Source organism: Emys orbicularis, chromosome 3 (genome assembly GCF_028017835.1).
Source record: "Emys orbicularis isolate rEmyOrb1 chromosome 3, rEmyOrb1.hap1, whole genome shotgun sequence".
In the NCBI taxonomy this organism is placed as follows: Eukaryota; Metazoa; Chordata; order Testudines; family Emydidae; genus Emys; species Emys orbicularis.
Genome location: NC_088685.1, coordinates 65,136,271 through 65,280,449, shown reverse-complemented (window position 1 = coordinate 65,280,449; position 144,179 = coordinate 65,136,271). Strand labels below are relative to the sequence as shown.

The window sequence follows — 144,179 nt, the reverse complement described above, 5'->3', positions numbered from 1 at the left end:
GCCGCCCCAGCTTGCCTCCGCTCCTCCTCCGCCTGCTCCCCCGAGCGCCCGCCGCCACTCCGCTTCTCCCCCCTCCCTCCCTCCCAGGCTTGCCGCGCATGAAACAACTGTTTCGTGCAGCAAGGCTGGGAGGGAGGAGAAGCCAAGCGGCGGGGCACTCGGGGGAGGCGGCGAAGGTGAGCTGGAGCGGGGAGCGGTTCCTCTACCCCCCATTACTTCCTGCGCCCCCCCACCCTAGCTCACCTCTGCTCCGCCTGCTCCCCTGAACGCGCCGCTGCTCCACTTCTCCGCCCTCCCTTGCCTGAGAGGGAGGGTGGAGAAGCAGAGCGGCGGCACGCCCGGGGGAGCAGGCGGAGCAGAGGTGAGCTAGGGCGGGAGGTCATGGGGGGCCCGCAGGAAGCAATGGGGGGGGGAGAAATGTGGCACGCTGGGGGAGGAGGCGGTGCTGGGGATTTGGGGAAGGGGTTCAGAAGGGGTGGAGTTGGGGTGGGGCCAGGGGCAGAGGGGCACGAAAAAAAAAGGGGAGGCGGCCAAAATTTTTTTTGCTTGCGGCGGCAAAAATCCTAGAGCCGGCCCTGCCCTCTCCAAGGGTTGCAGCTGTCTGGAGGTGCCTGCCTTCCATGCCTTCCTCATTCACACCTCATTCATTCAACAGGGCAATTGATTACAAAGTGGGGGGAAGATCTTATTCTACTTCTAGCAAAAAGACTTTTTTCTTTTACCTTAATTATACTACCTTAGGGGCCCACTATAACATATTACCGAGGTTCAATACTGCTGTTTCGGTGGGGCAGCACTGGGGAAGGAGGGTTTGTTTCCGTGGGGCAGGTGGCATGGGGGGTGTTTTGGCAGCGCTAGGGGGGTTGTTTCCGTGGGGCGGGCGGCGCTGGGGGTGTGTGTTGTGTTTTGGGGGGGCTGGGTGGCGCTGGGGGGGGGGGTTGGTGGCGCTCGGGGGGTTTCGGCCCTCAGCTGTTTTCTTTGGAGTAATATGGCCCTCGCCGCTTTACAAGTTGTGCAGGCCTGCTCTAGAGGGAGAGACATGAGCCCTGGAGACAGAACTTTCATGGGAGCCAGACAGAACTCGCTCCTGTGAGAGGCAAAAATGATGTCAGGCCCCAAGTGTTCAGAAATAAATATAAACATTATTTCTTTGACTTAGCTTCTCCCCAATAGCTCTTCACACACACAGAAATTTTTTAAAAACCCCTTAAAAATAATGTCTGCTGTGTCTTTTTTCAACCTGATTCAATACACGTGTGGAGAGAGCTTAATTGAACTATTTGTTTCTTTAATTACTTAAGAGGAACTCAAGTACAGTTTATGGCTCTCGGCACAGAGCACTCGCTATCTAGAATTACTTAGTAGTTATGTAGCATTATTCTTCAAAGCACTTTACAGCTTTAACAAACCTCAGGAAGTTAACTTCAGCTTAGTTTTATTTCTCGCCTTTGGCTCCAGAGAAAACAGGCGAAGAGGAAACTCTCATTGTTATTGTATGCAGTTCCAAGAGACCTCAAGGGTGAAGCTAAAATCAATATTAACCTGTGCCAGAAAGTACCTCAATGTAAATGCCGCTCTACTGACTGTTAAAATTACAAAAGCCTCAACTTCAGAAGAACCAAATTACACCACTTTCAAGGAGAAAAGTGTGAACATATTTTGGGCAAACAGAATGCATAAGACCCCATCTGAGTGCACCCATGTTTTTTGTAACCAGATTGTGCCATGCTCATCTGGTCTGATAAACACGGTTGATTTGTATTCACACATAGTAACTATGTTCACAGCTCACTTATATATCAACCATGTCTGTGCATCAACACCCAACCTGTGTTTATATCAGTGCTTTCTAGGAAAATATGGTTTATCCCATTGGGCATCCTCATGGAGTGGACACGTGCACACATGGCAAAATGTGAGGCAATGAATTCTGGGATGTTCAGCTGTGCAGAGAACTCTGAAGAGGGAGGAATAGTCAAACCATTTACACTGGCATGGTTAGGGGGCTTCTTTATACATCAAAATTGGTTACTTGAATACAGCCATGGGCCAACAGAGGTGGTGCAGGGGTAAATCAGTGTTATCTGGCATTATTACTAGTAGAGTATTAGCTCAGCATTATACATATTTTACAGCCAAGCTTAACTAAATCAATGCGTGGTTACAAACTCAGTTAAAAGTTATAGTGCAGATGGAGCCTGAAGGTGAACTTTTATACACTGGAGCAAATTTGAAAAAGAAATGAGTCATGCCACAGGCTTGGAGATTGAAATTCTCTAACAGCTCTAACACAGGCAGCACCAATGCATTCGTTCCTGCACAAAAATGCACTTTGACCCTGTTCTGGAGATCCCTTCCAGAGGAAAAAGTTAGTAATCTCTCTATACCCGTTTGGTGCTGTACCTCAGCTGAGACTACTAGTTAATGGCAATGGTTTTGCAGTGGACATCATGCGAGCCAAACACCCAGTCCCTTTACCACACCCCTGTTTCCCACAAACTTTCAAAAGAGTTTCTCTTTACCTCTTCCCTTCTTCCTCCCTACCCTCAGGTGTGGGCTTGTGGTAGCAGCACCCAAACTGTGTGACCAAGCTTCTGGAAATTCAAAGGCTACACCTAATTTGCATAGTAATTCACATTGTACACCCAGGTACATTAGAAACAAGCAAACGTTCTCCTTTCATCTCCCCTTTTCTGCCAAAGAACCACAGTAGTCAGGGACATGAATACATAAAGTCCTGTGAAGCAGTTCAACTCTAATGTCTGCAATATTCTGTTTGGGCAGTATTGTTATGAAGTGGCCGGTACGTACGAATACCACTGCCTTCTGCTAGATAGAAGCATCACTACTCAGCTGTACACTAGAGGTCCTTCACAGATAACATCCAATAGACATTTTTGTTTAGCTGAAAGTGTATGACAAGGGATGTAGTTTTGGAACAGGATGAGATTTGTTCCTGCCACTGTGAAGTTGCAAGGACTTCTGGCATGTAGCACAGTGACAACCAAGAGAAGAGAGAGACGTCCTAGCTCTCATCTCTTAGCTGTTCCTAGGTCAGCACATATTTTTTCTAGTATTGTCTCCTATACTGCCTGAACATTTTAATCATCACCTGGTTGGCATGCTAACCCGGTACAGGTTGTCTGCCATGTATTTCAACGTTGCTGGACACAGAGAGATGTACCCGCTTGAAGCTTCTGCGTTTATCCATTGTTTTATTCATTTCTCTCTCCTCTTCCATTTTCTCCCTTTCTTATGTTCTCTCAAATCTTCCCTTCTCTCTGCCTCTCCTGCAGCCTTTTCCTCCTCCTCTCTTCTGCTTAGGATCCCTAACCCAGGTCCTCTCATCTATCTTTCCCTTTATGCCACACACAAATCACTCTCCTTGTGCTCTTCCCATCACGTCTCATTTCTCATTCCCAAGTATGCCACCTCACCCTCTCACAACTGGTTTGTTTCCTGATCAGAAGAATGGTGTCTGACCCACTCTTGCTACCCCATTTTCCTCCAAGATACACATCAGGACAGCAAACTACATGGGCAATAGATACTTTATTATTTTAAAGAATAAAACAGCATCAAAACAACCCTCTTGGACATGAGGAAGCAAGGAGGGATGACTTTTTTTTGAAAAATTTGAGACAGCAAATTTGAATGGCTAAGATGACTGGTTATTTAATATTTACATTACAGCAGCAACCAAAGACCCCCACCTGAGATCAGGGCCCCACTGCGTTAGGCACTGTACAAATACTGTAGATGCTGTAGTAGGAGACAGTTCTTTCTCCAAAAAGCTTACACTCTGAGTAGACAAGACAAAGGAGGTGAGGAGTAACAGAAATGCAAGAGGGGAAGTAAATTATCCAAGGCCACAAAGCAGGTGAGTAGCAGTGCCACAAACACAACTCAGGTTTCCTTACTCTTATGTGGTCACTTGTTTCACTGTAATTATTTTTTATCATAGTTTTCAACAAATACAAGAGCGTATGATAGGTAAGTACAACTAGGCGAATCAGGATATATGAAGTGTACGTAGTTACCTTCGTTTTCAGGGAGGGGAGGGTTATTTAATTTTTCCCAGGAATTTATCAGTGTTTATTACCACAACAACAAAACAGCAGGTGAAAAATCAGTGCAAAAAACTATTAATAATTTGTCTGGGTAAATATCAGGGTTTATTTTGGTGGACGGAAAGACAGGGGAAAAAGTATTCAGTATAGATTAATGCTTTGAATTGCGTTCATCAATGTGGTTTGCTGCAGAACTATAACAGCACTCAAAACATGTCACCTCTGAATTTAAGAAAACAATATATCTCTAGTCTCCAAATAAAACTTTTCATTTGAATTAACAGTTTACTGCTGTCGACTTAGAACTATTAGCCTATTGTGACAAAGTTCCTCCTCTATCTTGGTGGGTCTTGCGCTTATTAGCGGATTTTCTTGCCTCAGAGATTCACCATGTGGGTTGGGGAACAGCCCAGAGACCTTCCCCTCTGGAAGAACCCACAGTCCAGGTCAATTGGGAGGTTTGGGGGGAACCCGGACCCGCCCTCAACTCCGGGTTCCAGCCCAGGGCCCTGTGGACTGCAGCTGTCTATAGTGCCTCCTGTAACAGCTGCATGACAGCTACAACTCCCTGGGCTACTTCCCCATGGCCTCCTCCAAACACCTTCCTTATTCTCACCACAGGACCTTCCTCCTGGTGTCTGATAACGCTTGTGCTCCTCAGTCCTCCAGCAGCACACCCTCTCACTTTCAGCTCCTTACGCCTCTTGCTCCCAGCTCCTCACACTCACACCACAAACTGAAGTGAGCTCCTTTTAAAACCCAGGTGCCCTGATTAGCCTGCCTTAATTGATTCTAGCAGCTTCTTCTTAATTGGCTCCAGGTGTCCTAATTAGCCTGCCTGCCTTAACTGGTTCTAGCAGGTTCCTGATTACTCTAGTGCAGCCCCTGCTCTGGTCACTCAGGGAACAGAAAACTACTCATCCAGTGACCAGTATATTTGCCCTCTACCAGACTCCTGTACCCCACTGGTCTGGGTCTGTCACACTATAGATATTTACATTTAATAATTGGGCCACACCATTTGCAGCGCATACACTCAACTTCATCCTTTTCTCCTGTTTTTGTTTTGTTTAAAACTTTTGAATACTTCCTTGTGTTCTGAAACATATTCTGATACAGATTTTCGTTTTCTTCCCATTTTAGTGGGTCAGATCTTTAAACCGTTATCTGCTAAAAGCTTGAAATGTGCATGTGGTGGGCGTGAGATTCATCAGTACGTTCAGATGCGCACGGACTTCAGAGCTTGCATGCATGCCTGTTTGTTTATTGTATCTTCTAGACTAATACATCGCCTTACTTCAACAGGCAGCTTTGCATATACACACAGACTAATGTATCATCATAATACATATATCTCATGCAATGTGTTGTATTTTCTTAATAAAACAAGTTATTTTTATATATTTGAATGACACAGAAGTAGGGTGAAAATTGGAAAAAATGAATAATACTTTTTGTAAAACCTGAGAATTTTTCGGTAAAAATTGGTTCAAACTGAAAACAAAGGGGCTTAAGTTTAAGTAAGTAACAAGCAACCATGAAAAGTCTTCGTGCTTTTACTCAGCCACATCATTCACACATCTCAAAATAAGCACAGAGAGGCACAAGAGCTCTTTTTGTTAATGTGAGAGGTGAGGCAAGTGAGCTGATTAATATTTAAACATTGACTTTTTCAATATATTTATCAACTGTTCAGACTTTTGGCACAGCAAGCCCTCTTTCAATTGCAAGAGCTGCCCAGATTTTAGCAATCCATCTGATTCAAGCTGGCGTGTACTGATTGCACCATTCTGTGGCTATGACTGTGGAGTGAGGAATTGAGGTGAAGTGTCAGATTTTATCTTAGTTCTTATTTCAAAAATTCTCAGGCAAGCATACAGGGGAAATAGGATAAAGTGTCTCCTGCTTTATTGTTTATATTTGTGTTACGGTTCTATATTCTTGGTACATTTTCACTACATGTGAGAAGAGCTGCTCGTGGCCCTATTGCATCTTCTCCAACATTTATCTAACGCCAAGCTTCCAACTTTATTCAATTCAAATGGAGTAAGATAAGAAGTATATGCAATCTGGAATTATCAATTGAGTGAGTTGTGCATAGATATTTTGCAAATATGCCTAAAAATAGCCAGGTTTTGTGCAGAACAAGATGCACTCTTGTCAGGACCTCATGATTATTTCATTGAGGGTGGACTGGAAGGGTTGCAAGTATTCATTTGGAATGAATTTCCTCATTATTAGTCACTTGCATTCAAGCAACACAAGAGAAGCTATTTATCAGCAGTGAAAGAGGTCTAAACTGCAAGTATTAATAAAAAGGAAGTGCCTGTTTTATCCTTATTTTTAGGTTAGTTCATATATCTGAGGCCCCAGTTTTGCAGACACCTAGGCACATATGTGAACCATACACGTTGAGTTCAATGGGACAACTCACATGGGTTGAGTTATACAAGTGTGTGTTTGTAGTCTTGGCAACTAAGTGCCTGAGAGATGGCACAAATTTCTTCATTGGTCTGATTTTGAGTTTATCAGGCTGCCCAGTTGGCACCATTATTACCCATCTTATTCTCCATTGAGCTGGTGTATGAGGAAGCCATGCTTAGAAAATGGGAATATAGTTTAGATTTTCTTCCAGAGTCATTAGTTCCATAGTTAGCAGATGTTGCCAAATATTTTTTTAACAAAGAAAAGCATAGAGCAGCAGGAGGTAAAGATACAAGTATGGTAAGGAAAGGCCTCCTCTCACCTTCTTCTGGACTATTTTTAGGGACTCCAGACTTTTGTTATTTTTGATCCTGAGAGACATTCTGACCAGACCAGACCAGCGAGGAGGGCCCAGCTGACATCACCACCCTGGCTCCAGCTGAATCTCAACCACCACATCGGATGAAACAGGATTGGACTTTAACAGCAGCCACAACAGCAGAAGCTCCAGCCCATTTCCACAAGAATTCAGAAAACCCCCGTTCAGCTGCCCCCAGATCCTATAGGTGCCTAAATAAGCCTGACACCTAAATTTTTGCAGTTACGGTTCCCTAGGTGTGTTTCTGCCTCTGAGTATGTGCACTGTAGCTCCAACGTGAGGCACAAACTGTGGGAAGATAGAAGTTCCTCCACCTAATTTGCCTGTGGGGCTCAATCCAGTAAGCAGGCTCAGGGCTCAATGACTGGCTCCAATGGGTAGGTGAGGGGGGGTAGAGAGCTTACCCAAATTGGTTGGGGGGGGAGCAGGGGAAGAGGGGAGACCTCCCTCATAACAAAAAAGTCATTGAAAGAAGGGGGCGGGATCTTGGTTCTCTCATCTGCCAGATGAGCACTCTAACACCCAGGCAACAGAGTCATTCTCATGCTTGCTGTCTCTGTGTGGCCCAGTGACTCACTTATTCAAAGTTGAACAGCTTTACCAGGAAAATATCCCATCACGTAGTGGTTAGAGCACTCACCTGAGAGGTGGCAGATCTCTGTTCAAATCCCTTCTCCTCTCAGGTCCAGGGGGGACTTGAACCAGGCAGTCTCCCACATTCCTAGTGAATACCCTAACTACTGAGCTAAAGGTTATGTGGGAGGTCTCCTGCCCCCTCCCTTCTTGATAAAATGACATAGGCGCCAAACACCAAGAAAGCGTTTTCAGCGGGGAACCCCAAGCAGAGGGAGGCATCTCCATATAGCCTGGACTTAGGCACCCATGTCCAAGGGGATGGGGGTTTAGCACACACCCTTTGCCTTGACAACTCCCATTGGCTAACTTAGGTAAGGAGCATCCTGGCTTCTGTGAATCCCATTCTGAGGCACCTATCTCTCCCCATTCATTGTATAGGGAACCTAGGTGCCTAACCCAGGCTTTGTGCATTCCATTGATTGTCTAGGCTCTTCAAAGATACGTGTGGAAATGCTCAGCACCACCACGCCTAAGTTCCTTTGTGAATCTAGCCCTTAACTTTTGCTTCCGTTTCCATAAGTGCAAAATGGGAATATCAGTTCTCACCCTACCGCCTCCAGTTTTTGTGAAGCTTAATAAAATCTCAGTTCAAGGTAACAAGATCCTTGCATGAAAAACTCTATAGAAGTACCCAATATCCAATATGTAATATTAGACATTTACCACTATACATATGGTGTATTCAATGACAAAAGTAAGACATTACCTGTTTGAAAGAGTACGGAAGGACTGGTTTTTACAACTGTGGTTTAATTTATATGACAAGTTGGGTAATTCTATGTGCCAACTAGGTAACTGCACTTGTAAAGTGGCCAGTTTTGCCTCTAACTGGCCAACTGTATGCACAAAGTTCCCATTTTTAGACAAAATTAAAAACAACCCAGGCCCTCAGTTGCCCATGATAAAAGTAAAACAGTTTTACTGGAGAAGTGGATAATAGTCAGTAGGAAACATGTCAGACAAATTACATGAAGGATTTTGTTTTTATAAATTCATCTGAGTCTTTCGATTGAATAAGCAAAGAAGTTTTCTAATCTAGAATTTTTGTAGAGATTTTAATGTCTGAATGTAGGAGGATGTAGAGACAGAAAACTGGGATGATTCTTCTAAAGCAGGGGTGGGCAAACTTTTTGGCCCGAGGGCCACATTGGGGTTGCAAAACTGTATGGAGGGCCAGGTAGGGAAAGCTGTGCCCCCCCAAACAGCCTGGCCCCCGCCCCATAATCTGTCCCCTCCCACTTCCTGCCCCCTGACTGCGGCCCTTATAACCCCCGACCCATCCAACCGCCCCTGCTCCTTGTCCCCTAACCAACCCCTCCCGGGACCCCCCGCCCCATTTATATGACAATTTGGGTAATTCTATGTGCCAACTAGGTAACTGCACTTGTAAAGTGACTAGTTTTGCCACCCCCTATCGAATCCTCCTGTTCCCTGCCCCCTGACCCTTATCCACACCCCCGCCCCCTGATAGGCCCCCTGGGACCCCACGCCTATCCAACCACTCCTGTTCCCCGTCCCCTGACCCCTATCCACATCCCCGCCCTCTGACAGGCCCCCCGGGACTCCCACGCTTATCCAAACCCTCGTTCCCCGTCCCCTGACCGCTCCACCCAGAACCTCTACCCCATCCAACTGCCCCTTGCTCCCTGGCTCCTGACTGCCCCCCAGGAGCTCCCCCACCCCTTATCCAACTCCCCAGCCCCCTTACCATGCCGCTCAGAGCAGCATGTCTGGCAGCCGCGCCGCCTGGCTGGAGCTAGACACGCTGCCGCTCTGCTCGGCAGGAGTGCGCAGCTCTGCCGCCCGGAGTGCTGCCCATGCGGCTGTGTGGCTGGGGGAGGGGCCACAGCGGGGGAAGGGCCGGGGGCTAGCCTTCCTGGCCGGGAGCTCAAGGGCTGGGCAGGACGGTCCCGCGGGCCGTAGTTTGCCTACCTCTGTTCTAAAGAGAGAAGGTGGGTGAGGTAACATCTTTTATCGAACCAACTTCTGTTGGTGAGAGAGACTAGCTTTTGAGCTTACACAGAGCTCCTCTTCAGGTCTGGGAAACTTAATCGGCGTGTCACAGCTAAATACAATGTGAAACAGATTGTTTAGCATAGATTTTTCTAAGCTGTTTGTTTCTTACTTGTTCATTCAGAGAGACATTCAATATTGACGGTAGTAAGTGATTTCTAATTCTCAGACTCAGGTGGTTCTGGTGATTTCATAATTAGATTTGTTTTATAACTACTAAAAGCCTATCTACTGCAAGGGGGATGTCAAGCATATTTCTCAGTGGAGTTCAGGGGCAGGAGGCTATGGAGGAATAAAAAAGCAACCTTGTCAATTAAGACTTCAATGGCAGCAGTACTGGCTTTGTGCTGTGACTGTCCTTTTTGATAGAAATTATTCAGCTGTGTGTGTGGTGGCCTAATTATTTGTGGCTTTACTAGTTATATTAAATTAAGCCAGTTTCTTTCTTTGCAAGGTAAAGAATATATCACTTTGACCCTTCCTAGTAGCAGCATTTAGTCAAATAAAGGTATGCTCTTTGGTGTGAAAGGTGGGCAACATTTGACTTAGACTCAGATTTTAAGGCCAGCAGGGGCTATCATGATCCTCTAGTCTGACCTCCTGCACACCACAGTGCCACAGACCCTCACTCACCCACTCCTGTAATAGACCCAAAACCTCTGGCTGAGTTACTGAAGTCCTCAAATCATGATTTAAAGACTTCAAGTTACAGAGCATCCACCACTTACACTAGTTTAAACCTACAAGTGACCCATGCTGCAGAGGAAGGAAAAAAAAAACAAAAAAAAACCCCAAGGTCTCTGTCAGTCTGATCTGGGAGAAAATTCCTTCCTGACTCCAAATATTGTGATCAGTTGGACCCTGAGCATGTTGGTGAGACCCACCAGCCAGCACCTGGGAAAGAATTCTCTGTAGTAACTCAGAGCCTCCGCATCTAGTGCCCCCATCACTGGCCATTGGGGATATCTGCTTCTAGCAGTCGCAGATCAGCTACATGCCATTGTAGGCAGTCCCGTCATACCATCCCCTCCATAAACTTATCAAGCTCAGTCTTGAAGCCAGTTAAGTTTTTCCCCCCCACTACCGCCCTTGGAAGGCTGTTCCAGAACTTCTTTCCTCTGATGGTGTCAAGGCTGCTTCCCCACTCTGAACTTTAGGGTACAAATGTGGGGGCCTGCATGAAAACTTCTAAGCTTAACTACCAGCTTAGATCTGGTCCGCTGCCACCACTCCCAATGTGCTAATTCCCTTTCCTGGGTAGCCTTGAGAGACTCTTCACCAATTCCCTGGTGAATACAGATCCAAATCCCTTGGATCTTAAAACAAGGAGAAATTAACCCCCCCCCCCCTCCTTTCTCCCACCAACTCCTGGTGGATCAAGATCCAACCCCCTTGGTTCTAAAAACAAGGAAAAATCACTCCGGTTCTTAAAAAGGCTTTTAATTAAAGAAAAAGGTAAAAATCATCTCTGTAAAATCAGGATGGAAAATAACTTTACAGGGTAATCAAACTTAAAGAGCCCAGAGGACCCCCCTCTAGCCTTAGGTTCAAAGTTACAGCAAACAGAGATAAACACTCTAGCAAAAAGGTACATTTACAAGTTGAGAAAACAAAGATAAAAACTAACACGCCTTGCCTGGCTGTTTACTTACAAGTTTGAAATATGAGAGACTTGTTCAGAAAGATTTGGAGAGCCTGGATTGATGTCTGGTCCCTCTCAGTCCCAAGAGCGAACAACCCCCAAAACAAAGAGCACAAACAAAAGCCTTTCCCCCCCCCCCACCAAGATTTGAAAGTATCTTGTCCCCTTATTGGTCCTTTGGGTCAGGTGTCAGCCAGGTTACCTGAGCTTCTTAACCCTTTACAGGTAAAAGGATTTTGGAGTCTCTGGCCAGGAGGGATTTTATAGTATTGTACACAGGAGGGCTGTTACCCTTCCCTTTATAGTTATGACAGATGGTTAGAAACTTTTGTCTAATTTCAAGCCTAAACTTGTTGATGGCCAGTTTATATTCTTTGTTCTTGTGTCCACATTGGCGCTTTACCTAAATAACTCCTCTCCCTCCCTGGTATTTATCCCTCTGATGTATTTATAGAGAGCAACCATATCTCCCCTCAGCCTTCTTTTGGTTAGGCTAAACAAGCCAAGCTCCTTGAGTCTCCTGTCATAAGGTAGGTTTTCCATTCCTCAGATCATCCTAGTAACCCTATTCTGTGCCTGTTCCAGTTTGAATTAATCTTTCTTAAACATGGGAAACCAGAATTTCACACAGTATTCCAGATGAGGTCTCACCAGCGCCTTGTATAATAGTACTAACAACACTTCCCTATCTCTACTGGGAATTCCTCACCTGGTGAATCCTAGGACTGCATTAGCCTTTTTCACGGCTGCATCATATTGGTGGCTCTGTCATCCTGTAATCAACCAATACACCCAGGTCTTTCTCCTTCTCTGTCACTTCCAACTGATATGTACCCAGTTTATAGCAAAAATGATTAATTCTCCATTGATAGCAAGCAAGTCAAAACCATGATTTTTGATACTCCACTGCATTACGTTAGTTATTATAAGGGACTTTAGCAGAATGTGACCCTGAATCTCTTATTTGTGCTGAGTAGTACCTTCCTGCATAAGTATTGCAACTGATTGCAGTGGGGGCAGGCAGACAGAATGTAGTCCTGAATTAAAAATAATCAGTAAATCCAGATATTATTGAGCTTTGCCTTTTAAACACATATTATCTTTCCATTTATTTAGTTTATTGTAAACATGGATCTGCACTACCCTGATATTAACTGAAGTAGCATTAACCCATCTGCCATTAGATCCAACGTGGGAATTAATAGACATGGTGACATCAAGAACAAGTTATATTCTTGCCTAGCCGTTCCCAGTTATTTTCTTTCCCAGGCTTACAGAGAGTTACTGTCTTGGATGAAATTTATTATAGCCTTGAGGGCTGAGAACGGGGGAGGTTGTGGTGCTTTATGGGTATTTTGCAACCTTAAGAAAGGGCTGCTACCTGGTAGTTATGCTTCCCCACATTAACAGATTGAGATTTTCTGACTTATAATAATGCAAATTTAGATTATCCAAGGATATTGGGCACTGTGCGTTTTTCACACTAGCAAAAACTAGTTAAAATGCAGACCTCCATTATAATGTCCCTTTTTTTTTTTAATCCTTTCAATCTGAAGTGTCCTATGCTTAGTCACAGGCCAGCAGTTTATGTCTGTCCTTATTGAAAGCTAATTGCTATATTTATTTTTGAATTATGGGAGGCCATTTTCGCTTACCGTTAATTCAAAAGTGGCAGAACAGAAGAACACCAGAAAATGGAAGCTGATTAGGCCTCTCAGACAAAATGAGCTGGTTAAGCATGAGAGATAAAAACAGTTATTTCAGGTAAAAACTTATTAAAAGAAGCTGCTTCCAAAGAAGGTCAGTGGGCATCTGCTACAATCTTAGCACTGTCCAGTGAAACTTTTCCTTCTCTATAACACTGGAAAGATCACAGGGATAATTACATACTCTACATCAGTGGTCTCCAAACTTTTTTGATCGCGCACCCCTATCAGTAAAAAATTTTTGAGCAAGCACCCCCGCCGCGCCAGCTCTACCATTTTTGCCGAAGGAAAAAAAGAGAAAAAAAAAGCGCTCCTCCTGCCACGCACCCCCAAGGATCCTCTTGCACACCCCCTTTGGAGACCACTGCTCTACATGTCTGGCTTAAAAGGGGCAGCCTGCTGCTGGGACAACTTGCACAAGGGAGATTTTCAATGAGACATTTTTAATAAAGTACTACCAAAAAAACCAAAACAAAAAAGTCTTAGTCGTCAATAGAAAAATGTTTCAGGTATTGATCCCACAAGAAAGATAATATTGTGTGTAATGGGGGGCACTTACCTCTTGGATGCTTCCTAGCATCTGGGAGTGGTAATGCAGTCCTTTTCTTGCTCCTGGCGCCCCCTGTAGGTTGTTGACCTTGTTTGGTGGATCTTCGGGTAATTGATAGCAGCCTTCCAAAGAGGATGGAGCTAGGCTGTTCTCAGTGGTGGCAGATGACAGAACAAGGAGCAATGGTCTCAAGTTGCAGTGGGGGAGGTCTAGGTTGGATATTAGGAAACACTATTTCACTAGGAGGGTGGTGAAGCACTGGAATGGGTTACCTAAGGAGGTGGTGGAATCTCCATCCTTAGAGGTTTTAAGGCCCGGCTTGACAAAGCCCTGGCTGGGATGATTTAGTTGGTGTTGGTCCTGCTTTGAGCAGGGGGTTGGACTAGATGACCTCCTGAGGTCTCTTCCAACCCTAATATTCTGTGATTCTATGATTCAGTGGCTTAGCTTTCGGGCCGAGTCTCATAGTTAAAAATGAACCCCTTCCTGGGTAGCGAAGGGTTCAGCAAACTATTTGCCTGCCCTCACCAGGGCCTTCATCCCAGGCTCTGGGCCCTTTAAATGCAGCCCTTCACTTGGGCTTCTAAACAAGCCTTGTCCCCTTCTTGGGGTTTAGGACACTTTGCCAGTAGTTGGTGGGGGAACCCAGGCCTGGCCGTTACTCCAGGTTCCAAGCCAGCGACCCTATGCACAGCACCCACATACTGCTTACTCATTTCCATCGCTGCTATTTCCCTGGGCTTCTTCCTACCAGATCCTTTTATCCCCAGCCCTATCTCAGGGCCAGCGTTCTCAGGTTCTTCTCTCTCGGCAATCCCAACTAGGTAAACTAAGCCAGAAGTTATCTCCGGCTAATTGTCGAGCTCCTTTGGTCAGAGAGGAGCACTCTTCTTCCCTCCTCTGGTCCCAGCCAGGAACTGACCTGCTAAGGACCTGCAGGTACTGCTTCCAATCACATTGTGCCAATATTGAAAAAGGGAAAATGGGATGGCCTGGATAATTATAGACCTGTCAGTCTGACATCAATCTCAGGCAAAATAATGGAGCAGCTGATATGCGACTCCATTAATAAAGAATTAAAGGAGGGTAATATTGTGACACTACACCCCATATTCTTCATAGTAATATTATTATGAGCATGGCATAATTATGATGTATTTTATGCAAGATAAGGCATGTGAGATGTCATTGAAAAGGTTTCAGAGAAGCAGCCGTGTTAGTCTGTATCCGCAAAAAGAACAGGAGTACTTGTGGCACCTTAGAGACTAACAAATTTATTTGAGCATAAGCTTTCGTGGGCTACAGCCCACTTCTTCAGATGCATAGAATGGAACATATAGTAAGGAGATATATATACATACAGAACATGAAAAGGTGGAAGTAGCCATATCAACTTTCATGTAGTTATTCCTGGGCAATGCCCACTAGGCAAAAGGCTCTCAGTCTAAATGATTGACTCCCCGCCCAAAGAAGACTCCTGAAAACACCTGAGGAACAAGGAGTGAACTGGGGGGAAGTGCTGGACCCTGGCTGAAGGAATGTTTAGCCTGTGAAAGGAACATCTGGGGTTTTTAAGCTGTAAGCAAGAGCAGCTGGCTCCTTAAGAATCTCTGCAGCCTGCTGGAATGATCATTTAGGGTGAGAATTTGCTATCATATCCAATCTCTTTAGTATATTAAGCTTTGATTGTGCTTTTGTTTATTTGTTAGGTAACCGGTTTTGATCTGTTTGCTGTCCCTTATAATCACTTAAAATCTATCTTTAGTAGTTAATAAACTTGTTTTTGCTTTGTCTAAAACCAGCGTGTGGGAGTCGTAACTTGGGGCAGAAAGCTTTTGCATATCCTTCTCCACATTGAGGGAGGGTGTGAATTTTATGAACTTATGCTGTACAGTTCTCTGTGTAGTGCAAGACGATATAATTTTGGGTTTACACTCTGGGGGGGGAGGGGGGAGAAAGGGTGCCTTAGGGACTGGGAGGTGCCCTAGCTGTGCCTTCCCATGCAGGGGCTGGTTAAAGAACCCATGTGTACGTAACTGCAGCTGGGTGTGTCCCTACCTGTATGTGTGCTGGAGCCTGGAAGAGGGCTTCGCAGGCTGGTCACAGCAGTACAGTGTAAAGGGGGCCCAGGGTGGTGGGTCAGGGGAGTTCTGTGATACCCCAGTTCCAGGTGGCACACCAGGGGGAACCGGTCACAAGTATAATTAATGCCAATCAACATGGGTTTATGGAAAATAGATCCTGCCAAACTAACTTTATATCTTTTTTTGGTGAGATTACAAATTTAGTTGATAAAAGGTAATAATGTTGCTGTAATATACTTTGAATTGGTACAGTATGACTTTTTTATTAAAAAACTTCAATGGTATAAAAACTAACATGGTGCACACAAAATTAAATAGATTAAAAAACTGGCTAAACGGTAGGTTCTCAAATGTTATTGTAATGGGGAACGTTCACCGAACAGGTATGTTTCTAGTGGTGTCTAACAAGCATTGGTTCTTGGCTCTATATTATTGAACATTTTTATCCAGGACCTGGAAGAAAATATAAAATAATCACTGATAGAGTTTGCAGATGACACTAAAATTGGGGGAATGAAGGGGTCAGGTCATTGATACTGAGTGATCTGGATCGCATGGTAAACTGAGCACAAGCAAAAGAGTAGTTTTAATATTACTAAATGTAAATGTATACATCTAGGAACAAAGAACGTGAGCCATATTTACAGGATGGGGGAAATCTATCCTGGGAAGCAGTGACTCTTAAAAAGATTTGGGGGATAATCAGCATGAGCTCCCAGTGCGACACTGTGGACAAAAGGACTAATGCAATGATTGGATGCATAAACAGAGGAATCTCAAGTAGGAGCAGAGAAGTTATTTTACCTCTGTATTTGGCCATGGTGTGACTGCAGCTGGAATATTGTGTCCAATTAGAAAACATATCTTAAATTGATAGACTCAATCTGTTTAGCTTAACAAAGAGAAGGTCAAGGGGTGACTAGATTACAGTCTGTAAATGCCTACAAATATTGATAATGGATTCATTAATCTAGCAGTCAAAGGTATAACATGATCCAGTGGCTGGAAGTTGAAGCTAGACAAATTCAGTCTGGAAATAAGGTGTAAAGTGTTAATAGTAAGGGTAATTAACCATTGGAGCAATTTACCAAGGGTCTCCACCACTGGCAATTTTTATACTAAGATTGGATGCTTTTCTAAAAGAAATGCTCTAGGAATTATTTTGGGGAAGTTCTATGTCCCCTGTTATACAGGAGGTTAGATAGATCACAATGGCCCTTGCAGTGTTGGAATCTATGAATTTTATGCTGACTAATTTATGCTTCTTTTTGCAATTTCTAAGATGTTAAACAATAAAAAAGCCTACTTATGTTCCATCACCCAGGTACAGTCACCACAGTGTAAGACATATGCTTCTTTCTGATTAAACCAGTATTACAGAATAACCGTTTCCAGCCAGACAGAAGCAAAGAGGTGTGACCAGAACTCCATCTAAATAAAGATAAACTTTAAAGTTCATATGTTGTTTATTCAAGTAATAATATTGAAGCCAAGGCAGATTTTTCCCTTTAACAATAAAAGCAGAAAAAGAAAATGAAGGGGAAACCCCCACCCCCCATCAATGCAACCTTAAGATTTTGAACTTAAAACAAAGGATTAGGAAAAGAGCTTTGATGCCTCATCACTAGATCACTCATATTTCATACACATTAGGTATACGTTCAGTAGATACATAAACTCACCACAGAATGGGCTTCACTGAAGACTACTGACAATGCTAAGCATCCCTGGTGCAAAGAATTCAGGACAAGCCCTGTCTCATCTTAAGATGAGTTTGTACAAAATGCAAGTACTCCCATAGATAAAAATCAGAAGCTCTGTCTCTCTCATTGTTTCTTGCCTACGAATGAAGATTAAGAGTAGCCCTGTGATATAGAACTGCAGGGTGAATGTTCCACCAGGCACTTACTAGGAGACGTCCAACTGAGGAATCAAGGTTTCTTAGAGTCTATTCAACAACTAGTGGACTAGATAAAGTCTAGACCAGGCCTGCACAACTTGTAAAGCGGCAAGGGCCATATTACTCCAAAGAAAACAGCTGAGGGCCGAAACCCCCCGAGCGCCACCAACCCCCCCCCCCAGCGCCACCCAGCCCCCCCAAAACACAACACACACCCCCAGCGCCGCCCGCCCCACGGAAACAACCCCCCTAGCGCTGCCAAAACACCCCCCATGCCACCTGCCCCACGGAAACAAACCCTCCTTCCCCAGTGCTGCCCCACCGAAACAGCAGTATTGAACCTCGGTAATATGTTATAGTGGGCCCCTAAGGTAGTATAATTAAGGTAAAAGAAAAAAGTCTTTTTGCTAGAAGTAGAATAAGATCTTCCCCCCACTTTGTAATCAATTGCCCTGTTGAATGAATGAGGTGTGAATGAGGAAGGCATGGAAGGCAGGCACCTCCAGACAGCTGCAACCCTTGGAGAGGGCAGGGCCGGCTCTAGGATTTTTGCCGCCGCAAGCAAAAAAAATTTTGGCCGCCTCCCCTTTTTTTTTCGTGCCCCTCTGCCCCTGGCCCCACCCCAACTCCACCCCTTCTGAACCCCTTCCCCAAATCCCCAGCACCGCCTCCTCCCCCAGCGTGCCACATTTCTCCCCCCCCATTGCTTCCTGCGGGCCCCCCATGACCTCCCGCCCTAGCTCACCTCTGCTCCGCCTGCTCCCCCGGGCGTGCCGCCGCTCTGCTTCTCCACCCTCCCTCTCAGGCAAGGGAGGGCGGAGAAGTGGAGCAGCGGCGCGTTCAGGGGAGCAGGCGGAGCAGAGGTGAGCTAGGGTGGGGGGGCGCAGGAAGTAATGGGGGGTAGAGGAACCGCTCCCCGCTCCAGCTCACCTTCGCCGCCTCCCCCGAGTGCCCCGCCGCTTGGCTTCTCCTCCCTCCCAGCCTTGCTGCACGAAACAGTTGTTTCATGCGCGGCAAGCCTGGGAGGGAGGGAGGGGGGAGAAGCGGAGTGGCGGCGGGCGCTCGGGGGAGCAGGCGGAGGAGGAGCGGAGGCAAGCTGGGGCGGCGAGGGCACTTTTTCCCCATGCCCCGGAGTCGGCACCTATGATGGCCGGCGCCAGAATGCCGCCCCTAGAAATGTGCCGCCCCAAGCACCTGCTTGTTTTGATGGTGCCTGGAGCCGGCCCCGGGAGAGGGGATGGGAGCCAGACCAGATCAGTAGAACAGGTCAGCCACTGACTCACCACTCGCCTCCTCAGTCCCCCTCCCCCGGCTCGCCTACTCAGCCCCCGCCACTGCCTGCTCGCTCGCCTCCTCAGCCCCCCTCATTGCCACCGGCTCACCTGCCCCACCTGCCAGTGCCCGCCCGCTCGCCTCCTGAGCCCTCCACCCACCCGGCTCGCCTACTCATTCCCTGCCACTGCCCGCCCGCTCGCCTACTCAGCCCCGCTCCCTCACCCGCCGCTTGCCTACTCACCCCCTCGCGGGCCGCACAGTGAGCCCATCTACTCAACCCCCGCGGGCCACACAGTGAGCCCAGGTGGGCCGCATGCGGCCCCCGGGCCGCCTGTTGTGCAGGCCTGGTCTAGACAGAGGACAGATTCTGTCTGTCACTGTGCAGGTAACACAATGATCTCAACACAATAAGGGGATGGGAATCAACTGATGCTTGGATAGGAAATGCCATTCTAGGCATCTAAAAACTGCTCTTATAATAGTAATAATTAATTTAAAAATATACATCCTGGGATCTCAGATCAAGTGAACTACCTATATTATGATTCCAATCAGGAAATCACAAATTGAATGGTTCTACATTAGGCTATCATCATAACTTGGTTGGTATGTTATCACACAATCTTGCAAGGAGTGCTTACAGTGCATGGGTCACTGAACACTTACGACAATAACGCAAATGCAGAGGGACAGAGTATTTTGGTCTCTTTAAGAGTCAAAAATGAATTATTTACAGATTTCTCCAAGCTGCATGGAATCAGTCAACATTCCTTTGGCGGTATGCAATTGCTTAAAGCAATAGATCCTTTAAAAGAGGTAGTTAACACTGTAAGAGACAGCAGGTTGGTGGCATTCTATCCCTTTCAATGTGAAAGGCCTTTCTTTGAGGTGGCCACTTTCCATCTGAGGCAGTAGGTTTTTCATTGGGAGGAAAGAATATTTCCAAACTGCTGGAAGCCAGAAGCTTGTGTTTAAAAAATTCAGCCCTGGAAAGTCAAACAAAGGGGGTGTCTATCTACCAGTTCTCCTTGTTTCACTTGTTAATGCTGCTCCACTTATTGGTAACACAACTGCACCTCATCACACATTAGTGCAAGGAAGGAACAGCTGATTTTAGTGCACTGACACACATGCAGTCTCCCCTGGTATCAGGAGTAAGGACATGCAGCTAAATCTGCTTACCCACTAGTCTAATCCCAGGCAGTCTAATGAGCACGGTTGGGCCCCAATTGAGCCGCCTGATTAGCCCAGTCACCTGATTGGCTGAGGGAGATCAGCAGACCTGCTCTTAAGACCAGCAGCAGTACAATGCTGGAGGCTCAAAACATTTGCTTATGGTTGCAATAGGTCTTGTGCCTGGTTGTTCCCAGTCCTGCTCCAGCCTTGGACCTAGATCTGCTCTGTTCCTGCCTTCATTCCCGGTAACCGGGCTCTCACCCTTAGCTCCGACTCCTGACTTCAGCTCTGACATCTGGCCTCTGACTCTAGTTTTGACCCTTGGGTTCGATTCCTGACTCTGACATCTGGCCTTTGACTCCAACTCTGACTCTGGGCTTCCATTCCTGGCTACCAACTGCTAGGCATGACTGCCCATGTCCCAGTCCCTGACACTTGGTGAATCAATGGGAAATTTTGGCATATGTGTTCCTTAGTTAAGCAGCAGAGGGAGATTCTTCAGTGGGTCTGCTTGGCTTACCACATATAGACTGATGCTGCTGATGGTGCTATAGGGTAATTGTCTTGACAACAGGTTTTGATGATGCTGTCCTCAGTGTTAAGGAGATTAGGGTTGCTCTGCAGTGTCAGGGAGCTTCGGATTAGAACATAAGAATGGCCATACTGGGTCAGACCAAAGGTCCATCCAGCCCAGTATCCTGTCTACTGACAGTGGCCAAAGCCAGGTGCCCCAGAGGGAGTGAACCTAACAGGTAATGATCAAGTGATCTCTCTCCTGCCATCCATCTCCACCCTCTGACAAACAGAGGCTAGGGACACCATTCCTTACCCATCCTGGCTAATAGCCATTAATGGACTTAACCTCCATGAATTTATCTAGTTCTCTTTTAAACCCTGTTATAGTTCTAGCCTTCACAATCTCCTCAGGCAAAGATTGTTGCACCATTCCTTCAGGAAGCTTTAGTCAGTTGTCTGACAACAGCCTCAACATCATTCCTTAGGAGTAGGAAGTGCTAGTGGATGGAATGCAAAAATCTATTATCTAATAAATTTCTGTTAATAGCTTCTCTCTGAATTCATCATCAGTGCCCACCTGTGAAATTTGAAGGTGGTCCAATGCTGTTTCTGAAGACTCCAGGACTAAGCCCTGCCTCCCCCCATCAGCTCAGGCTACCAGAAGGATTCTTCCCAATCTGTAGAAATACTCCAACACTCATTATTAACATTAAGACCACAAACTTGATATATTAGTTAACCTTAAGGCAGTTCTATGTCTAATTCTCCCTTTTGAGGAAAAAATTCTGTTACAAATTGCATTCCAACTGTATCAGAGAAGCCTAACAGTGACTATATCTGTGGATAATACAATATTGCTGCCAGGTAGAACCGAGCTAAAAGAAAGGCCAGAGTGTCTCAGCTGCAGCAAATAGTGAAATATCTTTGGTATTAGGGCATGCACTGGGTCTAGGCCACGTTGGGCTGCCCAAATTAAGATCGCCAATGACCTCAGCATGAATCATTTAGGGAACTGAGTGCTTTATCCATCTAGTTTTTGAAGAGCTCCATCCCCTCTGTGACGACTTGGGGAATCTGTTTGTACAACTTATGAATTTCGGTTGATGTTATCTTACAAAATGTTAGATCAGGAAATGCCTCCATGTGGATATAGAATCCATCCATCTGCTGCCTTGGGCATGTACCTACCCGACCAGGAACAATGCTGAGTGGTTAACCTTAATGACAGTACTCTGAGCAAACTATGGGTATGCTAAGGATGTTGGCTGAAGATAGTTCCTCCACCTTGTTTGCAGTGAGGGAGGGGGAAGTGGAGAGTGGAAAATCCCCAAATAGGAGAAAGACAGAGGTGACTAGCAGTGGCTTAAAATGTCTTCCCAGGAGAAACCAAGGTAAAGATTTTAGGAAGGACAAAAAGCTTTGGGCAGGAGAAAGGAAGAAACTATCAGGCTTTCGTAATGCGGGACAGTTAAAATGAGAGACCAGCCAAGGTCAGAAAGCTAGCCGACTGCGAGAAGGGGCTCTCTGATTCTGTTTCATGAACTTCAGGGGAACGATCCCAGACACCAAAGAGGTGTCTGCCCAAGCTGAAAGAATCCTCCAGAGTGGTGAGGAAATTGAGGCTTGCAAAATGCAAACAGGTGTATTCATTTTGTATAGATCTGTGTAATGTCATGTTAAGAAAGGAGAAAGTTGTGTCTAGAGTCCTATGCAAAGTCTACATCTGTTTGCTATCTTTACTGTATACTATACATCAGAAAGCTCACAACCTTCAGTGAAATTCGGGGGAATGTGCAAGAGCTCCTGAGGAGGCTTGGGGGAGATAGCACTAGTTTCAGGGCATAGGAAATTGAATTGCAGGGGTTCACACTGCCAGGAGGGCTGTCAGACATGAGGTCTCCTCTTGGAATGCATGCCTAAAGGCCAAAGCCAGAGCCTAAACTCTGTCCAGCACCAGCAAGCTAAGCACACGTGAGATTCAGCATTTGGATCCTCTCACAGCAATCTGAAAAGTGTCCAGTAGGGGGGATCTCAACCAGATACATGACATCCTCGAAGGGCAGGCTTGTAATTGCCTTGAGTATTTTTAGTACTTGAGTATTTTTAGTCTTTTCCAAAGGCAGAAGAGGCATCTGCTATGCCTGCCAATCTGGGGCATTAGGCCACTGCACAATGAGTATGATAATGGTAGTGCAGAGTGCCCCTTCCCACTGTACAGGGGGACTGAATTAGAAAGTAGAAAAAAGAATATGTAATACTTGAAAGAAGTTGGTAAGCACAGATGTAAAAAACTCAGAATGAGTAGCAGGTTCTCCTGCTAGTTGTCCAGGTTCCATCTTGCAGCCACAGGCAGTACAAGGCAACCTGAGGGAGGGTAGCAGCCAACTCCACACTTTATGCTCCTGAATGGGAGAACAAGGCACAGTGGTCCCGAGGGACACGGCTACTCAGAAAATATTCCTCATAGGTGCACCTACATTGGGATCTAATGACATATACTCAAAAGATAGTTCAAGTTTGCTCTCCACGCTGTGAGGCTTGCTTCCAAAATGAGAATGCACAGGTGTAGAGTGTAATTTCGGTTGGTTTTCAGCATATTTGTACTTACCTGCTGAGAAAGACATACAGATGCAGTCTGGGAATGGCAACAAATTTTGAAATGTATCAAGTGCATATTTCCACATTCTCAGAAGGAGTTTCTGGAGGCAGAATTTCAGAAGTCTCATGCAGGGGATGATGCCAGCAATATTAGTCCTTGGAGACAATTGTCTACTAATGGCCACTGCCAAGAATGACATGCAATTAAGTTTTAGATATTTGCAAATTTTACCATGGTGGTATAATTATGGCCAAAGCCACGCTTGTTTTGACCCCTGGGTGAGCAATTATCTACCCTGGGTCCAAAAAGTTCTTGATTTTGAAAAACTGATGATATGAATACTTTCCCACAGCTGTCCAGTCACAAATTAATGTTTCCCTGGACAGAGCGCTTATTAGCATGTTGCCCATGAATAGGTAGAGATGTATAATTTGCAATCTATGCCTTGCTCCGACTACCACCAACAATCTAAGTCTCTGGGTGCAGAGGGTAGATTAAGGGGAAGAGGCTAGCGCAGAAGTTAAAACTCTCATACACAAATGTTCGTTTTGTCTTTGTCATGCTGAGAATTGTATTGGTTTGGGAGAAATTTTCTTTAGCTTTGCTTGGCAGCTTCTGAGCCAATTTTTTTCCTCTGCCAAGGGGACAGTCCCTTCTTGAATACCTTTGGTGTTGGTAGTGACCAATGGATTGCTATACTGGCTTTGACAGTTAAGGTTTAAGGCCTCTTCAATCTCAACTAATTTCACTAGTGTTCCCCAAACAGCTCTTCAGCTGCAAGTTTGTATGCACAAGAATGACTAATTGCTATTTATGGGTGCTTACCCATTTGGCTACCTCATCATTTCCTTGGAGCCACTGATTTAGGAGTCATTGCTCTTGTCACAAATCACATCAAGGATTTAATCCAGAACAGAACTAGACACCTCTCACTCCAAAGATGGAACATACCCCTGGCTGACAAGCTATTTACTTGCCATCAAATAGGTTTTTCTCACCAACTATAGGACATTATTTTTGTCTGAATGGCTATGGTTGAGGCTTTTGAGACGTCTGTGTAGTACACGCCCCTGTTACAGCTATGGGGTCTTTTGGAAGGAAGCCCCTTCTGAAGGTGTTGCCCATATCTTACACTGGTGGCGCTACTGCTGAACCAACCTGAGTTTCCCATACATACAAAAACCTCATAAACCTTTCAGTTCCTTACAAGCTGTTGGCTGTGTATGCTGTGAGAGTACTGCAGGCTTTTTTTTTTTTTTTTTGGGTGGTGGTGGTGGTGATGCATGTGTGGTGTCATCCATGGCTGTTTACAGGAGAGAGAGAGAGAGAGATCACACTGTTCAGCTTGGCCTGGGGACCATTCAATGGCAGAGGGATATCAGTACAAATACTTCAACTGTGGGAATAGCTTGCTAGATGTCCCTGGGAATCTAAAAGGTTGCCAAGCCTGCTCCCCCACATATTCATTGACACCCAAATACTGTAGTACCAATTTAGTACCACCTGGGGCTTTACTCAGCAAATCAGAATAATTTTGAACATGGGCAGGGATTTCTCACTTACTCCTCTGTAACCCTATGAAGGTGCAGCTTCATCGGGAGTGGAATCCTCATGTGCCTCTGTTGTGGTCACAGACTGCCTGGAGTGCTCCAAAGGCTTTGATATGGAGCCAGCCTGTGGAGACGGGGAGGGGTGGAGAGAAAGACCCCTTCCTGCTTTTCAGACTTAGCCCCTTTTCCTGGAAGAGTGAGGGTCTATGACCAATGATCCTCTGAGGCACAAATCCCATTCCACTGCTGTCTGAAGTCAGAGGCCCTTTGCCTGGCAGAGGGAGAGATTACGAGCCGAAAGCCAGACAGGCAATTCTCATTACACTACAACCCAAGGCAGGGCTGTGCAGGAGTAATAGGCTTCTCTGCAGGCCCAGACATGCTGAAGGGTGAGGTGAGTGAACCTGCTACAGAGCACTCTGAGCGCCTCTGTGCAAGAGAAAAGCCCCAGCAAACACTCCCTGGGAGAGAGGGGAGGGAAAAGAGAGGGTTTAGCTCCTGATTTGCTCACCACTTGTCCCTTCATATTAACTGCTACCTTGCAAAGGGGACACTTGCTCTTGCCATTTTAGGGACCCAGAGGCTCTGGAGTTTGAGGGGCAGTACTTACCCCTAAAGCATCGTAAGAATCTCTCCGTTCATCATGGAAGTAGGGGGAGCGCTGTAGGCACCCTGCTTCTCTTCCTAGGGAGCAGAGGATTATGGCAGGGAGGGGAGAATGGAAGACAGCTTTGAATCCTTTCAGGGATTTTGTCTCCAGTGCAGGTATGTTGTGGGATTTACCTATGAGGTGGCCAGTTAGTGCCCTCCCCAACCTTCAGTTCCCTTCCTGAAACACTCAGAAGCTCCAGATTGGCTTTTCTGTATTGGTGTTGCAACTGCTTGGGAAGGGGAAAGACCTGACTATGCCAGTCAAACTCTGAGTCCCATGCCCTGGCAGCGTGAGGGTCAGCTGGCTGTGAAGAGGTCGGGCAGAAGAGTCCTGGAAGGGAGACTCTGTAGCTGGTTGACACTACCATGGTCCCAAACACCCAATCCACGGGAGGAGGAAGAGGAAGAAAGATTGTAAGTCATTAATGCACAACAACAAATACAAATTAAAGTTATAAAACAAAAATGGTCAGGAGAAAGTGAATCGCCAAGTTGTTCCATTGCTGGAGATGGAAAAAAAAAAAAAAAGTGGTGGCCCGTGCTGAAGCACAGGGCTAAGCCTGGAGCCTCCAACAATAACAGTAGGCAACAACACTGGCCCACATCCAATGAAAGAGAAGAGAAGAGAAGCTGTGCAACAGAAAGTGCTGCTGTGACTAGCAACTGTCCTTTCTATTTAAGTTTCAATTTGTCCTGGGACGTTTTCTGATAAGCAGCTCTGGTATTTCCACACAACACCAATATATCAGTTGAGAGGGCCACAATGAAACATCTCAAATTAGTACTCCTTCTCAATATAGACACGGTTATGGGATTGCCGGTCAGTGCCTGGCTCTAGTGCACAGAGGGCTGGCTAGCACCAGTGCCTGAAAGCACAGTGAGCATGTTGAGCTTTTCAACCTGAGTCTCCTAAACCTTGAAAAGACAGGGGAGTGAATTTTATAAGTCTCCATCTCAGGAGATTTAAAGCTTCCAGAATCTGGTGGCAGTAAACTCGAACACAGGGGTTTACCAATCACCAAGGCCCAGCTAAATCCTTTGTGGCAAGACAGTTGGAATAAACATTTTAGGGAAAACATATTAAAGTTTCCAGTTTTTCTTTTCATAAGACAAAAACGGTCATACTGGGTCAGACCAAAGGTCCATCCAGCCCAGTATTCTGTCTTCTGACAGTGGCCAATGCCAGATGCTTCAGAAGGAATGAACAGAACAAGTAATCATCAAGCGATCCATCCCGTTGCCCATTACAAGCTTCTGGCAAACACAGGCTAGGCAGGGACAACATCCCTGCCCATCCTAGTTAATAACCATTGATGGATCTATCCTCCATGAACTTATCTAGTTCTTTTTTGAACCCTGTTATAGTATTGGCCTTCACAACATCCTCTGGCAAGGCGTTCCACAGGTGTTGGGTGAAGAAATACTTCCTTTTGTTTTAAACTTGCCGCCTATTAATTTCATTTGGTGACTCCTAGTTCTTGTGTTATGAGGAGGAGTAAATAACACTTCCTTCCTTTCTCCACACCGGTTATGATTTTATAGACCTCTATCATATCCCCCCTTAGTATTCTCTTGTCCAAGCTGAAAAGTCCCAGTCTTATTAATTTCTCCACATATGGAAGCTGTTCCAAATCCCTAATCATTTTTGTTGCCCTTTTCTGTACCTTTTCCAATTCCAATATCTCTTTTTTGAGATGGGACAACCAGATCTGTACGCAGTATTCAAGATGTGGGTCTACCACGGATAAATACAGAGGCAATATGATATTTTGTCTTATTATCTATCCTTTTTCTTAATGATTCCCAACATTGTTAGCTTTTTTGATTGCCGCTGCACATTGAGTGGATGTTTTCAGAGAACTGTCCACTATGACTCCAAGATCTCTTCCTTGAGAGGTAACAGCTAATTTAGACCCCATCATTTTGTATGTATAGTTGGGATTATGTTTTCCCATGTGCATTATTTTGCATATATCAGCATTGAATTTCATCCGCCATTTTGTTGCCCAGTCAGCCAGTTTTGTTAGATCCCTTTGTAACTCTTCACAGTTTGCTTTGGATTTAACTATCTTGAGTAGTTTTGTATCATATACAATTTTTGCCACCTCACTCTTTACCTTATTTCCAGATCATTTATGAATACGTTGAACAGTACTGGTCTCAGTACAGACCCCGGGAGACACCACTATTTACCTTTCTCCATTCTGAAAACTGACTATTTATTCCTACCCTTTGTTTCCTATCTTTTAACCACTTACTGATCTATGAGACGACCTTCCCTCTTATTCCAAGACAGCTTACTTTGCTTAAGAGACTTCGGTGAAGGGGGAAGGATAACTCAGTGGTTTGAGCATTGGCCTGCTAAACCCAGGGTTGTGAGTTCAGTCCTTGAGGGGGGCCATTTAGGGATCTGGGGCAAAAATTGGGGATTGGTCCTGCTTTGAGTAGAGGGGTGGACTAGATGACCTCCTGAGGTCCTTTCCAACCCTGATATTCTATGATTCTAAGGGTCTTATCAAAGGCTTTCTGAAAATCTAAATACACTATATCCACTGGATCACCGTTGTCCACATGCTTGTTTACCCCCTCAAAGAATTCTAGTAGATTGGTGAGGCATGATTTCCCTTTACAAAAAACATGTTGACTCTTTCCCCAACAAATCATGTTCATCTATGTGTCTGACAATTTTGTTCTTTACTATAGTTTCAACCAAGTTGCCCGGTACTGAAGTTAGGCTTACCGGCCTGTAATTGCTGGGATGGCCTCTGGGGCCTTTTTTAAAAATTGGCATCACATTAGCTATTCTCCAGTCATCTGGTACAGAAGCTGATTTAAATGATAGGTTACATGCCACAGTTAGTACTTCTGCAATTTCACATTTCATGGTATTCACCTTCAGAACTCTTGGGTGAATACCATCTGGTCCTGGTGACTTATTACGGTTTAATTTATCAATTTGTTCCCAAACCTCCTCTAATGACACCTCAATCTGGGACAGTTCCTCAGATTCATCACCTAAATAGAAAGGCTCAGGTTGGGGAATCTCCCTCACATCCTCAACCGTGCAGACGGATGCAAAGAATTCATTTAGTTTCTCCACAATGGTCTTATCCTCCTTGAGTGCTCCTTTAGCATCTTGATTGTCCAATGGCCCACTGGCTGTTTAGTAGGCTTCCTGCTTCTGATGTACTTAATGTTTTTTGTGGTTACTTTTTGTCTTTGGCTAGCTATTCTTCAAATTCTTTTTAGCCTTCCTAATTATATTTTTACACTTCATTTGCCAGATCTTATGCTTCTTTCTATTTTCCTCAATAGGATTTAACTTCCACTTTTTAAAGGATGCCTTTTTGCCTCTTACTGCTTCTTTTACTTTGTTGTTTAGCAATGGTGGCACTTTTTTGGTCCTCTTACTATGTGTTTTTTAATTTGGGGTATACATTTAATTTGAGCCTCTATTATGATGTCTTTAAAAAGTTTCCATGCAGCTTGCAGGGATTTCACTTTTGGCACTGTACCTTTTAATTTGTTTAACTAACTTCCTCATTTTTTATAGTTCTCCTTTCTGAAATTAAACATTACCTTGCTACTGTGAAAATTCAAATCTATGCCTATACTAAAATGAGATATAAATGAAAAGGAGGAATAACCTTGGGCTTTGTGCGGTATCTCATCTGGTTCCCACAGCACAGTTACCCAGTCTGTAATTAAATTAAAGCTGACAAACATAATGAAATGAATGATACTACTTGTTTTCCTGAGACTTCTCTCAGAAATGTAACTAATTTTAGCTACTGATGCAGAAGCAATCAGGGGAAGTGCCTCCAAACATTCTCTTTCACTGACTAGGGGATAGTACAGCCCTCAGTAGGGGAGGTAATCACTGTAGGACTTCCAGCCATTTGTACACTGGGAAACCTGACTCAAGAGTGGAAGTGATACCTTTGGAGAAAAGGACACTAAAAGAGGACATGATGAATCACGTACATTGTATTAACAAAAATGCTTGTGCAAGAAGTTAAACTTCTAGTTTGCCAACTAGCTTTTAACAGCACAATTTTAAGGATGGCAAAACAACCTTCAAAATGATTTACCTTTAAAGCAAAAGGTAAATGACTACTTGCTAATCTGATTACTCTTGCTAATTTATTTAAGCATAACTAAAATTCAATAAGTATTTAAAATTAAAACACGCTTCTAAATTACTGTTTAGAACAGTACTTATTAAAATCAGTGTAATAGAATAAAAGTATAAAAAAATCATGGCATAAACTTCCTCTTTATACGCTATATTTCAGCTTCTTGTAATAGGTCTACCACCTTTAAAGCATCTTACGTGAAGTTCAGAACAGTACTTTAACTGAAGAGGTTTTTAAAACTAGTATTAAATTTTAGCTATTTTCTGAACACCACAAAAACTAGTTACCGTATATACTCGTTCATAAGCCGAATTTTTTAGTAAAAAAAAGGAAGCACCAGAGAAGGGGGTCAGCTTATGAATGGGTATAGAGAGGGAGAGGTGGGACACAGCCCCTCCCTCTAACAGAGGGAGCAAGGAGAGGCAGCACAGCCAGCAGAGCCAGAAGGGAAGAGGTGGGGCCAGAGTCTCTCCACTTCTGGCCACGCTGCTCTCCCCCCAGCCTCTGAAGCAGCTACAGCTCCAGGGCTGGCAGGCTGGCTGCGGCCGCGCTGCGCCGCCCGGCCCGCCGGGGCAGGCTGGCTGCGGCCGCGCTGCGCCGCCCGGCCCGCCGGGGCAGGCTGGCTGCGGCCGCGCTGCGCCGCCCGGCCCGCCGGGGCAGGCTGGCTGCGGCCGCGCTGCGCCGCCCGGCCCGCCGGGGCAGGCTGGCTGCGGCCGCGCTGCGCCGCCCGGCCCGCCGGGGCAGGCTGGCTGCGGCCGCGCTGCGCCGCCCGGCCCGCCTGGCTGCGGCCGCGCTGCGCCGCCCGGCCCGCCGGGGCAGGCTGGCTGCGGCCGCGCTGCGCCGCCTGGCCCGCTGGGGCAGGCTGGCTGCGGCCGCGCTGCGCCGGCCAGCCTGCCGGAGCAGCTCCACACCAGAGACATCCTCCCCAGCCCTCCCCCGATAAGGTGGGAAGGGATGGGATGGGGAGAGTGTGGGGGTCCTGGCTAGGGGTGGGGTCATGTGGGGGGTGGTCACAGGGGTCACTCCCCTGACCCCCAGCTTCTCCCTCCAAAAAAATTTCCCCACCAGTTGCTGTCCCGGCCCATCAGGGTAAGCAGCTGGCGCGCCAGGACACTTTATTTACTTAGGTTTACGTCTGTGCCTGCGGACGTTTGAGGTAAACAAACCATCTCGGCCCGCCAGCGGCTTATCCTGATGGCCCGGGAGCCAAAGTTTGCTGACCCCTGAATTATAGGGTCAGCTTATGAACAGGTCATAAAAAAATTCCATTTTTATTTATCCATCTTGGGGGGAGGGTCAGCTTATAAACGAACCGGCTTATGATCGAGTATATACGGTAAGTATTTTTCTAAGAATATTTTGCACCTTGGAAAAAAAGTAGCAAGTAGAAAATTGAATTTACAAGGAACAATTTTTATACAGTGTAAGCCACTTTATTTACATTGTTCTTCAGAGTTTTATCAATACTTCCAGTGTGTCATTTATCATCCAATGACAACTGAAAATCTCAAAGCCAGGATGTTAGATTTACATTTATCAACAAACAATGCTGTGTTTTAGCACTTTAACATTAACAATATTACATAAGTGTTTGTTTCCCAAAAGTCTAAGACAATCCACTGGACGTAATGAAAGTCACTGATATTGACTATGTTTGACGGTAAAGAACGAAACTGCAGAATATACTTTCCAAATGGTACTTGCAAGGACTCTGTCAGGTACTTTAGATCCACAGTTTGGGTTTTATAGAAATCTAAAAATCCAGCCCATCTTTTTTTTTAAAGTTTCTTCAAAAAGTTGTTTTTTATTTAGACATACTCACACAAGTATTTGCAATCCAAATATTATAGCCTTGTGCCAGTCCCAGGACCATAAAGTGTGACAGACTAGCTCATTTTCACTATTTAACCAGTGACATTCAAATGGTAAACAGACAGCAGATGGTAAAGAGTATATTCGATTTTTTAAATTCTGTATTAATAATCTATGGCATTATTCACAACAGAGATAATGACATTTACTTTAAAAATAGGATCTTTATGCTGTCAGTGTCCTTTTTTTAAAAGAGCAGATCAATATATATTTTTATCAAAATTATTTTACACATTTCTAGTAAATCATGCATTACTGCTCATCATTTCTTTGTCCGTGTTTGATTGCCAGGTTTTGTAAATGCAGATACATCAAGACTTTCACCACTGTTGCACTGTTCATATAAAGTCTGAAATTTAAAAAGATAAAGGGGTAGAAATAGTCATTCCAAGAATTACTTATTCAAATGATGTCTGTTTGTAACAAATGATGGTATAGTGTACAAAATTGTTTCAATAGACAGTAATGAGTACCATCTAAACCCAGAACTAAAATTTCAGATATATGCAAATATGAGGAAATTAATAGGAAGACAGGGTAAAGCAGTACTAGCATTAAATGCAGTTTAGTGTCCAGATGGTGAAAAACATACAAAGCAAGACCACTACGAAAAAAAAAATGAACATTTTGAGCAATGCAGGCAGAGGAGGGACTGAAAATCACCAAGATCTAAATTACACCAGTACCAGTATGGAAGGATGAAGGTATTTGCATCCAGTTCCTTCTCCCCCTCCTCTATGCAAGTAGGTATAGTTCCATAGAGGAAATGGAAAAAAATTATTTGGCCATTGAGACATCTTGGGTGGGTGTCCATATTGACATTGCCACATCACAGGATAAAATTAATGCAGTAAGAGAAATTTGTTAATGTCAAATGGCTGCCATCCATATGGACAAAATAGGTCTGACTAATAGAGATTATATCCAGGCAAGGAAGACCTATGGAGAAGCTAAGATATGTAACGACTCTGTTCTGGCCTAGCTGCCAGAGAGGTGCATGAGGGATAGAATGAAACTGTTACTTGCACAGTAACTCTGGTTCTTCAAGATATGTTGTCCATATTTTATTTTTATACTTTACATCCACACCGTTGGGTGTACCTGTTGGGCTGTACCCGTTGAGGCAACACATTCTCACACACCTCTAACCGATGGCATTAAAGGCAGCGCTGCCCTAATTACCCTTTAGTTCTTTTGCCATATGGAATCCTGATGTTAATAGACTCCAAGTAATGAGGATAGAAAACACGTCATGGAACAGACATACAAACACCACATCTTAATCACAATTATTATACAGGTAAGTAACTTTGAGTGATTGTCCATCTATATATTCCACTGCTGGTGACTTCCAAGCAGTGACCCTTGCTGGAGGTGTGTACCAGGAATCTAGTGAACACAGAACTGTCCTGCCAAGTTTGTATCATCTCTGGATGCCCTTACTATGCCATAGTGTTGTGTCAACATGTAGCTGGAAAAAAGTCATTTTACACAGGTCCATAATTGGTAGATTTCTGAAAAAGGCTACAAAAGTAGACCGAGTCCTTGTGGAATGTCCAGTTAATCTTGAAGGTGGGTGGGTGTTAGGAGTTGGCTGATTGGATCTCCTCTTGTACTAGACTCTATTAGCAATACTTTGTGATGAAACAGCCTCATCTTTAACTCCTTCTGCTTATGTTTGTCTGAGATTTCCTAATGTGCTCAGTCCTTTCTTAATAAAAACAAATTGCTCCATGTACAACTAAGAAATGCAATTTTTCTTCACCTTTGAGGTGTATTATTTGGTTCAAATGACATTCAAAACAGCTTTAGGTAAGAATTTGAGGTGTGGTTTCAGGATATCTAGTCATTAGGGAAAATCATGTATGGTGGGTCTGCCATTAGAGCCTGTAAGTCTCTCATTCTTCCAGTCGACGTTACTACCACCAAAGAAGGATGTTTTTGATAAAGAGGTGAAACAGAGTATGGAGCAAGGGGCTGAAAGGGTAAAACCAGAGGACATAGTAGAATCAAATTTTAAGTTCTCAGGAGGCACATATTCCTTTTCTAAAGTGAAGACTTATCAGACATTTTAGAAACCTTGCTACCTTTGGGTGAGAAAAAGTAGAAAACTGCTGTATGGCGGGCAAAAAGCTGCCTCAAAGAGCTCAGAGACAGGTGTGAGTTCTTGAGCTGTAGAAGGTAATCTAGGACTGAGATGTGAGACTGATGGAGACAAATAATGTTGATGGCACCTATATTAAGAATCTCTTTCATTTGGAGAGGTAAGTGGATTCTGTGTAGTCTCTCTGATAAAATCAGCTATTCAGCATCCTTGTTGTCAGATGGAGTGTCGTGGTATCTGGATACAGGATCTGTCCTTAACTTAGATATTACATCCAAGAGCAGAGGTAAGGTTATTTGGTGGCTGAACTAAACCTTTGGAGATCTGCATACTAAATTGCCTTGGCAAAGTGGGGGATATCATAATTAAACGTGGCTATATTCTGCTTGATTTTCCTTAGAATTCTTGGTATCATGGCAATTGGGAGATACACATATAATAGTATCCAAGAGCCATGGGTTTAGAATTGGATCTTGGGCCATTCCCCCGGAGCAGAATCAATGACATCTCATGGTTTCCCTAGTGCAGTGGTTCCCAAACTGGGGTTCGTGAACCCCTGGGGGTTCGCAAAATGTTTCAGGGGGTTATCGGGAAAAAATTCCCTAATGGCGGACAGCGCTGTCCCTAGGGACCCCGGGCAACATGGGACCAGCAGCCCGGAGCCCTGGACTTCCAAGAATTAAGCAGATCAAAGCAAGCATATCTATCGCACTGAGGAGATTTAAACTTCAAGCCTCCTTATAAGAAATGGAAAGTGAGGTGGCTATTTTTTGCTGTTTTTAAAATTAAATAGGCAGCTAGTATTGTTTTTAAAATTATTATGAAGAACAAGTTTAAGCTTTGTTGTAACGTGTGTTGTTTGCCTGAACTGCTCAAGACCTGAATGCTTGTGTAAGAGGAACTCTTTGAGTTGGCTTCTTAGATACCTTCATGCTGTTTCACATCTGATACTTCTTGATGAAACACAGGAGCCTTGTCTTATAACAAGCTTATTCAAAGTGATACAAGCTACAAAAGTGAGATCTTGGAAGAGTATTGCCGTTTTCATAATGTAATAAAAATAGTATAATGATAAATAATAATTAATAATAGTGTGTAATAAGCATGTCATAAAAACAAATTTTATATTTCCAAGATCACTGCTTTTATAATTTATACTCAGGTAAAAGAAAATCCCTGGAAATATTCATTTTTAGGAGGGGGTTTGCGAGATTTGACATTTTGGTGAAAGGGGTTCACAGGTTGTTAAAGTTTGGGAACCACTGCCCTAGTGGAACAGATCTACAGAGGGAAAACCCATCTTGAGAAAATGAAGTGAATCACCTTTTATCTGAATTTCCTGCTGAGGTTATCCACTAGTAAATTGTGAATCCCTGGAAAGAGACTGTCTGTTAAAAATATTTAAAAAAAGATTAGAGAGAGAGAGAGAGAGATGTGTGTGTGTGTGTGTGTGTGTGTATATATATATATATATATATATATATATATATGGAGATATACCTATCTCATAGAACTGGAAGGGACCCCGAAAGGTCATCGAGTCCAGCCCCCTTCCTTCACTAGCAGGACCAAGTACTGATTTTGCCCCAGATCCGTAAGTGGCCCCCTCAAGGATTGAACTCACAACCCTGGGTTTAGCAGGCCAATGCTCAAACCACTGAGCTATCCCTCCCTCTCATGATGTTGAGGAATGCAGAAATTCCAAAGTCATACTGCCTCCCAACGCAGTAGGGAGGATCTGGCTCATCCCTGCTTGTTTAGGTAAAATATAACAGTTGTGTTGGTCATTACTTGAACAGAGAGGCCTTTGATCTTTGCCAGAAAGACTTCACAAATTTGACGGATAGCTCTCAACTCCAGTATGTTTATGTGAAGTGATGTTTCTTGAGGTGACCAAATGCCCTGAGTTCGCACATTGTCTATATGGCCTACTTATTCTAGGGAAGATGCACCCATCACACGATCTTAGAGGGAAGGGGACTCCTTTGCAGGCTCTCTCTGGATCTACTATTTCAGAGATAGTTTTACTATCAGTAAAACATGCCCCCAAAATTCCTGGCAAGTGACCTGTACCCAACACAGTGCAAAGGAAGGTAAAAACCCAAGTTCACTGCCAATCTGACCTGGCAGAAGATTCCTTCTCAACCCCATGTATGGCGATCAGTTAGACCCTGAGCATGTGAGCAAGACCAAGCCAGCTAAAGCACAAGAGAGAGAGAATACTCAGTGCCACCTCAGAGCTCTGGTTTTCCACATCCAATGTCCCATCTCCACCTGAGGCCATTCCTGATGCTTCAGGAAAAGGAAATGAAAAAACCACCCCTAAATACACTGGGGGGAAAAATCCCTCTGTGACACTTGTAGGTGGCCAGCTGAAACCCTGAAGCATAGGCTTTTAGGGAACATAAGAGATAAACCAGAAGTGAGCCCCATAGCTGTTGAGGTGCTGGAGGTGCCCGGGGCCTCGTAGGTGCTCTCTCTGATGAGCTCAATGGGGAATTCCTCTTTCTCTGAGTGTCCTGTTTTGGGGAGGTCATGTCTCACTTCCTTGAAGCTTTGGAATGCTGAGCATTGCCATTGTTAGAAGTTTTACTGCTCTGTGACTGTTGATGTTTTCTCCTGAGGAGGCTAGTGGGACTTTTCCATCAAAATCATTTTAAGGTGGAGATCCCCCGCCTTTAAATTGCTACAGTGAGCACATTTCTGGGGGATATGAGTTTCCCCCAGGCAACGGACACAAGATGAGACCGGTATCGCCTTGTGGCAAGAGTCGCATCTCTTAATACCAGGTGAGCCTGGCATTACGTCCATTAATTTTTCCCAATTGGGAAGGGAAATGGAAAAAAAAAAATATATAGAAACTGGTTAAAGGACATTCTCTCTCTACTACTAAGCTAAGGAACCAAAAGGAATTTTTTTTTTTAAATAACTGGCTAAGTAAAGTCTAATTAAAACTATCTAAGAGCTATAACACTAAAAACAGTATGTAAACTATTTTCTTTTCTAAAGATTATTGAAGAGGCAGCACTGCCACTGGGCTCTGACTGCAGCCCAGGATGGTTGAGAAAGAACTGAAAGGGTCGGGTTGTGCTTGCGCTACATGAGGCATCAATGGCCAGCTACTGCGCATGTGCGCCCCAACCGAGCACTGCTACCTAAAATCTCTGATCTCCAGCACAGGGACACAAAATGGGAGAAGAAACATTTTTTTTGTAACAAGTTACACCCTTGGCACTGAATGAGTCGAGGTTGATGTTGGTATTGAGGTTGATGGCAATCAAAGGATCTGTACCGTATGATAGGATATTGCCAGAGACTATAGCAGGGCCATAGGCATAGTTGTAATCTGCACTGATGTTATTGATACCAGCGAGTCCAGTGCATAAACTTCTGAAGAGAAACATCTTAAGATGAAATTATCCTACTCAATATGTCTTCTTAGAAACAGATTTACAAACAGCATGTCAGTAATGTGCCCTTCACCCAGACAAGTTAGGCATCTTGTATGGCCATTTAATAGCATTACTGCCTCACATGATATACAATTCTTAAATCCTTGTGCTCAGTCATGATGAGACTGCAGCAGGATAAAGAACCTTACAGGAAAGAAAAGGAAAGTTTCCAAACCAAGAAATGGAAACGCTATAAAACATTTCTATCACTAAATCCAATCTAGGTACTAATCAACTAATTATTTATAAGAATTTACACATAAAAAGAGACTACATGATGTACAAAGAACCTTTGTGTGAAACCTCTGACTAGAAGCTATGGGTTGTGAGAAGGAACTATGGGGTGGTTGGGGCCATGAGGACATTCAGAGCGCATGTGCTGCCCCAACACATATGGCTGATCAAAGCCTCCAGCCTGAGTGCACTGGGCACACGTGCCCCAGCAGTGGTATTTACACAGACAATTACACAAATAAATGATAGTGATCACAGTGCTGCTCAGTTTGAACTATTCTGAACAGCTTCTTATACCTTCCTGTCCAAAAGGGAGGTGGGGGGCATTGTCACAAAGGGCCATGCTGGCCTCTAGAGGCAGGCCAAAGGATGTAGAATTGAAAGCCATTGCCAAACCTGTCTTCTAGTGGATCCTGGAAGTCAAACCTTCAGTTTATAGAGCCTAAGGTGGCTCTTGGACAGGGTGAATGAAAATTTGGGATTAGCACATCACATTTCTACCATCTTCCCAACAGGAGGATGGATAGGCTGTATCAGCTCTGTGGGGCTGCCTTGGCAGACAACAGGGAGCTCTGTCTCATGAACATTTCTGTTAGTGGATATTTTAAAGATTTGCCATATGTGAGAAACAAGTAACCCTCACCCACCCTTTACAGGGTTTTTGCAATATGGGAAAGTGCAGTACAGCTGGCTAGTTTGGATCTACTTCCAGCCCACCTTCTCAGGCGGACTCTAACTGAATTGGGGAGTGGGTGGGGTTGAGAGAAGGATTAGGCTCCCCCTGGCCCATAGGGCACTGGAAAAAGTCCCTCAAGACAAAGGAAGAGGGAGATGGCCTGCTGGGAAATAGAAGATCTCTTTGGTAGATTTTATTTTTTGGCGGGAAGATGAGAAGATTCTTTGTGGAAAAAGAGAAGCGTAGGAAGGCCAGGGCTCCTGATTGAAGTGATTCCCTATTGGGAGGGAAGGAGGTTCCCCCTGCCAACCTCCCAGAGACAGAGTGTATTCCCTACCTCTACCGTTGTCTTGTAAGCCTCAGACTGGATCTAAGCCCTCCTGGAGACCCTCTCGGATATCTGTGGGGTGTTGGGAGCAGTCAGCCATCAAACTGGGGTGGAGTGCTAATAAAGCATAGAACAGTCGCCCAGTTCAAAGGCACTCCCAACCCTGTTCAAGACTGGCTGTGGAGTGGGGCAGATTGGCAGAATGGACCCACTGTCTAAGCCTGCAGGGAGAGGCAAAGGAGGTACATTTTAAGCTGCTCTTCCCTATCTTTTTCTAGAATGTCATCTGGGGCTCTTCTGAGGCCTGGAAGAAAGGTGACACCTTGGCAGAGGGGTACTAGCTGCTTCCATAGATAGAGAGGAATAACTGGGAAAGCATGCCTCAACACCAGGAGGAGGAAAAACAGCAGAAATAAAACCCTGCATCTGAACTGGCTCCCTGATGGACATGAAGATTTGCTCATTCATCCATATTGATTGCAGGAAAGTGCTGCAGTGCTAGCCCACTTCACAGCGGCTTGTTACTTTTGGTCAGGGCAGAACAACAAGACATGGGCTGTGTCAGAGAGGAGAGAGAGAGAGAGAGAGAGAAAGGAAAACAGTAGTCAGCACAGGAAAACTAGGGAGAAACATTTATTGTGCAAGGCGAGATGAGAAAAAATCCTGTTACCACCACCACCACTCTAACTCCCACCACTCAAGGATCATGAGAAATGGTAATTTACTAATCTGCAAGTTTCATGACAGTATTGCACAGGTCCTCTATATCGGGGGATAAAGTTTTGAAATACTTACTCCTATTAGCTTTGTGATGCACACACTTATTTTAACTAAACTGATTATATTTTAAAGAAATGTGAACATTATATTGGTATAAAAACTGTACTCACTCTAGCAGCTCTAGAAATAGAGTTAGGAGAGTTCAGACCAATAAGTTGGCCAAGGATGCGCTTCATTTCTTCTGTTGTTCCTTTTGTATTCAGACCACCTACGGCTATTCAAATATAGTTATTTTGAAACCCGCATTTTAAGTGTAATTTACAAAATGTATACAATCAGTCTTTTATTTTGAATATATAAGAATTTCAGAATTAAGATACTGGAGCCCTTGCCAACACATACACAAGTGTACCAGAAACACTTATGCATAACACCAATAACTGGAGAATGCACACAAAAAAAGGCATTCCTCTTTAAAATCAAAATAAATTTAGAGAAATCTAGAAAATGTTTGCTAATTTATTGTGATATAACTTTAATATAAAATGTAAAAATTACCTGTCTGTGGATAGGTTTGAATGTGCACATATGGATGAGTCAACAATTCAGAAATTGATATTCTTTGTTTAGGGTTCCTTATTAAACAGCGCTACAAAACAAAAAGATTGAAAAAGTAGGTTGAGTGGGTGAATAGTTGAAGCTTTGTTTTCTACAGTTAAATACACATGCTCAATTTCCTGAATCATTACAGTTATGCTGGTATCCATGTACAAATCTGTAACTTATAAAACTTGTTTTGGTAGGATAATATCAAATTGGCTGTATCTGTTGAACTGGAAGGAAGCTGTAACACATGTATGGATCCTCATCTCTTAAAACCAAGATGCCTAGAAATCCCCTCTTCACAGAACAGAAACTGAAATACTCCTGTAATATCACTCCTCTGTAGGCAAGAAGAGTAAGGATCTCCTGTTGTAAATGCCAAAGTAGTCTGACATAGTTTAATTAGGGATAGAACTGGGAAAAATAGTTTGAGCAAATATTTTATTTTATTTATTTATTTATGGGGAATGCAGATTCTGATCAACTAAACATTTCACAAATTTGTGTAGAAAAAAATTCTACTTGAAATGACTCTCAAAATTTCCTTCAATTTTATTAAAAAATAACACAAAATCAAAACAAAACATTTAGTTCAACTAGAAATATTTTCCCTAACTTTATCAGAAATCCCAGCTACACAAAAAATCAATTCTTCAAAGATCTAGATTGGAGTCGTAACTTTCATGTCACAGGGTTAACAAACATATACCCCCCCACATTATCAATGCTTAATCCTAAACTACATCAACTAATAATCATAATAGACTTTCATGGGCGACGATTACTTTGGCACTAGTGAACCAGGATACAGCTATCCTCTAGTTATGTTTTAAATGAAGACACAATTTACCTGAGAGGTTACAATTTACAGAAGAGGTACACTAACAATGGAGCCTTTGACTTGGCTCTGTTTGGACAGATCACGTTTGGAATACACCTTTTTTACTTTTAAATTCAGAATTGGAAGTTTTTAAATAACCTATCTTCTGAATAGGAATTCTAATTATGCAGTCACATTAATGTGCATTAACATGAATGTAATAGCTGCAGATTTAGTCACATTTGTGCAGAAATTAGATGCCAAGAAATTTCATTAACAGAGTTAAGGTTGCCCAGTAGGCTCCCAAAACGTGGAGAGTGGCTAAATTTAAACCTCTGAAAACCAGAATATACTGTGTACACTACCCCCACAATGTAACCTTAATTCTGTCCCCTGGAATTGGCAAAAGTCGCAGAGAATGGTTCAATAAAGCGGTGTACCATAACAGGTAGACATGAGAAAGTTCTAACAACATGCCACCATGTGTTGTGCTCCACAGCCTTGAATTCCAGCATTTATCTGGATGTGCTCCAACTGCCTTCACTATGTTAGGTGTAGCTATATTGAATGGTGGAGAGATTAGTTGGAGCAGCTTGGCAGAGCTGTTATTACAATGTGATAAGAGGCACATGTGTGTTTTTAAAGGTTCAAGTATGCCTCATTTTAATGCTGAGTTTTGTAGACTGTGTCCACAGAGGAGCACAATGGGGTGTTCTTGCCTTGGGGAATCCCAGCACTCAGGTGGCATATAGGACAGTAGCCTCCGAGGAGTGAGGGATAAATGAAAACAATGTCTCAGAACGAATTATCAGGGCAAGTGTGGAGGCGTGGTAACATTTAGCAAGCCTGAGATGGTTTGGGTGTAGGCCAAGTATAGTTAGCTCCTGTTCACTATGCCTGACCTAACCATGAGCATTGCTTTTCCAAGGAGAAAGAGTTAGACTTTGTCCTACAGTGCTCAGGTGCTCTGTTCCCAAAGTGTTCTGTAACATCTGTAAGGGTCGAGTGATAGTATGTGTTATTGGTATACCGGGGCATCATTCAGGGACAAAGTTAAGGTTGGGTTGGGTGACTAGTGTGTACTTTACTTATATTTCCTGGTTTTCAGATGTTTAAATTTAGACAGACACTCTCCATATTCTGGAAGGACACTAGGCACCACTGGACATCCTTAACTCCATGTTAATGAAATTTCTGGGCATTTAGTTTCCTTCACTGAAAAAAAAATTCTCAGCTCCCCGATTTACCACAGCCCAGCTCTGCCCTTCCACTGCCTTTGGCTCGTAGGCAATGATTATCCCAGCCAAAGAATGACTGCATGTTAGTCCCTTCACAACTTCTGCATCATCTCCTCTCCCTTCTCTCTGCCTGTCCAGCACAGCCTGGCTCTCCCTGTCCAACCATCTTTCCCACAGAGACAGGTGTCAGCATGGGACACACAGGTTGAGGATCTGGAGAGAGGCTGCAGGAACAAGCATGGAATCAGTGGGGCAGACATGGGAGGAGGAGCATGAGAGGAAGCATGGTCCAGTGCATAGGACCTGGGACTCCTGGGTTCCATTCCCTGCTCTGCGATAGACTTCCTTAAGCAAGGAAGGATGTGACCTTAAGCAAGTCTAAGTCTCTGTACCTTAATTTCCCATCTGTGGAAATGGGGATAATGGTATGTAAGAACATAAGAACGGCCATACTTGGTCAGACCAAAGGTCCATCTAGCCCAGTACCCTGTCTTCCGACAGTGGCCAAAGCCAAGTGCCCCAGAGGAAATGAATAGAACAGGTAATCATCAAGTGATCCATCCCATCACCCATTCCCAGCTTCTGGCAAACAGAGGCTAGGGATACCATCCTTGCCCATCCTCGCTAATAGCCATTGATGGACCTATCCTCCATGAATTTATCTAGTTATTTTTTTTAACCCTGTTATAGTCTTGGCCTTGACAACATCCTCTGGCAAGGAGTTCCACAGGTTGACTGTGCATTGTGTGGGGAAAAAAAACGGTTACCTATCTTTCGTAACTGTTGTTCTTAGAGATGTGTTGCTCATGTCCATTTGTAGTAGGTGTGCGCGCGCCATGTGCACAGTCGTCAGAAGGTTTTTTCCCTAGCGATACCCATTGGGTCGGCTGTGGAGCCCCCTGGAGTCGCGCCTTCATGGTGGTGCATATAGGTCCCTGGCGACCCGCCACCTCTTCAGTTCCTTTTTGCCAGGAAACTCTGACAGAGAGGAAGGCGGGTGGGTCTTGGAATAGACTGAGCAACACACCTCAAAGAACAACAGTTACGAAATGTACGTAACTTTTTTCTTCTTCGCGTGCTTTCTTATGTCAATTTCAAATAGGTGACTCCCAAGCCTTGCTAGGAGGCGGGGTCAGAGTTCATGGAATCGCTAGCTGAAGCACTGCTCTGCCAAATGCTGCATTGTCCCTGGCATGCTGGGTAATGGCATAATCAGAGGTGAACGTGTGGACAGATGACCACGTTGCCACCCTGCAGATCTCCTGGATTGGGACCTGGGCCAGGAATGCCGCCGAGGAGGCCTACGCTCTTGTAGAATGTGCCGTTAGTGCAGGGACAGGTATCTTTCCCAAATCATAACATGCCCGAATACAGGACGTGATCCATAATTAAAATCTTTGAGAAGACACCAGGAGGCCCCTCATCTTGTCTGCTACTTTGAACAACTGATTCCACTTACGAAATGTGCACTCAATATAAAAGGCCAATGCTCGCTGAATGTCCAAGGAGTGGAGTCTTTGCTCCTGACTGTTAGCGTGTGGCTCAGGGTAAAAGACTGGGAGAAAAATGTCCTGATTGGCATGAAATTGAGAGACGACCTTTGGGGGAAAGGCTGGGTGAGGCCTAAGCTGCACCTTGTCCTTATAAAAAATGGTGTAAGGAGGGTCAGAGGTTAAGGCCTTAAGTTCGGACATTCTCCTGGCTGATGTTATTGTGACCAGGAATGCCACTTTCCATGACAGGTAGAGTAGAGAGCAAGTTGCTAGGGGCTCAAAGGGAGGCCCCCTTAGTCTTGAAAGAACTATATTAAGGCCTAACCTGCAGGTATATTCTGTCAAGACCTTTAAGAAACCGGCCGACCATCAGGTTGGAGAAGACTGAACGGCCAGCTACACCCGGGTGGAATGCTGAAATGGTGACTAGGTGAACTCTTATCGATGAGACTGACAGGCCCTGCTTCTTTAAGTGCAGCAGATGATAAAATGAGAGGCCTGTGTCGGAGGACTGTGACCTTGCGAGCACCAGATTGAGAATCTCTTCCACTTGGCCACGGAGAACCTCCCTAACAGGCTCGGAGCACATTAGTGCTACTGGGCTTAGCCATGAAGCTTCCCAGCTGTAAGGTGGAGAGACTCTAGGCTGGGATGCTGGAGACTGCCATGGTCTTGAGTGATCAGGTCCGGCAGCAAAGGCAATGTGACTGGGTTGTCCACCGATAGCTCCAGGAGCATGGTATACCAGTGCTGGCGAGGCCAGGCTGCTGCTATCTGTATGACTGCAGCCCGCTCCCTGCGGATCTTGAGCAGAACCTTGTGGATGAGTGGGAAAGCGGGAATGCATACAACAGGTGGCCCGTCTAAGAGAGGAGGAACATGTCCGCGAGGGAGCCCGGGCTGTGGTTCTGGAAGGAACAGAACTCTAGGCACTTTCTGTTGCTTTTTGTGGCGAACAGGTCGATCTGGGAAACTCCCCACCTTTGAAAAATGCTGTTCACCATGTCCGGGCGAATGGACTACTCGTGGTTGTGGAAGGATCTGCTGAGATAGTCCGCCAAGTCATTCTGAGAACCCAGAAAGTAGGATGCTTCCAGGTGAATTGAGTGGGCTATGCAGAAGTCCCACAGCTTGAGGGCTTCCTGACATGGGGAGAGGAACGAGCTATGACCTGCTTATTTATATAAAACATTGTGGTCGTGTTGTCCATCACTGCGCATTTCCCTTGCAAGTGGGCCTGGAAGGTCTGGCATGCAGGCGGACCGCTCTCAGCTCCTTGATGTTGATGTGAAGCGGGAGCTCATCTTGTGCCCGAAAACCTTGGGTCCTGAATTCTCCAGATGAGTTCCCCACCCCAACGCTGTCACATCTGTAACCAGGGACAGCAAGGGCTGTGGTTTGGAGAAGGGGACCCCGCGCATACTGCCTGTGGGTCGAGCCACCACTGGAGAGACCCGAGAACTGGCTTTGGGAGTGTAACCACCTTGTCCAGACTGTCACACCCAGGCCTGGAGAGGTCTGAGCCTCAGCCTCGCATGCTGTACCACACATGTACAAGTTGCCATATGTCCGAGAAGTTTCAAGCAATTCCTCGCTGTGGTGGTAGGGTATTGCTTGAAGCCCTGTATGATGTCTTGCATTGTCTGAAAAAAGAGACTCTGGCAGGAAGGCTCTGGCCTGACCAAAGACCAATAAACTCTATTCTCTGAATAGGGGAAAGAGTTGATTTGTGTACATTCAGAAGGAGACCGAGCCTGTCGAAGGTGGATCTCATCAGGTTGACGTGTTGCTCCACTTGTGCCCTGGAGTGGCCCCTGACCAGCCAGTCATTGAGGAAGACCTGCACCTGCCTTCTTCTCAGGAAGGCGGCTCTGACTGCCATGCACTTGGTAAAAACTCAAGGGGCTGCTGACAGACCGAAGGGGAGGACCGTAAACTGGTAATAGCTGTGGTTCACTACGAACCTGAGAAAATGTCTTTGGGCTGGAATTATCGATATGTGGAAGTACATGTTCTTGAGGTCGAGGGTGACATAGCAGTCTCCTGGATCCAGAGATGGGATGATGGCAGTCAGAGAGACCATGTGGAACCTCAACTTCTTCATGAATCTGTTGAGGCCTCGCAGGTCAAGGATGGGTCTGAGATCCTTTGGCTTTGGGGATTAGGAAATATCGGGAGTAGAATCCCTTGCCCCTTAGCTCCTGAGGAACTTCCTCCACTGCTCCCGAGGTGAGACACGTCTGATCCTCCTGCATGAGGAGTTGCTCGTGAGAAGGGTCCCTGAAGAGAGACGGGGAAGAGGTGGTGGGAGGGAGGGAAGGAGCAGAATTGGAGAGAATATCCCACTTCTACAGTGCGAAGGAGCCAGTAATCTGAAGTGGGACCATTCACGGTAGAAATGGGACAGACAATTCAGAAAACATGGTGAAGGATCCGTGAGTGGACTGGTGTGTTGCCCCTGGGTGCCCCTTCAAAAGTCTTGGTTAGAGCCTGATGGACTGCCTTGCCGAGCCCTGGCCTTTACTGGGTGGTGGATGGGGAGGCTTATGCTTGCCATTCTTGCCCCGCTTCCTGGAAAAGTCTTGCCTAGGCTAGGGAGGATATAAGTGCTGAGAGGGCTGGGGCTTAAAGTACTTTTGCTGGGTGGTGGGGGTATGCAGGCCCAATTATTTTAATGTTGCCCGTGACTCCTTCAGCTTGTGGGGCTTGGAGTCTGTCTGCTCCAAGAACAATACCATGCCGTCAAAGGGCAAGTCCTGAATTGTTTGCTGGACCTCTGGTGGAAGGCCTGACACCTGGAGTCGTGAACTCCTCTTCATGGCTATGGCAGAGGACATGGTTTGTGTGGCCGAATCTGCTGTGTCCAGTGAGGCCTGTAAAGAGGTCCGTGCCACTGCCTTGCCATCCTCTACTCTGGCAGCAAACTCCACCCTAGAGTCTGACGGGACCAATTCCTTAAATTTCATTATGGAGTTCAATTAATTGAAATTATATCTACTAAGGATTGCTTGCTGGTTAACAATCCGAAGCTGGAGCCCCCCGGTGGAGTACACCTTCTGGCCAAAGAGGTCCAGCTTCTTCGAGTCCTTGGATTTTGGGGTTGGGCCCTGCTGCCCGTCTCTCTCTCTCTCATTGACCACTGCCACAACAAGCAAACCTGGCTGCGGATGAATAAATACGTATTCGTATCCCTGAGAGGGGACAAAATACTTCCTCTCCACCCACTTAGCTGTAGGGGAAATGGAGGCAGGAGTCTGCCACAAGGTTTTTGTAGTGGCTTGAATCGTTTTAATGAGAAGCAATGCCACCTTGGATGGCCACTCAGAGGTTAATATGTCTACCATGGGGTCCTCAGACTCAACCACCTCCTCGGCCTGTAGCCCCATGTTATTGACCACCCTGTGTAACAGTTCCTGGTGCGCTCTGTTATCAACGGGGGGCGGCTCAGAGGACAAAGACCCCGCCACTGCCTCATCCGGCGAGGATGACGACAAAGCCCTAGGCAGCACTGGGCCCTCTTATCCCTCCGGCTCCCTGGACGGGTCCTGTTTGGTGCTGTGCTGTTCAGCGCCGACTGCGGCCTCGGTGGTGGAGCTGGGACCTGGATGGGGCTCTGTGCTGTGGACCGAAGCCGTCTCGGTGCCCCGAGGTGTGGGACAATCCCAGGACATTAGGGGGGCACGTACCTCTGGAGCGCGTGCACTGGGCTTGGTGGTATGCCCACGGGGTCCAGAATGGCCATTGCACAGGCCCCTGCCACGGCATCATCCCCGCCTCCTGCCTGTAGCGGTGCCGCTGCAATCGGTGCCAGCTGCGCCAGGAATAGTGAGACTCCGCCTGTGAGTCCAATGACAGGGACCTTGAGTGCGGACGCCACAGTGGTGCCGACTGGGATGGTGCCGGAGAGCGGTGCCGCGGAGAAGGCAAATGGTGCCTCATCATCGCGGGCTTGCCTCTGGGCGGTGCTGGAGGTCTGTCTGGGCTGGCGGAGGGACTGCTGAGCCGTCATGGCAATCAAGTCCCTGGCCACATCAACTATGTCCAGGGCGGAAGGGAGCTCCACCTGGCACACTCTAGCAGGAGAATCCACCGGCACCAGACTCGACTGACTCCTTTGTGAGCGCACTCCTTCTGTCTTCTTGTGCCACTTATGCGGTACCGGTGAATGAGAGCAGTGCCATGTTGCCTCCACGGGCTTCAGCGCCAGGGAGTGTCGGTGTCAAGGGTCTCTATGCCCAGAGTCCTTCCTCGGAGCCGTTTCTTGAACAGAGGCTGAAGCACTTTGCACGGAGCTGGCAGGGGATGGAGGGCTGCCTCCATAAGGAACCCTTTACAGATTTTGTAGCGATCTGTTTGATGCGCCTCCTCCAGACACTTCAGGCAAGAGTCGTGGGGGTCACCCGTTGGCATGGGCTTGTGGCAGGTCCCGCATGTCTTAAACTCTTGGGATTGAGGCATGCCCCGAGCTCCAAGAGGGGAGAAAATTGGGGTCGGGGGGGAAGCCCCCTACTTCTAACTAACTATGAAGACTAACACTAACTAATTAACTATTTACGGTATACTCAAATTCAATCACTAGGGGAAACGCTTGCTGAGGCAAGTGAGACATGCAGCTCCAACGACCGTCACTGGTGGTAAGAAGGAACTGAAGAGGTGGCGGGTTGGCAACTACTATATGCATCACCATGAAGGCGTGACTTTAGGGGATTCCACAGCCGACCCAACGGGTACCGCTAGGGGAAAAACCTTCCGACGACTGTGCACGCGCTGCGTGCACACCTACTTGGAATCGACATGAGCAAGCTCTTGAAGAAGAACTGTGCATTGTGTGGGGGAAAAAAAGTACTTCCCTACCTCACAGGGGCATCGTGAGGATAAATACATTAAAAATTGTGAGGCACTCAGATTGTGAGGCACTACAGTGACATGGGCCAAATAAGTACCTACCATTGATTGATAGATGTGGGAGTTTTGGAGGGGCATAACAAACCCCTGTAACATTCCCCCCACTGAATAGCTCTGATCCCTTCCTTTCCTCCCCACTCTTTCAACTACTTTCCACATCCATTTGCAACATAGGAAACAGAGGGGTGAAGTAGCCCATTTATTTCAATGGGATGTTCTCACCTGAATGAAAACACCCCATGGAGATGAATACAGTCTGAAACAATAGCTCTGAGATGTGATAACTGCTCCTTTCTTCTCTGTGGGTATTCTCACTCACATCCCCCTAACACTACTACGCTGTATCCTCATGAAACACAGCAAGGTTCAAGACAATACAAGTAAGCATGTGGATTTTAGAGCCTTTAGAACAGCTGACCATTAAACAGAAAGTGCTGCCAACCCTAACTTTTGGAGAACTGGTGTTATGCTATAATATATATTTTGAAGATCAACTACAACATACCTATTATTAAAAAGGGATCATGTAATACAACTGGTTGTGATCCAGTTTTACATTATGCAACATAAATCGTATTTCCATTAAGTTTCTCAGTTCATGCTCCACAAACATGCCCCATCAACCCATCAAAGGGTAAACTGCCTTCGCCACGTCAAGAGCAGTATCTGGATCCTGAATCTATATTCCCTGCTAGGTAGCACTGTCAGCAACTCAACTGGACTCAGTTTTGGCTTTTTAGAGACATGAAAAATTTGGCTCGGTTCCAATTTGTGGGGAGTACGGGAAAGAACATTTTTTCTGGGCAGAGCATATGTTGCACTTGTATTGTGACTCAGCCAAATCAACCAGGTCATACTGCCTAATCTATATAGTTACTTATCACATTTGCAAATTGAGCTGAAAAATCATGCTCAAGCTAGAGGAAGCCATATAGTTAGCCTTAGCACTAACTAATCTTCATTTTGGTGGTCATATCCGTCATTACATGCACAATCAGAATTATGCCCATCTGGGAACCAAATTAGAAAATGTTTCAGAAGAAGTCAAGTCACATCTACTCAGATTACAACAGTCTAGTAAAGGAACAACCATCACTTGAATCTGAATTCAACTTTTTTAAAAAACTAAAAATATTAAAGAAAGTTACCTTTAACACATCATGGAGATCTTTTTCTGCAATATCAGGGAACTCTATTTCATAACTAGGATCAATTATAGCATGAAGTTTGGTGATCTGATTTGTTATGTGCTGAAACGGAGTCCTTCCATAAGTCATACAATATAAAATGCATCCCAATGACCAAACATCACTTTTGGGACTTATCTAAAAACAAACAAAGTAATTATCTGAATAATAATAATATTAATTACTTTACTTTAAAAGAGAATGATCTCTTTTCTCATAGTTACCAAACATCATTTACTTTGTGTAATATAATTTTACTTGAGCAAGAAGATACAATAGGGGGGTGTTACATAGTCTGATGATTCGCCTTAGTGATTATGCACAAAAGCCAAAGGCTGAGTGCCATTAACTGCCAACATATGTCATTATTAGACCATAAACACAAATCTTGGGAGTGTCTTGTTACAATATTAACTTCTAAATAAATATATTCTAAAGAAGTATTTTGTGAGGACTAGATTAGCTTTTTAAGTTGGGTTACACTTGGGAAAGACAAAGAGTTAGTGATAAAATTAAAACAAAATATTTGATTTTAAAGTTGAACTTGATATTGCTTTTGACAGTTTCTTAAAACAGTGATTTCCTCTTGGCATCTGTAGTGAAGCGGCCTGGCTCCCGACGGCCCCTGAGAGGGAGGAGCCAGAACAGCCACCCAGGTGGGCGGAGCCAACCCCAGAGAGGGAGGAGCCAGAACTGCCACTCAAGTGGGCGGAGCCACCACCACCTGCTCCCGCCCCCCGGAAGTCAAGGGGCGGGACAGGAAGTATAAAAGCCCGGCCCCAACACTCAGTTGGAGCCGAGCGGCCGGAGAGGACAGACGTTCCTGCCCGGGCTCCTGCGAGACGGAGCCTACCCCGAGCCCGGTACCTGGACGCAGACGGACCGAGCCTCCCCAGACCCAGGCACTCTAACACCCAGCGCCGCTCAAACCTCCCGCTTGGCAGGTACCCCGAGGTGGACTGGCCCAGCCGGCCCCGAGCGCGGTACCCTGAGGTGGACCGGCCGAGATTGCCCCAAGGAAGGTACCCCGAGGGGGACTGGCCCAGCCTGCCCCGAGTGCGGTACCCCGAGGCGGACCGGCCGAGATTGCCCCAAGGAAGGTACCCCGAGGTGGACTGGCCGAGCCTGCCCCGAGCACGGTACCCTGAGGAGCCACCCGGACCTGAGCCGGACCCGAGACCGGAGGAGCGGCCCGACCTAGACAACCCCCAGCAACCCGAGGAGCCCATGGTGTGGGACCCCGCTGCCGAGCCCAGCGAGGAGCAGGTACCCATGGAGGAGGAGATGGGAAGTAGCCCGGGGATAGCAGACCCCGAGCCTATGTCAGTGTGTTGCGGGCGGGATCCCCACTGACCCCGCGGCAGACGGACTGCTGCGGATAGGGCCCCGGGCTGGAACACAGTGGAGTGGGTGGGCCTGTGTTCCCCCCTGCCACCCCCACGCCGGGTGGCAGTCTCTCCTCCTCCCTACCTGAGGGCGTGAGCCCTGAAAACTGCTGTTTGCTGCCCCGCCCTGATTGAGGGCCTGGGCTTAAACCACTGACTTTGCTACTGTGTGCTTGCTCAGCCCCCTACCTGAGGGCCTGAGCCTAGAACTGCTGTTTGCTGCCCCGCCCTGATTAAGGGCCTGGGCTGAAACTACTGACTCTGTTGCTCAGCCCTGACTGAGGGCCTGGGCCTGGGCTGATTGTTTGCTGCCCCGCCCTGACCTAGGGCCTGGGTTGCCATTACCTGCCTGCTCACTCCCTGACTGAGGGACTGGATTTACTAACTTTGTTGTGCTCAGCTCCTCCTGCAAGGACCTGAGCCCCCCGAACTATTGGTTGTAGCCCCGCCCTGACTAAGGGCCTGGGCTTCCTGAGTTGGTTAGTGCTCAGCTCCTCCCGCAAGGACCTGAGCCCCTTTTGAACCCTGGGGTATCACCCCGCTCTGAGCTAGCCTTCGGGCTTATGTAACTGTGTAAGTCCCCAGCTCCGGCTGAAGGAACCGGAGCTTAGGACTGGTACACTGCCCGCCCTGCCTGAGGGCTGGAACTCCTTGCAGCGGCAGGGAGCCTTTTGTTTAGCCCCTGCCTAAGGGGCGGAACCCTTAGACCTCCCGGATACGAGGTCTGACTTGGCCGTGCAGTGAAGCGGCCTGGCGCCCGACGGCCCCTAAGAGGGCGCAACCCCCGCACCGGACTATTACAGCATCTCTTCACAAAGATGGTGGTGAAGAAAAGAAAGCAAACAACCAACTGCATTATCTGGGATATGATAATGTAGGGGTTTGGGGTTTTTTGTTTGTTTGGGGTTTTGTTTTTGGTGGTACATGATCCCAGAACTGCCTCCATATCAATCAGTCATTGGGGAGTGGGAGGAGGAGACACAGTTTAGCCTCAATTGAGATATATTACCCTGACAACAATACAGAAGTTCTTTTCGTCGGCGTTTTCCTCACTAACCCCATCGCCCGTGTATGATCAAATTATAAATGGGAAGAGACTACTGATTCCAAAGCCAGAGGATCTGATAACCACCAACATGGATCTCTTAGAAGGAAAGGTAAGTTAGTGGCTGTTTAATAAAAGTTGCATCCCAGTGAGTAGGGCTGTCTTTATTTTTAAAATGAAGACATTTCACTAGGCATCTGTGTTTTCTACAGAACTTACTTTTTGTCTACAGATGTCATAGGAGGACACTGGCACAACCACCATGCCATATTACTTACCCGACATGCATTGGGCTTTGATCAAAAATTAGAAATATTACATTCCTAAGCCAGGACCCTTCATGCAGGATCTTATGAATGAAGCCTTTGATTAATATATGGGGTGAAAGCTTCACCCTCTGTCAGGCAAGGTAAGAGGGCCAGAGCAGCACAAAAACATCCTTAAAGAACAGTATTTGGTCGAGGGCGGAATCCCTCGGCCCCGGCACTGCAGAACACAGCCTGTAAGCCTGTCTTTGAGGACCCCACGCAAGCCCTGGTATAAGAGGCAAATGGGAGGGTGGGAGGGACATGTCAGGGCAGGGACCACAGCCTGCAGCACTCTGGCCTGTAGGGCAGCCCTGGAAGGCTGTCATACTTTAGACAGGCTACCAGGACAGTTTAACTTGTGCTAGGGGACTGCTCCATTGCCTGGAGCAGCCCAGGACTGGGAAGGTGCAAAGATGGCTTAAACCCATCTTTATCTGCTTTTCCCATTGGGCTGAGAGTTCTTTGCTGCATCTCTCAGAAGTGCAGCACAGAATCTCACCCAGTAAGTTTAATGCTAACCCAGATGTGGTGGGCAATGTACTTTGGTATATGGCTCAGATGGTCATGCAAGGTGCTCACTTCAGTAACCTCTTTGTGCAAAGATCTTACAGACCATTACTGAGCTAAGTTAGAGTAGCTATTTTTAAAATGCTAACAAGAACGGTAGATGAAAAAATCCCACATCTTCATTTCACCATTCTGCCAAAATTGTTAAGATCAGAGGTGAAACCTTAGCACAACCTTATACCCATATTATAATATCAACAGACCAAAATGTCATATTGTGGATAATGAGAGAAAGTGAATCCTCCTGTAGATCTGAAACATCCTAACTTAATACTATTTGAAAGGGTTATTTAAATCTGTGCACTAAATATTACTATAGCTATAATTGAGCAGCCTCAAATCAAACACAACCAAATCAAATTTACCCTAAGCTTGAGATTAAGATTTAAAAGTTTCAACCTGAAAAGATACAATTTTGCCAAAATTATAATTTTTTGGAAGTAAAGTGTGTATAAAACATTAACTCCACTAGAAGCAGTATGCTGATGACATTCAGCTATATATCTCATTCTCAACTGATGCCACCACTACTAACATGTCAGAATGCCTACAAGAAATTAGCTCTAGGATAAAGAGCAGCTGGCTCAAACCGAACTGAGGTAAGACCAAAGTGATGCTGGTTGAAGAGAGAACACTTTGAAGAAATGGCCCAGTTTATTGTCCCCACCTTCCATCAGAGGCATACAGCCCCCATTCATCACAGCTGTGCAAAGACTTGGCATTGTGTCTGACTTCTCACTATACTTGAATAACCAAGTAATAGTTTCCAAAAACACCTTTCACCTCCAGCTTGCTAGGAAACTTCACCCCTTCCTCGCAGATGATGACATGGCCATTATAATACATGCATCTGTCACCTCCAAAATGGATTACTGCAACTCATTGTATCTGAAGATGACCCACAGGTCCAGATGGCATAGAATGAGGTTGCCTAATTTCTCCATGGCTCTGGACACTGAACACATCAGATCTATGCTAACGTCCCTCCAAGGGCTCCCAGTCAGCTCCAGATGCTGGTTTGAGGCTTGGGTCCTAATTTTCAAAGTAATTAGTGGATCAAGCCCTAGCTACATGAAAGACTAAATTTTGATTTATGAACCACTGTAATAGCTATGATCCTTTAAAACAACAGAGATCACAAAGCATGTGAGAGCTGGGGACAAACCATTCTTGGTCATGTGGATCCAGCTAGGGAACAAATTGCTGGAGGACCATCTTTAGGGAACATTGCAAAACCTCCCTCCGAGAAAGCCTTTCACCATAAGTGACTCTCACAACATGAAAACAAAAAAGCCTACCTCAAGCAGGGTTTTGATTCCCAAAAGAGAGAAGTGCTAGAGACTCCATAATGTCCACAAGGGACTTTGAGTCCCTTTCATGTAAAATCAATATCAACAGCAGATACTACAGTGATAGGCAGTAGTATAAAGGCATAAGATAAAAGTTTGCAAAAAGATTTTCTTACTGTCTGGGCTTGAAGAAGTTTACTTCATCCTTACTGGCCAGAGCGCATAAAATTACTAGCCAGACTGAAAGTTATACCTGGCTATGTCTCCCATGAAGCCCCATTTCCATTTTTAAAGGAATGCACAATTTCTCATGCACAGTATTTAACTAGAACATTGACAGCCAGCTTCCTTTTAAAAAAGGATTAACATAGCTTATTCTACAAGAGTCTCCTACTATCCTATCTTCCTTTCCTTCTAGCTTCAATCTACTTTTTCCTGTCTTTCCTTTTGATCAGAGATCATAATTTCTCAATTCCCCATCTCTTTCTTTATTTAGCACCTCAATCATACCCACCCCCATCTGTTGCCACTCGAGACTGCCCTACTCCCCTTCACCTCCAAGGTAAAAGCAAGCATGTACCTGGCCTGTGAGTCTATCCAGTTGCCTTGATGAAATAGCTTTTGTTTCATCAAAATGTCTGGAATATTTCCCCCTTTATCATTTTATTTATATATATATATATATATATATATATATATATATATATATATATATATATATATATATATATAAGAGAGAGAGAGAATATGTTACCTTTGATCTTGATTTCCCATTTTCTCCATAGGAAGACATATCTTTGATTGCCTCTGGTGGCATGTAATTAATTGTGCCAACCTAGTAATAAAAAACATATATATTTTTAAATTAATCAAGTGTTTAATGGAATCTAATTAACTTGAAAAATTTCTTTTGACAGTTTGCGGTCTAATAAAAGCCTTGAAAAGCAACATTCCAGACTGAGAATCTGGGTGAGTATTTCTGCCATGTTCTGGCTTTCAGTGGTCTATACTTTAAAGTTAACAATATGCATGCAATAAGCACAGAAATTCACTCTAAATAATAATGAGTAGCTTAAGTTTTATTAGCGCATACCTTATCTACAGAAACATAAAAAGTACTGTGTAGCACAAAATTCTAATGTTTGTTGTTTTCTTTAGGTTGGTAGATCACTTAACGTAGCAGACACAGAAATTACATTTTATAAAACACAGTACTCCATCTACTAAAAATATTTCACCTGTGAATCTTTAACAATGCTTGTCACATCTGGCTGCATTTGGTTCGCAATGCCAAAATCAATTAGTTTTAGCATTCCATCAACTATCAGAAAGTTTGCTGGTTTCAGATCACTGTGCACAATACCTGCAAGGTAAGAAAACTCCAAGATTAATCCAACTAAGACATGAATTTTAAACTACACCTCTACCCCAATATAACGCTGTCCTCGGGAGCCAAAAAATCTTACCGCGTTATAGGTGAAACCGAGTTATATCAAACTTGCTTTGATCCGACGGAGTGCGCAGCCCCGCGCCCCCGGAGCGCTGCTTTACCATGTTATATCCAAATTCGTGTTATATTGGGTCGCGTTATATCGGGGTAGAGGTGTACCAAGTATGTATGATTTTTTGGCCCTCCCCACAAATGTATCAATTAAACTTTTGAGCAGGAACCAATGTATTCTTTGGATAAAAATTTACCCCTTGCTGCTGAATTGTGCTGTAGAATCTCAGATTTAATTTAACAAAATAAAATTAGACGTATTCAGTCCTTAACAATTGCAGTAAAAATCATGAAAATGTGAACTACCTGAGTCTGCAGATAGTCAAACAATATCTCCAAGAGGTATGATTTGCACTATTACTCTCAATCAAGGCCCCATGGGCATTATGATTTCAAGGTCACAGAATTGGGCAGTTTCCAAAATGCTGCAGAATTCAGTACTTTTGCTGCAGCCAAGTGACTGACATTTTGTTTAGCATTTCTTTGCCTTGGTGGGACCTGCTTGCAGCTGCCCCTTTAACTCCAATTTTACTTATAAGGAGAATCTGAGACAACTGGGGTGCATACACCCTGAACTGTTCCATGGAGATAGAACTAGAGTCCAGTTTACAGCCAGAAAGTGGTAAATCTAGAAATCCTAAGTGTAGTCTGATGAGCTGGGCTGCCTCAAAAATAGAAAAGCAGAAAAGGTCCAGGGTACCAGAAACAAGCCAGGGACAAGCTCTCCCCTTTCTCAGTACACATGGGGGAGGGGGAAGGAGAGATTTGTTGTGTGCCACCTGGACATCATCATCCAAGGCCCATGGAGACAGGCCACCTGGACAAAAACAGCAAAACAAACCAAAACCCAAAATCTTTGTTGAATAGGTCATCAACTAGTTTTATGTTCTAGGAGTCGGTTATGTGTTTTGGGGGGGGGGGGAGGAAGAGAAAATGGGAATGAAGGATATTTAATGGAGGTAGATTCAAATAACATTGATATGGAATTTAGGCATTTTTATTTAGTTCCATTATGCCACTGAATAAGAACACAGAATTCTCCATATTGTATCAGGCTCATAGTTCATCTTGTCCTATATACCATCTGTGACGGGATGTATCAGTCTCACACAGGTACAGTAGGGCTTAACCCTTCTCTCTTAGCTGAGGCCACACTCACACACCCCGCCCCTCTGCTGGGCATGCTCCAGCTGGAAGCAGGATATAAAAGCCAGTAGAGCAGCTCAGTCTGGGCTGATTGCCAACGGGGAAGGAGGTATGTCGCCAGGCCCATTGACAATGAGATACAGATGCCAGGGCCGGGCACCTGGGGAGGGAGAAAACACTGCAGCGGGTTGCCCCAAAGATTTTTTTGGCCTGGTATACACCAAGAAGTGTGGGACTACTGCACCTCTTGCCCAAGTGTCAGAAGGCCGGCCAGAAGGGGGTACCGAGGGCCCCCCTTGTGCCTTTGCCCGGGGTCAGGATCCCCTTTGAGCGTATTGGCCTAGAGTTGGTGGGGCCGCTGGAGAAGAGCAATACGGGCCACAAGTATATCCTCGTCGTGGTCGACTACGTGATGCGGTACCCGGAGGCTGTCCCTCCTCGGTCTACCACCCCCAGACGGATGGGTTAGTGGAGCGATTTAACAGGACCCTGAAGTCGATGCTGAGAAAGTTCGTGGAGGACAAGCACTGGGACAAGTTGTTCCCCATGCTCCTCTTCGCCGTGCAAGAGGTTCCACAGGCCTCCACCAGGTTTTCCCCATTTGAACTCCTCTATAGGAGGCAGCCCAGGGGAATCCTAGAGCTCCTGAGAGAGACATGGGAAGAACAGGAAAGCCGAGTTAGGGGGTCTGTCCAGTACATACTACGGTTGCGGGAACGGCTCCAAGAGCTGGGTACCTTGGCACAGGAGAACATGTTACAGGCCCAACACAATCAAGAGAACCAGTACAACAGGGGAATGAAGATGAGGGTCTTTGAGCCCGGAGACTGGGTCCTGTTGTTATTACCCTCCTTGGAGTCTAAGCTGCTGGCCAAGTAGCAGGGCCCCTTTGAGGTGACCAGACGGGTAGGGCCCGTCAACTATGAAATGCGGATGCCAGGGCGTCGGAGAGATGCACAGGTCTACCACATGAACCTCCTCAAGGCCTGGAAGGAACGTGAGGGCCTGATGATTGCCCCGTACCCACCAGAGCCTGAGCTGGGGCCACTGGCCGACAAACCCACGGAGCCAGGACCAGTGGCAATTGGCCAGGAGCTCGATACCCATCAGCAGGAACAGGTACGGCAGTTAGTATCTGCCTTCCCCACCGTCTTGTCGGCCCGGCCAGGGAAAAAAACATGTGATCAGCCATCACACTGCTACGATCCCCGGACAGAAGGTAAGAGATAACCACTGCCCGCTCCCCAAGAAGATGTGGGGGGGTTGTGCAGAAGGAACTAGAGATGATTCTAGCCCTGGAAGTGATTGAGGAGTCCAGGAGTGAGTGGTGGAGCCCCATAGTACTGGTTCCCAAGCCTGATGAAGCCATCAGGTTCTGCATTGACTTCAGAAAGGTGAATGCCATCTCCCGGTTCGACGCATACCCCACGCCCCGAGTGGACAAACTGCTCGAGCAGCTAGGCGACGCGGAATTTATCTCCATCTTAGACCTAACCAAGGGATATTGGCAGATCCCCTTGACATCAGCTTCCCAGGAGAAGACAGCCTTTCCTACACCCTTTGACCCCTACCAATTTACCATGATGCCTTTTGCTTTGCATGGGGCCGCAGCCACCTTCCAGAGGCTCATGAACCAAATACTGAGTCCCCATAATTCATACACTACTGCGTACATCGACAATATAGTCATCTTTAGCGCCGGCTGGGAGGAACATCTCCAACACCTCGACAGCATGCTGCAAGTCCTGGGAGACGTGGGCCTCACCACGAACCCGGACAAGTGTCACTTGGGCCAGCGAGAGGTGACTTACCTGGCTACACCGTGGGTAGGGAAAAACTACGCCCCTTAGTGGACAAGGTGCAGGCCTTACGGGGCTACCCTACCCTCACGACAAAGAGGCAAGTATGGCAATTCTTACTTTTGGCAGGGTATTACTGCCGGTTTGTGCCCAACTTTGCCATGCTTGCAACCCCACTGATGGACTTGACAAAGAGCTCCCAGCCACGGAAAGTCCAGTGGTCAAAAGACTTTGAGGCCGCCTTCCAGTCCCTGCAAGAGTGGCTGACCCAGGAGCCGCTACTGGACCAGCCTGACTTCACTAAACCCTTCACCCTCCAGACGGACACTTCAGAGGTAGGGCTGAGAGCAGTGCTGTCGCAAGAGTTGGAGGGGGAGGAACACCCCATCCTGTACCCCCAGGAGATCCGCTACTCCACAACAGAACGGGAGGCCCTGGCCGTTAAGTGGGCGGTCGACGCCTTAAGGTATTACCTCTTGGGGAACCCCTTTTCTCTGGTAACTGACCACGCACCCCTCCGATGGATTAATAGTATGAAGGAAACTAACTCATGAATCGTGCGCTGGTACCTATCACTCCAGCCCTACTCCTTCCATGTGCTGCACTGGCCAGGGAAGGCCCATGAGAATGCGGACTTCTTCTCCCGGGTGGGAGGAGGAGAAGGGGAAGAGGCACCGTCCCCGGACGCCATCTTAAGGGGTATACTACAGCAGGGGTTAACCCTTCTCTCTTAGCTGAGGAGGCCACACATGCTCCAGCTGGAAGCAGGATATAAAAGCTAGCAGAGCAGCTCAGTCTGGGCTGACCGCCAGTGGGGAAGGAGTTCCTGAGGAAGGACCGCCTGCACTCCAAGACGCAGAGGCCAGCCAGTCAGAGACAGACCCCGACACACCGGCACGGGACGTCGCGGAGAGGGGAGAGACCAGAGAATCCCAGAGACGGAGGACTCCAGAGACTCGGGTAGGAAGTGACCCAGGGAGGCTTTGCGGGGAAATGGTGACAGACAAAGGCTCGGCGTGTTTCAGTTGGACCCCTGCCGAGCTAGTGGCGGGCAAACCCATCACCAACAGGGCCCTAGGTTGGGACCCGGTGGAGAGGGCGGGCCTGGTCCCCCTATCCTGGCCACTACCCACCCCGGGGTGATGGCCCAGCTCACCAGTAGTACTGACTCTGGCCATTGGGCCGCACTGCCCGGACAGCAGGGGCTGTAGTATTGACCCTGGCTGCACTGCCCTGACAGCAATAGCTGTGGTATTGATTTTGGCCAATAGGCCGCATTGCCCTGCTATCAGGGGTCACATTAAGCACTGAGGTCCCTGAGACCCAGGGCACCCCTTCAAACTTGATCGCAGGACTGTGACACACCCCTCCCCTGCCCCCATGGGGTGACAGGGTGTATCAGCCCCGCGACACCATCTCACACAATAGTCAGCATCAGATTTCTTAGAAGGTGCAGAAATACTGACATGGGATAATCCACCTCTCCCAGCTTAATCCTTAATAATTAGAGATTGGTTTAAACCCTGAAGCATGAGACTTCCCGTTCAATGCTCTTCTTTTAACTCTAGATATTCTTGTTATTCATGTAGTCATCCAATTTCCCTTTGAATCTTGCCAAGTTCTTGGTCTCAATGACATCCTGTAGCATCCAGTTTAGTTACATGTGAGTGAAATAAGCATTTTACTTCATTAGTTTTGAATTTGCCATCTTCCATTTTCTTTGAATGTTCCCTTATTTTGTAGTATGAAAAATGACAGATGCTCCTGATCTATCTTATTCACCTCATTTACAATATAAATAATTCCTATCTTGCCCTTTCAGTCTGGTGCACACAGACAGGGGGCATATCGGGCATATGGGTCAGCAAGGAAAGCAGCATAGAGATGGTAGTGAGAAAAGGAAACTGAAGCAATGTTAGTTATCAGATTTAAGGAGGCAGGGTGAGAATGTGAGAGGAAAACAAAGAACAGAAGAAAGGGCAGAGTTAAATAAAGCTTTAAAAGGAGAGGACAAGCAGCTTGAATCTGATATAAAATATCAGCAAGAGATACAGGGAGGAATGATGTGATCCAGTCGGTGGGTGAGAATTTTTTTTTCCTCTTGCAAGGGAATGGAAGGGCGTTACATCGGAAATAAGGGAATATGTCACAGCAGTCAAATTGAGAGTTAACTAAAAGGCATGAACACCACATAAACAAAGAAAAAAGACTAAGTCTGCTTCTACTCCAAGCCGTATATCTGTGACCTGGTTACCACTGAACAGAGTGTTGACACTATTTTGCAAGCGTTTTAGTCCAGGAAGTTTTTGGAAAGTGTAGGGGACAATTTCCTGGTGCAAGTGCTGGAGGAACCAACTAGGGGCAGAGCTTTTCTTGACCTGCTGCTCACAAACTGGGAAGAATTAGTAGGGGAAGCAAAAGTGGATGGGAACCTGGGAGGCAGTGACCATGAGATGGTCGAGTTCAGGATCCTGACACAAGGAAGAAAGGAGAGCAGCAGAATACGGACCCTGGACTTCAGAAAAGCAGACTTTGACTCCCTCAGGGAACAGATGGGCAGGATCCCCTGGGAGAATAACATGAAGGGCAAAGGGGTCCAGGAGAGCTGGCTGTATTTTAAAGAATCCTTATTGCGGTTGCAGGAACAAACTATCCCGATGTGTAGAAAGAATAGTAAATATGGCAGGCGACCAGCTTGGCTAAACAGTGAAATCCTTGCTGATCTTAAACGCAAAGAAGAAGCTTACAAGAAGTGGAAGATTGGACAAATGACCAGGGAAGAGTATAAAAATATTGCTCAGGCATGCAGGAGTGAAATCAGGAAGGCCAAATCACACTTGGAGTTGCAGCTAGCAAGAGATGTTAAGAGTAACAAGAAGGGTTTCTTCAGGTATGTTAGCAACAAGAAGAAAGTCAAGGAAAGTGTGGGCCCCTTACTGAATGAGGGAGGCAACCTAGTGATGTGGAAAAAGCTAATGTACTCAATGATTTTTTTGCCTCTGTCTTCACAAACAAGGTCAGCTCCCAGACTGCTGCACTGGGCAGCACAATACGGGAAGAAGGTGACCAGCCCTCTGTGGAGAAAGAAGTGGTTCAGGACTATTTAGAAAAACTGGACGTGCACAAGTCCATGGGGCCGGATGCGCTGCATCCGAGGGTGCTAAAGAAGTTGGTGGATGAGATTGCAGAGCCATTAGCCATTATTTTTGAAAACTCATGGCGATCGGGGGAGGTCCCGGATGACAGGAAAAAGGCTAATGTAGTGCCCATCTTTAAAAAAGGGAAGGAGGAGGATCTGGGGAACTACAGGCCAGTCAGCCTCACCTCAGTCCCTGGAAAAATCATGGAGCAGGTCCTCAAGGAATCAATTATGAAACACTTAGAGGAGAGGAAAGTGATCAGGAACAGTCAGCATGGATTCACCAAGGGGAAGTCGTGCCTGACTAACCTAATTGCCTTCTATGATGAGATAACTGGCTCTGTTGATGAGGGGAAAGCAGTGGATGTGTTATTCCTTGACTTTAGCAAAGCTTTTGATACGGTCTCCCACAGTATTCTTGCCGCCAAGTTAAAGAAGTATGGGCTGGATGAGTGGACTGTAAGGTGGATAGAAAGCTGGCTAGATCGTCGGGCTCAACGGGTAGTGATCAATGGCTCCATGTCTAGTTGGCAGCCGGTTTCAAGCGGAGTGTCCCAAGGGTCGGTCCTGGGGCCGGTTTTGTTTAATATCTTTATTAATGATCTGGAGGACGGTGTGGACTGCACTCTCAGCAAGTTTGCAGATGACACTAAAATAGGAGGCGTGGTAGATACACTAGAGGGTAGGGATCGGATACAGAGGGACCTAGGCAAATTAGAGGATTGGGCCAAAAAAAACCTGATGAGGTTCAACAAGGACAAGTGCAGAGTCCTGCACTTAGGACGGAAGAATCCCATGCACTGCTACAGACTAGGGACCGAATGGCTAGGTAGCAGTTCTGCAGAAAAGGACCTAGGGGTCACAGTGGACGAGAAGCTGGACATGAGTCAACAGTGTGCTCTTGTTGCCAAGAAGGCTAACGGCATTTTGGGCTGTATAAATAGGGGCATTGCCAGCAGATCAAGGAACGTGATCGTTCCCCTTTATTCGACATTGGTGAGGCCTCATCTGGAGTACTGTGTCCAGTTTTGGGCCCCACACTACAAGAAGGATGTGGAAAAATTGGAAAGAGTCCAGCGGACGGCAACAAAACTGATTAGGGGTCTGGAGCACATGACTTATGAGGAGAGGCTGAGAAAACTGGGATTGTTTAGTCTCCAGAAGAGAAGAATGAGGGGGGATTTGATAGCAGCCTTCAACTACCTGAAGGGGAGTTCCAAAGAGGATGGAGCTCGGCTGTTCTCAGTGGTGGCAGACGACAGAACAAGGAGCAATGGTCTCAAGTTGCAGTGGGGGAGGTCCAGGTTGGATATTAGGAAACACTATTTCACTAGGAGGATGGTGAAGCACTGGAATGCGTTACCTAGGGAGGTGGTGGAGTCTCCTTCCTTGGAGGTTTTTAAGGCCCGGCTTGACAAAGCCCTGGCTGGGATGATTTAGTTGGGAATTGGTCCTGCTTTGAGCAGGGGGTTGGACTAGATGACCTCCTGAGGTCCCTTCCAACCCTGATATTCTATGATTCTACTACTGTGGTACTTCATTTCCGGAGGGATATATGGCCTCTGGACTATATCAGAATTGCTCTGAAATACACAAAATAAACAAAAACTCAAGGACTCTGCTATAAAGCCACCCATCCAAAAAGGCTCCCAGCTTGTACCAGCACAGAGAGCGGCTACCCCTCCAAACTCTGTAAAATCCATTTGATCTCTACGACACATACTACATTAATATCTAGAAATATTTAGCAATACCATGTTCGTGGATTGTGTGAACGGCTTCCAACATATTTTTCCAGTAGCTCTTTCGTTCCCATGGATTAATAGTCTTTTTCTTTTTAAGCCAGCTATTGAGATCAATATTTCCACATTCCATTACCATGTAGATATGCTGTTCAGTGATTTCACTAAAATAAATAATAAGTGCTATCATCATACTGAAATTAAATTTTAGAGAGTAACTGCTTTGAGGAATATTTTGAAAACTTAACTTATTTTAAAATGTTTACTCACTAATCATAAAGTCGGATGATCTTATCACTATGTTGCTGTAGCTTATTCAAATGAGCAATTTCATTCTTATAACTCTCAACAGTCAGTTGATCTGCTTCTTCAAGATTCACATATTTGACAGCATACAGCTGCTTCTTTTCATTCAATACCTGAAACACCTGCAAAACAGCAGAGAAACCAAAGTGCCCTCTTTATGCATTCCCAATGTTCCTTCACTTTGTGGTGTGTTTCATCACCACATCTAGAAATGGGCAAACAGCATTTTTTTGGGAAGAAAACAATAACATTTCATTTTAGTTTACAGAGGAAATACTACAAGTTTCCCTATTTGGCCCCACAATACTTCACTTAGAAGAACTACCTCAAGGGATTCAGAAGGTAGTTCAGATTCTACAGTTCTTGGGCTCTCAACTGAACCCACTTGCATACTTAAAACTGAAAGTTAGGATGTGGACTTAGTTGGGGTTGGTCCTGCTTTGAGCTAGTAGTACTAGATGACCTCTTGAGGTCTCTTCCAACCCATATCCTCTATGATTCTATGACAACCTACCAAGAGCTGGACTAGGATCACTGAAGAGACATCAGATAGTCAACAGACACTCTCAGTAAATAAATTCAAATGACCATTGGACAGAGAACTGTGACTTAGGCCTGGTCTACACTAACCCCCAAATTCGAACTAAGGTACGCAACTTCAGCTACGTGAATAACGTAGCTGAAGTCGACATACCTTAGTTCGAACTTACCACGGTTCAGACGCGGTCCACACGCGGCAGGCAGGCTCCCCGTCGACTCCGCGGTACTCCTCTCGCCGAGCTGGAGTACCGCAGTCGACGGCGAGCGCTTCCGGGATCGATTTATCGCGTCCAGACCAGACGCGATAAATCGAACCCGGAACTTCGATTGCCAGCTGTCGAACTACCGCGGTAGTGTAGATCTGGCCTTAAAGTTACTGCCTAATTATTTTGTATGAAGTTTAACACCTTCCAGAGAGAATAGCAGTTTCTGACTTCCTGCTGCGTTTCCCATTTCATGTCTACCATAACCACCTCTGTTGCTTTCTCCTCATATATTCCTCCCAATTTATCCAAGTTTCCAGGTCCCAGTCCCTGGAATAAAACTGTAGCCTATGCAAGTTCAAAACCAAATTTCCATCTCCACCAACACTTCAAGTCTCAGTTTTTCCTCTGTGGGCCCTTGTCAACTGCCAATATCAACACTGCTGCCTCCTCTCCAGTTTGGCTCCTGTCTCTTGAGAGTGAACCTATGGATGTCTAAACACAAAACTAAAACCGCCTGCCAATTAAAAAAGTATAGAAAAAATTCTGTTAAAAATAAAGTTGACAGGAAGGGCTATAAACATAAATCAAATCCAAAACTGCTTTGAAATCACAATTGTTAAGATTATATGTAATCTGGATACTGTATAGGATTTTTTGTGCAGAAATTGTTTCTTTACTGGCATCCAAATACATCAGCAAGGTTTTTTTGTGTATTTGTTTTTAAGATAGCATCCCTGCATTTCCCCTTTAGCACTCTTATAGGGAAGAAACCTACTGAGAACACCTGGGTGTGGTAATTACAACATGAGTGTGCATGCATGTTCAAATTCCAAAGTTAAATACAAATTCTGGGGTGGGAGGGATGCCAACTTCTCAGGTCCACCAGACAACTGATTTGTTTAAATTCATGCAGAGGTTTCAGCTTAAAAAAAGTTGATTCGCATATCCTGTTGAGCAGTAACTGTCTGCGAATAATGAAACATTATGAAGAGGGCTGAATAAGATTTAGGTTAAGTACCTTCCCAGGTATGATGGGAAAGCCAGTTTTGGAATATTTACACATCTATTCAGCATAAGACACTACATGATCTGGTGCAGGGATCGGCACCTTTGGCCCGCGGCCCGCCAGGGTAAGCCCCCTGGCAGGCCGGGCCGGTTTGTTTACCTGCCACGTCTGCAGGTTCGGCCAATCGCGGCTCCCACTGACCGCGGTTCGCCGCTCCAGGCCAATGGGGGCTGCGGGAAGCAGCGCGGGGGTGATGGGCTGCATGCCAAAGGTTGCCGATCCCTGATTTGGTGGATTGAGCTCAGGGTCCTTTGACCTGCCTGCAACTGAAACAGTCTATTGGATTTACAGTATGGTTTAGCTCTATTCAGATAGAAGGATAATACGCTCCTGACATCTAGAGTATGGAGAACAATCTCCAGGTTGGAAGTATGCGATTTTGGAAAGAAAACTTGCAGGTATATGATCTGATTCAGTTGCAATTCGGAAGTCGCTTTCGGAAGAAACTTGGGTTGTAAGAACACCTTATTCTTGTAGAACATTGTGAAAGGGGGGGGATCTGCCATTAAGATGCCACTAGAAAGGCTGTTTTCCTAGATAAATTCAGGAAGGAGCAGGTGGCCATTGATTCAAGGGGGTGGGGGGTTGTGAGGCTTTTGAGACCCAAGTTCAGGTCCCAGATAGGAGCAGAAACTTTTATCTTTTAAGAGATTCCCCAGGCCTTTCATGAACCTTGTGGTTATGGGGTGAGCAAATAAAGAAAGCCCCTTGATAGTATGATGAAAGGCTGTTAGGGCTGCCAGATAAACCTTGATGGAATTAAGGGACGGTCCTGATTTCTTAAGCTGTAGCAGGTACTCCAGGACAAGCGGAAGCAGGGCAGATTCTGGATCAGCATTGTGGAGTTCACACTGGTGGCCAAATCTTGTCCACTTTTTGAAGGTAAATAGTTCTGGTGGAAAATTTCCTACTATTTAATAGAACGTGTTGTAACTCAGCAGAGCAAGATGACTCTAGCTCCACAAACCATTGAGGTACCAGCTCTTGGAGGTGAAGAATGCCAAAATTGGGATGTGTCAGACTACAGGCATCCTGGGAGAGGAGCTAAGGAACGATTGGGAGATCTGTCGGAGGAAAAAGAGCTAGATGCAACGTATAAGGGAATCATACTTCCCTTAACCACATTGGGGTAATTAGAATGATACTGGAGTTGTCCTATTTAATCTTTTTTATCTTCATCCAAGGCTGGAGGAAGGCATCCCCCAGGGAATTGCAAGCTAATCCCCCTCTCTCCCCTTGAGTAAAATGGCATTTTTTGTTTGTAGGTCTACTTCTGGAAACACTGAACTCCAAAAGATTCTGACCAGAACCTGGGGATCGAAATCCCAATCAGTCTTAGGAGAAGCACATGCTGAGTTTGTTGGTTGTAACATTCTGTATGCCAGGTAGATACACTGAGATCCTTATGTGATACTTTATGAACCAATTCCACAATTTTATTGCCTCAGCACTGAGGAAATGGGATCTTGTCCTTCCTTGGCAACTGATATAAAACGTGAAAGCCATGCTGTCTGTCATGACTTTGATGGATCTGGGTCTCATGAAAAGAAGGAAATGAAGACCTGCATTTTTGACCACTCTGAGCTCTAGAAAGCTGATATGGAGGGTGGTCTCTTGGGGTGAGCACCTGGCTTTGTGCTGTCAGAGCACCGAGATGCACTCCCCATTCTAACAGAAAGGCATGCGTGGTCATGGTTACTGTTGGTACTGGTTGGAAGAAGGGGACCTCTGCCCCTACATTATGCTTACTCTTCCACCAGTCTTGGGAATGTTGTACCTGCTGGGGAACAGACACTTGCTTGTCTAGACTGTATCTGTTTGGAGAGTAAACTGTTCTGAGCCACTCCTGGAAACAGTGGAGGTGTAACCTGGCATGCTCTGTTACAACAGTGCAAGCTGCTATGTGATCCAGAAGCTGAAGGCAGTTTTTGACTGAGGTCAGAGCTGTCCTGAATCATTTTTGACAAGTCTTGATAATACCCAGAACCAGTCCATGGGGAAAGATGCCCTGGATGTCAGGGAATCCAAGGCGGCCTCTATGAATTGTACATTCTGAACAGGAGTTAGTATGGATTTTTTTTATGTTCAGCTGAAGGCCCAGTTCCAAAAACAGAGAAAGTGTTGATCTTGTGGCGGATAACACCTTTTGGTAGGATTGACCCGAGTAGCCAACCGTCAAGGTAGAGGAATACCACAATAGCCCAACAACGCAGGTAAGCAGTCACTACCTACAGGACCTTCTAGAACAGTGTTTCTCAATGACCGATCCGTGGACAGGCACCGGTTCGTGGCAGCCTCCTTGCCAGTTCCTGAGATTTTCCCAACACAGAATATTAATATTTAAAATGTAAAGGGTTTTTTGTGCTTGCATTTCACATCACTATATTCAATTATTTCTGAACATTAACAAACAAACAAACCGACTACGTTGCCATCGTGCTGATATGCAAAGCACATTTGCATGCATTTGTTGGAAGGAAGTAGTTAGCAGTGAGTGAAAGTTAAGTTCTAGTAAAAAACTTTTACTTAGCTAAATCAGACAATGTCATTGTCAAAGAAGTTACCTTTGGATTGATTTTTTGGGACTAACAAAAGTTCAGAAAAACAGAGATGCAAGTGACTCCAAACATGACAAGGAAGAAGGGTGAGAAAAGAAAAGGAAACGTTCGGCCTTCAGTCAAAAATATGATTCGTCTTACATGAGTATGGATTTGTTGCAAGTGAGGATGTAGAATAGCTGAAAACTCTGTGTTGTGTGTGGCACAACTCTAAGCAAATAATGCTATGAAATCTTCAAAAATGATTTGACACATTGAAAAAGACAGTTACCTGTTTCGTAACTAGTGTTCTTCAAGATGTGTTGCTCACTGTAGGTGTGTGTGCTCGCCACATGCACTGGTGCCGGAAGTTTTTCCCTCAGAGGTATCCGTAGGGGACAGACTCTGGCACCCTCTGGAGTGGTGCCCGTATGGTGCAGTATAAGGGGCACTGCAGGCTCCCCCCCACCCTCAGTTCCTTCTTGCCGGAAACTCCGATAGTGGGGAAGGAGGGTGGGTCATGGAATGGACATGAGCAACACATCCCGAAGAACACCAGTTACGAAACAAGTAAAGGTCTTTTCTTTGAGTGCTTGCTCATGTCCATTCCATTGTAGGTGACTCCCAAGCAGTGCCACCGGAGGCAGGTCAGAGTTCATGGATGTATCGATTGCAACACAGCTCTGCCGAATCCAGCGTCATCTCTGTCCTGCTTGGTAATGGCATAATGCGTCATGAACGTGTGTACTGATGACCACATAGAGATTCTGCAGATGTCCTGGATGGGGACATGTACTAGGAAGGCCGCCAAGGACGCTTGTGCCCTGGTCGAGTGGGCCTTTATTATAGGTGGTGGTTCGGTCCATGCCAACTCATAACAGGTTCGGATGCACGATGTGATTCAGTTAGAGATCCTCTGCAAGGACACTGGTAAGCCTTTCATCCTGTCCGCTGTCACAATAAAGAGTTGGGTCGACTTGCGGAAGGCCTTGGTGCGCTCCAAGTAGAAGGCCAGGGTGCGCCGGACATCCAAGGTGTGCAGCCGCCTCTCCTCCGCAGTTGAGTGCGGCTTTGGACAGAGAACCCAGAGAAAGATATCCTGGTTAATACGAAAGTGAGACACCATCTTAGTCCGAAACGCTGGGTGGGGTCGCAGCTGGACATTGTCATTGCAGAAAACCGTGTATGGGGGCTCCGAAGTGAGGGCTTTAATCTCAGAGACTCGCCTCGCTGAAGTAATGGCTACAAGAAAAGCTACCTTCCATGACAGATGTGACGAGGAGCAGGAGGCCAGTGGCTCAAAGGGAGGCCCCGTGAGTCTCAAGAGGACGAGGTTGAGGTCCCATTGCGGAATCGGGTCCCAAACAAGTGAGAAGAGCTGGCTCTAGTCTTTTCAGGAACCGGACAGACATGTCATGTGAGAACACTGATTTTCCCTGGACCTGTGAGTGGAAAACCAGTGTGTCTACCAGGTGCACCTTGATGAAGGCAAGTGCAAGGCCTTGCTTCTTAAGGTGGAGCAGGTAATCAAGGATGGACTGCACAGGCGACCGTGTTGGGGAGATGCCACGCTCCTCCGCCCAGCAGGAGAGCTGCCTCCACTTTGCCAGGTAAGTCGCTCTGGTGGAGGGCTTTCTGCTTTCCAAGAGGACCTGTTGTACCTGGCTGGAGCAGGCCCTTTCCTCCGGGTTCAGCCACTCAGCAACCAAGCCATGAGGTGGAGGGAGGGAAGGCGGGTGCAGGAGCTGACCGTGGTCTTGTGAGGGTCCATGAGCGTGCCGAACCAGTGCTGGTGAGGCCACGCTGGGGCAATCATGACGACTCTCGCCTTGTTTCTTTTGACCTTTGCTAGGACCCTGCTGACCAGCGGAATCAGCGGGAATGCGTACATTAGATCCCCTTCCCATGACAGAAGGAAGGCATCGGAGATGGAGTTCTTGCCTAAGCCCTGGAGAGAGCAGAATTGCTGGCACTTCCTGTTCTGTCTCGTGGCGAACAGGTCCACTCGGGGAGCTCCCCACCATCAGAAGAGTACCTGGACGACCTCCGGATGGAGGGACCACTCGTGGGGAGAGAAGAAGGACCTGCTGAGGCAATCTGCCAGAGCATTCTAGACGCCGGGGAGCTGCGATGCCTCAAGGTGGATGTCACTGATATGGGTCTTGCCCAGGCATCTCGGACAGCTACTATGAGGATTGCTGACAGGCATCGTTTTCTTTAGAGCGATTGCAGGGTTTGAAGCCTGGGAATCAGGGCATGCTCCATCTCTAGGCTAAGTCCTGTCCGGGACGAACTAACTACCTACACTAAGGGAAACTAATGACTTTTACTATTTACAGGGAAAAGTTCGTATCAACGGACTGAGAAAGAGGAAGCTTGCCGAAGCAAGATGATGTTCCAGCACCGTCACTGGCGGTAATAAGGAACTGAGGGTAGCGGGAGCATGCGGCATCCCTTATACCGTGCCATACAGGCGCCACTCGAGAGGGCACCAGAGATGGTCCCCTACGGATACTGCTGAGGGGAAAACTTCCAGCACCTGGTGCATGTGGCGAGCACACGCACCTACAATGGAATGGACATGAGGAAGCACTCAAAAAACCCCAAACATTCAAATGTAAAAGAAAAGCCAGTGGAATTCTTCCAATGGAAAGAAGAGGAAGTAAAGGGGCAAAAGAAAGTATTGCACATGCAGTAACGTTAAATGAAGATTTGTTAAAAACATATCTGCTGTCCCTACACATAGCTAAATGCAAGTCACCATTTACAGGTGGTGAAGAGCTAATCGTGCATTCAGTAATAGATGTCTGTCACAAAGTCTTGGGTGATGCAGCTGCCAAAAAAGCAAGTTGCATTCCACTGTCAAATGATAATGTCTCACATCAAATCACTGATATTGCAGAAGATATCAAAGCTCAGTTGATAGAAAGGGTGCAAGAGTCAAGCTGGTTTGCAATTCAGTTGGAGAAGTCAATGGACATTTCTAATGCAGCATTTCTTATTGTTTATGTGCGTTATGCCTATGAAGGCGTGTTTCATGTGAAGAACCCTGCTGTGAAGAACTGCCACAAAACACAAGAGGTGCAGAAATGTTCTGGGTCCTAAATGTGTATGTGACAGGACACGGACTTGAATGGGGCCACTGTGTTGGAATTTGCACAGATGGAACAGCCACAATGACAGACAGACATTCAGGGGTAGTAGCAAGAGTGATGGAAGTTGCACCAGTTGCTCAAGCAACACACTGCTTTATTTATCAAGGTCTTGGCAGTCAAGAAATGGTCTCCAGAGCTTAATGATGTCCTCGGTATAGTTGTTAAAATTGTGAATTTTGTGAAAGCAAATTGACTAGTTCTCGCATCTTTGCTACAATGTGTGAAGAAATGGGGTTCAAACACCATCACTTATTATTACTCGCTGAAGTGTGGTGGTTATCCCATGGCAAAATATTTATCCGAGTGTATGAACTGCAACATGAACTTGAAGCCTTTCTGTCTCAAAAGAAGTCTCCTCTGACAGCATACTTTCAGGATTTACAATGGCTCACCAAACTTGCATATTTGGCAGATATATTTGATCACTTTAATCAGTTCACTCTCTCTATGCGGGGAAGTATATCGAGTGTCTTTGTATTGGCTGCCAAGATCACGACCTTTAAAAAATAAAGCTCCAAGTCTGGAAAGAGAGAGTCAGGCACGACTTATGACATGTTCCCATCTCTTGCATTTCTGGCTCTTGATGACAGTAAAGATGTGGATCTGCTTCTCCTCTGTGAAATAATGGTATCCCTTCTAAAATCAGTTCTCCAAAAGTTCGAGGACTATTTCCTATCATATTCTGATGCAACGAAAGGAAAGCAATGGGTTCATGAGCAATTCTCCTCTCTAGAAACTGAGACCTCTCTATCATCATTGGAAGACAAGTTGCTGGAACTGTCAAGTGATGAAGATCTGAAGTTACAGTTTCATGAAGTTACTCTACCTGTTTTCTGGATCACAGTCAGAAGTGAATAACCACAACTCAGTGAACTCGCTGTCAAAACTTTGCTCCTGTTCCATTCCACATACCTCTGTGAAATTGGATTTTCAGCAATGACTGCAATGAAAACAAAAAACTGCAATCAGCTGAGCATTGAAAAGATGCTCCGAGTGTCCTTGTCAAACATTCATCCCAGGATTGAAAGACTTGTGTCTACAAGACAGGCACAAGCATCTCATTAATAGTATGGTGAGTGAATCCATCTGATTTTTTTTTATTATTGTTTTAAAACTGAATCAATTGAATTATCTGTATAAAATGAGGTATACAATTGTAGACAAAATTATTGGTACCCTTCATTTTCATACCACATAACTGATTGAACTCGACTTTATTTTAACAAACAAACAGAACTGGAGTATTGGCCCTGTGTTGGTAAGAAAGAAAGAAAAATGCTTTACATGCAGATAGTACAAAAAAAGAAAGGCCTGGCAATATTGAAAAAAGAGCAAGAAATACCAGTGAAACACTTTTCATTTTTTCCCCCTCTCAAGCAGTCCATGACAGTTGAGGATGACAGCAAGCCAGTCCCCGGTATCAAAAAGGTTGAGAAACACTGTTCTACAACATTCTTGGAGCCGAGGAGAGGCGGAAGGGGAGCACCAGATACTGAAAAAGATCTTGGCCTACCACAAATGAGAGGAATCTCTTGTGAGGTATGTGTATCACTATATGGAAGTACATATCCTAGAGGTTGAAGGCAGAAAACCAATCCCTTAAATCTAGAGATGCAATTATAGCTTCCAGGGTCACCATCCTGAACTTCGTGGATCTCACGAATTTGTTTAGGAGTCTCAGATCTAAGATTGGTCTCCACTTACTGCTCTTCTTTGGTACGAGGAAACAGTTCAAATAGACATCCTTTCCCCTGTGTTGAGCGGGTACTGGTTCTATTGCTCCTAAACAAAGAAGAGTGTTTATTTTCTGTCTTACTAGGAACTTGTGAGAGGGGTCCCTGAAGAGGGGCAGGAAAGGGGAACGAGGAGGAGAGAGGGAGGGAAAGTCAGTGGTATAGCCTGATATTGCTTCCAGCACCCATTTGTTCAAGATAATATATTCCCATGCATGCTGTAAATGGGAGAGTCAGTTTCCAAATGGGTGAAGGTGGGCAAAACAATGAAGCTGGCAGGTTAATGAGAGGGGAATTCGAACCCTTGACTGTCCCGTCAAAAGTGTCATTTTGATGGCGACACCTGTTGTGAAGCCACATCAGATGGGTTTATAGGGTCTCTTTCTCTTGAACCTGTGCCTCCTTCCTGGGAAATTCTGTGGGTCTCTGGAATCCAGAGAATTACAAAGGGCGGGATCTTTCGGCCGTTTGCAATCTGATGACCTTCCATTTGTTTGCAGGAGTATAGATGCCTAATGAGCAAAAAGTGGTCCTGGAATCTTTAAGGGTATGTAATGACTTGTCAAGGTTCTCTGCAAACAACTTCAGTTCATCAAATAGGAAATCCCCTACTGTATTCTGGACTTCTTTGTGGAAGCCAGACAACTGTAGCCAGGAAGTCCTATGCACCATCACAACTGTGGAAATGAAACGGGCTGTAGTGTCTGCAGCATTGAGAGCTGTCTGCAACAATCTTCTTGCCACTAACTGTCCCTCAGCAACAGTGGCCTGGAATTGTTCCCTTTTATCTGGAGGAAGATGTTCAATAAATGATTCAAACTTTGTGTAGTTGGTGAAGTTTTACTTAGCCATCAGCACTTGATAATTCATAATCTCTGCTGCAGGGAGTGGACTTTTAATTGAGTTGTTTGCCTTCCTTGTTCACTGTGTCAATAACCAGAGAATTGGGAAGTGGGTGAGAGAAGAGGAATTCAGAGTCCTTGATGGGGACATAATATTTTTTGTCAGCCCTTTACAAGTGGGTGTCATTGTAGCCAAGGTTTGCTAAATGGTTCCAGCAGAGACTCATTAATAGGGAGGGCAACTCTAGATGGTATCACAGAGTGCAGAATGTCCAACAGCTTGTGTTGGGATTCTTTGACCTCCTCAGGGGATATCTGCAGAGAGTCTGACACCTGCTTAACGAGGTCCTGGAACTGCTGAAAATCATCAAACATTGATGGTGGAGGAAGAGGCATCAGGGTCTCATTTGGCAAAGAAGATGAGATTGTGGTTTGAGGCATGGCTTCTGTGTCTACCCTGGTCTCCTGTTCCTCAAGAGGAGAAGCTTGGATTGCTTTATTATCCTGCTGGGATAGGGTCGGGGCCCTAGAAAATGGCGGATGATAAGCTGGCCAGGGATCCCAATATGGCCAGAGGTCCATACGGGGGAGGGAGTGGCATCCAGGGTTGCTCCCATCAGAAGTCATGAGGCCCCAGAACATCTTCCCTACCCTTTCAGGAGAGAGGATTAGCGTAAGGGTGCATCTGAGAATCCTGCAATGAAATGGATGAAGTGGAGGGAAGTTCATAGTCACCATTCTCTTCTTCTAATGGAGGAGCTCCCACAGAAAAGGGAGGCAATGGTACTGGGGATGTAAAAGGAACTGGAGACCAAAGGTTCTTAGTACTGAAAGGTGTTTGGTAACTGCCAGCAGCAGAGACTTTGGTTCAGCAGTCACTGTGGTTCAGCAGTCACTGTTAAGTCTTGTTGGTACCTAAAATCCTGGGGTACTGAATGTTGCTGTAGCATTGATAGATGTTGCAGTACCAAGTGTGATAATGGCACTGAGCGGGGCTGTGGTACCGGGTGTTTGTCCTTTTCTGACTGTACCAGAGGCCTAGGGTGCTTTGTAGATGGCACTGAAGAGGCTGGAGGCATACACAGTACCATGACGGAGACTAGAGTCAGGTGCAATGGTACCGGTCTTCTGTGCTTGGTGACACCCCAGCCAACAGCACCAGATTCTTCCCAGAGCCCTGTTTACCTTTAGCACTGTGGTGTTTTCTCACCTCACCTGCACCAAAGGAGCCTCTTGCCGCTATCGTACCAAGGCCTCTCCAAGGTTATACATCTGGCCAGAGACAGAGGTCTTTTTGAGGGAGAATCCCTGGAAGGGGAACTAGAGCTCCTCTTCTTAGAGGATCTGGAGGAGAACTCTGAGGATTTCTCCTTTCTAGGAGAATGTGGCACTGGCTGGCGACAGCAACCCAGTTCAGTGCCACTATCCCACTTGGTACCGCAACATATATTGGTGCTGCAGCATCATTCGGTACCACAACACCTATTGGTATCACATGACTTTACATATGTGATAAATGAAGGAGGGGGTTGCCCCCGTTTATGAACACCCAGCCAGCGAGTTAGCTGTAAAATCCCTCTTGATGTCTGTTCTCTGCTTGCTTTACCTGTAAAGGGTTAACAAGCTCACAGGTAAAAGAAAAGGAGTGGGCACCTGACCAAAAGAGCCAATGGGAAAGCTAGAACTTTTAAATTTGGGAAAGAAACTTTCCCTAGCTTTAAACCAGGTATGATTATAGATTATCAATTCATACCTCGAACCTACTTATCTGGAGCCTCAGATATGTAAGTAAAATTAGGGAATGTCTAAAAAGACGCGATTAGGGTTATTTCTTTTATTTTTTATTTTGGCTTGTGGATCTCCTCTCTGCTAACCCCACATGCTTTTGTTTGCTTGTAACCTTTAAGCTGACTCCCCAAGAAAGCTATTTTGGGTGCTTGATTTTTGGAATTGCTCTTTTAAAATCTAGCAAAAGCCTAAGTTCCAGATGTATTTTTTCCCTTTTTGTTTTTAATAAAATTTACTTTAAGAACAGGATTGGATTTTTGGTGTCCTAAGAGGTTTGTGCATGTTGTTTGATTAGCTGATAGCCACAGCTAATTTCCTTTGTTTTCTTTCTCAGCTCTTCCCGGAGGGGGGGTAAAAGGGCTTGAGGATACCCCACAGAGAGGAATTCCCACGTGCTCCTTCCTCGATTCAAAGGGGGTTTTTTGCATTTGGGTGGTGGCAGCATTTACCAAGCCAAGGTCAGAGAAAAGTTGTAACCTTGGGAGTTTAATACAAGCCTGGAGTGGCACGTATTAATTTTTAGAATCCTTCCAGGCCCCTACCTTCTGCACTCGGAGTGACAGAGTGGGGATTCAGCCTTGACAACGTATCAGAGAGACTTAACAGTTATTGTTGAACCAGAGTCTCCATTGCTAGCAGGTGGAAGGGATGCTAGAAACTCCCAGAGAAAGATGTCTTAGAAAGGTAAAAATGGATATCACCGGTATGTCTAAGGAGCCTTTGAAAATTTAACTCCTAAAAACTAGATAAACAGCCTCTCAGGGAGGGGGAAAGGAATCCTATTTTTAAATGTTTGTTGACTCTAGCCTAATATTTTCAGAGGCACTTAAGGGAGTTAGGTGCCCAACTCCCATTGACTATAGTCATTATTTGTTCAGAGCTTTGTCACACTCACTACGCAGTAAAAAAGGATGCACCTCTTCTATTTCTATCTGTTTCTCTTTCTTCCCCATCCTCCTCTCTCCATTTCCTTTCCCCTTTCCTGTCTCAGAGAATCTCCTGTCTTCTTTTCTCCACATTTCTTTCCCTCTAGCATCTCCCAGGTCTCAACCCAACGTGCTTCACTTCCACCTACTACTCCTATTCCATTCACTAAAGTGACCAGTGATTAAAGTCACTAATGTTCACATTAACAAGTCATCACTGGGCTTGAAAATTGATACTGCAATTAGATTAATAGGGGCCGTGGGTGTTCATACCTGTCACTGTTTCAGGCTGTCTGCAGACTCAGGCAGACATTATTACAGTGGTTAAATTCTGGTCACATTTGGAATGTTCCCTGCAGCTATGAGGGCTAGAAACTAAGCTTTCACTTAGTAAAAAGTAAGATTCTGAAGAATCTGAATGTGTTATGCGGGTCACCTAATATATCATCCAGGTTGTCTCTAGCAAATGACCTGTTTGACACCCATGAGCTACATATTTGAACAGAAGTAGTCAGATTACAAATAATGGGCTCCATTAGTCTTAAAGGTTAAAAAAAAAAATCTCCTACCTTACTCGAGCCACCGCTACCTATTTGTTTTAATATGGTGTACACTCTTCTTTTAATGGCCAGGCATTCATTTGTAGGTATAGAAGCTGAAACCTGCATACAGAAAAATTAAAATGAAAATAGCTATTTGTGCTGGTGCTGTGAAACTTGCTAGAAGCTTGCTCATTAATACTGTAAACATACCAACTGCACTGCAAACATTCCAGGCCCTGAACAGTACTGTGTGGGGGAAAACCAAGCTAATTTAATTAATCAGTGTATATGCATCAGGGGACAAAACTAAGATTTCATGGGCAATCTTACTTCTGGCATTTCGTAAGATGGTACTTGACGAGACAGCTTTAAGAACAATTTTAATTATTTTTTTGATAGCTACAACCATGTTATACACACACCTTCTTGACCAGATCAGAGATGTGTCATTGAGCCATTCTAAAATTTGCCTTTGGATTACAAAAATATGCACTAGTTTAAAAAAAAAAATCAAGTTGTATTTCATTGAAAGAGGAAGTAGTATGGCATTTGTTTTATGAAAACACATATGTGCGTCAGTTTGAATTTCAGCCATTGGTAGATTTCAGATCTAGATATTGAGAAACCTTCTTGACTAAATTAAGGTTATGCAAATTTAGCAATTATCAGAATTGGCAGATGACTGTTAGACAGATCAATATTTTCGGACAGCAACATATACTTATGAGATAACTCTTATTCCCCCAATGGAGATTTTGAAATCTCGATGAAGATTATCACAATATTGCTAAGTAACAATACAATTACAAAAATCTTTGTGGCTTTCTCTATCAAAGCACTTAATTCAGGGCTTGAAGAATCCACCCAACACTTAATATCTTGAGGACGGAAATATATCTTTATGTAATGATACTTCCTATGTATCCAAAGCCAATCCTTGCATTTAAAGAATAAAACAATATTGTACTGTGTTCAGTTTATATTTTGCCAATTCACTTTTGTTCAGTAAGTTTTTTTTAAACTTACTATGTTCATTATTTCTGTATACTTTCTTTCCTTTCTTGGCTTCATTCCACTTTTACTTTAATATAATAGATCATGGTGCATCTTTTCCTGCACTGTTTTTGGAGTCCTAAAGTTTCCTTTTTCCTCCTTCCACTCCATTATACTCCTCCTTTCTCTCTTTGTATTGTGCGCTTCACATCCATCTCTCATTTTCTGTCTCTTCCTCTCCCCCACTTCTCTTTTCTAACTTATCCCATCAATTTCCCCCCTTCCCCTTGCACAGGGTTTGAAAAAAAGAGGAAAAAATTCTTAGGCACCTAATAGCCAGAGGATTAAAATTAAGAAGATGGGCCCCTCTGCCCAGGGGTAATGCCCTAATGAGAAGTCCAGCCTACTCCCCAGCCCCATAAGTAGTGGGATTCCTACCAGAATCCTGTCCCTGGGCTCTTAGTTACTCCATTTTTCAGACAGTCACCTGCTAACATGTTTCTGAAACTGACCCCCCAAATCACACTGGCTACTAGCAGGGAGGAGGACCATAATCTCTTTATTTCCCTTTTCCCTCTGCCTCCCTAAGCTTGCTGGATGCTGTGAAGGTGGAAGTTTCTGCCTTCTACCCTTCTGCTAGCCTCTTTTTGGATCCTTCTCGGCAGTGAATAGCTCCAGTACTTCCCAAACCTGAGCAGAGTGAAACACACCTTATTCTTGCCAGTTTTGTCTCTGTCCAAAGGGGTCTAAAACAACAGCAAGAAAAATGGACAATAGATAGTTCTACTTTAATTCAATTGGATGTTGCAGCAGAGAGATACAGAAGCGAGCTGTTGGCAAACTCGTGAAGACATCACCGCACTTGCATTAATTTACATTTGGAAGACTACTTTCACAACTGTAAAGGATTAAAAAGTCCTCCACGCCACCTTTAAAATGAAGCTTAGATTTCACAGATATTGACTGAATTCTCCCAAGAAATCTTTTTTTATATGGCTTAAGGGATTTTTCAAGCCCTGACCTAATGTAGTTAATATAAATTTCAGTGAAATGGCATAGAGGTAAAAATAGTTATTCTTTTCTGATTACGGCAATATGAACTCTACCATATTCCTGCTCCAGGTAGGTGATCTACAACAGCCTTAGACATAAATGTAAAGGTGAACTAAATCTATACAAAACACACACCCACTTCTCCCTTATTGAATCAAGAGAAATGTGGGGCTGAAAAATCTTGGAAAGAGATAAAAAAAATTTCAAATGCAAGGAGATACAATTCAGGTTACATTACCTGCAAGCCAATTTGGCTTTGAAATGGAGTTGCTGGTGTATGTGGCTGGAAATATGGAACCTGATTATATGGAGTGGACACTTGACACGCTGGTGGGAAGTCATTCTTTACAACTGGAGTTCTGAAACTGTGGGAAATATTTGTCATCATCAAATAGAGGTTTGTACCTAATCAGTATTACTACAAAAATATCATAATAAATAATACTACTACCACCACCTAGCTATTTATAATGTTTTTCATAAGTAAACTCAAAGTACTTTAGAAGAGGAGGTATCATTCACATTTTATAGATGGGGAAACTAAGGTACAGGTCAAGTGACTTGCTCACAATCACCCAGCAGCAGAACTGGGAATAAGAACCCAGGTCTCCTAATTCCCAGTCCAATGCCTAGTATGAAAGTAGGTCTATTACAAGTTGAAATCTGTAGTACTTCCTAAAATCACGACAGTTTATCCAGTCTGTCACTGAATGCCTGTCACTACTATATTCATGCTCCTATTCATTAGTACAGTTTACTATATATAGGCTCTCAAACTTGAGATGAAAAAGTACCTCTCAAATGTGAAGTACCTTTAAGTAAACACAAATAATATTTAATCTTCAGAAATATTTCATAAATGTTAACTAATTGATCAAAACACCTCTCTGACGTATTATCCTCCTGCCCCAAAAAACTGGGAAATGAACATACAAAATAGTTAGAAAACCTAACCATGTTCAGAGGCAGTCTTTGTGTCAGAGCTATACCTGGAATTCTTTAGTTTCAAGCTCACAATCTTTTACTCAAATTTACACATTTTAGGATGAAGAGACTGGTCAAGATGTAAAACATCAAAATGTGAAGAAATGAGTGCCTAAAGTTGGGCACCAAGGTCCATATTATGGTACCTATGTATAGACTTAGCAGGTTTTTAAAAGTCTTGGTCACTCTGTGTATGTTGATATATCCAGATAAGAAACACATTAGAATAACATTAAGATTGCAGAATGAAACACTCAAAAGTTAGGAAATGCCAGAATTAAGGCTCACTGTACAGTCTTCAGTTTGGCTATCTTATGCATATATATTACGATACAGTCTTTAATTACATCCCAACATACTATTTTTTCCACTGGACCCTTGCCTCATTCAGTGCAAAGAATTGTGCCCACTGAACACGTAGTCAGACAATATTTCTTTTAATCATCATCATTCAGTGCGGCCCCATTCATCATTTACTGCAAGCCATTCTTCACTGAATACAGAATTATTCATTTCCTTATGAATGATTTTTCTATGGTGCTCTCACTAAAGTATCCAAGTGCTCCACAATCATCAATGAATCTTCATAACATCCCAGTAAGGTATATTATCCCCGCTTTACAGATAGGGAACTGATCATCTCTGTGTAAGACCAAAACTGGGAAAAGTGTCCATTAATTTTAGATGACCAACTTGACACAGCTTGAACTGAGTTTTTTGTTTGTTTGTTTAAAATTACGTAGAGGTTTTTTTTTAAATAGTACTTAGTATGTTCAAAGCACAGCTCCTTTTGACTGCAATGCTCAGCCCTTCTGAAAATTCAGCACCAAGAAAATGAGGAAGACACAACTAGCGGCCAACTGTGAAAAGTCTGGTTTAAATGACTTGCCCAGCATCACACACAAACCTGGTGGGAGAAGTGAAAATGGAATCCAGGATGGCATTCAACTACCTCACCCATGAGACAACTCACTCTCTTCCTGAAGTCCTCTACTTCATTCATATCTTCCAACTTCCACAACAAACAAGGCAGGGGTGTTATAAAAAGCCTCATTCACTACACAATTCGGATCCCTTCCCAGAGCACAGTCCATGAGTATGAAATCACATAATTAAAGAGCGTCAATACATTTTCACAAGGTGCCTAATTAAAGGGTGCACGGGCAACCTTTAATTCTGACATTTCCTTACTTTTGAGAGCTTAACTTTTCACCTTTATGTTCTTTTAGCACTTTTCTGCACATAAAATGTTGCAGCAGCACAGCTGCACCACTGTAGCGCTTCAATGAAGACATTACTTACGCCAACGGATATCTTCCTTCGGCATAGGTACTCCACCTCCTCAACAGGCAGTAGCTAGGTTGATGGGAGAATTCTCCCATTGACCTAGTGCTGTCTACACAGGGGGTTAGGTCAGCTTAACTGCATTGCTCATAGGGTGTGGATTTTTCACAATCAAACAACATAGTTATACCGACCTAATTCCCTAGTGTAGATCAGACGTCCGTGTAGTTTTTTGTTTTAAGTTTCTGAAAAAATTCTATTATGTGGAATCATATTGATTCACACATGGGCTCATCAGCTGAGCTGGCACAGCACAGGATCCACAATGAAGACATTACTTACGCCAACGGATATCTTCCTTCGGCATAGGTACTCCACCTCCTCAACAGGCAGTAGCTAGGTTGATGGGAGAATTCTCCCATTGACCTAGTGCTGTCTACACAGGGGGTTAGGTCAGCTTAACTGCATTGCTCATAGGGTGTGGATTTTTCACAATCAAACAACATAGTTATACCGACCTAATTCCCTAGTGTAGATCAGACGTCCGTGTAGTTTTTTGTTTTAAGTTTCTGAAAAAATTCTATTATGTGGAATCATATTGATTCACACATGGGCTCATCAGCTGAGCTGGCACAGCACAGGATCCACAGCACAGATCTCTATCACTTGAACTAACAGTAATTGGTAGCAGTAATAGGCTGTTTGCTTCTATGTAGACCAGTTATTAGAGGAATGAGAGACACTTTGCCAGTTTCACAGCTATATGCTTAACTGCAGAGGAATGCCAAGACTCAGAAATCCTGGGATCTAGTCCACATTCTGGATGGGAGAGTGCTCTAGTCATCGCAAACCCTTCTGCCCTTGTTCTCCCATGGCTCCTTTCTCTCTCCTCCCATCCCTCACTCCAGCTCCTACCACTTCCTTCCCAATACATCAACACACTCTTCAAAGGTAGCATTCCAGAAAGGAAACTCAAGTTCAACTACTCCAGAATCTACAATACTGGTTTCTCAAAATTATGCAGGTTAATTGTTCAACCCAATATGGGTCTTTTAATCAATCCCAAAATTAGGGATTAAAAAGATAAAGTGTCCTTTATTAGTGACCAGATATCAACGTTTAAGTGTTTGTAATGAAGACCCATTGTTTAGATTTAGTATTGAAGTCCTGATTTTGGAACTTGAAGCCAACAAATTCCTTATATTCTAAAATCATTCTGATGTCTTAGAGTGATGTGCTGTTCCTAATATCATGCATAAAGATGCATAGAAATCTTTTCTAGCCTCTTTTACTCCTGGGGGAATTCTGCGCCACTGCACACATGCAGAACTCATGTGCGGCACAGACATTCTGCCCGAGAAGTGCTGCACTTCTGCCTTTCACCCATCAGAGGCTGCTGTGGCACCAGAACAGCCAGCAGGCGGCTGCGTTCAAACAGCACCCTTCCCATGGAGCCAGGTTAGGACAGACAGAGAGGAGCACACGAGACTACTGGGGGCCACAGACTGGGGTTCAGAAGGGCTACTGGGGCAGGACAGACTGGGGTGCAGGCTCAGGAACTAGAGGAGTGACAGCATTGAGCCAGAGGCTGAATGGGAGGGGAGCCAGAGGGCCACAGGAAGATGGGAGGCAGGGAAACATGGGGATGGTGGAAGGGGGCTGAAGGACACATGGGGAAAGGAGCTGCAGGACACACAGGAAAAGGGGCAGATGTGCCTGACTGAATGGGAGATCCTGGCTGAATCCAAGCATCTGCATGAGGGAGGCTTCCCAACTCCCTAACAATCCCCCCGCCCCCCTCCAAAAAACAATCCCTATTCCATACTTCTCCCACCCATAGACAACAACCCTCCAGGTTCACTCCTAGGTTCCTTCCCCCTCTCCCTCAGCTCCTCCATTACCCCAACTCCACAAAGCCTTTTCACTGCTTCTGAGGGGTGGGAAATACATTTCTGTAATGTAGTTTAAATGAATTACTCAAAGTTCTGTATTAATATGCCTAGTAAGGAATCTGCCAAATAAAACCATTACCTGAATCTTTTTTTGTGTGTCTGTATTGTTACAGATATACTTGCTAATAGGTATTTTGAAATACATTACCAAAGTAATTGAAACGGGCATGATTATATTGTGTTATTTTGACAAATAAAATATGCAGAATTTGGTAGAATTTTAAAATATTGTGCATAGAATTATTTATTTTTTTGGAGCAGAATTACCCCAGTAGTAGCATCTAAACTTTAGGTTTGCAATTTAGAGGCCCTAAACTAAGTTATCTTAATAAAAGTATTACAAAGTTACTGTGGTAAGTCCATTTAAACACAAACACACACACACACACACACACCCCTTACCAGGCCATATAATCATTCAGCTTGTTGTTGCTTGGTGTTCCACAAAAATACACTGGATCTTTTCTTTTAGGAGCAGCTTCTACTGGCGATGATCTTTTTGAAATGGGAAGGATAGGCTGTTCAAAACTTGATCGCTTTCCCTAACAACAGTAAAGTAGGTTGTTAGTTCAGAAATTCTCACGTAGAGTAAGAGCACATTAGTCTAAAATTTTTGGTATTACTTAATGAGCGTGAGCTTTTATGTAGCACTGTAGATTTCTGCATCCATAGCAATATGTAAGAAAACAAGAGAAAGTGACTAGACAAAACCACCACATTTTACATTCCTATACAAGAAAATAATGAAGTCACCTCTGTGTAGCTCTTGTGTGTCACTTCTGGAATCTCCCATTTCTTTGCAGATGTAACACAATTTAGTTTTAACTGCTCCACTTGTTTTCTGTTACTTCCAAGAGAACTGGACTGTTGCTCATGACTTTCCAGATACCTCAACTCTGGTATCCTTTGCTCCTGATGCTGCACATTTGTTTCTGAAATAAGTCATTTTTCTTCTATTATTAAAGGAGACAGATTTTAAATAAACCAAATTATGTGCACCTCATTTTCTGGGTGCTGAATTTGACCTAGAGGTCTGATTCGCAGAAGGGGTGAGTGCTCACATTGGCAAATAAAGTTAGTGGGAGCTGTGTTTTGATCATATAAAGTGCTCTATAATGGCAAGTATTCTAAAAAATCAGATCCTAAGCAGCTCACAATGGGCACCCAAAATTAGTGGACATTTTCGACTTTAGTATTTGTGCTTCAGTTCCCCATTAGTAAAATGGGGATAATACCCGCTTATCTCACAGGGGTGTGCTGAAACTAAGTGTTTCTGAAATATTCAAATACTATAGCGATGAAGGACACATTAAAAACCCATGCAGAAGTTCATAATTCGGTCTTTAGAGCAGGGTTTGAATAGTGTACAGTAAATAAGGCATGGGGCCACCCATTGAATAATGGAGGAGAAAACAAAATATTGAATCGCTCATTGAGTGTCATGCATTCTGCACCTTGAATGAAGCAAGGGGACCCTATCGAAAAACTGTGTATGATTAAGCCTACATTTTAGTCACAGGTATTTTTAGTAAAAGTCATGGACAGCTCACAGGCAGTAAACAAATATTCACGGCCTATGACCTGTCTATACTCCTGACTAAATCTTGGGGAGGGAGGTGGCCCGGGGGTGCCGTAGGTGCTCAGAGGGGGGGCATCCTGGGACCCCTGCTAGTGCTGGGGTGGGGGTTGGGGGAGTTTGGCAGGCTCCCTATCCAGCTCCACGCCTCTCCGGAAGCAGCGACATCCCTCAGCTCCTCGGTGGAGGCCTCCCCCAGGAGCTGAGAGATGTTGCCACTTCCGGGGAGCCCCCACCACCCCTGAGGTAAGTGCTGCCCAGAGCCCTCACCCCCTCCCACGCCCTACCCAAACTCCTGCTACTGCAGGGGGGTGGGGGGGGAGGGGAGGGGGAAACTGCCCCAGCAGCGGCCGGTGCAGCTGGCCGCTGCAGAAGTCACAGAGGTCACGGAATCCATGACTTCCATTACAAACTTGAAGCCTTATGTATGATCGTGTAATTAAAGATTGTATGATAATGCATATGAACATGGGGGCCATATTATAGTTGCACAGACATCCTCAAGTCAGGCATTTCTTAAATTTTGAATGATTGATTTTGCAATCTTAATGTTCTTTTCATGTATGTATTATATAAATAACTAATGCTAAAAAGAATTTTACCTTTTGACGGTCTCTGCAACTAACTCTAATCAGCCTTTGAGTATATAAACTAATCATACTGTTATTTTCAGATAATAGAAGTGGGTGAGTTGTGCAGTTTAAAAATGTTTTACTGAGTATGAACTACTTTTTGTAATAGATTTTTACTACAGACAGCGGGTGTTTTCATGACTGATCAAATTCTGCTGTTGGAAATAATCAGAAGCTAGCAAGAGGATTATTAAGCACTTTGTTAAAATTTGTGTGCGCATTTTGTACCCAATGAAAAAAGTTAATAGGAGCAAAAGAGGTGGTTGCAAGTATCTTTTTAAAATATTAGGTTTTTTCAAAGCTGTTCTTCATTGTTAGACCTTGATCATTTAGATAGTTTCCCAGAAATTGTCTCCTTTAAACACTATAAAAAGAACAGGTAAAAAGAAGGTGGTTTAAGTCACAAGCTCTCTATCACCGAGTTTTAAAGAGTAGGGTAATATCTTGTCCCCTGCTTGGAGTCTTCAAGTAGAGCTTTAGAATATTTCCAGGATTTATCAAAAATATTACAATTATCTATAATAAATTAGCAAAAGTTTTAAACTATATGAAATACTGCTGACAGGAATCTAGGGCACTCAGCTGGCGCTGAAGCTTTTTTTTTCTTCTTTTTTTTTTCTTTCTTTTTTTAAATACCTGGTGCTCAGACACAAATAGATACTAATCCCAACAGCGGCGGCAACTGCTCTCACTGAAAATTTAAATATAGGGTCAGAATACCATCTGAGGCATCAACATCACCATTTTTACTATGAACAGGCTTCTACATTTGTTTTGCCTCTTAAACAGAATAAAGAATTAGACTCCTAATCAATACTACCACTCATACTCTCTTGCTCTCTCTCTCTCTCACACAGAAAGACACACACATGCGTTTATAGGCAATATTTTATCTTAGTAGTGGTATTTGGACTATGCAGGTAGGATGACAATGGTAATCTGCATAATCTTGCAACAAACACAGGGTCAGGTCTCTTTCCGTCTGCCCCAGAGACTACAGAAGAACCACTTTTCAACTGAAGAAATGAGTGGAAAAAAGGAGGGGACAAAACAGCAATCTGTCCAATTAAAGAGCAGTGTTGGCTGCAAATAAGACTTATTCTATTCTGTTTGACCAAAGGTATGAATACTAGAATACAGGACCAGAGTGGGGAGTTGAGGCAGTTTTAAAACATGTGGCAGTGGAATTTTGAATTTAACTTCCAACATCCGAGACTGATTAGTGTCTTGCCTTCCCTGTCCCTATACACAATTAAATAAGAGTGGTAATTAGCCAGATCCAAAAATGCCTAATATGTTCATCTGACTTTTGTTTGTAGGAACTGAAAGTGTGAATTAACTCAGTGCCATTTTGTCAAGGGCAAGATAAATTAGAGTTGCCTGAAGGTCTCTTAGGGATTTTCAGCTACCTAAGAGCAAAAGGGAAGAGATAGTCTTTAGTCTCTGGAAGTTAGCTGATATAACAAAATAATTCTTCTGGTCTATTTCATTTATAAATCTATAAAGAAAGAAATTGTGGCAGAGATGAGATATTCTTCAGGGGAAAGAAAATACACAGACAAGTGTTTTCACATTCCATATTATGTAGATTTAGAAAATAGCAAATACCTCAAGGCAGGGAACATAAAATGGTGTACAAGACCTTGAAGCATTTATTAAAACCCACTGAATCCACTACATACTACCTCACCTGACAAGATCATCACAAATGTTTTAAAAATCTTAAATGTTTATTTAAGCAGACAAAGAGAGGACGATTTCATTTCATGGCTCTCAAAGGGATCAAAGAACGAGCCTGTTTCACATTTGAAACACAAGACTCAAAAGTAGGAATGTAGGGTAACATTTTAAAAGAACCTGACTGAAAGTCAGTGAGACTTTGGTTCCCAAGTGCCTCAGTCATTCTTGAAAATGGTACTTGGGCACTTTAAAAATTTTTACCCTTGGTCAATATATTATTTTTAGCCAGAGCTACTTTTAGTTACTACTGATGAAGGCTAAATTCATGCTGGTAACCTAGATAAGAGTTATGCATCCATTTCTAGTCTAGTAATCCATCTAGTCTGATGATAGGAAATAGTATCCTCCAACTTTGTTGTATTGTTTAGCTGAGGAGCTGGGACTTTGCCTTTGGCTTTTTTTGGGGGGGGGGGGGGGAGAGCAAGCATGATATTCAAATTGCCAAAAGTCTTGCTCTCCAAAGGTCAGGATTCATGTAATTTTCAACACCCTGCCTACTCACAAAGAGCTAGCAAGGACAGAGTAGATGAACATTATATACAGGCACATCTGTTACAATTCCTGCACTCAGTGGTGATAAGTTATCAAGCTTCAGTTTTGAACATACACCTCTACCCCGATATAACGCGACCCGATATAACATGAATTCGGATATAACGCGGTAAAGCAGTGCTTCGGGGGGGCGGGGCTGCGCACTCCGGTGGATCAAAGCAAGTTCAATATAACGCGGTAAGATTTTTTGGCTCCCGAGGACAGCGTTATATCGGGGTAGAGGTGTATTTACAGTCCTTTCTTGGAAGGTTGACTTTGCCCAACCTCACCCCACAAAAAATAAAGAGGAATTTGTATTTTTAAATTCTTCCCTAATCACAAAAGTAGTAAGTATTGGCTAGTTATAAGGTTCCCTTTAGCAGACATTCTAAACAGAACAGCCCACTTAAAATGCTTGTTCCATTTTGGATTGGTAAAAAATTAGTCTTATTAGGACAATTACCTTCTTTTCTTTTTGTTGCAAGACTTGAATCGGTTTTATTTTTTAGGGTTACAGTTGATTCAGTTGCAGTTTCTAAACTCTCTTCATCTGATATCTGTGATTTTACAGAGCTTTCATCTTGTAAGGACTAAAGAAAACAATATAAATAAAAGCATCAAGAAAAAGAACTCAAACACAGTATCTAAAAGTCATTTCCTTGTGATAATAGTTTGCCACTGATATACCCCATACCAAATAAACACATTATTAGTTCTAAACTTTAAATATATGAACACATAGAAGTTTACACCTGTGTAATCATTCCAATTATTACCCTTCTCTAAATTTTCCTATTTCTGGTATGATTTTTTCCCTTTTTTAAATAAAGTGAAGCAACCAATAAAATAGTTTTAGTATTCTTAATCCAATTGTAAATTGTTTTATGCCAACAACAAATCTGCAAATCTTGAGCATTCTCTTTTTGGTTAATAAATCCTGATATTCATATTATCTTCTTGACTACCACTGCACATTGCATTATTTATGACAAGAGACTTTTCTTCATTTGTCTATCTCATCATTCCTTACTAGCTTAGGAAAAAAAATAATCTTGTGAACACCTCATATGTCAAATTCAAAGTGAAATGCAAGGGAATGAATGTTTGAAGAAACAACTTGAAAAACCAGTTACTATAGGATAAGTAACTGTACTTTCTTCAAATGATTATTCACAGATTCCACTCTGGATATGTAGCAAACAGTCATCCCAGCACTAAGAGGAGTGAGAACAGAGGCCTACCTACCACAGTTTCTATCCAATCTAGAAGCCTGTGAACAGTGAGATGTGAAAATGTGGCCTGACCTACATATCCCCACTTAGCATATCTGAGATGGGGACGTTAGCTAACTGGGCCACCAAGGCAGCTGAGGTTGCTTGGGCATGGTAGAGTAAGCTCTAACATGTCCATATGGGTCTTTCTTGGCCAGGCCATAACAAATCTTAACACAGTCCAAGACGCATTTAGAGAGTTTGTGCCAACACCAATTGTTTGCTGAAAGGGCTGAGGGACATCACAAAGAGCATGGCACTACATCTGAATGATTTAGACCTGTCCAAATAAAAACAATGATCTTACAACATCCAGCATATGGAGTCTCATTTCATTCAGGGAAGACCAGGAGATGAACAGATCGGTTAATATGGATGTCAGAACATTTTCGGCAGGAGCATGGGGTGAGACCTGAGGGCAACTGTCCTTGTGGAAAGCTGTATGTGGCAGGCCCACCCTGCATCTCCCCAGTTTTCTCTAGTCATTGTGATGACTGACAAATGATAGAGGAAGAGAAGGTTACTCACCTTGTGCAGTAACTGAGGTTCTTCGAGATGCGTGTCCCTGTGGGTGCTCCACTTTAGGTGTTCATTTGCCCCTACGCTCGTAGTCGGAGACTTTTAGTAGCAGTGCTGGTTGGGTCGCACGTGCGTAGTCCCTGCCTCGCGCTGCTGCAGGCAGTTAACCGATGCTGTGCAAGCAACCCCCACTCAGTTCCTTCTCTACTGCAGAGACTAATAAGGAAACTCCGAAGTAGAGGGGAGGAGGGAGAGTAGTGGAGCACCCATAAGGGACACACATCTCGAAGAACCTCAGTTACTGCACAATGCGAGTAACCTTCTCTTCTTCTTCTTCTTCGAGTGCTGTCCCTGTGGGTGCTCCACTTTAGGTGACTTCAGAGCAGTGCCCTCCGATGGAAGGAGGGGCTTTGGAGTTGAAGTCGTGACCTCCGATAGTAGAGAGCATCCAAAGGAGGTATCAGACGTTGCCTGTTGCTCTAAGGCATAGTGCTGTCTAAAGGTATGGGCTGCGGCCCAGGCAGCAACTCTACAAACATCCGCGATAGGTACATTATGCAGGGAAGCCGTGGAGGCTGATAAGACTCTAGTGGGATGAGAGTGAATGCCCATGAGGGATTGGCAGTCGCACTAATGATAGAGTTTTGTGCGATTTTGGATCTATGTGGAAAGTCTTTGTTTAGAGATGGTGCTCCTTTTGGAGCATTCAGTGATGGATAGAAACAGTCTGGGTGATTTATGGGATGGTTTAGTCCTGTCTATGTAAGAAGCCAATGTCCTCCAAACATCAAATTATGGAGTGTGTAATGTGTTCTATCGGTGTGGGGTTTAGTGGTGTGGTCTGAGGGAGACTTTATCCTCAAAGAAGACCATGTATGGGGGTTCCGCCATGAAAGCCCAAAGTGCTCCCACACGTGTGACAGATGTCATTGCCACAAGAAATGCTATTTTCATAGAACGGGGTAGCAGTGATTATGTCATCCTGGGTTCACATGGGGAAGAGGTGATGATTCGAAGGACCAGGTTCAGGTCTCATGGTGTAGTAGGCTCACGTAGTTCAGAGTAGGCATTATTGAGTCCTCTGAGGAAACATTGGGTCAGTAGATGGGTAAAGACGGGATGGCAATCCACCTTGGGGTGGAATGTTGTGATGGTAGATAGACGGACTTATTGAGCTCATGGATAGGTCTGACCATTTGAGTTCTAATAGGTAACGCAGTATAGAGGGTAATGTCCCTGGATGGAAGTCATCCGTTTTAGTTGGCACCAGGCCTTAACTCGTCTCCCCTTCAGGGTGTATGGGAGACCGTTCATTTCTGTTCAACTGTGTAACTATATTTTGTACCTCCTCTGAACAGGTCAGCTCAGGTTCCGTGAGCGATGGAGGAGCCATGCTCTGAGATGGAGTTTCTGTGGATGCAGGACACAGTCGGAGTCCTGGGACACCAGGTGACACAGAAGTGGGAGTTTGATTCATGGATGCACGGTCATGCTGAGGGAGTAAGGAACCATGGTTTGGCGAGACCATGATAGTAAGAATTACTGTGGCCCATCCAGCCTGATCTTGTGGATCACTCGGTTCAAGAGAGGAATAGGAGGGAAGGCATAGAGAATGGGAGTGTTGCACTCAAGGAGGAATGCATCACCTAACGACTGCACATCGAGACCCGCACCGGAACAAAAACAAAGGTGTTTGGTATTTTGTGCAGTTAATAAAAGGTCTACTGAGGGGAACCCCCAGTGTTGAAATACATGCAGGAGTACTGTGTTGTCAAGCTCCCTTTGTGGTCCTGAGAAATTTGTCTGCTGAGTGTATCTGCTGTGGTGGTGTGGATATTGTGTCTGATGCACCATCGTCAGAATTTTATGGCTTGCACACAGAGGTACTGTGAGTGTGCTCCCCCCTTGTCTGTATATATAATACATACAAGCTAAGGCTTCAAATAGCCTTGGACTTGATGAGTGGCAGGAATTGGGAGCAAGCGTTGCGGACAGCTTGAAGTTCCAATAGCTTCAATATATGTTGAAGGGATTCCGCAGGGGACCAGCAGCCCTATGTGGGTGCAGGTGTGCTCCGCATCCCAGGAGTGAGGCATTTGTGGTCTGAATTAAGGGTGCCCCCGTGCATATGTTGGTCAGTTTTGCCCGATATCGTGGGGTGTTTGTTTATGCTGTGCCTTTGTGGAACAAAGTTGATACGTACCCTTCCTTGTAGGCAACGGATGTTTAATCTGGTGTGTCTGACAGCAAATGTCGTGGCTGTCATGTGGTCAAGGAGTTGGGGGCAAGTCCTGGCAGATACCTGTGGGCTATTTCACGCAGTGGGTATAAGGCTGGTGAGAGTGAAAGAACATTGTCTCGGTAGTGAGGCTATAGCCTCGATAGAGTTGAGGTGGGCCCCAATGAAGTTCAGCTCTTGCACTGTTGTTAGAGTGGGCTGTTTGGTATTTATTAGGAAGCCCAGATTCGTGAAGAGGGTTACCACCTCTTCGGTGGCTTGCAATGCTGTTTGCTGGGTTGATGCTTTTAGCAGGCAGTCGCTTATAGCGTATAGTGTGACCATTTTAAATCGTGTTTCTGACGAACTTGTTGAATTATTGGAGGTCGAGCATTGATCTCCATCCATCAGAGTTCTTGTTAGGGGAAGTTGATGGTTGGTATGCAACTTGAGAAGTAGATTGTTGTCCCCTCAGGGCCTGTGTCTGCGACCCTGTGAGTCAAATCACAGCTGTTGTTGTGAATACATTGGCCGGTGGTATCATTGGGATGTAAAGTAATTTCTCGGTTTCCTCTTCGGTTTGGGGTTATAGGTTCCCAAGGATTGGAGAGTCGCTTGTGAGTCCGTGAGTGAGTGGAGTGAGTCGTCTGCCTTTTTGGCGAATAATTTGGGCTGGCAAGTCTTCCACCATGAATTGCACCTCTTCGGGGAAGCCAGAAAGATAGAGCCATGAACTTCTCATTACAACCACCATGGACACAGATGTTGCAGCCCTGTCCTCAGAATCAAGTGTTGCAAATTGTTCTCCCTTGTCCTTGGCAATACAATTAATCAATTCGGACATTTTTGTGTAGTTTGTATAGTTGTATTTTGTTAGTAATGTCGCATAGTTGGCTATGCGGCGGTGGGGGCAGCCAAGGAGTAAGCCTTATTGCCAAAACTGATCAAGTCTTTTCCAATCCTTATCATGAGTTGTGTTTCAGGGCTGTTGTTGCATGCCACGTTGCTGGACTGCATCTATCACTAAGAAATTATGCGCTGGATGCGAAGTCGACGCCCTTTGTTGGTACACACCTCCTGTCGGACCTTCCACCAGCTGGAGGGGCATCTGCAGGGGTCCACAGAATGACCCTTACAGGGTCCATCAGTGCCTCATTCATATGAAGGGAATTTTTTTTTTAAACGAAGCAGATGTATGCAAAAAACTCACTAGCCCATGCTGTATCACAGGGACCTCCTCAAGGGAGATGTCCAGAGAAGGCCACCCTCTCAAATAAGTCATGGAACAGTTTGAAATCATCCCCTAGATTAGGGGGAGGAGGCATAAAGGTGTCCTCTGTGGACAATGATGGCAAGTGGGTAAGTGATGTCCCCTGCAGGGGGGGAGGTTCTTCCTCCTCTTTCCCTGGTACCACTGAAGGTGCTGGTACAGAAGCTGTGCGGAATTACTGTGTGCTGGGTCTGGCCGTGGTGGGCAGTCCCCCCTTGTGTGGGGCATATGACCCAAGGAGTCCAGTATGCCCATTGGGATGGGAGCAGCATAGGGGGTCCCCATACCACTGTAAATACCTGGGGACAGCATAATATGCCCCAGGAGAGACTCCTGGGTTGACTGACTCCTGATGGATAGGAGCCGATGGGGGAATAACTCCCTGTTCTTCCTCATCTTTCTCCTTCAAATAAGGAAGGAGACAGTGAGTGATGTTGGGGACAGAGGAAGACTTGGTGCCGAGGGTATAATTCTCATATCGGTACCGCAAATAGAGGGATCGGGGCAGAGCCGAATACCAGAACCCTCTGTCTGAGGAACTGCTGCTGTGCTGGTTTGACTGGCCCCTGGGGCTGCCTCCTTGTCAGTGCCAGGGCTGCAGAGGGGAAGGCAGCGCTGCTGGCTACGCCTCAATGCGTATTGGGTGTGCCTTTGAAGAAGGCGCCTTTTATAGCGGCGCCGCACTGCCGTTTGTAGATTGCAGTACGGAGGCACAGGTTTTTGGTTTCCCCTTAGTGCCTGTGTTGGAGTCAGCTCTTGTAGCGTCTCTGGCTCTAACGGTGCCAGCAGCGCTGGGATTTTCCGCTACTTTGGTTCCTGGTGCTGACAGCACAGCCGGTGCCAGTATTGGACGCCCACTCACAGAACGAATATAAAATGTAGTGCGGAGGCACGGGGTTTTGATTTCCCCATAGTGCCTGTGTTGGAGCCAGCTCTTGTAGCGTCTCTGGCTCTAACAGTGCCAGCGGTGCCGCAATTTTCCACTACTTTGGCTCCTGGTGCTAACAGCACAGCCGGTGCCAGTATTAGATGCCTGTCCGTGGAATGAACGTACATTGCGGTGCAGAGGCATGGGTTTTGATTTCCCCATAGTGCCTGTGTCGGAGCCGGCTCGTGTAGAGTCTCTGGCTCTAGCGGTGCCAGGGTTTTCCACCACCTCGGCACCCAGCGCTGACCGCACTGCCGGTGCCAGCACTAGATACCTGCCCACGGAGCAGCTGTGGCGTGGAGGCACGGGGCTCCGAAGTCTCTGTCTGCAGCGGTGCCAGAGCTCTCAGGCACTGGAGCTCCTGGCGCTGACAGCATAGCCGGTGCTATTATTATCCGTGGGACGGCTGTGGGTTTGTTTGTTTTTTATTTCTGCGGTGGGGACCCAGGTGCTTCCTCGAGTGATGCCTGGCGGGGCACTCCAATGTGGGGTTGGAGAAAGCACTCCTGTCCGAAGCTGCGGCTGGTGAAGTGTGGGGGGGGGGGGGTCCCCAAGCCTCATGCCCCGACGCAGGTCCGAGAGACCTCTCCACTCCCTGCCTTTCTGTGAGCCTGAGGCAATGCAACACTTTGTTAGTGCCTGCGTCGGAGGCACTAACACACAGGCAGCAAACACACCAAGCGTGGCTGTCAGGGACAGGCACTCGGAGCCTGGAGGCAAGGCGCTGAGAGCCCGGGAAACCGGGCATTCCCGTTGGGGGGCGGGGAGGGACTACGCACGTGCAACCCAACCGGCACTGCTACTAAAAGTCTCCGACTATGAGCGCAGGGGCGCACGAACACCTGAAGTGGAGCACCCACAGGGACAGCACTCGAAGAAGAAGCACATAGCTGGTTTTCAGTGGGGGGTTCCCCCTCAGGCTTGACATCACTAGGTTAAGGTCTCATGATAGAGGGGGGTCCCTGAACTGAGGGGAAAACATTAATAAGCCCCTTAAATAATCTTGATACCTCAGGGTGCAAGAACACTGTCTACCACTGGACCAGAGGGTGATTAGCAGATGTTACTGCCTGAAGCACCCATATTGAGCTGAGTGAGGCCAGAGAGTTTTAGAGAAAGCAGACAGTCCGATATCTTACTTCTGCTGTGAAGTAAGATGTCCTAATGTCAGCTAGCTAGCATCCAGGCAGTCAGGAGAAGTTACACTGGGTCCAGGTGTGGAACTTGCTGTTGCACTGAGAGACCAGGTCCGGTTGAGCAGGTAAAGTGATGGGCCATCAAATGGATACACTCATTAGATACGAATACCAATACTGCCTGCCCCAAGCCAGTTCTATCATAACGACTCAGTCCACATTCTGTTTCAACTTGCTCAGGATCCCTGGTATTCCAGGGATGGGGGTAAAGTGCGTATTAGGTTCAGAGCCCAACCTAACTGGGCTAGCGCCCCCTCTGAAACAAAACTCTGGGTACTTGTTGTTGTGACTCACAGTGAAGCTGCCCATAAATGGGAGAGGCAGTTACCAAACAGGGAGCTAACTGAAGGGTGACCAACCAGTGATTCTAAATATGCAACTCCTGATCTGCATGTCAAAATTGATGTTTCTCTGTAGGGCTCCAGATGGGGAAGCAGTCAAAGAGGAAGTGCAGTTGTCTGAGGTGGAAATGTGACCTCTTCCTCGGGGACTCCAAAGTACTGCTGCTGTCTGGGTCTGTTGCTGTTGATTCAAGAACTTCCTCTTAGGGGCTAGGACAGCAGTTCTCAAACTGTGAGTCGGGACCCCAAGTGGGTCAGGATCCTGTTTCAATGGGGTTGCCAGGGCTGGTATTAGACTTGCTAGGCCTTGGGGCTGAAGCCAAAGCCCAAGCCCCACCGCCCAGGGCCAAAGCCCGAGGCCTTCAGCCCGGGGTGGCGGGACTCAGATTACAGGCCTCCCAGTGGGGGCTGAAGCCCCTTGGGCTTCAGCTTTGCCACACACACACCCTGCTTGGAGTAGCGGGGCTCAGGCTTTGGCCCCCCTGCCTGGGGTGGTGGGGCTTGGCTGGCCTCAAGCTTCAGTGGGCTCAGGCCTCGGTCCCCACTCCTGGGGTCATGTAGTAATTTTTGTTTTCAGAAGGGGGTGGTGGTGCAATGAAGTGAGAACCCCTGGGTTAGGCTGCAAAAGCCCAGGGATCTCCATGTGGCCCTACACTTCTTTAGAGTATGCAAGGTATTGTCAGTGGTACTGTTAAAAAGTTTACTGTTCTTGAAAGGGAAGTCTATGGCAGTCTGGACCTCCTGAAGGATGCCAAATGCCTGCAACCACTGCACCACCCAAGGAGAAGCAACAGGGTATTCTGGGGAGGATGCCTCACTATGAGCTTCTGACAGGGAGTAGGAGGAGGCGTAGTCCTCTTCTGGAAGTGGAGCTGACCTTTCCAGTGTGCTTCATCTCTGCACGTGTACTGGAGATAGTTTAGTGGCCACCTCTCACAATTTGTCAGAGGGATGAACTCAGTAGGGGGGCTGATCTCAAGGTGCAGTGTATTGTGATGCGATGGGTGAAGGATGATGATGAACCTCCATCATCAATTTCCATTGCCAATATAGAGATGAACAGTTCTGATGCAGGCATGGTGCAGAGAGAGAGAGAGAGCGCTTAGGTGGATCTGAGGTGCCCAGTATGGGGACAATCAGTGCCATGGATAATTTGCAGACTTGACACCATCAAATTAGGCCTGAATAAAGAGTGGGAGTGGCTGGGTCACTACAAAAAGTAATTTTCCCTCTGTTGATATTCACCCCTTCTTGTCAACTGTTGGGTATGGGCCACACCCACCCTAATTGAATTGGCCTCGTTAGCATTGACCCCCCCACTTGGTAAGGCAACTCCCATCTTTTCATGTGCTGTATATTTATACCTGCTTACTGTATTTTCCACTCCATGCATCTGATGAAGTGGGTTATAGCCCACGAAAGCTTATGCCCAAATAAATTTGTTAGTCTCTAAAATGCCACAAGGACTCCTTGTTTTTTCAATGTATCAGTCTCTAAAGATGAATCCAAAAATAAATTAACTTTTGTGAGAATATAAACAGATTCATTAGTTATTTTTCCTGCACAAGTCCTACACATTTCCTCTTTTCTCTAAATATGAATTTAATCTTGCTTCTGAATTCATATTACTAGAACCCTTTTTGGTTTTAGAGTCACTGTTTTCATTCCCCCACCCACCCACCCCACACACACCTAAAACATCTTTAGCTATCTACAGTTTCCACAATTACTTATTTGAAACAGAAAAATAAAGTTACCTTTAAGTCTCCCAGTTCATATGAATCATCCTCATTAAGTTTTGGTGCATGCAGTGAAAAAGGCGCAATCAAATTTGTGCATTTAGAACCAGATATCTGCCTGTTTATATAAAAGACAACGTTAACAGTAAAAGAAACCTCAAACTTCAAAATGTAGGGACAAATGTTCATTTGTTTTGAGCTAGTTGTGCAAACGCTGGACAGAAGTCACAAAATAATAGGAGCAGTGAGAACATTCCGATAGCACGGTGATGAGTGCAATATAAAAATCTAAACAGATGACACATTATCCCATGATATGGCAGAAGCCCCTCCATATGAGGAGTTCTACTTGGTTTGCTTCCCTAGTAAATGGGTACATATGTAGGTTTGGAATAATGAGGTTTTTGTTTGCCCCCCTCCCCTTTTTTTTAAACAGTTTTGAATAATAATAGATATGTTTCTTAAGTTTTTTAGATTTTTATCGATTTAATTTTCCACAGTTACAGGAAATTACAAGAGGGGATCAAACAATTATTTAATGATAGGCACAAATTCAAAACGTTAAAGCTTTATAACCATTAAAACAAAAATTGTCAACATACACAAAGTAAATATCCTTAAACTCTAAGTTTTCAAGCAGCATTTTTCTTACTTTACCTATCTGTACATTTCTATAATTATCTATGGAAATATCTTTTCCTTAGTTTGCATGCACATGGTGAAATTGATGTTTACTAACATTTACCAATAAAAATCTAATCCTTTCAAGCCTACCTATACTCCTGTACAAAGATTTTACTTGAGTGGTCATTTGAAAAAGTTAGTGTATCATGTATTCTTACCTACGGTAATATAATAGTTTTATTTTTTTATTTTTGCCTATAATCATTGTTGGCAGTTATGTCCAACTAAGTTGTCCATGTCCTGAAAAGAGTTGCCAGTTCTACTGCCCCACAATATCTTTAAAGAAGAGTAGACGGATTAAAATCTATTGTTTTGCAACAAGATTAATATAACTAACTGTACCTCTTTGTAACACTAGTTGTAAGTGGAGCATCCATCTTCTTCACAGTATCTACAGCATCAGTTACTAATTTAACAGGAACTCTCCCAAATGGGCACACCTAAATATTTAAACAAATTGAAAGTTATCAAATCTGAAAAACAGGGGCAGGGGAGGGGGGGGGGGGGGAGAGAGAGAAGTGAGCATTCAAAAAGCTTCCACCTGGTTAGATTTGTTTAATTGCTTTAAGGGATTGCGCCCAACCAGGACTGCATCAAACTCTTGTGGAGAGTTGTTCTTCTCCCTAAAAAAATGAGAAAATACACTGCAGTTATCTCAGCAGTAAAAAAAAAAAAAAAACCTTGAATAAAAATATAAGAATTTAAGTTGTTACCCAAGAGAAGATCTGGGGGCATTAGCAGAAATTTCACCAGAATCACTTTTTTTCCTACTCCGGAGATTTCCAGCCATGTTTTGTGGTCCAGATTCTTGTGTGCTTGATACTATAAATAAGTTAACAAGTAGTTTGAATTATTCAGTGACTACCAATGAAATATATTACATATTTCAAAATATTAAACTGCCCTAAGCTTGCATTAACTGTAGGATTTTAATGCACATCAATGAATAAGTTAGTTGCTGAAAAAACAGTTACTAGCCTCTCTGTAACTGTTGTTCTTCAAGATACGTTGCACGTGTCCATTCTGTTGTCCGTGTGTGTGCATGCGCCTCGAGCACAGTTGCTGGAACTTTTTCCCCCAGTGGTATCTATTGGGTCCACTCTGGCACCCTCTGGTGCAGTGCACTCATAGTGCCAGTATAAAAGGCCTGGCCGACCTGCACCTCCTCAGTTCTTTCTTTCTGGCCAACTCCAAAGAGGGGTAGCAATGCGAGTGGTGGAATGGACATGTTCAACAGATCTCAAAGAACAACAGTTACAGATAGGTTAGCAACCGTTTTTTCCTTGAGTGCTTGCATATGTTCATTCCGTTGTAGGTGACTCCCAAGCAGTAGCATAGGAGGTGGGGTCAGAGTTCATGGACATGATGATTGCAAAACAGCTTGACCAAAACTGGAGCTGTCCCTGGCTTGTAATAGCCTAGTTGGCAGAAAACTTATGCACTGACAACCAAGTTGCTGCTCTGCAGATTTCCTGTATAGAGACCTGGGCCAGAAATGCCGCTGATTAAGCTTGAGCCCCCGTAGAATGGGCAGTCAGTATAGCTGGCAGTGGAACACCCGCCTGTTCGTAGCATGTGCGAATGCACTAAATGATCCAGGAGGAGATTCTCTGAGCTGAGATGGGGAGGCCTTTTATCCTATCAACTATTGTTATGAAGAGTTGAGTGGATCTACGGAATGGTTTGGTCCTCTAAATATAGAATGCTAGGGAACATCTGACATCCAGAGAAGAAGATGCTGCTCTAAACCTACTGTAATAGCATATAACATAACATGTAACATCCTTTACTCTCACAGATCTTGGGAGACAGACCTGTCCTCGCTTACAGACAACCCCCCAACCTAAAGCAAATACTCACCAGCAACCACACATCACTGAACAAAAACACTGACCCAGGAACCTATCCTTGTAACAAAGCCCGATGCCAACTCTGTCCACATATCTATTCAAGTGACATCATCATAGGGCCTAATCACATCAGCCATACCATCAGGGGCTCGTTCACCTGCACATCTACCAATGTGATATATGCCATCATGTGCCAGCAATGCCCCTCTGCCATGTACATTGGCCAAACCGGACAGTCTCTACGCAAAAGAATTAATGGACACAAATCTGACATCAGGAATCATAATACTCAAAAACCAGTGGGAGAACACTTTAACCTGTCTGGCCATTCAATGACAGACCTGCGGGTGGCTATCTTACAACAGAAAAACTTCAAAAATGGACTCCAACGAGAGACTGCTGAGCTGGAATTGATATGCAAACTAGACACAATCAACTCAGGATTGAATAAGGACTGGGAATGGCTGAGCCATTACAAACATTGAATCTATCTCCCCTTGTAAGTATTCTCACACTTCTTATCAAACTGTCTGTACTGAGCTATCTTGATTATCACTTCAAAAGTTTTTTTCTCTTACTTAATTGGCCTCTCAGAGTTGGTAAGACAACTCCCACCTGTTCATGCTCTCTGTATGTGTGTATATATATCTCCTCAATATATGTTTCACTCTATATGCATCCGAAGAAGTGGGCTGTAGCCCACGAAAGCTTATGCTCTAAAAAATTTGTTAGTCTCTAAGGTGCCACAAGTACTCCTGTTCTTTTAGCATATATGTGTATGTGTGCTTAAGATCTAATAAAAAGTAGTTTTAGGTAAAAGCACTCTGGTTTGTATCAATCATATATCAGAAGGAGGAACTGTGTTCCCCACTGATTTATTCCTGGCACCGCCTGGAGAAAAACAGTTAAGTTACCACTGCTTTGGGTTCTGAAAACTCTGTGCTCCCCACCGAACAGTGTGCTCCCCATTGAAGCAGAGGCACTTGGTGCCAAGTCTGACTACCCTGGCTCTGACAAAGGTCTCAAGGACACCTCCATGAGTAAAAACTTCAGCCTGGCTTCACAATCCATTTCTGTGCTGGCTTAAAATCTGAAGATCTAGCAACAATCCCGAATATGAGCTTCCCCCAAACCCTTCTAGCAGCTTGAGTGCAGGCAGCTCACTGGCATTGGCTTAATGCAGGAAATTCGGGACTTGAAGCCCAGAGACCGAGGCATCCCTCAATACCAGGTATCGGATGAAACCATCAAGTGGAGTAAAAGCTGATCTAACAACACTAATAACTAAGTAATAACTGTAATACTACTATAGAACCTTTTAAAATAAAATCAAGAAAGAGTACACAGAGCATTTGCAAAGGCAAGTCAAGCAATTCCAACAGTCACTGGTAGTAAGAAGAAACTCAGGGGACTTGGGGTTGGCTGGCTCCCTTTATACTGGTGCCCAGCAGCACGCAGCACAGGACACTCGAACCATGCCGATGAATACCACTGAGGGGAAAATTTATGACTGTGTGTGAGGCGCACACATCCCAAATGCATATGTGCAATAACTCAACAAAGAATATTTGTGCTAATAAGGGTGGAATACTGTCATTGTCTGTAGTCCACTGCAGTCTGAAGAGGCTCTACTGAAACTGAAGTGATAGACACATCTCTTGGAAGAGATACAGACGTATACGCGCAGGTCAAAACTTAAAGTACTAGTAATTTGCTGCTGTACACCACTCCAAAATATTCAGACTTACAAAAGTGGTTTCTGAAAATTCCACTGGAGAAACAGAGAGCTTAGGAAATCAAAATAGCTGTATTCCATAACACACTACCAGTACTAATTATCTTTTATGGAATATTGGAGTATACCTAATTTTCTCTACACGTATGGGGTTGTAAGGTCTGAGGCCTTTTTCTGCAGCTAAATTAGGAGAGCCATGAGCCAAGAAGCAGAAAGTCACATCCTCACATTCCTTCTAAATTATATCAAAACAATGTAATATCCTGCTGTTAAGACAGTGCCCCTCCTAATAGTACCCACCATCGTCAGATAAGCAAGGAATCTTTTAAGATTTGATGGCATTCAGTCTGGCAAGGAATCACTTATCAACAGTTGTTTATTGCTTATTGTTTGCTTTTATGGTCCTCACTTCTCTATTGTTTATCTGTATGGTTTCTGTCTGTTACATAACAAATTTTGCTAGGTGTAAATCAACAATGGTGGTGGGGTATGGTTGGTTAAAGAATTGTTTCATAATGGGCTAGGATTGGTGAAAAATACTGTTTTGTAGTTTAAAATGATTGGTTATGGTATAGCTAAGCAGGACTCAAGTTTTACTATATAAACTGGGGTCCAAAAGAAAGTTCTTTGGAACCAACTCCAGGACATAACCCCAAGATCAGAGCTGCCAGACCTCAACACCCTGCCAAAAACACCGTGCAGAAGCTGGAGTCCCCGGATGACCTGATCCTGACTGGCCATCGGAAAAGGTTCATCTGCCTTATTGGGAGTGATGAGCATTGTATGCTTAGCATGTGCATTCTGTTTTGGTAACTCATAATAAATAGAGGTTAAGAATATTGCTGTGTAAGGCTCTTTCACTGATAAAAGACCCCACAAACCCGCAGAGTGTAGGGTTATGCCTTGAGCCCTTGGAACAGGGTAAAGGTGGGTACCCTAAGTGTAAGGTTACGCCCTGAGCCATAGGAAGGGGGTAACAGTGGGTGCCTAAAGTAAGAGGGTTACGCCTTGAGCTCTAGGAAATGGGTAAAGGTGGGTGCCCCTAGTGTGCACAGGTAACAGGGTTGTGGGAAGAAGAAGTTACTCTCCTTGTGCAGTAATGATGGCTCTTTGAGATGTATGTCCCCATGGGTGCTCCACTGTAGGTGTGTGTGCACCACTGATCGGAGAACTTCAATAGCAGTCCCTCCCGCATGTGCAGCTCCTCGCCCACTACAAGACTAGCCAGCATGCATGGGCATTTCCCTTTCAGTTCCTTCTCTCCCACAGAGTCCATTAGCAATACTCCGAAATAGAGGGGAGGACAGTGGGTCGTGGAGCACCTATAGCGACACACATCTTGAAGAACCATCATTACTGCACAAGGTGAGTAACTACTTCTTTGAGTAGCGTCCCTATGGGGCTCCACTGTAGGTAACTCCTGAGCAGTACCTATCACTGGAGGCTGGGACTTCGGAGTTGTGTTTAATATGGATGACAGCACTATGGCACCAAATTGGGTGTCTGTAGCAGAATCCCCCAAGATGGCATAGTGTTCAGCAAAGGTATGAGCAAATGCCCAGGTAGCTTCTCTGCAGATCTCTGATATAGGGATATCCTTGGAGATGGCAATGGATAAGGCGACTGACCTCATGGAGTGAATACGTATTGATGATGGGGATGTTTCTTCACAGTTGGTAGAAGAGCTTGATGCAGCCAGAGACCCACTTGGAGAGTCGCTGAGCTGAAATAGCTGCACCTTTTAATCTATTCACAAGGGAGAGGAAGAGTCTTGAGGATTTTCTAAAGGCCTTTGTTCTGTCCAAGTAGAAAGCCAAGGCCCTTCTCACATCAAGCATATGGAGGATGGCCTCTCTGTTATCCATGTGAGATTTAGGATACAACACTGGAAGTTGAATGAGTTAGTTCATGTGAAAGGCAGAAGACACTTTAGCGGTGAACTTCGGATGTGGTCCAAGTGTGACCTTGTCCGGGAAGAATACCGTGAAAGGGGGATGAGCCATCAGTGCCACTATTTATCCTATCCTTCTAGCCGAAGCAATGGAGATGAGGAACACAGTCTCCATGGAGGTGAGTTAGTGAGCAAGTGGCCATAGGTTCAAACGGTGTTCTAGTCAGCCCTTTTAAAACTAGACAGAGTTCCCATTGACAAGTGAGGAGGAGTGGGGGGCCCTAGGTTGCAGGAAGAGGTTCACTATGCCTTTGAGAAATCTCTTCGTAGTTGGGTGGCAGAAGACTGAGAAGCCTTCTACCTGTTGGTGAAAGGTTGCAATCGCCACTAGATGAACCTACAGCCAGCTAGTAGAAAGGCCCGACTTCTTTAAGGATAATAGGTAGTCTATACCAATGGCAGGGTAGACATAGCGGGGTGATTCCTCTGGGTTAGCACCAGATCTGAAATGGCTTCCACTTCTGGAGGTAGGTGTGACGACTAGTGCCCTTTCTACTGTGTAATAGCACCTCTTTTACCTCCTCAGAGCAAGATGCCTCTATGTGCTGGAACCATAAAGGAGCTTCGCCTTGAGTCTCAGGGTCTGCATGTTGCGATGGAGAGCGCATCCCTCGTTCTCTGACAGGAGGTGAGGAGTGACCAGAAAGGTCATCAGTGGACAGTCAGGTGTGACAGGTAAGGGTACCACGTCTACTTGGGCCAATTAGGGCAATCAGAATGATGTTCGCCTTGTCCTTCTTTAACTTCAGCAGGACCTTCATCAGTAGAGGAAATGGGGGAATGGCATACAGGAGGCCTTCGTACCAGGGAAGGAGAAGTGCATCTCCCAAGGAGTGATGCCTGATCCCTGTTCTGGAATAGTACTGGGGACATTTCTTGTTCTAGTGAGTGTCCGTCTGTTACCAGGATGGATTCTTTGCAGCTCAGACACTTCTGGAAGCCTGGGGAGTCAGGCATAACCTTGTTATGGGGGGTCCCCCCCACCGGGGTTGGTGGGTGGCAAACCTTTTCTGGCTAGCCTCATGGGGGTGAGTAGCCATGCGTGCGTGGGCAGAATGGACTGCTATTGAAATTCTCCAATCAACAGCATGGGGGCACACACACACCTACAGTGGAGAACCCATAGGGACACCTCTCAAAGTAGTAGTAAAACCTATGGTTGGACATGAGAGTGATTTAACATCTGGTGACTATGTAAAGGCCCATTTGTTTGCTAAGAGCCAGCATAGAATGTTCATTCAAATTCTAGCCTTTGGTGAGGACCAGTGGAAGGCTAAGTGGAGGCTTGCCCGCTAGAAAGGGGTATTTTCCAGGTCCTGCCTGAAGTTCCAGGAAATGGCCTCTTAAAACAACAGACACTGTAGGAGTTTGGGCTATCTGAAGGTGTCATTGAGACCAAGTCCAAAAGACACAGGACCCAGCAGCTTTTGAGAAGGAAATCTGAACTGGGATCTGCACTAAGGCTATCCTATGCTTGAGAGGGTAAACAGTGCACTTTTAGATGAACAGTAAATAAGCTCTTTCAAGGGTTTACTAGTAAGTAATAAAGTAAAAGTTCATTAACCAAGTCTGGAGTAGAGCTGTGCTGACTGGGTTTTCTCACAGTGGCCTTTGTAGAGTACCTACCATATTTATCAATGAGCACCCAGTTCCTGGGGACAAGGTCCTGGGAATAAGGGAGCGGAGTAAGGCGTGATAATATAAACATTTCCATGTGTGTAGTTCAGTGGTGCCAGCAATTACATGAGCTCAGGGAGCAGAAAACCTGTTTTTGTGATAAAGTGGCTCAAATTTGTATTTGTAAAGAGATGCAATTCCTATCCTAATCTGACTGGAATAAATACACTATGTAATCCAGACTGATCCCTTTCCTAGAGTTTAACTTCACTGAATGGAACCTCTCAAATGGAACCTCTTCAGCCTACGCGTTTTCCCCAAGCTCAACTGTTAGTAGTTTCTGGCAAAAGCGTCATGTCCCAAACCCTAGTACCTTCTCCACTAATATTCTCCCAATCAACCCTCTTATATCCTGCTTTGAGTTAACAAAATGCACCTGCCAGTTGCCCAGCAGTAAAGACCTTACATCTCTATGCAGGTTCCAAACATCTAACATCATGATGACTTAGTCTTAGAGGATTCTTAAGCAGAATCTTTGATTCTGCCATTCTATTACAATATTACACATCAGACAAGGAATTCCATCTTGGCCTTCTTAACTAGAACTAAAGGCACTACATCACTACAATTTTTTAAATGTTAGAATAAAAGGACTATCTAGGTATTTACATGGCCCTCACCAACAAATAGCATTCAAGAACCACAATAATTTATGGATTTTATCCTCAACACACCTATGAGATATGGAACTATGTTTCCCATTTGCAGATGAGGAATGGAGGCACTGGGTAACTTAAGTCAATTGCCCAAGGTCTGTGACCCAACAAAGAACTGAACACGGGTCTCAAATCTCAGTCCAGTGCTTTATTCTCTAGAAGATCCTTCCAACTATATTAGTACTGTTATTGCATCATTCAAAAAACAAAATGAATATTTAAGCTCAACTGCAACTTCAGAATACTGAAATGACTAACCTGTGAAGTTCTCTTTCTCTTCATCTGAAAGCAACTGCCTTTTCTGCAAGTGTAGGTTTTGTAGAGCAATTTCCAACATTTCTGGTGGAACTGCACAGCATTCCACAGCTTTTTGAAGAAGCTGTTTACACTTCTTTACATTTCCTAGTAAGCAGTAAGGGACAGAGACTTCATTAAAAGTTTAGTGAATACAAAAGATACCAATTAAACAAACAGGCAATATGCTCTTAAACTCCTTTTGTATTAGCATTTTGTCTGGTATGTGCTTTGCATTACCCTCTCAATATCAGCGTATTCCAAACCCACTACTGATTTTGTGCTCTCCCATTTATCACAGACACTGATTGCCCACCCATCTCATAGAGCAGAAATTATGACAGAGGAAATATGAAAAGCCAGCCATATTTTCACTTGAAGTTGTGTATTGCACAAAACATGTTTTGTGCATCAGCATCATAAAGGATGTCTACACAGTTGGCATTTACTCATCAGCTACTACTACAACCCATTACATTGTTTTATGTTCTAAAAAACAGTGGCTTTTTAAGATGTATTCCAGAAAAGAAAAGGCAGATTTAAAAAGTAATAAATTCTATGACGACTTTCTAGGTCTGATAAAAACTGTCTCTATAATCCCTGTAAATTTTGATTCATGAAGAGAACACAAATAGAAGCTGTGGCTTAAATAAACCCAGCAAAACTAGACAAGGAATAAAAAACAAAAGTGAGAAGTCCACTAAGGAAGCCACATCAGGAAAACAAAATTAAACAAAAACCACACACAAAGAATCAGAGATGAGAAAGAAGAATATTGTTTAATTAAGAGAGAAAGAGTTGTGCTCAGCATATTATTTCCACTTCTAATGAATAAATACAAGACATATTTAGTGAGTATATTGAAGTTTTTGCTAAAAACAGAATTTGCTTTAATATACATACATATATACACATATACATAATTATTATAAAATTGTGCATTATATAGACACACACACACACACACACACACACACACACACCAGGAAAAAAGCCTACCTTGGCCAAATTTCACCTGCCCTCCCCACTATCACTCACCCAGGACTAGTGTGAAATACTTAGCCTATTACTATTACCATTTACTCTGTTAATAGAAGTGGTAGAGAGCTGTGCTGTGGATCTAAATTTCCATATCCTGCTAATTACCTAAGCTGGGGGTTAATATGGGTCCACATACTGGAATTATTATTTGCTTGTTTTTAAAATTAGGAAATTACATCCAAAATAACCTACATTAAAAGAACATTAAGGTTGCAAAGTCAAGCAGTCACAAGTTCTGAAATGCCATACTTAAGGTTGTACATGCAGCCTTAATTTGCCCCTCTGTGCATGTGCATTATGATACAGTCTTTAATTATATGTTCACTACTATTTTTCCCCCCCGAGAACTCATGCCTGATTCAAGTGAATGGATAGTTATTCAAGATTTTTTATCTTCCTCTTTCAGTGTGTGGCCCCAGGCTTTATTAACTGCAAACCATTCAAACCCTGCATTGAACACAAAATTAATTTCCTCTCAGGCGTTTCTATGGTGTTTTCACCATAGTATTCAAGAGTTTCACAAACACTCATGAATTTTTTTCCACAACACCGGTGAGAATAGGTTATATTATTATCCCCATTTTGCAGATGAGGAATTGTGGCACAGAGAGATTAAGGTCAAAAGTGTCCACTAATTTGGATGCTCAGTTTGAGACATTTAAGTCCTGATTTTCCAGAGTACTTAGTACTTTTATAGCACTTCATATGCTCAAAGCACAGCTCCACTTAACTTTAATTGAAGTCATGAATGCTGAGCACCTCTAATCTGTCCCCTTCTCTCATGTTGGGCACCCAAAAAATGAGGAACATAATTAGGGCCAGCTCCACAACAGGACTCGGGTGCCTAACTGATACTTTAGGCAACACAAATATCCTCAAATCCCCCTCTCAGCAGCCTCCTATTTTATGTTCCTAAAGCTCATGCTTCAGGGCTTCAGTTGGTCACCACTTCCTTCACCACTCCAGTGCATTCTCAGAAGTTTTTGGTCTCCTTCCTCTGAATGAGATGAGAGATGGACATGGCTGGAGATAGAGCCCTGGACCACCTGGCAGTGTTCCGAGGTAACACCAAGCGTTCTCTCTCTCTCTCTCTCTCTCTCTCTCTCATGTGCTTAGCTGGCTGGTTCTTGCTCACATATCTAGGGTCTAACTGATTGCCATACGTGACGTAGGAAAGGAATTTTCCCCCAAGACAGATTGGCAGCGACCTTGGGAGTATTTCACCTTCTTCTGCAGCCTGGGATATAGGTCACTTGCCACAATTATCTGGGTATATCCTAATCAATTCCCTGCCATTACAAGGGTCTCAGACATTGATGCACTTCAGTCCCTCCTATTCTCCGCTTGTGGCACATAATAGTTTAGTTTCCTGTGGGCTGTAATATTTTGATCTAATTCTGGTTGTCGGGTTTAGCAAGCAGATGTTGGTGGCCTGTGATATACAGGAGGTCATACAAAATGATCTGGTGGTCCCTTCTGGCCTTAAGCTCTAAATTTCCACCAGTGGCCATTTGCACAGCTGCCTCACTGTAGGCACCTGGAAATCTCCCACATTTAAACCCCAGCAGGTTCCCCAAAGGAGTTACACTGTCTATTGCATCTCCAGGACCAATTCCAGTAATTGTCTGGAGCACATCTAAGCCCACACAAAGCAGCTGGAGGAGAGGTGGTGGTGCTGCCCTTTTATAAACTTTCAGGCCAGTGGTTATGGCACTTACCCAGGCTCTGGGAGACAGGTCCAATTCAATATGTATTGGAGCAAGGGGACTGGAATCTGGGTCTGCCATCTCCAAGATGAGTACCCTAACCACCAGCCTAGTCTCTCTCCCCCTTTCTGGCCCAATAACAGTGGAACAACTGCTACAAGAGGGTGAGAGAGACCTGTCCCAGAATACCCCAAGCCCCAGAGGTTAGGGCAATCATCTGGGAGGTGGGAAACAAATTCAAATTCATTCTCCACATCAAGCAGAGGGGGAAATGGAACAAGGTCTCCCAAATCCAGGGTGAGCAGGGCTAACTTGGACTGCTGTCTGCTCAGCTTGCTGGCCTTTGTGAATCCCATTCTTAGGCACCTAACTCTTTCCATGAATTGTATAGAATGCCTCAGTGCCTCACTCGGAACTGTGGATTCCACTGGGTCGCAAGGCACCTAAAAATCAGCTGTTCTAGCTCACAATTAGTGATAACTAGTAAAAATGTGATTCAAGTGACTTGCCCAGCGGCACAAAGGAACTCTGTGGTAGAGACAGGGATAGAATCCAGTTCTCCAGGACGACATCCAATTACCTTAACCGAGAGACCATTTTTTCTCTTTTAACAATGCCCTACCTCATTCACTACACACTTTCCAGCTTCTTCAACTAATAAGGCAGGGGTCCTACAGACAACAGCCTCATACACTATACAACCCTGATTAATGCCCACATTAATTTCTGAGCACTGAATAAGATGGGATCCTGTGAGGGTCAGGGGGTACAACTATGTGACCATGCTCTTAAAAATCTTTCATAACACATACACACAAGGGTGTCAAATTAAGGCTGTATGGGCAACCTTAATTCTAGCATTTTCTACTTTTGAATGCTTGACTTTGCAACCTTACTATTCGGAGCTGGGTATTTTTGGAAGTAGTTAGTATTCATGATAGGAAACAACTATAGCATTTACAAATATTCAGTAAGTCTCTGTAAATGAAGACAAAGGAGGAGAAGGAGCTGTTGGGGCAACTAATTAAGTCAGTCAGTGACCAGGCATAATTATTTATCACATTCCCTCACAGCCTCCAGTGGCTAGAAAGAAGAATCTAGTTCTCTGTAAGCAGAGGTATACGTAATGAGAAAGTCTAGCTGACTCCTCTAGGGGCCACTGTGACATTAAAAAAAGGAAACAAGAGTCACTGCCAAGTACTGGAGGCAGTTTCTCCAGGAGGAGAGGAACATTTAGAGGAGCATAAAACAAAGCAGTTGGGTAATATGTCTTAATAACAAGGGAACTAAGTTACAGGGAAGCATGGGCTAGAGATCAGAATAAGAGAACAGAACAGACAAGGAGGGGTGCCTGTGAAACTGAAGACACTGATTAACTTCCTCCAAGAAAGGCTACACTTATTACATTAAGTGTTGCTAAAATACATAAATTCCTTTCCCTTTACTTTTCCATTTAATTAAGTTCTGTAATTACTTCAGGAATTTTGTTTGATCATAACACAGGTGTTTCATAAGCCACTCTTTATTAAGACATGCTCCATAGTATGATACAGTTTGAAAACCCCTGCTATCGTCTACCTACAGTAGTTTGTAACAAAGTTGTGACTATAGACCCCAACTATACAGAGTATGCAGGAGCATCGCACTGAGCACAGACCAGCAATACCAGTAAGTACAGATGTCATGGGTTTAGAGACTGAATACAAACCTGATGAGAGAATCTCTTTCCATAAACACAATTTTTATCCACTCTGGATATCAAAAAATAGATATTTAAACATATTTTCCTTTTATAAAATAAACCTGAATAAAATTAAATTTGAAATTATGACAACCTATGTTAAGCCCTAATCTATTAAAATCACTTAAAAAAATAAAAAAGTACACTGCATCTTTGAGCCCCTCAAAAATGTTATTGGGTTAAAAGGTGCTGCTGTTTTAATTATATACAGAATTGAGGGAACATTTCAACTTGTTAGGTCAACACAAGCTTCATAAATATTTCATAATGTCACATGCTGCATTAAGTATCTGTATTATTTTCCATCTTTACAACAGAGAGAATGCTCTAGACATTTTTCCAAGTGTAAGTACTTCCAGTTGTTATCGTATAGACAAGCTTTAGCTTTAATTACTTTAGGTTTCAGTTTAGCTAGCAAGTACCGAGAGAAGAAGTTACTCACCTTGTGCAGTAGCGATGATTCTTCGAGCTGTTCCCCCAATGGGTGCTCCACTGTAGGCGTGTCTGCATCCCTGCGCTGCTGATTGGAGAACTTTAGTAGTAGTGTCCATTCAGCCGACGCATGCGCTGCCCCTCGTGCTCTGCCACGAGGCTAGTCAGCGTGCACGGGCGAACCCTCCTCAGTTCCTTCTCTACCGCAGAGTCAACGACAAAAACTCCAAAGTGGAGGTGAGGAGAGTGGGTCATGGAGGACCCATGGGGGGAGGACGGGGGCATCTCAAAGAACCACCGTTACTGCACAAAGGGTGTCACTTCTTTTTCATAGAGTAGTGTGCCAATGGGTGCTCCACTGTAGGTGACTCATGAGCAGTGCCCCCTACTGGGGCTTCAGAGTTGAGTCTGTTATAGCACTGTGACACTGAATCTGGTGTCTATAGCAGAGTCCCCAGGATTGCATAGTGTTCTGCAAAGGTATGTGAAGATGCCCAGGTAGCTGCTCTGCAGATTTCTGATATAGAGATATCCTTGGAGAAGGTGACAGAAGAGGAGACCGGTCTCATAGAGTGCATGCATATTGAAGATGGGGGTGCTACATTACATATCTGGTAACAGAGTTTGATTCAGTTCAAGACCTATTTGGAGAGTTTTGAGTTGAAATCACTGTACCTTTTGACCTATCTGCAATGGAGAGGAAGAGTCTCTGAGATTTTCTAAAAGCTCTTGTCCTGTCCAAATAGAAGTCCAAGGCTCTCCTCACATCAAGCATATGGAGAATGGCTTCCCTATTATCCTGATGAGGTTTGGGAGAAAAGGTTGGAAGCTGAATAAGTTGGTTCATATGAAATGTGGAAGTCACCTTGGGAGTGAACTTCGGATGTGATCTAAGTGTAACTTTGTCAGGGAAGAACACCGTGAAGGGAGGATGTGCCATCAGAGCTGTTATCTCCCCTATCCTTCTCGCCGAGGTGATGGCAATCAGAAATGCCGTCTTCATGGAAAGCTGAATTAAAGAACAAGTGGTCATGGGTGATCTGGATGATGGGATGGATTGCACCCTCAGCAAGTTTGCGGATGACACTAAGCTGGGGGGAGAGGTAGATATGCTGGAGGGTAGGGATAGGGTCCAGAGTGACGTTGACAAATTGGAGAATTGGGCTAAAAGAAATCTGATGAGGTTCAACAAGGACAAGTGCAGAGTCCTGCACTTAGGAAAGAAGAATCCCATGCACTGCTACAGGCTGGGGACCAACTGGCTAAGCAGCAGTTCTGCAGAAAAGGAACTGGGGATTACAGTGGATGAGAAGCTGGATATGAGCCAACAGTGTGCCACTGTTGCCAAGAAGGCTAACGGCATATTGGTCTGCATTAGTAGAAGCATTGCCAGCAGATCGAGGGAAGTGATTATTTCCCCCTATTCGGCACTAGTGAGGCCACATCTGGAGTACTGCATCCAGTTTTGGGCCCCCCACTAAAGAAAGGATGTGAACAAATTGGAGAGAGTCCAGCGGAGGGCAATGAAAATGATTAGGGGGCTGGGGCAGGTGACTTAGGAAACTGGGCTTATTTAGTCTGCAGAAAAGAAGAGTGAGGGGGGATTTGATAGCGGCCTTCAACTACCTGAAGGGGGGTTCCAAAGAGGATGGAGCTATGCTGTTCTCAGTGGTGGCAGATGACAGAACAAGAAGCAATGGTCTCAAGTTGCAGTGGGGGAGGTCTAGGTTGGATATTAGAAAACACTATTTCACTAGGAGGGTGGTGAAGCACTGGAATGGGTTACCTAGGGAGGTGGTGGAATCTCCATCCTTAGAGGTTTTTAAGGCCCAGTTTGACAAAGCCCTGGCTGGGATGATTTAGTTGGGGTTGGTCCTGCTTTGAGCAGGGGGTTGCACTAGATGACCTCCTGAGGTCTCTTCCAACCTTAATCTTCTGTGATTCTATGGGTTCAAATGGCAGTCTAGTCAGACCTTTTAACACTAGATTGAGCCCTCAAAGCAGCAACTGAAGGGCAGCATCTCTTTGGTTGCTGGTAGGCCATACTAGAACTACGGGAGGCCTGTTGTCTTTGAGCCTGCCAGGAACCCCAGTATGGCCATTGCCATGGGAAGGGACCCAGTGGTTGGTACCGGGCTGTCCAAACCAGAGACGTTGTGGATCAGGACGACGATATGACTGAGGTCCATAGTGAAATTAGGCACCTTTTGTAAGGTGAGAAGAGTGGCAGGAGACCATGTCCTCTTGCTCACTTTCTGATGCGGAACACGAAAAGAGTGGTGTGCGGTAAGAAGTCATCAGCAAGTCAAAGGTTCTAGGTGAACTCAGTTCCGGGGCCCTGGTACTGAGCAGAGGCAAATCTGGTGCATCAGACACCAAAAGATCTGTCATGCACCAGAAGTCCAGTGGTGATGAAGGGATCGGTACCAGTGGTGGTTGTAGGTGCCAAGAGGCCTGTACCGATGCGGTTGGTGATATGGACCTGATAAGTATGGTCTGTCGGCGCCTGGAGTACCACAGGTGGTACTGATGTCGATGTCCATACCGAAGGAACCTTCCCCGGGGCGGATTTTCTGTGTTTGTTGCACCCTGATGGTACTGATGCTTCCTTGTCTGTGCCCATTGGGTCCATAGGCAACCCGATGTGCACTGTCAGGAGGGTACAGTGAGACCACTGGGTACCGGATTTAGATGGTGTTGGTGGCGATGGTAACGATGATACTGATCGAGCGGGGAGATCGTTTTCGGCTTGATCCGGGCTCGCTATGAGAATTCAAGGACCTTTCCTTAGAGGCTTTACATAAGTGGCTTACAGGCATCTCCTTGAGCTCACCTTCCTTGGAAGTAGAGGGTTGTGGTGAGGTCTCCCTCCGCTGATCACGTGGTTGAAGGGCTGACTCCATAAGTAGGAGTTTTCTTCAGTTGCGGACACAAACCACACTTCTGTGGGATGTTTCTCTCTTCCAGGCAGCAAACTCAGTGTGTTCATCTGTCACTGGGATAGATTCCTTGCAACTGAGGCATTTCTTGAAGCCTGGGGAGCCGGGATATGCTTCCATGCTGATGACAAGATCTGCTCAATAACGATCCAAAGCACTGCAGTCTGACGCACATTCATTTTCATCATCTGAGTCAGATGCCACCAACAGAAGGTTGATTTTCTGTTTCCGTGGTTCGGGTTCTGTAGTTTCTGCATCATGTTGCTCTTTTAAGAATTCTGAAAGCATGTCTCACATCTCTTCCCTCTCAGATTTTGGAAGGCACTTCAGATTCTTAAACCTTGGGTCAAGTGCTGTAGCTATCTTTAGAAATCTCACTTTGCGTTTTGTCAAATATGCAGTGAAAGTGTTCTTAAAGTGAACAACATGTGCTGGGTCATCATATGAGACTGCTATAGCATGGAATACATGGCAGAATGCGAGTAAAACACGAGCAGGAGACATACAATTCTCCCCCAAGAAGTTAGTCACAAATTTAAACAACACTTTTTTTTTTTTTTAAAAACAAGCATCATCAGCATGGAAGCATGTCCTCTGGAAAGGTGGCCGAAGCATGAAGGAGCATACGAGTGTTTAGCATCGCTGGCATGTAAATACCTTGCAACAACAGCTACAAAAGTGCTATGTGAACACCTGTTCTCTCTTTTAGGTGACATTATAAATAAGAAGTGGGCATAAATGTAAACAAACTTGTTTGTCTTAGCGATTGGCTGAACAAGAGGTAGGACTGAGTAGACTGGTAGGCACTAAAGTTTTACATTGTTTTGTTTTTGAGTGTAGTTATGTAACCAAAAAAAATAAATCTACATTTGTAAATTGCACTTTCACGATAAAGAGATTGCACTACAGTACTTGTATGAGGTGAATTGAAAAATACTATTTCTTTTGTTTATCTCTTTTAAAGTGCAAATATTTGTAATAAAAAATAATAATATAAAGTGAGCATTCTGTGTTGTAATTGAAATCAATATATTAGAAAATGTAAAAAACATCCACAAATATTTATAATAAATTTCAATTGGTATTCTATGGTTTAACAGTGCAATTAATAGCGATTAATTTTTTAAATTGCGATAACTCATGCAATTAACTCAAAAAAAAGTAAACTGCAATTAGTTGACAGCCCTAGTAAAAATTAAGAATCTGAATACATGTATGTTAAGCTATATAATTGCTTAAATGAATGTTTACATAGTGTCATCCTGGTTAGCAACGAGTCCCAAATTTAGTATAAAGGTTATATTAATTTCAAATAAACATGTCTGAATACCAACAAACGAGAATGAATCTTTAAGAAAGGAGTACAATGCAAAACAAGATTAAAATCTATGATTAAATCAAGGTTTCCTGCTTGATTATTTAAATCAAGATAAATATCAGTGATTTAAGTCAAACCACCGTGCACTGAACCCTGGATGGTTGAGACGATACAGCAAAAAGAAAAAGCAGCATCTTGAGAATTAAGTCATTAGATTACCTGTAAATAAAGTTATAAGATTGACAAGCCAGTAACAAGGAACTAGTTTTTTACAAATGTGATTCAATTAAATTCACATTCATAGGTTTTTAGGTCATTTGTGCAATAAAATACTTCTAATCTGTTGTACTTAAAAGTTCTTACTTTGAAAAAGGAGAACTGTCATCCAAAATTCTGTGTTTATTGCTTCACTTACTTTCCAGATGAAAATTTATTTAGTTCAGAAATAAAATAAGAAAGCAACCTTTCCTGTATGTCAGTCCAGAAAACTCAACGTCAATCTGAAAGTTTTTTCTGACTCACAGGATCACCAAACGTGTGCAGAATCTTTATTTGGAATTTATCTAACAGTTTTATTCATAATAACCAAACCAGAAAATAATTTGGCTTAGTTTTACCCGTGCTAAAAGGGCAGGAGTAGTTTAAAACCAAACAGACCACGTTTAGCACTAAAAGGGCTAGGGGACTGCTACCTCCCTATATCTTCATATAAAAAGGTTTTTTCTCTTCCAGCCTCCTGTGGCCCACAGATTGGACTGGGCAGACTGAAGGAAGAGGGTGCACCACCATGAAGGGCAGCACAAACCCTCCTTGAAGTACCCTGTGGCACCGTGGAACTGCACCAACCCTCTCTCAGGGCTATGGCTGAATGCCATAAAAGCCTAGTTTAGCCCAGAGTGAGCAGATTATGAATCAGAGTACTCCTGGCGAGCCAGAGCAGTTGAGTGATGTTTTTATCTTTAAAGAAAGTCACTTTTCAGACTAGGACTGCATTTTCAGTAGGCAAATGGATGCTGTAACGTAAAAAACTCTTGTATGAAAACATCCCATAGCCAAATGATATAATCAAACAGGTGGAGTTGGTAGATATAACAGTCAATATCCAAATATTGGATCCACTATCCAAATAATCCTTGACACCATTTTTAATTTCTGTAATTCACTCAGATTCTATTATGAGCAAAATATAAGTGATGAGTGAAATATAAATAACAGTAGCCTTGACATTAATATCTTATCTATTGCAGAGCCATTTGTACTCATTAATGTGTGCAGTAATTCTACAGATATTGCCAGCATTCCCAAAATAAGGTATAAGGTCTTCACTTTGGTTTATTTATTATATAGCACCATTAGTGTGCATGGCACTTTGACAAATCACCCTGCCTTGAATATTTTACAGTCCAATTTAAAGAGAAAAGTAAAGTGAGGAAGTTACATCATTACACAAATGCACATTTTTTTTCTTAGATGCAGGTGGCAACATTAGTAAGACAGAGAGTCTCCTGTCAAATATTACAAATGGTAGCCAGTCTGGAGTGAGGAGTTCCACACCAAGCCTTCTCACTATTGAGAACCTCCAAAGCTTAAGAAAACTTATGGTTATTTTAGCACTTTGCCAAAATGTATCTGCCTGATGAGACACAGTAGGTTATATTACTATGTTGCAGAACACGAAAAATAAATGCTGTGATGCACATATATATAATGGTTGTCTAGCAATGACAGGAAAAGGAGATGAAAGGAGAAAAATGTAATGGGGCCTAACCAGAAGTGGGAAGATAATTCCTTCCCTAAAAATAGCAGCCTATCTACCTTAAGGCCTTCTGAGGCAGGATTCACCTAAAAACTGATGAAAGTCTGCATCAGCTCATGGTTGTCTGGTGCAGTCAGTACTCCTTGTACAAGTTGTAAACAGAGAGGATTATGGGTAGGGTGCTTTGATTTAAATCAGTAATTTTAATCTTGATTTAAATCTGCAAGCAAGAAACTTTGGATTTAATCATTGATTTTTATCTTGTTTTGCGTTTGTACTCTTTCTTGTCTTATAGAAAGGTTTGTTCTCATTGGTTGGTATAACATGTTGACTTGCAACTAAAAATAGCTTCTTCTGTGTAGGAAAGACACCACCTACATTTCCACTAGAGCTTATGCCCCCTTCTGGGCTAAAAGAGGAAGTCTGCTAAAGAGAAGGAGAAAAGTAAAGCGGTGTAGAGGCCACCTTCCTCATCCCATCCACTGGAGCATCTTTAACCCATGGTTTCAGATCCAAGTAGCTCCTGGGAGGGTGGCAATTGAAATTGGAGGAAACAAACATGTGGATATCAGTGGTAAAGTCAGAGAGAATAATAAGACGACTTCCTCTTGGAGGGAGTAAGCCTTTGGATGGATTAGAATCCAATTTCACTAGCCCATCTAGAAGTTTAGGTGGCCTGAAACCTGGGTATTTGAGACATGCAAGACTTCTTCCCAGATGAGCAGGGGGAATCCTTTAAGAGCAGTTTCCTCTTGGTTCTGCAAATTCAGGTACACCACCACAGCTCTATTTTCCAACATGGTTTGGACATGGCTGGACAAGGTAATTCTGGCCCAGCCATAGATATCAGGAAAAAACTCCTCTCCTCCACCCCTTGCCTGCCCCCCCAAAATTCACAATTGTGAAAAAAGAAACAGAAGAGTCAGAACTAATTTTAACTGCAGTTACCTTGACTGTAGAAGAGTTAGTTTTGGATCTTAGCTTGCAGAAGAACATGGGTGGAATTGGGTCCAATCAGACTTATACTTCACTGGGTATTTGCTAATGAAGAAGGAACAAATTGAGGACTTAGCTTCATTTGAAAAGCTGGAGTGGAGAGGTTTAAGACCTCCTTGAGAACTGAAACTAGGCCGCCACTAAGGAACCTTGTAAGGAAGAACAAGGAGGCAGATCTTAGATTAAATTTCTCCTCCCAGTTAGATCCTGTAGGCTCTCTACAACCTTGAGTGAAAAATTTCAGGATGACAGTAACTAGAATGATGAAAAATACTGTCTCATTTTACAGAGGCTGTTGACTGCTAAGGAACTGAGAACAGTTTGTATTTCCATTAGCCACTAATAGCTGACCTGGAGATGCCCAAACATAGCTGCTCACACATAGTTTGAAGGCTCTGCTTTTCAGATGAGAATCTCAAAATGGACACCCTCTAAAGGAAGGTAGATGATTTCAATTCAGAAAACATGACCAAGTCCCATCTTGGTCATGGAAAGAAAGATTCTGGTAGATTTTATGGAGATATCCAAGCAGTGGTATGCACACAAGAACAAGGAAGCACAGCCTGCCTTGGCCATTTCTGAAATAAGGAGACTGACCAAGACATGTTGCAAAAAACATCTCCCTCTAAAATAGCTAACCTGCCTCTTTCTGGATTTTTTTTATTTCAGTTGAGAGTTGTTTAGAAGTTTGTCAGAAATATTAATTATGAGTTAAAAAACTACAGGGTGTGAGGGGAGATGATTGACCCAAAATACTTTTTGGATTGGCTGCCCTGTGCTTGATTGAAAGATGAAGACACTTCTTTGTACTGGTGGAAAAAGCTTCACAGAAAACTCAAATCTTTACACACATTAACCATTTCCATAGAAAAGTTTTGTGTGGACAAGAATCATATCTTGGACTTCTAGGCAGTGAAGCAGTATTAAGAGTCTCTCCTATGAAGCTATACTAGAATATGTTGGAAGATCTGCTTTCTCTAACGATATGGATTATGTAGGCTTCAGTAATCAGTCCTAAATATACCATATTCAACAGAACACACTTTCTAAAACAAATCTGAGACCCATATTCTACTAAAAGAAAAAACCCACACTTTTCTGAAGGGAAGAAACCAGGGCATTTTAGATCATATGGAAGGAAAAAATACTTTCTAAATTCTTAATTTTCCTGATTAAGTACCTACTACACAATATTCTATTTTCTTAATATATTAACAATTATACTGATTTTTTTAAACAAATATAAAATAGTGAGGCAAAAGCTTCCAACATTAGACAAACTTCCACATACCTTGTGACAGTTCGAATTGTGCCAAAGCTACGTGCACGAAAGCAAATTTCTTACAGTTCAATCTGGCAAGATGAAACTGGTCACGTGCCTCCTCTGGGTCTTGAAAACTGTAAAATAGAACACAGACTTATGTAGAGAGGAAAAGCTGGAAATGAAAGAGTAAAGGAAATTTAAGGGTAGGGTTCCATATATTTAGTGATGGACAAGGAATCTACTGCAAAATTCACCTTTGCCACAGTACTGCCCTCCATTAGCTAAACAAAAATCTTTCTACTCCTCACAACTGTTAAAAAATAAATTAAACAAATGTACACTGTTTCCTTGAGTCTGCAGGAAGACAAAGAATAACAGAGGTGTTAACAGCCCTAGTTAGTATCAGTGAGGGTATTCTCAAACCTGAGGAGGATAATTTTAACTATCCATACTTTTTTTCTTGCAGATAATTTTAGCTGAAAAAATTAGCTAATATACTTAAACCACACACAAACCTCCACCATGTGTGTAAGGTGCTAAAACACAAAAGCCTCCAGCTTTCCCCTAACTTATGTTTTTGCCACTATAAAAATTTGCAGTGTACCAAAAATATTAGAATGAGGTGATAATGTGAAAAAAATGAATACAACATCAAGACACAGGAGCTACTATATTAATTGAATTCTGAAATGAATCTGTCACAGAATTTCCAGTCTGCCACAAACTGTTGCAGAATTCAGGGATTTTGCCACAGCAACAAGGTCCAGCCTCCCCAGACATATAGGGGATTTTGTTTTAGGGACATGGCCAAGGTTTAGAGATCCTCCTTGAAAAATACAAATTCATATGTACCTCCTCATACTTAGCTTTAAAGAACAAGAAGGACGGTGTTTAAAACCTGATGAAGGCACAGCACTAGGGTAACTACTAACAAACTACTTAAACTATTTAACTAAATAACTAAAGGGTACTACTGAGCTAAAACTATTTACAAAACACACAGAGAAATCTTGCCGTGGCGCAGTAAACAAGGGGGGGAAAAGGACAATGGAACGCCAACTCAGTTCCTTGTCACTGCCCGCTGCCTGTGGTGGTAGGATGCAGAATGTCCACCAACTTATGTGGGTTTTCTTGGAAAAGTTTCACCTGGATTCCCAGGGAATTAGCAAGAGTTCATTAGCAGGATGCTTATGTTTTAAAATCATCTGGAATAGGTGAAAATGAATCAGGACACAAGGCTTCGTCTAGTGATGCAGATGAATTGTTGGCATATAAAAAGGAGTCCTCAGCCTCCAACTCCAATGGTTGTTGCGCCATGGGTACTGAAAGATTGGGTACCTGGGGCAGGTTGTTACCAAGTCCTGTACTAGGCACAGGACCTTCTACGTCAATGGGATGCACTGAAGAGCTTTGTCTAGACTGCTCTAGGGAACCCGATCCAGAAGCTGGCGGAATGTCCCACGGGTTCCCATGCGGCCATTTGTATGTATGGTACTGTGGGGAAAGAGGGCAGGCAGGCACCTGGCAGACAGCCAGGGTGATCTCTCTCTTGATCTGCTACTGTATTGATGACTATGATGTGCTAGATTTTGCCACTGAAGAACGAGTGGGAGCTGGTATAGATCTTCTCTTCAGTAAAGAGACACACAGCTCTTCCTCTGAATCCAACAAACAGAAACAGTAGTTCCTGTGAGATGTAGCTGTATGTACCATCTTCAGAACTGGTACAAGAGGTTTAAGCCTCACTGGTACTGCATGTCTCGAAGTTGGTACCAGAGATTTCCTGACCATAGAAGTTAAGGTATCCAATGGGATTGGTATGAAGGAGGGGAGCCCAATACCAAAAAAAGGCACTAACTGTGGTACCGACTGCATGACTTGAGCAGAATGTCAATATTCTGCCATAGTAGACTGTTTGTACGGATTCCCCCTAAGTAAGTTCTTTGCCATTGCATCAATTACTGCTGTCATCGGTACCAAAATTGCTTGTGGCAGTGCTGAAGTTGGTGCCTCAACTAATAGTCTCACCTGTGCTGGCCTCGATGTTACCTCAGCAGGTACCAAGTCGATGACAAGGCTTCCTGTAGAAGTCCAACACACTCTAACCCTTGCTACACAATGGTTCCCTGAAGACTTTTTTACAGTGTCCCAAGTGCCCTTTAGAAGAGGAACCCTTTTTTGCTTTTGAAGTCAGATTTCATCCTGAGACTGACTTGTGGGTCTTACAAGGTGTTCTCGGAGAAGGAAAACACTTCTTCTCCAGTCCCAGAATCTCTGACCACACACAGCAGGGAAGTCAGAAAGAGCCATAGGAGAACCACTTGAGGCCAAGAGAGAAGTGCTGGGTCCGGACAACACAGGTCCAAGGAGGGACGCATGGCACACTCCATGAGGTAATCTCTCAACCTAATGTTCCTGGACTTCTGGGTCCTCTTTTTAAAAGGTCTACAAATAAAGCACCTGTCTCTAATATGTCCCTGGCCAAGACAAAGCAGGCAGCAGGTATAAGGATCACTAACTGGCTGAGACCCTGCACATGAAACAGTGCTTGAAACCAGGAGACTTGGGCATAACCAAGCTCCTGGTACCAAGGAAAAACAAGCTTGGAAAAGGAAACATAAAAAACCTTTACAAAAACAGAAATAAAATATTGCCAAGGGGGAAAAAAAACCATGTATAACCTAAACTATTATTTACAATATGAAGAAAAAGCTTTCCCCGGGGAAAAACGGAAACCTTGAGCAACAGTCCACAGACAGCTCCACAGGTAGTAAGAAGGAACTGAAGAGAGCGTGGGAGCAACTCCACCCTTTACACCCTCAGCTTGATGTATGAAGAAGTGAATAGCACATGCGCTGCCCTGACAGGTACCACTAAGGAAAACTCTGGCTAGACATACTAGTACACTAGACACACACAAAATAGACATGTGCAGTCTCTCAAAGAAGAACCAGCCCTTTCCACTCTTGTTTCACTGAGAATAAGTTAACGGAATGATCTTTAGTTTTATTTTATTGGGCAAAGTTATATTTTGGTAATTGACTTGTTTTTCTTACTGATATGACAGAAACAAAGACAACAGTGCCTCTCATTCTGGAATAGCCAAGGGAGCAGGCTTGGATAAATCCAAATAATGTTTTTTCTGAAAGATCCATTACCGTTAAATACTGAGACGTAAGCTGTGTACCGCAACACAAAAGTTATGGCAAGTGGATTCTAAAATTCCAAAGAGGGAAAAAGCATGTTTTTTGAGGTGAACAGGTTAAAACACAACTAAGCATTATTACCCATAATACAGAGTTGAGGTGAAACTTGTTAAAATTACATGTTGCCTACTTTTTTGGTATTCCACACAATATTTAAGTTTTTACAAAATTGGGGTGAAAGGGAAGGGAAGAATGGGAGGCCTCCTCATATCATTTTCAACCTCCCTCACACATACAATCCAAGTAAAAGAAAATTATTTTTAAACAAGTGTTATTGAAAGTAACGTAACAGACTAATATTTTGGTGAGATGTGGTGTGCTCCCCCTCCCCCATCCCATCCCATCCCTATGTGTTAAAAATAAGCTGATCAATCATACTCATCGGTATATAAGAAAATATGCCATCTGACGTCACAATAAGTAGGTTTACATTAGTCACTTATCCTGCACAAGCAGTAAGTTTCTATTGGTCCTAGGTGCCCTCTAAATACACCTCTACCCCAATATAACACGACCCAATATAACACAAATTCGGATATAATGCGGTAAAGCAGCGCTGAGGGGGGGGCGGAGCTGCGCGCTCCAGCGGATCAAAGCAAGTTCGATATAACGCGGTTTCACCTATAATGCGGTAAGATTTTTTGGCTCCCGAGGACAGCGTTATATCGGGGTAGAGGTGTACAAGTTAAATAACATGAATGTTAATAGGAGTATTTATTTGCCCTAAGGGCAAGAGAGATTTGTTAATAGTGTCTATTTTGCCATTAGTAAAATTCAGAAGTCCTCTTTTGGAGTTTTCTTATTGTAAATTGGTGATTAGTACTTACGCTTTCAACTCAGCAAATCTCACTAGGATCCGAGCATAGTTCTCATTTTGGCTGTGTTTTTCTGCAGGTAGTGCAGCAACTGCTTGACTGTAACGGCCAATCAATCTATTCAATAGACTAATATCAGTCTGAGGTATACCCTTTTTTTCCAGTTTAAGCAAGAAACTCAGCCAGTCTTCTGGATTATTTGCAGTCATCATAATTTGATTAACAGTGCCAGAGTTATCTAAGAAAAATAAAGCAACAACAACCAAATACATTCTTAGATTTATGGTTATAAAGTAATATATATACACACGCACACACACAAACGTGAACACTAAAAGAAAGGGGGAGAAATTTCAATATTTGCAAAAAAATTCTAAATATGAGTAATCTACAAACAAGTGCAGTTACTGAAAGAAAGGATCTAAGCAGCATTATCAAGAGGAGCTGAAATTTGTCACTTGTTTTGGGCATCACTTTTTAGTCTTAAAAAGACTAAAAAGAAAATGCTGAAATAGATTAAACTGTTTTTGTTTAATAGTTCTCAGACTAGCTGACTTTAGCATCAATTGCAGTAAGAGTGAAAATGCAGATTAACAAAAAAAACATACCTGTTGTATCAGCTGAGACTTTAGTAAAATTAAGCTCATCAGTAACATTATCTTCATTTTTATATTTATTTTTCAGGTCTCTGACTCGATTCATGATTGAAGCAATTGTCAGTCCTCTTTCGCTTAAATCCTCCTCCTCCATCTCTAGACACACAGATAAAAGACAAGATAACTACTGCAGAGTTCTGTTGAAGTCAAGGTTCAAGTGAAAGATTCTGTAGCAGATACCAGTTTACACATATATCCCCTATGTACTTGCTACCTTCTCGTAACGATCTTTGGTCTTGTGTTCGGTCTCTCTTTTAATCTAGGTTTTCCAGCCTTAGTTACCCCAAGTTCCAATTTTCAAAGGTGCTGAGCATCCACAACTTCAGCTGAAGTCTTTGAGAGCTGCAAGTACTCAGCACCTTTGAAAAAAAATCAGGCTTTTAGTCTTACTTTCCTCCTACCTTCTTCCCACAAGGAGCCCTAAGCATTCAGATCCTGATCTAGACACTCCTCAAATTCCTTTGTGCTGGCTGCTACAGTGTCTTCTTTCAATTATCAAGGCAGCAAATGCTACAGAATCTGAAGGCTCAAAGCTCTTTGAGGATCAGCAAAAATGATCTTTGTTCTACCTAGAAATGAAAGGAGACAAAAGCAGGGAAAAATCAAAAGGGTTACTGGCTAGGAAGATTGGGAATCTTGGGACATACACCTCTTCCTCGATATAACACAACCCGATATAACACGAATTCTGATATAACACGGTAAAGCAGTGCTCCGGGGGGGTGGGGCTGCGCACTCCGGCGGATCAAAGCAAGTTCGACATAACGCGAACTTTCACCTATAACTTTTCACGTTTCACCTATAACGTGGCAAGATTTTTTGGCTCCCAAGGACAGCGTTATATCGAGGTAGAGGTGTAATTGTAAAGCTTTCTTGTATAGGGTGAGGTTAAGAGAAACTCAGACATATGTACTCTATACCCCTTCACAGCCACAACTATTAATGAGGATTCACAGAATAAGATAAACAAGTTGGATTACTAAATTTAAAAATTTAAAAATACTCATAAAACAACAGAAGAAGCCCAGTCACTTAGTTTAGCTGCACAGAGCTACAATATGTGAAACACAGAACTGAGGATAACTCAAAGGCTTGTGATCCACAGAGAAAGCAGTGTTGCAATATCACAGGAAACAGGGATTCAGAATTTGGTACAGAGACGAAAGAAAACTGTTAAAATATAAGCCTTTGTACAGACAGCATTCTTACAGTGACTAGTCTGTGTAGGAGGACAAAGAATGCCAAGCAGCACACACATAAAAGTTTCAGAGGGACATAATCAATTCAAGGAGGGTATGTCTACACTGGCAGAGTTACAGTGCTGACAGGCACAGTGCCGCTCAGAAAGCGCTGAAGGGAAACCGCTGTTGTGTGTTCACACTGTCAGCTGCCTGCGCAATAGCGTGTTCACACTTGCGGCACTTGCAGTGGTATTCAGAGCGGTGCACTCTAGGCAGCTATCCCAGAGAGCATCTCTTCTGCTGCTAAGAGTTGTGGGAAGGCGGAGTGGGTCACCGCACATCCTGGGTCCTGTCCCAATGACCAGTAATGCACTGCTTCGCATCCCAGCAATCCCTGTGCTGCCATCCGCATTTGGCACCATCTTTCAACGATTTGTGTACTGCGCGCTCTGCCTCTTCAGTCTGCAGGAACGGATCCCGCACTGTTGACCAATATGCTGCTCGCTCTCACTAATACATGACGAGTGGCAGTGGAGTTATTAAACTACAAAGGCAAGAGAAGTTTGACATTGATCTTGTCACGCGTAGTAGCTATGACATGAGATTGCTTGTGGCATTCACGGAGGTGCTGACCACAGTGGAACGCCGCTTTTGGGCTTGGGAAACAAGCACTGAGTGGTGGGATCATATCGTCATGCACGTCTGGGGTGACGAGCAGTGGCTGCAGAATTTTCGCATGAGGAAAGCCACATTCATGGGACTGTGTGATGAGCTCGCCCCAGCCCTGCGGCACAAGGACACAAGAATGAGAGCTGCCCTGTTGGAGAAGCGCATGGTGATTGCACTGTGGAAGCTGGCTACTCCAGACCACTAACCAGTTCGGAGTGGGAAAGTCAACCGTTGGACTTGTGTTGACGGAAGTGTGCAGGGCCATTATTCGCATCCTGCTCCGAAAGACCGTGACTCTGGGCAATGTGGGTGACATTGTGGATGGCTTTGCACAACTGCGGAGGGGCGATAGATGGCACGCATATGCCAATTCTGGCACCAGACCACCTAACCACCGAGTACATTAATCGGAAGAGGTATTTTTCTATGGCTCTCCAGGCACTTGTTGATCACCGTGGGCGTTTCACGGACATTAACGCAGGCTGGTCCGGAAAGGTGCATGACACACGCATCTTTCAGAACACTAGCCTGTTCAGGAAGCTGCAAGCAGGGACTTTCTTCCCGGACCAGAAGATCACCATAGTGGAAGTCAAAATGCCCATTGTGATCCTGGGAGACCCCGACGACCCCTTAATGCTGTGGCTTATGAAGCCATACATGGGGCACCTTAACAGCAGCAAGGAGCGGTTCAACGACAGGTTGAGCAAGTGCAGAATGACTGTTGAGTGTGCTTTTGGCCATTTAAAGGCCCGCTGGGGCTGCCTATATGGGAGGCTGGACCTGGCTGATGACAATATTCCTATGCTTATAGTCGCGTGCTGTACGTTCCATATTTGTGAAGAGAAGGGTGAAAGCTTCACTCAGGGCTGGACAGCTGAGGCTCAGCGTCTGGAGGCTGAATTTGAACAGCCAGAGACCATGGCTATTAGAGGGGTGCAGTGCAGGGCCATAAGGATCAAGGATGCCTTGAGGCTGCAATTTGAAGCTGAAAACTACTACTATTTGTTGTTATGCTCGGGAGTGCAGTGCTTGTAATGCTAGGAGGTGATTGTGATTGGTGCAGACGATGCACTATAAAGGTTTAAGAAAATTGCCTGTTGCTTTGCAGGGCTCTGATGGCTTTCAATTAATAGAATAAAGATTGCTTTCAAACCAAAACAATTCTTTTATTAAAAAACAACAACCGGAGGAGAGAGAGAGAAACAAAAATCCACAACAGCACTGTGGTGGATGGGGAAAGGGAGGGTCCCAGGAGGAGGTGGGGTCCTGGGATGGTTAAAGATTTGTGTATGTCTAGGTATCATATCCAACCTTCTCCTTTGGAGTACAGTGCAGCGGGTACTGTACTTCAGCAGGGCTAAACTGCAGAGGGACAGGTGTTGAGTGCAGTGGGTACTGGGAGTCCGCAGTGCTGGACTGTGACGGGGAAGGAGTGGAATGCAGCGGGTACAGACTGGAGCCAGGAGGTTGATAAAGTGTGTTGGCGGTGTCTAGGGGGCGCATGGGAAAGAGTTTTGCGACAGTGGCTGCAGGGGAGGGCGGGCGTGGAGCTGCTTAGTTTGCAGTGCTAGTAGCGCCTGGAGCGTGTCCACTTGGCGCTCCATAACATTTAAGAGCCGCTCTGTGGCTTCATTCTAGTGTGCCACGTTCTCTTTTCAGTCCCTCTTCTCGCTGTCCCGCCACCCCTTCAATTCTTGTTTTTCAGCCACACAGTGCATCATGACATCACGCAGCGTCCTCTTTAGTTCTTCGTGGCATAATTCCGCGCAGCCATTCAGCTGGCGATAACAAAGAGGGAGGCTGGGCTCCAAAGGTCATATCTGTGAAGCCAAAATGCAACATTTTACAGAAGCAATATTGTTTGCAAACACAGACCACTGATTCAGTGATTTAAAACACAGCCACTATTCACATACCTGTCACTAACTGGCTGACCCCAAACAAGCACACATGAGCCACAAGACCCCCAAAATAGTGAGTAACCGCAGGGGCAGGGAAATCAGTGTTCCGGGACCGTACTGTACACTGGGCACGTGGCTCTTGGGGAGAGCCAGCACTGGGGGGAGAGACCTTATAATCATTCCTGTCCCCACATTTTCCACAGGCTGCGTTCATTATGGAAGATATTTCGCTGCTGAGGGTGAGCAGGGAATCAAGGGAGGGTCTTCTCCAAGACTGCAGCTTCTGCCCTGGCCCTTATGCGGCTCGCCTGTGTGCAGCAATGGTCCCCCCACCCCACCCCCCTGTGACGGCAGAATGGTGCGGGAAAGTTACCCTTAATGGGGCAAGAAACAAAGCAGCTCAGCCAAAGAACCTGCGGCAGCGGATTGCCCAGTATCTCCATGAGAGTTTCCTGGAGAGCTCTGAGACAGATTCCCATGAAGTGAGGGAGTCAATCAACAACCTGTTCCGCTGCTCAGACTAGGCATGTGATAGTACGCGTATCATACAGACACAAGCCTGCTTTATGCAACCCTCCTGTCCCCAACAACTCGCTTCAGCGATTCCCAAAATCAAAGCCACTTACCAGGGGCCTCCTCTCCTGTTTGCGCTTCGCCAAGCTCCGACAGCTGTGACTGGATAGCCTCTTCCGGTGTAGAGAAGAGCTCCTGGCTGCATGCATCTCTGACCTCCGAGTCATCTCTGCCTCTGGGTCCCCCTCCCCCTCCTCGTCCAAGATTTTCTCCTTCTGGCTCGGTCCACTCTCGACTGACACGTGAGCCACTGAAGTATCCACAGTGGCCTTCGCAGTGGAGGTGGGGTCGCCACAGAGTATCGCGTCCTGCTCTTTGTAGAACCGGCAGCTCATGGGCGCAGCACCAGAGCAGCGGTTTGCCTCCTGCATCTTGTGGTAGGCATTCCGCAGCTCCTTCACTTTGACCCTGCACTGCAGTGTGTCCTGGTCATGGCCCCTTTCTGTCATGCATTGTGAAATCTGTCCGTAGGTATCATAATTCCTACAGCTGGAGCGCAGCTGGGACTGGACAGCCTCCTCTCCCCAAATGCTGATGAGGTCCAGCAACTTGGCATTGCTCCAAGTGGGGGATCGCCTGGTGCATGGAGCAGGCATGGTCACCTGGAAAGATGCGCTGAGACCACTGCACACATTACTGAGAAAACAGGAAGGGGACTTTCAAAATTCCAAGGAATTTAAGGGGTGGAGCTCACGGTTGGTCACCTGAAGGCAGGGCAGTAGAGTTCAAACCGATGACCAGATAGGCGAGCACAGGCATTGTGGGACACCTCCCAGAGGCCAATTGCAGTGCTGTAATTGATCAAGGTGTCTACACTGGCACTGCAGCACTGTAACCTCGGTGCATAAAGCTGTACGCCTCTCGTCGGGGTGATTTTTTTACAGCGCTGCAACTGCGCAGTTTCTGCGCACCAAGTGGCTTGGCAGTGTGTACACCTTGGGAGTTACAATGCAGAAAGCTGCTTTACTGCGCAGAAACTTGCCAGTGTAGACAAGGCTGGAGTCATGTTTCCATCAGAAGGCATTGTACCTACAATGGTTAAAAGTAACTCCCTAAAATACTATACCGTAGAGGGGGGGAAACAGCTTATTTTCCAGTTTTGTTTACTTTGAGTATTGCTTACTTTGACAGTTTAATTTTAAAAGTTTCTCCTAAACCTGTTTTCCCATATTGTTCAGTTTAGTTACCTTGATGGAACGAAGTTACAATATTTTCTATAACTAGGGGCAGGGTCCTAATGATTGGCCACAGATTTTGCCTTGTGGCACAGAGACAGGCCATGTTAAAAAAATCACTGCCTCCAATATTGTCATAAGATGGGGCAATGTTGCAGCCACTGGCCCTCTTCCTTCTCAGAGAAGTCGCCACTTGATAAACCATTAAGAAAATGCTGGCAAACATTCCAATATCAAGACAGATAATTAGAACCTTTCACCCCATATAACCCTCCCACCATAGTCAGAACCCAAATGCTTCTTTGCACCACCATCATTTATCTATGTTGGCTTCTTCTACCCATATCCTTGAAAATGAAATCACACAGAGCTGTGAAAGTTCTATAGAAAGGGCCTCCAGTTTCCACGACCCACCATGTTGAATTAGCTGACAAAATGAATAGCCTATAAAAAGCTTTTATTGAAATATAAAGGGTCATGAGTTTTTCAGTTTACTAAACAAACAAAAAACCCACACCACTTGTTTGAGAGTTCTTGTGAATTTGACACCACTATTTTCAGTTTGATACAGAATGTCTCAAAATATACAGGGCCCTATTCAAGTAAAAATATATATCCTCAAGTGGTTTTAACTAGTTAAGAAATAATCTCTTTCAAAAACCAAAATGCATTTTTTAGAATTGCAATTCAGTCTGTATTATGGTACAGTAACTCCTCATTTAACTTTGTCCCGGTTAACATTGTTTCATTGTTACGTTGCTGATCTATTAGGGAACAAGTGTGTTTAAAGTTGCGCAATATTCCCTTAGAACGTCGTTTGGCAGCTGCCTGCTTTGTCCACTGCTTGCAGGATTCTCTGAAAGAGCAGCCCCACCTTGTGGAGATTAGAACCAGGGGGGCCTGCAGGCCCCCCCCCCCAAATCAGCTCTCCTAAATTCCATGTAAGGTATGTGGCTCCGCAGCTGTCCAGCAGCAGTTCAGGTAGCCTGCCCCTGCCCTGCCCTCTGCCTTGGAGCTGCTCCCGGGGAGCTTCCTGCTTGCTGGGTGACGGGGGGGGAGAGAGGTGCTGATATCAGGATGTCCCCCTGCTCCTGCCCCCCCATACTCCCTCTCCACAAAGTGGAGGAGGGGACAGGGCTCAGGGGCAGAAAGAAGGGAGCTTGCTGGAAGCTGTTGCTTCCTGTCTGAACTGGCTGATCTGCTTAAAAGGGCAACGTTCTTGAAGTAGTGGCAGCGTACTTAAAGGGGCAATGCACGTCTCTCTCTCACTCATGCACGCACCCCCCAGCACTCTAGAAAGTCAGCACCTGTGCAGCCATGCATGTGCTGTCAGGAGGAGGGAGTGGTGCGCTCCAGCTGGATAGCGTGGGCTCATCATCATGTTCAGTTTTTGCAGGGAAATGTTTGCAGCTACTGCCCTGCATCTATTGTGTTTCCTCCCTCAGTCCATGCTGCCCTGTAGCGTGAGGCTACATTAACAGCAGCATATTAACCCTTGAGGGCTCAGCCAAGTGCTAGTTCATCATTTAGCAGCAAGGCATTCCCTGGGAAATATTCCACCCTCTTACTCTACCACTTCAACCAAACTTCACAATCATTCATTGCTGTGTACAATATTAAACTGTTTGTTTAAAACTTATACTGTACATGTACACAGTGTCTTTTGTCTGGCAAAAAATTTTTCCCTGGAACCTAAACCCCACTATTTACATTAATTCTTATGGAGAAATTGGATTCGCTTAACATCGTTTCACATAAAGTCGCATTTTTCAGGAACATAACTACAATGTTAAGTGAGGAGTTCCTGTACACACTCTCATTCACCTCCCATCTCCTTTCTATGGCCACTGCTACATCTTGTGTCAAATTACATTCGAGTGTTTCAGGACAAGGGCTGTTCTACTGTGCTCTTGTACAGTAATTAGCATAATGGCACCCTGATCCTGACTGATTGTCACAAGTAACTACTGTAAAACAAAGTAATAAAACAGCAACAACTGCACACTACATAGAAAGTAAGGCAAGAGGAAGGAAGGAGAAGCTTTCGAAGGTCATGAGCAACATGCACACGGTCGACTTAAGAACATGAAGTAGCAAGAACGGTGGGCACCCCTGTTTGTTCAATATTTGTTTTGTTTAAGATGTACCTATCCCACGTTCTAGGCACAGTTAATTACTAATCAAGCTTAAAAGATAAACTTTCATACAGTAACTTGCCAATTCAAATCAGCCCAACTCCCAAAATATAGAACACAAGGAAAACCTCCCACATCTGACTACTCAATAGCAACTCACCCTCATCCCAGATGGATGGGGAAATAAGTGGACCTTTCAAAATCTCAAAGAGATAAAATCCAGGCTTAACCAGGTGGTGAGAGTGGAAAGCAAGTTCCAGAGTTGAAAATCCATCATAGAGAATACCTTGCCACCAGCCTCCATCCACTTAAATCCAGAGGGCTGTTAGCTCAACGGCCCCTCCCAATTGCAACTGTGGCATTAGCAAAGTTAGACATGGTCTCAAAGAAAGGGCCGTTATGCCCAGTTAAGCTCCCAACACCTATAAAAGGCCAGCATCTATGATAAACTCTTACAGGCAAACTCCCCATAACTTGTCGTCACGTGGCAGAGATATTTTCACTAACAGTGGGGGGTGGAGGGGATGTGAACAGTGAGTATCTGGCAGTGTTCCCTCTAATTTTTCCCATGTGAATAATTAATTTTGTTATGTGCACCAATATGGAGGTGATGTGTGACACATTGCCTTCATATTGGTGCACATAACAAAATTTATGTGGTGGGGCCGAGGGGTTCGGAATGTGGGAGGGGGCTCAGGGCCGGGGCAGAGGGTTGGGGTGTGAGGGCTCTGGCTAGGGGTGTGAGGGCTCCGGGATGTGGGTTGGGATGAGGGACTCAGGGCTGGGGCAGAGAGTTGGGGCGCAGGCTCTGGGATGGGGCTGGGGATGAGGGGCTAAGGTTTGGGGCAGAGGGTTGAGCTGCAGGCTCTGGGGTGGGGCCAGGGATGAGGGGTTTGGGGTGCAAGAGGGTGCTCTGGGGCTTACCTCTTCCCAGCCCTGGTTAGAGAGCAGCCCAGCTCTAATGAGCCCCAGGAGCTTCTCCCTGTCGGGCAGGTGACTGCAACCCCACCCAGCTCCCCCCCAAAAGCCAGCAGCTTGGCGGGTAACTCCCTGGTTGCACTGAACCAGTTTCCCCTTTGCACGCTTGGCCAAGGCAGCGGCTCCGCTCTACAGCCCGGCGAGCTCACGGCTGCCCCCGTGGCCACCTCAATGCGCGTTTCAACTCACAAGAAGCAATTAGCTCCCACTCCCGAACACCCCCCGGCAGAGGCCAGGGAAGGTGTGGGAACCCGCTGCCTTCTGCCCGCCGGGACCAACCACACCCAGAGAGACTAAGCTGCTTCCACCAGCTCCGCTGCCCGCCAGCACCAGGGCGCACAATACCTCCAATCTCTGAGACCACCACTAGCCCCAGTCCCTTCCTGCAGCCTCTGGGCACAAGATCAGCAGCTCCAGCCCTCTCCTGCAGCCTATGGGCACGAAATCACCGGCCCCAGCCCCCTCCTGCAGTTTCTGGGCTGAGAGGACAGGCGCCTCTCCCCGTTGCGGCAGCTCCAGGGCTCAGACCGCAGGATAGGCGCCCCTCCCCCCTAGCAGGTCCGGACCACGCAGTTTACAGGGAATTTAGGGATCTGGTACCTTTAAAATAACTAAACAGCTTAGGGCAGGTGGAGTTCTTTAGCCCAGGAAGGCATCCTACCTTGGAGAAGGTGGGAAGAAAATGGGCATGTGTGACACTGCACCCCATATTCTTCACAGTGATATTCTTATCATTATGACATAATCATAATGTATTTTATGCAAGATAAGTCATGTGAGATGTCATTGGAAAGGTTATGATTTGCTGAATATGATTATCCTATTTGTACACATGTATCATTTTTGTATCTGAAGTTATGAATATTGACTATGTACCTGTATTTCAAATGTAGTTACACATGGGTAACGCCTACTAGACAAGATGGTTTCAGTCTAGACAGCTGGTGGGGAAGGGCCATTAGGGAAAACAATAGGCACAAGGAGAAGCTTATCTCCCACCTGGGGAGCCTTCCTGAGAAGGCTACAGACAGCCTGTAAGAAATGACTGCTATGACTCTACAAAGACAAGTGATGTGACCACATGTCTCTAGACTCCATTTTGGGATGTCAGTGTTTTTCCACAGATCGATCTGGGAACCAAGCTTTGAAACAAAGGGTTCCCACTATATGCAAAAGCTATATAAGGCAGGGAGTGACATCATCTGGTGTTCTTCGCTTCCTACCCAAGAAGGCTCCTGGAAACACTTGAGGAACAAAGACTGTACTGGGGAAGTACTGGACCCAGTCTAAAGGGATTTTTAGCCTGTGAATGGAACATCTGGGGATTCCAAGCTGTAAGCAAGTGCAGCTTACCCCTTAAGAATCTGCAGCCTGCTTGTATCATCTCTTTGGATATGAATAGCAGATTCTCACCCTATGTATTTAGTATGTTAAGTTTAGTTTGCGTTTTTTGTTTATTTGCTAGATAATCTGCTTTGATCTGCTTGCTATCCCTTATAAGCAGTTAAAATCTATCTTTTGTAGTTGTTAAACTTGTTTTTGCTTTATCTAAACCAGTCTGAGGGAATCATAACTCAGGAGCAAAAGGCTGTTGCATATTCCTCCCCACATGGAGGGAGGAGGCGAATGTTATGAACTTATGCTGTAGAGTTCCCTGTGCAGGGCAAGATAGTATAATTTTGGGTTTATACTCCAGAGGGGGTGCGTGCCTGAGGAGCTAGTAGTTGCCCTAGCTGTAGCCTTCTCATGCAGCCCCTGGTCAGAGCGTCTGCATAGAATTGCAGCTGGGTGTGTCCCTACCTGTATGTATGCTGGTGAAAGTGCAGGCTGGAGCCTGGAGGGCTTTGCAACTTGTCACAGCAGTACAGTGTATGAGGGAGCCCAGGCTGGTGGGTCAGGGGGGCTCAGTAGGACCCCAGTTCCCATGACATCCCGGGGGGAACCCATCACAGCATGTACTTAGTCTAACTGGGTAAAGGCCCTCTCATTGCAGTGTAAATCAGGGACATCAACTGATACCCATAAAATCTATAGTGTGAAAGACTTGTTTTGGTTTTTTGGTGGTGAATTACCAAAGGGCAGTAGTAGATACCAGTTATAAGGAAGGGTGACACTGGCCTGTATTGCTTTTCCTTCAGGGACTACAGTGGGAGAATATTTCAGCCCTATGACGGTAGATCACCTGCCTCAAGTCTGGCAGCCCCAAGCCAATAGGATTTCTGGTTGCTGGCATCTGAACTGTCCTCTAGATCAGTGGTTCTGGGCCCAGGGAGGGCGTGAGCAGGTTTCAGGGCGTCCGCCAGGCAGGGCCAGCATTAGACTCGCTGGGGCCCAGGGTAGAAAGCAGAAGTCTCACATGGGGCTGAAGCCTGGGGCCCTCAGCCCTTCCACCTGCGGCAGAAGCTGGAGCCTGAGCAATGTAGCATTGGGGGGGAGGGGGCCCTGTGGCATGGGGCCATGGAAAATTGCCCTGCTTGGTACCCCCAATGCCAGAACTGACTTTTATATGCACAAAAACAATTGTTGTGACAGGTGGGCCCTGGAGTTTTTACAGCATGTTTGAGGGGTGGGGCGGGGAGGCTCAGAAAGAAAAAGGTTGAGAACCCCTGCTCTAGAGCAGTGTTTCTCAACCTATTTACCATTGTAGGCCACATATGTGGCTCTCTATTAGGGATGCAAAATAGTAAACAGTTAAGTATTAGTCTTACCAGTTAACCACCCTAATCATTAACCCCAGCCATGCTGGCCAGGGCGACGCCAGCCTCAGGGTGGCCAGCCAGAGTGGCCCTAGCCCCAGCAATTAACCAACATAATTTTAATAGTTAAAGAAGTGAATGGTTTAAAACAATATTTGCATCCCTGCTCTCTATGGGTTATGTGTGCCACAGCCACACTATATACTACCTGTAAGGCTCTGAAGATGTCACATGGGCTGCAGCTGCGTGCTGACTGGGCTACAAGCGGCCCACAAGTTGAGAACCACTGCTCTAGAGCAGTGGTCTCCAAAGTGGGGTGCGCAAGAGGATCCTTCAGGGTGCACGGCCGGAGGAGTGCCGCCAGAGCAGCGCCACTTCGGCAGTGGATTTTTCACACACCAGAACGAGGTAGTGATACCAAAGTAAGTGTGAAGTATAGATCTGGCCTCAGGGGGACTAGCAGTCAAAGTGAGGAGTCAGATGAAAAGGAGTGAGCTACAAAGCTAAAGAAGGCCCATATCATCAAAACTGCAACACTGAATGCATCCAGTTTGACTGGTAAAGATCTCCCTATTCTGTGACAACAGGAAACACAGCAAAGGGCTTAGATTACAAACTGTTCTACACATGTGCTAAAGGGGGCATATCAGAGTCAGGGTGGTAGTGAGAAGAGAGTTGAGGAAGAAGGTCTTCAAAGTTATTAAAGTGACAGACTGATATCTGTATGAGTCCAAGTTAAAGTGTCTGTCATGTTTGCAATATCACTATATGCATCTCAACAAGGCTCTGATTAAGAGTTCCCTCCAAGACGTACAGGCACGAGCAGACACAGCAAAATGAAGCATATTATACCACTTTTCTGTCAAAAACTATGTATTTCTAGGCACAATATAACAGCATTACCCAGACCAGGACAAATACAGCCCTAAACAGTTTGGGCTCAGGATAGCCATGGGACCATTTCATTTGTCATGAATTGCTGCTACAAAGTTGAGGTCATTTTGTTCTGCATTTGTACAGCATATAGCACAACGGTCCATCCCTAGGGTTCCTATGTGTTACACAATACAAATAATAAAGAGCAGGACGCCGATTTGTACAGTGGGATGGGAGGCGTGGATACGGGCCGGGGAGACCCAAGGACTAGCCCTACATCACAGCCTTCTTGTTGCATCAGAGACGACGCCAGTTGCAGCCCTGATATAACGGTTGTAAATTACACGTCACCCAGTCAGGGCTCCGCAGGGAGCGCCCGGTCTCTGGCCCCCGGGGATGCTCACGCAGAGCCCCAGGGGAGGCCGCTACGTCTCAAGCTGGTGACAGCGGGCAAGCTGACGAGCAGCGCTAGGCGTCTGCGGGGGTCTGGGGCGTTAAAGGCGTCGTTCGCCATGTTGGTTTACAAGATGCTGCGCGGGTGGCCCGCAGCCAGTCCGAGCGGCTGGCGATAGCCAGTCCCCCGCCAACGGGGAGGAGAACCACGGTGGGGAAACAGGCCTCGCTCCAGACACCGGGCCCCATAGACACTCTCGTCCCTCGGCAGTCACTGCCACCCCCAGCCCCCCAGCCCCCGCCCCCGAGGGCAGCAAGAGCCGTTGGGGGAGCTGCACTCACCGCCAGGCGGGCTGCTGCGAGGCCGCTGCGCCGAGGCAGGAGGTTATGAGCGGGGGACCTGAGGTAGAGGAAACGGTGCGCCGCCGCGCTCTGTGTTTGAATATCGTCACCGCCCAACAAGCCGGCCTCGGATTGGCGGGTTCGGCTCCAGCGTGCAGCTAGAATTTAGTTCCGATTGGACAAGAGGCTCTTTGAGCCGCTCCTTCGTCCCACCCCCTACTAGATAGAAGAAGCCCCAGCGGAAAAGTTGGAATCGTCACCAATCAACCGGGGCGGAGAACCAGCCTCCTTCCGCTGCTCCAGGGCCCCAGCCCCCCCTGCTATCCCACACCGCGTCCGAGCGCTGCCTCGTCTCCCTCCGCTTCAGCCAGGCCCGTGGCGCGGGCGCCGCCCGCCGCCCACCTCAAGGCAGCCGCGCGCGCGCCGACTCTGCCTGCTGAACTGCTGCTTTCAGCCCGGCCAGCGCCTCTCTGCTGGAGGCCGGGCTAAGGCACTTGGACCCCTGTGGGTATTCAGCCTTATTCACACGCTGCTGAAACAGCCATGTGACTCCTCCCCCTCACCACCTGAAAGGTTAATTAAATACAGGGAGTAAAGGGGATATTATGCAAGGTGGGTTGTTCACCAGAGGTAGCTCATCATGCCACAGTAACCTGATTGCTTCCCTTGAGGCAATAACCAGAATCATAGAATATCAGGGTTGGAAGGGACCTCAGGAGGTCATCTAGTCCAACCCCCTGCTCAAAGCAGGACCAACCCCAACTAAATCATCCCAGCCAGGGCTTTGTCAAGCTGGGCCTTAAAAACCTCTAAGGATAGAGATTCCACCACCTCTCTAGGTAGCCCATTCCAGTGAAATAGTGTTTCCTAATATCCTAGACCTAGACCTCCCCCACTGCAACTTGAGACCATTGCTCCTTGTTTTGTCATCTGCCACCACTGAGAACAGCCTAGTTGCATCCTCTTTGGAACCCCCCTTCAGGTAGTTGAAGGCAGCTATCAAATCCCCCCTCACTCTTCTCTTCTGCAGACTAAATAACCCCAGTTCCCTCAGCCTCTCCTCGTAAGTCATGGTCCCCAGCCCTCTAATCATTTTCGTTGTTCATTTTTAGTTGAGGGAAGTGCAGTAGAGCTGATGTAATCAGACTTCACTAAAGCATTTGATCAAGTACCACATGGGAAGGTATTACAATAGAGAAGATGAGGATCAGTACGAGCATCACAAGGTAGATAAGGAACTAGAAGAAGATAAGGCATACAGGTTGTGCTGAATGGTGAACTGTTGAACTGGACGGTGGTTACTAGTGGAGTTCCTCAAGGATTGGTCTTAAAACCAATCTTACTCAATATTTATGTTAATGACCTTGGCACAAGAAGAAAGAGTGTGCTAATGAAATTTGCTGATGATACAAAGTTGAGAGGCATCATCAATACAGAGGAGGGTTGGATTATTAAATAGGAAGATCTGGGTGACCTTGAAGAAAGGAATGATGAAAATGGGATGAAATTCAATTGTATAAAGTGCAAGGTCATGCGCTTAGGGGCTAATAATGAGAATTTCTGCTATAATCTGGGGGGCTCATCTGTTCACTTGGAAGCGACAGAGAAGGAGAGAGACCTGGGTGTGTGGGTTGATCACAGGATGACCACGAGCCACCATTGTGATGTTTCTGATCCTACGATGTGTCCGGCGAAACATTTCCAGAATGAGAAGTATTAATGCTATTGTACAAGGCCCTGGTAAGACATCATTTGGAAAAGTGTGTACAATTCCTGGTCACCCATGTTCAAGAAAGATTAATTCAAACTGGAACAAGTGCAGAAAAGAGCTTCTAAGATGATAAGGGCAGTGGAGGGCCTATATTATGAGAGAAAACTGGAAGAGTTTGGCGCATTTAATCTAGCAAAAAGAAGGCTGGGAGGGGATATAATTGTTCGTTATAAATACATAAGGGAGCGGGGGTAAACACCAGGGAGGGTGAAGTGCTGCTTAAGCTAAAGGAAAATGTTGGCACAAGAACAAATGTGTATAAACTGGCCATGAACCAATTCAGACTGAAAATTAGGTTTCTAACCATCACAGAAGTGAGATTCTGTCACAGCTGCCAAATAGTTGTTGGGGTAAACAATTAGTTTAAGAGAGAGCTGCACAGATTTATGAGTGGGATTGTATGACAGAGTTTCTTGTGAGGGCTCGGCAGCTCTATTGATCCCTTCCAGTTCACGTCTTATGTTCCTAAAAGTTCATGCTTCAGGGGTCAGGAAGGGATTTTGTTTCCCGTCAGTGTATTCTGGCTGTTTTTTTCATCTCCTTCCTCTGAAGCATGAGAGCTGTCCACAGTTTACACTGGTCTACAATTTTTGAGAAGTCGTCTACTTCAGAGATAAAATGTGCTATTTATTATGTATTTTGATGTGCTGAATTCAAATATGACAATTAAAACAACTGATTGGCTACTGTTTCTAAGATATTTAAGTTTTTACATTTTATGTCTATGTATATTGTGTAGATAGTAGAGTTTTAATCCTAAATTGTAAACCTAGGTCTTTTCATGTGTTTATGGTTGCTTTACATGATAATATTTCACCTGTCCTGTTTATGTAACACTTTAAAAATCAGCAAAAGGATTATATAAATAAAATTTATTATGAAACAAAAGGCAAAAAACTATTATGTACATAGTTTAGTCCTATTCAGTGTCTACTCGGCGCTTCTTGGCTTGTCTCTTGTATTCATTAAATGGAGCATCTCTTGTCACTGTCCAGCAATAGTCTGCAAGCATTGATGGGCTCCATTTGCCCTGATAGCGTTTCTCCATTGTTGCAATGTCCTGGTGAAATCGCTCGCCGTGCTCGTCGCTCACTGCTCCGCAGTTCGGTGGAAAAAAATCTAGATGAGAGTGCAAAAAATGTATCTTTAGTGACATGTTGCAACCAAGGCTTTTGTATGTCTTGAGGAGGTTTTCCACCAACAACCTGTAGTTGTCTGCCTTGTTGTTTCCGAGAAAATTTATTGCCACTAACTGGAAGGCTTTCCATGCCGTCTTTTCCTTGCCACGCAGTGCATGGTCAAATGCATCATCTCGAAGAAGTTCACGAATCTGAGGACCAACAAAGACACCTTCCTTTATCTTAGCTTCACTTAACCTTGGAAATTTTCCACGGAGGTACTTGAAAGCTGCTTGTGTTTTGTCAATGGCCTTGACAAAGTTCTTCATCAGACCCAGCTTGATGTGTAAGGGTGGTAACAAAATCTTCCTTGATTCAACAAGTGGTGGATGCGGAACACTTTTCCTCCCAGGCTCCAATGACTGTCGGAGTGGCCAATCTTTCTTGATGTAGTGGGAATCTCTTGCACGACTATCCCATTCGCAGAGAAAACAGCAGTACTTTGTGTATCCAGTCTGCAGACCAAGCAAGAGAGCAACAACCTTCAAATCGCCACAAAGCTGCCACTGATGTTGGTCATAGTTTATGCACCTCAAAAGTTGTTTCATGTTGTCATAGGTTTCCTTCATATGGACTGCATGACCAACTGGAATTGATGGCAAAACATTGCCATTATGCAGTAAAACAGCTTTAAGACTCGTCTTCGATGAATCAATGAACAGTCTCCACTCATCTGGATCGTGAACGATGTTGAGGGCTGCCATCACACCATCCATGTTGTTGCAGGCTACAAGATCACCTTCCATGAAGAAGAATGGGACAAGATCCTTTTGACGGTCACGGAACATGGAAACCCTAACATCACCTGCCAGGAGATTCCACTGCTGTAGTCAGGAGCCAAACAGCTCTGCCTTACTCTTGGGTAGTTCCAAATCCCTGACAAGGTCATTCAGTTCACCTTGTGTTATGAGGTGTGGTTCAGAGGAGGAGGATGGGAGAAAATGTGGGTCCTGTGACATTGATGGTTCAGGACCAGAAGTTTCATCCTCTTCCTCTTCCTCGTCTGACTCAAGTGAGAATGATTCTGGTGCATCAGGAACCGGCAGTCCTTCTCCGTGGGGTACTGGGCGTATAGCTGATGGAATGTTTGGATAATTCACAGTCCACTTTTTCTTCTTTGACACACCTTTCCCAACTGGAGGCACCATGCAGAAGTAACAATTGCTGGTATGATCTGTTGGCTCTCTCCAAATCATTGGCACTGCAAAAGGCATAGATTTCCTTTTCCTGTTCAACCACTGGCGAAGATTTGTTGCACAAGTGTTGCAGCATATGTGTGGGGCCCACCTCTTGTCCTGATCTCCAATTTTGCAGCCAAAATAAAGGTGATAGGCTTTCTTAACCATAGTGGTTATACTGCGCTTTTGTGATGCAAAAGTCACTTCACCACAAACATAGCAGAAGTTATCTGCACTGTTCACACAAGTACGAGGCATCTCTGCTCACTTTGGCTAAACAGAAATGTGTCCCTTCGCAAAATCAGACACTGACAAATAAGAGAGCACGACACTGTATGATTTCTAGAGCTGATATAGGGCAATTTGTTCAGCAGAGTGATGTAAGCTTCGTTAGGATTGCATCATCCATGACTTCGAGGAATAACATGATGCAATTCATATCATGTATGACACAATACCAGCTTCAGATTGCATCATTCATTGTTTTGCCTAAAAAGCAAGTACTGTCCAAACCCAGTCATAGATTTATTCATAGATCCAGTCAAAGATGTATTTTAGTCATTTCTGGTTTAAATTGAGATCCCTTCCCTTTATAACTCACTTATCCTCCGCCATTCCCAAGTCAAGGGTCGTATATACTGACCCAATAGCATATCTTGAAAACTAGAGCCAATCAACAATTTTAAGCATCATTTTCGTTCTCAGTGACCCAGAACTAGTAACGTTTGACTACATTTATTTCAGAAGCATTTTGGCTGTAGAGCAGTGTTACCTTTATATTACTACCATCTCTAGCACACATCTTTGTCCAAAAGGAATGTTTTCAGTCCCTCTTAGCATTCTTCCATCTTCTAGTTTAATCCACCTCAGTCCATGTTAGTTTTCCTGGTCAACAGTCTGGTTCCATTTTTATTAAGGTGGAGTCTATCCCTTAATACACACAATTGTCCAATAATTTAGAATTCTCTTTATGATGTTAAACCCGTCTCTTTAGAGCATGTTTTCTTCCATGCATTGAAACTCTGTCAGCCGATTGTACTTATGGAACTGGAATAACTTCAGAGAAAGCTACAATAAAGTCCCTGGACTGAAACCCCTCTTCTCATAATTTAGATGTCAATATCTTTACTTCTGTACATACTGTTGTCATGAGCTTCTTCCCAATAATCAGTATTAAAGAGGGATTTTTAATCTAGAGGCAAAAGCCATAACAAGAAACAATGGCTGGAAGCTAAAGCCAGACAAATTCAAATTAGAAATAAGGCATACTTTTTAACAGAGAAATCAATTAACCATTGGAACAAACTACCAAGGGAAGTGGCAGATTCTCCATATCTTTAAATCAAATCAAGAATGGATGCCTTTCTGGAAGATATGCTTTAGTTAGGCACAAGTTACTGGCGTCAATCCAGGCGAAACTGGTTGAAATCTAAGGAATTTTATTTCTCCATTCCAGATTTGTTCTCTTTCATCATGACACTTGCTTCCTTAATGGGAGGATTGGAGAAACCAGTTGAGGTCTATATCAGGGATCTCAAACTCAAATCACCATGAGGGCCACATGAGGACTAGTACATTGGCCCGAGGGCCGCATCACTGAAACCTTTTCATACAATGATACAAAAGTATAGTCAAAAATGAAAAAAATGAAGAGTAATATAGTATGCTATTAAAAGTCAATGTATTAACTTTTTTAAAACTATAATGCGAAAGTCAGTGCTCATTTTGACAGTCATTTCATTTTTGGCCACTTAGCTGGCAGCGTTTTGCATCAACCAGAACATCAATATTAGGTTTGATATCCTGAGACGAAACCAGTCTCAGTGTGGCTTGCAAATTGTACCACATTCTATACAAAAAACTACACTAAGCGAATGTTAAGACTGCACAGTTAAGCACACGTGCCAAAATTAGGCTTGCACACAAAACTTTTTCTCTGACCCTTTGAGACTATGTGTTATCATGTAATCTTTTAATTACAGGGTCACATACTGTTTCTCATATAATATATACCTTTTTTCTACACCCTTAAATTGTATAGCATCTTACAGTGATTTTGTTTGATACTGGGAGATTTTGGTTGATTTGTGTTGGTGGCAAATAAGGGGTGTGTGCTGGGGTGAGGGGCTATCTGTATTTGGACTTGCTGGATGTGTTGTTGTGTAGGTGGTTGTGCTGATATGAGAGGTGTTAGCTAGGCACAAGGGTGTGGCAGTCGGGCCAAGTAATCCACCATCTGTGAAGTCTCCTTCATACAACCAATGAAACTAGCATGCAAATTAGCTATTGAGTAAGGGTAGTGATTGGTTATCTCTGATATCACAATGGTCTCTAGTACTGTGGCACAGCACAGATACACACCTTTCTGTAGTTGTACACCAATTGTCAAGTCAAAATAGCTGAGAACTTCGAAATTGGTTGGTAACAAACTGCAAACCCCCCACTCCACCCATTCTATGCTTTGGAATAAATTGTGTAGCATACCCATGCACGTTTAATCTGTTGCTGGTCTTCTGCCTCCATGGATATGCTCTATGAATGGATGACCTAAGTTTTGGTTTTACATTAGAAGTTGAAGGTTTTCATGTTTGCTTATTTTCCAGATTTTATTGTAGTCCATCAATTGAGCTGTCCGCTTGCCTCAATGCTGAACTGCCATGCAGTCCAAACTCCCCTGTTTTCAGTCTCAGTGCATTTTCATTTTGAGAGGTTTTTCTATGTCATTCATTACCATAATATCACACCTCACAAATATTTAAGAATTTTGCCTTAACTGCCATGTGAGGTAGAAGTATCATCCCCATTTTACATGGGGGAACTAAGGTAAAGAGAGTTAAACACATGGCCAAGGTCACTCAGAAAATCAACTCCATATCTTCTGATTCCTATTCCCGTGCCTTAAGACCTCTCTCCCTTGAGGATTTCTGGAAGTTCACTAGATGCATCAAACCTCTGAGGGCAGGCCATCAAAACAGATCTCTTGTTTCAGTAGGATAGATATGTCCCACCTGAAACAGAAAGAGATGATGAGATGTGAGAAGGCCTACTCAATTATTGAAAAGGAGGCACTAGTGATTAAATAGCTGTGTATTCCCTCAGGTATTACTTGCTTGGCAGCCTCTTCTTGATCACGGCTCATGCTCCACTACGCTGGCTCCACACCATAAAATATGTGAACCCACGTCTGCGATGGTACTTTGTGCTACAGCCCTGTAGTTTCAAAGTGCAACACCAGGTGGGAAAGGACCATGCTAATACCGTTTGGGGGGGGAGGGTTTTGGGGGGAGAATCAGAGATGGAGACAACCTGCACCCAGGACGGCCTTTCCAACTTGAGGGGTGCGGTATGTGAGGGGGCACAAAGCTAACAAGCTCTTAGGGGCAGCCAGCACTAACCAGACACACGTGCAAGGTTTGCTCTGCTTGGAGGAAGAAAGCTTAAAAAAGGAAAGCCTGCTACAGGAAGGGGCTGTGACTAGTGGAAAACTGTTGTGCCTCAGAGACAACTGGCTACCGGGATAGATCAGCAAAGAGGAAGACAGTTGCAGACCCTGTTGCGCCTGAGACTGTAGGGACCTGGCAAAAAGGAGTGGCTGGAGGCAGACCCTACCCTGCTCAAAGACACTAGTACCTGCAGGTAACCCAAACTCCAAAGGAGTGACCAGAAGACTTCTAAGACATTGACAACA

At 44.8% G+C, this 144,179-nt stretch overlaps 1 protein-coding gene across 1 annotated transcript; it reads right to left on the bottom strand.

The window, feature by feature from the left end:
- Window positions 1-31,441: 31,441 nt before the first annotated feature.
- On the bottom strand, window positions 31,442-123,873 carry TTK (TTK protein kinase). Its single transcript, XM_065401817.1, has 22 exons — window positions 123,847-123,873; window positions 123,398-123,539; window positions 122,802-123,027; window positions 118,796-118,902; window positions 105,540-105,683; window positions 98,126-98,234; window positions 97,954-98,035; window positions 97,755-97,852; window positions 96,747-96,846; window positions 87,710-87,836; window positions 83,521-83,699; window positions 83,170-83,309; window positions 78,786-78,912; window positions 76,529-76,621; window positions 63,131-63,288; window positions 62,873-63,024; window positions 54,772-54,896; window positions 54,288-54,368; window positions 48,901-49,077; window positions 39,252-39,342; window positions 38,864-38,967; window positions 31,442-31,528 (listed from the first exon to the last, which is right to left on the bottom strand). The coding sequence occupies exons 1-22, from the start codon at window positions 123,871-123,873 to the stop codon at window positions 31,442-31,444; spliced, it is 2,676 nt and encodes an 891-aa protein (XP_065257889.1).
- Between the last annotated feature and the right edge of the window lie 20,306 nt (window positions 123,874-144,179).

Coding starts and splice junctions, on each gene's coding strand:
- TTK (XM_065401817.1), bottom strand. CDS start 123,873: ATGCTTAGGGCTCCTTGTGGGAAGAAG. Junction 98,036..98,125: donor GCCCCCAGATCTTCTCTTGG/GTAACAACTTAA, acceptor TCATTTTTTTAG/GGAGAAGAACAACTCTCCAC. Junction 63,289..76,528: donor GTAGCGGTGGCTCGAGTAAG/GTAGGAGATTTT, acceptor GCTGTTTTGCAG/GTGTTTCAGGTATTGAATGA.